At 46.8% G+C, this 136,602-nt stretch overlaps 3 protein-coding genes, 1 long non-coding RNA gene and 1 other non-coding gene across 9 annotated transcripts; 2 read left to right on the top strand and 3 right to left on the bottom strand.

The window, feature by feature from the left end:
- Window positions 1-45,118: 45,118 nt before the first annotated feature.
- Window positions 45,119-73,305, bottom strand: Scpep1 (serine carboxypeptidase 1). 3 transcript variants are annotated; one of them, XM_021648802.2, is made up of 13 exons: window positions 73,159-73,305; window positions 70,974-71,128; window positions 66,538-66,627; window positions 64,285-64,440; window positions 63,850-63,924; window positions 61,572-61,644; window positions 58,819-58,856; window positions 57,713-57,841; window positions 56,704-56,797; window positions 55,519-55,632; window positions 53,286-53,423; window positions 52,305-52,468; window positions 45,119-45,774 (listed from the first exon to the last, which is right to left on the bottom strand). In XM_021648802.2, the coding sequence occupies exons 1-13, from the start codon at window positions 73,232-73,234 to the stop codon at window positions 45,712-45,714; spliced, it is 1,365 nt and encodes a 454-aa protein (XP_021504477.1). In that variant the 5' UTR covers window positions 73,235-73,305; the 3' UTR covers window positions 45,119-45,711. The 3 variants fall into 3 exon arrangements, with proteins under 3 accessions (XP_021504477.1, XP_021504478.1, XP_021504476.1); XM_021648803.2 differs by having other exon boundaries at window positions 70,974-71,122; window positions 73,159-73,298; XM_021648801.2 differs by having other exon boundaries at window positions 73,108-73,288.
- A 6,660-nt stretch (window positions 73,306-79,965) lies between these two features.
- Window positions 79,966-98,211, top strand: Coil (coilin). Its single transcript, XM_021648811.2, has 7 exons — window positions 79,966-80,246; window positions 86,787-87,894; window positions 88,012-88,098; window positions 88,367-88,414; window positions 91,158-91,227; window positions 94,572-94,660; window positions 97,271-98,211. The coding sequence occupies exons 1-7, from the start codon at window positions 80,002-80,004 to the stop codon at window positions 97,343-97,345; spliced, it is 1,722 nt and encodes a 573-aa protein (XP_021504486.1). The 5' UTR covers window positions 79,966-80,001; the 3' UTR covers window positions 97,346-98,211.
- Window positions 83,171-83,277, bottom strand: LOC132655497 (U6 spliceosomal RNA). Its single transcript, XR_009593304.1, has one exon. It is a non-coding gene; the product is annotated as a U6 spliceosomal RNA (small nuclear RNA).
- Window positions 98,212-105,037: 6,826 nt separating the features above from the next.
- Trim25 (tripartite motif containing 25) lies at window positions 105,038-125,902 on the top strand. 2 transcript variants are annotated; one of them, XM_021648806.2, is made up of 9 exons: window positions 105,038-105,741; window positions 110,160-110,255; window positions 114,235-114,468; window positions 116,643-116,814; window positions 118,628-118,693; window positions 120,632-120,655; window positions 121,181-121,288; window positions 121,374-121,472; window positions 121,762-125,902. In XM_021648806.2, exons 1-9 carry the CDS (start codon window positions 105,148-105,150, stop codon window positions 122,289-122,291), a joined length of 1,923 nt encoding a protein of 640 aa, XP_021504481.1. In that variant the 5' UTR covers window positions 105,038-105,147; the 3' UTR covers window positions 122,292-125,902. The 2 variants fall into 2 exon arrangements, with proteins under 2 accessions (XP_021504481.1, XP_021504482.1); XM_021648807.2 differs by lacking the exon at window positions 121,181-121,288.
- Window positions 125,903-129,812: 3,910 nt separating this feature from the next.
- Window positions 129,813-131,732, bottom strand: LOC110555543 (uncharacterized). Of its 2 annotated transcripts, none has more exons than XR_002476834.2 (3): window positions 131,388-131,732; window positions 130,480-130,885; window positions 129,813-129,965 (listed from the first exon to the last, which is right to left on the bottom strand). It is a non-coding gene; the product is annotated as an uncharacterized LOC110555543 (long non-coding RNA). The 2 variants fall into 2 exon arrangements; XR_009593217.1 differs by having other exon boundaries at window positions 130,480-130,810.
- Window positions 131,733-136,602: the final 4,870 nt, after the last annotated feature.

Genomic DNA, 136,602 nt, shown 5'->3' with positions numbered 1-136,602 from the left:
CGCCCTGCCGGTGCTCTCGCGAGAGGAGCTGGCCCAGCGTTCCGCACACGGGCCGGGGTAGGTGTCTAGGTACCGGGCACAGTAAGCTTGGCATGCGTCAGGGCTCTGCTTCTTCCCAAGTGTCAGCCAGGTTCCTGCCTTGGCATGGTGCGTCCCCTGGAAAAGGCTGGTGGGGGCTCAGTGTTCCCCTCGCCTAGGAATTTAGCTTCCTGGTAACCTGGAGAGTATTCCATAGCATTGCGAGTATAAATAATAGGTGGCCATTCATTGATCGATAATATGGAATGCAGGTTGCTTTTCCCATTTTCGCAACGTTAGTGATGTCAAAGTGTCTCTCCTCTGAATGATTTGGGTTGTGGGAAAGTTTGCCTTGAAATGGTCGCTGTGAGACACTTCCTCCAACAACTTGAGAAAATAAACTACCTTCACACAATTGGATAGGACGAGGGTTCCGCTTGCCAGCCAGTCCTACTCTGGTCCTTAAAACCTAGGCACTTTCTGTTTCTTATTTTATTTCAGTATTCTGAAACTGTGTTCCGGGTAACCTCCACTGGCCTCAAACTGGCAAGTTCAAGGCTGACCTTTGAACTCCTGATCCTCCTGCCTCCACAAGTGTTGCCATCACAAAGGCAACATGGCACTTTCTTGTTTGTTTGTTTCAAGACGGTTTCTCTGCGTAACCTTGGCTGTCCTGGACTCGTTTTATTGACCGGGCTAGTCTGAAACTCACAGATCCGCCTGCTTCTACCTTCCTGAGTACTGGGACTGCAGGTATGCACCATCGTGCCCGGCTGTGGCATGACACTTTCAATGCACTTTTTTTTTTTTAACAAACTATCGAAAAGATACCAAACTAAGAACTAGGCATTACTTGGGAAAATCTTCACTGGTGATCAAATATGAGTTAAAAAAAATTTTTTTTTTCGAGACAGAGTTTCTCTGTGTAATGAATTCATTTGAGACTAGATGGCGGCCAGAACTAATGATCCATCACTTAGGGACTCGGGGATGCTGGAAGGAGAGGGACAAGACTCATTCATGTTGTTGTGGTTAGGGAATGAAAATGCCTCTGGTTTGAGCTACTGTGGGAACCAAGAAAAAGGAAAGCGCTGGTAGACAAGCATTTGGGTTTTGTTTTTTGTTTGTTTTTTTTTTCCAGACCCATTAACTTTGTACTGTTGTTTTGCAAATAGCAATTGAGTTGGATCTGCAAGTCTGGAAACCAAAGAATGGAAAGAAAATAGAAATATTTTTTTTTTAAAAAAAGTGTAAAAAGGGAAACACACACTTATACACATGCTTGAGGATGTTTTGTTTTTGCTTTGTTTTGGAGAGGTTCTTAAAAGGTAGCTCAGGCTGGCCTCGAAGTTGTGATTCTCCTTGCTGTGACTGACAGATGGACCTGTCCCAAAGTGGGGGATGGGCTGGAGAGGTAGCTTAAAGGTACAGGCAGTTAAAGCACTTGCTGTACGGGCAGAAAGCCTGAGAGTTCAGTTCCCCAGCGTCCATGTTAAAAGGTGGGTGTGTGGGCCTGGTAAGATGGCACCTGCTGCCAAGCTGGAAGACCTGAGTTTGAGTTCCAGGACCCACCAGGTGGAAGAAAATAACCACATCCTGAGAGCTGTCCTCTTTCTTCCTCCCCCTCACGTATCTACCTCTGGAGCGCTGGTGTCACAGATGTGCACGACACCCCTGGTTTATGTAGCCTGCGCTGGGGACCAGCAATCTACCAACAAAGCTACATCCTAGCCTCTCTTGAAGTTCCTTCAGTCTTCTCTTAGCGTCTCTGCAATCTCAAGGACACATCTCTGAGAAATATCCTCCCATTTCTGGCTGCAAAAAAAAAAAAAAAAAAAAAAAGTTCCAAAGGACGGTAAATGTGAGCTCTCTTATGTGTATACATTAAAGGAGCTCCTCCCGCTCTCCACCCTACCTCAATTCCCTTATAAAGAAGATGCACTTCCTTATGCCCCAGGCCTATATGTCTGCAGGGAATGCTCCTAGAGAACTCAAAGAGAGGAGCTGGGGAACAACTATTCACTGCACAGGAGTAACTAGTACTCCCCCAACACTTAATCCCCAGCGTGGAGCAAAGGTCTTTCCTAATCCTCCAACCTCAAGAACTGTTATTATAATGTGTTCCTGTTTCATATGCCTTAGTCACACACAGCAACAAAGTCAAGATTTCAACCCAAGCTTTCTGACTCAGAACTCATTAACTAATGTACTGGCTTACCTGCAGGGCCTCAGCGACCAGTTTTACACAATGCATCTGTTACGGGGGTTAAAAAAAAAAAGGATACGTTAAAGTCCTAAACCCCTTTGCCTTCAAATGAGGCCTGATTTTCCGGCTGTTTCAGGTGAGGAGTGGAGGTCATACCTCTGCTCCAACAGAGGGCGGTGCAAAGTGGAGGTCGCACTCGATCCTAATAGGATTAAGGTTCTTATAAGACAGTGGTTCTCACCAGACAAGGTGGCGCACACCTGGAGTCCCAGCACCCTGGGAGGCAGAGGCGGGTGCATCTCTGTGAATCTGAGGCCATGCCTGGTCTACAAAGTTGAGTCCAGACAGCCAAGGCTACACAGAAAAACCCTGACTCGAAAAGAAAAAAAAAAAAAAAAGACAGTGGTTCTCAACCTTCCTAATGCTCCAGCGCTTTAATATAGTTCATAACGTTGTGATGACCTCCCCCAACCATAAAATTATTTTTGTTGCTATTTCATAACTGTAATTTTGCTTCTGTTGTGAATCCTGATATGAATACCTGATATGCAGAATAGCTGATATATAACCCTCAGGGTGTTGCACCCACAGGGTATAAGAAGAAACCCTAATTCAATCCACTTGGTGTGTGTGACTGATGGTCTAATGAGTAGAGTCAGGAAGTCAGTGAGTCAGACTATGATGTGAGGATGGAGTGCCAAAGAGGGCTGGGAATTAGTTTGCCAATAGAGCACTTGCCTAGCACACATAAACCCCTTGAGTTAAAGCTCCAACATTAGAAAGAAGTAAAAGGTGGGGCAGGGGAATGCCAAAGACTGCCAGCAAATCATCAAAGTCTGGGAAAAGACCAGGAACCATTCCTCTGCATCCGTCAGGACACACACTGATTTTTAGACTTTGCTCCAAAAGTATGAGACAGTTACGTTTCAGTTATACTGAACTCAGCTACTGTAGCCTTCATAAATTAAAGGTACTCAGTACCCTCCTCTGCTGAGCCCCTGAAGGCCAGGTCATCAAAGGAAATGTGATGCCAATGAGTTAGTTCCAGGCCAGCCTGGTCTACAGAATGAGTCTAGGATATCCAAGGCTACACAGAGAAACCCTGTCTCTTTGGGGGTGGGAGGGGGAAAGGAGAGGAAGAAAGAAAGAAATCCAAGGTCAACCTGGCGTAGTGGCACATGCCTTTACTACCAGCACTCGGGAGGCAGAGACAGGCAGATCTCTGAGTTCGAGGCCAGCCTGGTCTACAAAGGGAGTTCCAGGACAGCCAAGGCTACACAAAGAAATCCTGTCTCAAAAAACAAACAAATAACCCTCTGATTCAGTGAAAGACCTTGTCTCAATACTGTGGAGATTGGTAGAGAAAACACCCAAATTCCTACTCCTGCCTACACGCACACACATAAAAACATGCACATACCACACAAAACATACAAAAATAAATGATAAAAAGTGCATGTTGGACCCAGATATCCATTTGGCCTGTAATCCTATCCATTCAGGAGGGCAGAGTTGGAAGAGTACCTTGAGTTTGAGACCAACTGTGCCCTGTTACAAGACTTTTTCTCCAACAGCCAATTTTTAAAAGTGCATGGAAGAAAATGAGCAGTTTACGTGCAAAAGAAGGTGCTGTTTTCATATGGCATATACTCATAAGTGGATATTAGCCATATAATATACATAATAAAAATCTATAGTCCTAAAGAAGCTAAACAACAAGGAGGACCCTAGGGAAGATGCTTTAATCCTCATTCAGAAAGGCAAAAAGGATAAATATCGAAGTAGGAGAAGACAAGGAACAGGACAGGAGCCTTCCACAGAGGACCTCTGAAAGACTACCCACCAGGGTATCTAAAGAGATACTGAGACTCATAGCCAAACTTTGGGCAGAGTGCTGGAATCCTTATGGAAGATGAGGGAGATAGAAAGACCAGGAGGGGACAGGAGCTCCACAAGGAGAACCACAGAGCCAAAATACCTGGGCCCAGGGGTCCCTGCAGAGACCAGTACTCCAACCAAGGACATTCATGGGGAGGTCCTAGACCCCCTGTTCAAAGGAAGCCCTTGGGCTGCTCAGTTTCCAAGTGGGTTCCTTAGTAAGGGGTACAGGGGCTGTCTCTGACATGAACTCAGTGGCTGCCTCTTTGATCACCTCCCTCTGGGGGATGCAGCCTTACCAGGCCACAGAGGAAGATGATGCAACCAGCCTTGATGAGACCTGATAGGCTAGGGTCAGATAGAAGAAGAGGAGGACCGCCCCTATCAGTGGACTAGGGAAAGGGCATAAGGGAAGAAGAGGGAGGGTAGGTGGGACTGGGAGGAGATGAGGAAGGGGGCTGCAGAGGGGATACAAAATGAATATAATAAATAAATTTAAGTTTTTAAAAAATGAAGAGGCTGTTTTATAAAAGTGAATTAACCTCCATGGACTCCTGGAATTAATCACTTGCTGATACATAACTCATTGTGTGTGCGTGTGTGTGTGTGTGTGTGTGTGTGTGTGACTACATGATGTGTGATATATGCTTGCTGAGTGTGCATGTGAGAGACCAAAAGATTAAAAATCAGCAGCTATTATTAATATTTAAGGCCTGAACTAGGTGGGTGGAGAAGTCCAGCAATGCCCTGAGGGGAAGAACCCGCCTTACTGCATTCTTTCCCCACCCACTAGAGAAACAGTTGCTAGGAAACTGGCCCATCCCCCTAGGGAGGGACTCCAGATCATTAATGGTCTGGGGACCTTCCTATAGCCAATCAATTCAAAATGTAGCATTTTGACCAATAGATTTTGACCAATAGATGCTTGCCAGGCAGGAATCGCCCCTGCCTTGGGCATGCTGGGAGGGACCAGGCTCTCAGCTCTCACCATTTTTTTTGGGGGGGGGGCAAGCTGCAGCTTGTAATTTGTAATAAAAAGATCCTCATGTGGTTTGCAACAGACTCGGCTCCTGGTGGTGATCTTTTAGGGTATCACAACTCGAGTACAACACATGCAGAAGCTATTGGTTGTCCTTCACTTTTCTCTATTGAGACAGAGTCTCTTATTGAACTTGGGACCAGGCTAGCAGCCAGCAGCCCCAGCAGTCCCTGTGTATACATGTATACGTGGTCCTGGGGGATGCTAGGAGCTGCATCCAGGTCTTCATGCTTGTACAGCAAGCATTTTTTACTCCCTGAGCCAAGGTTGACTCTACCACTTAATGGGAGTAGCCAAAGAGCAGTGGTCACTTCTAGCCAACCAAGTCTGTTACATTTTGTTTTCAGCCAATGTAGTTATGACTTTAGAAGTATCTGACTACTTCAGAAATCAGTGGTAGGAAATTCAGTTCCTTGGGTGACAGAGATCAAACCACCCTTCAGTACCACTTTGCTGTGTGACCTTTGAGGAAGTTACTAGGTCTTTCTCTCCATCCTTTTCTCACCTGTGAGAACCAGTAAGCTCTTCTGGGCTAGCAAGATGGTTCAGTGGCTAAAAGTACTTACTGGCTATGTAAGCCTGACAGCCTGAATTTAGCAACCCCAGAACCCAGAGTGTCCCAATATGTAGGCCATGATACACTTTCGTTCTCTAACTTCCTTTCTCTCCTTCTCCATTAACACTTTTCTCAAAAGCTCTAACCTCCCAGGGTTCTTTGAGAAATAGAGAGGGGAGGATGCCAGGACAGTATTGGAGCTGGTTCCTGAGTGAGCCTGGCAATTTCACTATTAAGCTCCGTCATGATTAGGTTCCTTGCCTTCTTGGTAAGGTAACATGAGTGCTGAGTTATTAAATGAAGCCATGTCTTCCATCTGTCGTGAGAAAGTGGAATAGATCTACAGTCCTGGCCAACCGTGCTTGAAACCTCAGGGATTAAACCAGAGAGCTGGTGCTCTACAGATCTATTCAATCTTTGGGGAAACAATTTAGTAATCATTAACAAGACTCATAAAAAAAAAAAACACGTTTATATCCTTTGACCCAATGACCAGATTCCCACAAAATTGCCCAAATGAACTGACTGGAAAGAAAAGCCAAATCCGAACATGTTGAACCTCTTGTTGCCATTTTTCTCTACGACTAAAAAATAAAGGCACAGTTTAAAGGCCCACCAGTAGGGGCATGGTTACCTGAATTGCCGTATTCGTAAATACTACCCGGAATATTAGGCAATTGCTGTCACTGGATGGTTGCATGAAAAATTCTTTAAGGATAAAGTGCTAAATGTCAGATTTTAAAAGTCTCTACACGTGATCAAGGACCAGAGCCACAGAAATAATGTGTTTGTACTTGTACGGTTGGTTTGGATTGTTAGTTTTAAACCGAAGTCATAAAAAAAAAAAAAAAAAAAAAAAAAAAGTAGGACATATTGAAGATGGTTTATTGGGGCTGGGCACGCAGCTCAGTGATTGTCTGACCTATGCAAAGCTCTGATGTGATCCCCAGCATGGAGGAATGGGGAAGAAAAAGAGAAAATGGCTTTACTTATTTATTTTTTTAAAGGAAGCCAGGCTGAGGTGGTACACACCTTTGATTCCAGTACTTGGGAGGCAGAGGCAGAGGCAGGTGGATCTCTGTGAGCTGAAGGCTAGCCTGGTCTGCAGAGTGAATTCCAGGACAGCCAGGGCTACACAGAGAAACCCTGTGTGAGAAAAACAAAAACAAACAAGTGGGGTCCATCTCAGTGCTCACCTAGAACAGAATGCAGGCAGCATCCCCTACGCTGGGCGTGGCAGAGCACACCTGTGATCCAGGCTCTTGGGAGACAGAGGCGGATGATAAGGATTTCAAGGTCGCTCTTGGGTGTTACAGGAGACCCTGGGGAGATTGGGGAGGGGAGGAGAAAGGACGAGGGAGAGGCTCAGTGCCGGCAGAGTGGCTTGCAGCGCTGTTAGAACCACGGGTCTGAGCTTCTCAGAAGTTTGTGGGTGAGACAAGCCTATATTTGTCCCAAGCTCCACACACAAGTCAGATGCAGCTCGGAGTGACACCTACTGAGGGAGACACTCAGCGTTAATCCCTGTAGATAATCTCCGGGGTGAATAAGCTCTGCTCAGAAACTGCATTGCAAGGAGAACGTACATAATCGGAACTCCGCCCCCAGTCGAACCTGGGCCTGCTCACGGGGCTTTGAAGCTCCGCCTCAGCTCTGTTCCGACTAATTTGCAGGCATCTGTAATGTATATTATATACGGCAGACACGGGAAGGACAGCTTCCCAGACGTGTGTGGGCCTGCACCACGTAAGGAAACGACAACCTGGCTCAGCACGAGAGGAGGAAACACAAGAAAATCTCATTTCCATCTTAGACAGCACTGATGGGATTATGAACCTGTCTCCCCGCTGTGACCAGCTGTGGCTCTTTCCTGAGGGACAGGAGCATGGGACGGTGGCAGGAGTTAAGATGCACATTTTTCACTTTCTTTTGGAATGAAGGAATTTAATTTATACATAAAATTTGTCCATATGGGATTAGGGCCTTAGCTCAGTAAAGCGCTGGCACATATTTAGGGATGTCTTGTGATGCCGGGAACCATTAAAGACTAACAGATTTTGGCTGGGATATAGCTCAGTGGTAGACTGCCCAGCACATGGCTGTAAGTTCAACCCCCAGCGCTCAAAAAATAAATAGAAGGAAGAAAGGGGAAAAGGAAAGAAAAGAAAGGGATGGGGGGGGGGAGAGAGAGAGAGGCTAAGAGCAGAAACAGAGGTAGGGAAAGGTCCTCAAGCTTGATGGTCCATGCCTGGAATCCTAGCAGTTGGGAGATAGAGGCTGAAGGATCAGAAGTTTAAGACCAGCCTCAGCTTACACTGGACCCTGTCTCAAAAAAACAAAACAAAAAAAACAAAAAACAAACAAACAAAAAAAAAAAAACAAGCAAGAAGCAGTAAAAGCTAGGTAGACCTTTGTCCCACCCAGCCTAGCATCACAGAATATTTTGAAGTTGATAGTAGATACTTTGAGAAAATTCCAGGGTTAATTAATCAGTTTTGGGGTTTGAGATGGGGTTTCACGGAGGTCAAACGCCTCAAATCTACAGTTTTCACGAGGCCTCAGAAGACTGACAGCAGTACCGTTAGGCCAGTAGTGGTGGTACATGTCTTTAATCCCAGCACTCGGGGCAGAAGAGGTAGATCTCTGAGTTTGCGGCCAGACTGATCTACGTGAGTTCCAGGACAGCCAGTTCCTGGACAGCCAGGATACACAGGGAGGCCCTGCCTCAAGGAAAGAAAGAAAAAGGGAGTTTCTCAACAACTGATGGGAAAGTTCCACATAGTTTACAGCTACAAAATGAGGTAAGATTCTGAAACATGGAGACCCTACCTTCTACAACTCAAGGTAGAAACTGCCCTCATCTTTTGCCAAGCAGCCATCCCTGAAGACATCATTTGAAGATTTTTCAGTCAAAGAGGACCAGACTTTAGGCTTGTTCTGCTCAGGGGTCCTACAACAATTGGACCCACAAAGCCTTTGCATTAAAGCAGTGGTTCTCAACCTGTGGGTCATGACCCATTTGGGGAGGTGTGTGTCAAATGACTCTTTTACAAGGGTACCCTCATACCATCAGAAAACACAGATATTTGCATCTCTATTCATAACAGTAGCAAAATTACAGTCATGAAGTAGCAACAAAAATAATTTTATGGCTTGGGGTCACCACAACATGAGACAGTGTGCTAACAGGTCACAGCACGAGAAGGTGGAGACCCACTGCCTTAGAGAATTGCCACCCACCTTCCTGAATGCTAGCCTCTGCCGTGACCCATCCCTCTCACCACCACCACCCCCCTTTATTTTTCCCATCTGTGAAACCTCTTCATCTTCTCCCTGACTTGTAGCCTTAGCCCTGCCACTTGGTTTAGGACAGATTCTATTTTCAAAAAAGAATCATTAAGGATATTTAGCCCAAGCCAGACTTGATGGCAATCCATGCCTGTCATCCCAGCGCTTGGGTGGCTGAGGCAGGAAGATGATAATAGGCCAGCCTTGGATACATAGTTACACGCTGTCTCCAGGACCATGGCTGGGGCTGTAGCTCAGTTGCTGGAGTGATTGGCTAGCATGCCAGAAGCGGTGGATTTGATCCCAAACAGCAGTACATAAAACCAGACATGACAGTGAATGCCTATAATCCTAGCACCTGGAAGGTACAGGCAGGAAGTTCAAATCATCCTTGTCTATATAAAAAGTTTGAGTCCAGCCTAGGATATATGAGACCCTGTCTCAAACAAACAAACAAACAAAAAAAACAGGAGTGAGAGAGATGGTTCAGTGGCTGCTCTTCCAGAGGACTCAGGTTTGATTCCCAGTACCCATATGGCAACTCACAACCATCTGTAAAACTCTAGTTCCGTGAGATCTGATGCCCTCTTTGAGCCTTCTCAGGCACCAGGAACACACGCAGTGCACAAACAGGCAGGTAAAACACCTGTATACATAGAGACAAAACAGACCCAGAGATCTGTTTAACCTGATGCTCTGGCAACAGCACAGGAAGCTCGTTTGCTATGGGGTCATCTTTAATGTTCTGTTAGCTGGCTCCAGCCTCACTCTTTAAGCTGAAGGTCCTGGGATGATCTGCTGAGCATCCCTTCAGCTCTCCCAAGGGCTTGCCTTATTTTGTCCCTCCCCACCAGCCTTTTCCCTTTCACCTGCCCAAATCCGGCCTCTCTCTTTAACTCCATCCAGCAGCCACCCATGGCTCTGCCACAAACCTCAGCCCCTACAAGCTCCCTTTCCATGAAAACAAACAAACACACGACAAGATTGAGCAACGCTTCTCCAAGCTGTGCCCACCCGCCACACTGTTTGCACAGCTGGCTCTTGTTCTCCGGAATCAACAGGTCATATGCTTCTTGTGAGTCACCTCCACAAGGCTCACTCCCTTTCCTTCTTCACTGAAATGCAGCTTTCCTCAGACATCTGTGCAATGTTCAGACATCTCCCCCCCCTTCCCTCTCACCTCTCTTCCCACCTATCTTTTCTCTTAAAGATATTTTAAAGAATTTTTTCATTATTCTCTTTGTATGGGCATTTTGCCTACGTGTATGTATGTATGTACGTCTGTATGTTCAGCATGTATGTGCAGTGCCCACAGAGGCCAGAAGAGGGCATCAGATCCCTTAGGACTGGAGTTACAGACGGCTGTGAGCTGCCACATGGGTGCTGGAAATCAAACCTGGGTACTTCGAAAGAGCAACCAGTGCTCTTAACTCATGAGCTATCAGTTTAGCACCCAATATTTTTTTCTTAATGTGTATGTTTTGCTTGCATGTATGTGTGTATATCACATGAGTGCAGGTGCCCTCAGAGTCCAAAAGAGGGCATTAGAGCCCCTGGAACTAGAGTTGCAAGCAGCTGTGAAGAGCCAGGTAGGTTCTGGGATTTGAACCTGGGCCCTCTACAAGATCAGCATGTTCTTCTAACCACTGAGTAATCTCTCTAGCCAGCATCCCTGCCCCACACCTACGTTCTCATATCCACTACAAGCAGAATTGTTGCTCTTCCAAGCCCAGCACAGCTAAATTTGACATTCAGTTATATTTCTTTTTTTTTAAAGATTTATTTATTATTTATACAACATTCTGCCTGTACATCAGATCTTCCTTTAGATGGTTATGAGCCACCATGTGGTTGCTGGGAATTGAACTCAGGACCTTTTGGAAGAACAGCCAGTGCTCTTAACCTCTGAGCCATCACTCCAGCCCTATATTTCATTTTCTTAATGAACTTCCCTTCAGTTTAATATCCAGGTCAGCAGTTGTTTTTCTTTTTCAAAGAAAGAAAGGAAGGAAGGAAGGAAGGAAGGAAGGAAGGAAGGAAGGAAGGAAGGAGGAAAGAAGGAAGGAAAGGAAGGAAGGAAGGAAGGAAGGAAGAAAAGAAAGACAACACACACATACACACCCACCAAAAAACAGTATTAGTATTATTGTTATATGTATTTATCTTCTCAGTGCTGAGAATGGGAGCCAGGGCCTTCTGCATGCAAGACAGATGCCCTACCACTGAGTTGTACCCCTCAGCCCTCATATTTCTTACACAGAGCAAGAGAGACAGACAGACAGACAGAGAGAGAGAGCAATTTTTATTTATTCTTTGTTTTTTTATATATTCAGGTGTCTTGATCATATCCACCCAAACTATTCTCTCTTACTCTTTCCAGACTCCTAACACAGCTTCTTCCCACCTCCGTTTCTTTTGTGACCCCCTGAATCCAATTAGTGAGGCCTCCGAGTGCATGGGTATGGGGTCATCACCTGAGCATGGGCTACCCCCTAGTGGAGGCACACACCTTTCATTTCAGCACTTGGGAGGCAGAAGCAGGCAAATCTCTTGCCCAGCCTGGTCTAGAGAGCAAGTTTCAGGACAGCCAGGACGGCAGAGAGAATTCCTGTCAAGAAAAACCAAAACTAAACATAGAAAGAAAAATGACTACCTCTCTCCAGGAACCAGCAATTGCCAATAATTCTTCAGCTAGGGCCAGGGTCTCATAAGGACCTCCCCCATCCGTGCTGGAACGTTGACTGGCTTGATCTTCGTGAAGATCTTGCGCAGGTAATCATAGCTGCTGTTAGTTCATGAGCACAATGGCCATGCCATGTCCAGGAGACAACATTTCTCAGTGCTTCTCCTCATCTCTGGGCTCTTTCTACCACCTTTTCTGTGATGTTCCTTAAGCGCTGTGAAGGTTGACATATGTGTTCCACTTAAGCCAGAGCGTTCACGCTTCTTCATTCTCGGCACTCTAGTTGGTTATGGGTCTCTGCATTAACCACTGCCTGCTGTAAGAGTTTGACCAAGACTGAGAAGAGCATTAATCTATGGGTTTAAACATAAGTGTAATTAGATGACAGTTTTTGACCCCATGTCCATTTAGTAAAACAACAGTAAGTCTTCACCTGTGGTCTATATTTTCCTGAACCACGGGGTTTGACCAGATTTGGCCAGCAAGCATGAATTCATTCCTCATGAATTCATGAGGCCTCAAATGCAATCAGAAAGTGGTTGGTTACCACCCCCCCATCACCTTCATGCCATTACTACCCCAGTGAGCACATCCTGTCTACAGATTAACATTGTCTAATGAAGGCTCTACTACTACACAAAACCATTTCTGGTTTTTCTACTCCAGTGGCCTATGTGGACCTTCTAGCACTATGAAAGCTTGCTAGCAAGAAGCAAGTTCCTCAGTCAATTCCACTTTGATTTCTTCGTCTTGAAACCAAAGTATGTGGTACCCTTAGCAATAAAGTCTTGCTGTACAGTTACGGTAAGCAGACAAGCACAACAGCACCTTGAAGAGAGTACTACCCTACATGGAGAGACAATGCTTCTTCCAAAAGATAGTAGTCAGTTAACGGAAAGTTCGGCGTTGGGTATGTGATATGTTCCTATTGTAGGTCAAGAACGTGGAGGTCAAATTCATTTTGTTGTTGTTGTTTCGTGGTTTTGTTTTTGTTTTCATTTTTGTTGTTTGATTTTTCTTATATTTATGTTTGTGAGCCTAGCCTTTAATAGCTGAGCCATCTCTCCAGTCTGTTGTTAGGTTTTTCTTTTTCTTTTTTTTTTTAACTTAATTTTCTTTTTTAAAAAAATTATTTATTTTTTTGTTAATTACAGTTTATTCACTTTGTATCCCAGCTGTAGTCCCCTCCCTCGTTTCTTCCCAACCCCACACTCCCTCCCTCATCTCCTCCCATGCCCCTCCCCAAGTCCACTGATAGGGGAGGTCCTCCTCCCCTTTCTTCTGACCCTAGCCTATCAGGTCTCATCAGAATTGGCTGCATCGTCTTTCTCTGTGGTTTGGTAAGGTTGCTCCCTGATCAGGGGGAGGTGGTCAAAGAGCCAGCCACTGAGTTCATGTCAGAGACGGCCCCTTTTCCCCATACTAGGAAACCCACTTGGAGACTGAGCTGCCAAGGGCTACATCTGTGCAGGGTTCTAGCTTATCTCCATGCATAGTCCTTGATTGGAGTATCAGTCTCAGAAAAGACTCCTGTGGCCTTTAGTTCCGTTGCTCTCCTTGTGGAACTCCCTGTCCCCTCCAGGTCTTTCTATCTTCCCCTTCTTTCATACTATTCCATGCACTCTGCCCAAAGTTTGGTTATGACTCTTAGCATCTGCTTTGATACCCTGCTGGGTGGAGTTTTTCAGAGGCCCTCTATGGAAGGCTCCTGTCCTGTTCCCTGTTTTCTTCCTCTTCCGATGTCCATCCCATTTGCCTTTCTGAATGAGGATTGATCATCCTCCCCAGGGTCCTCCTGGTTTTTCAAGACAGGATTTCTCTGTGTAACTGGCTGTCCTTGAACTCACTCTGTAGACCAAGCTGGCCTCAAACTCAGAGACCTGCCTGCCTCTGCCTCCCAAGTGCCAAGATTAAAGGCATGAGTCACCACTGTCCACCTGTGTTTTGTTTTGTTTTAAAGACAGGGTCTCCCCCTTGTAGGGCTGGCCAGCCTGGAATTCACTCTGTAGACCTGGCTGGCCTAGAACTCACAGAGATTCACCTCCCAAGTGCTGAGATTAAAGGTATGTACAACCATTCCTAACATCAAATTCCTTTCTTAAAAAAAATGAAAAATTACATTTTCTAATTAGCTTACAAAGCAGTGTTCCTAAGGCCTCTTCATCCATTTTCACCTTAACTTCTACTCCTTCCTTACCTGCATTGCCCCCGTTCCCATTCTCCTTCAAACTTTTTGTTTGGTTTATTTTTTGGGACAGGGTTTCTCTGTGTAGCCTTGGCTACCCTGGACTCCATTTGTAGACCAGGCTGGCCTCGAACTTCCAGAGATCCGCCTGCCTCTGCCTCCCCAGTGCTGCAATTAAAGGTGTTGTGGCACTGTGCCTGGCTCCCCTCCCCTCAAACTTTTAACCCCCAGTGTTCTTTCCATATCTTACTTTCATTATATTTCATTTACTTTGTGTGCTTGGGGGAGGGAGGGAGGACAACTTTTCACTCTGTGGGTACCGGGGAATCGAACTCATGTCATTAGACTAGATGTCAGATGCTTTCGGCTACTCTCCTACCTCATTACAAAGGAAAGTGTCTGCATTGCCAGTTACGAACAAAGACCCACAGTCACACTTAGATGGAATACTGATCACTTACAAGTTGCAACGGACTTAGGGGGCTCCCAACACTTGTCTTGCTTGGCAGAATTACAAATGGCTCTGGTGTGATTCAAACAGTGCGTAGTACTTCTGTGACAAATGGCTGCATGTCTTAGCCCTTTGGCATCACTCAGAAATGTTCTGTTTGTGTGGGAGGGAGGAGTCGATGGGTGTGGCATATGCACTTGGCATGCTTCAGGAGTCTTCCTCAGTCATTCTTTGCCTCATTCATTCATTCATTCATTCATTTTTGAGACAGCCATCTCTCACTGAACCTGGAGATCACCAGGTTCTCTCGTCTCCAATTCTCCAGGACTGGGGTTACAGACATGTGCTGACACCCAGCTTTTATGTGGGTGCTAGCTAGGAATCTGAACCCTTCAGGTCCTCACGCTCTCAAAGAAAGCACTTTACCCCGCTGAACCATCTCCCCAGCCCTTCAGAAGGTTTTACAGTTTTTCAAACAGCATGTTGGTGCCTCTATGTAACCCACCAGGGCTGGCCTGTAACTCACAGACATCCGCCTGCCTCTGTCTCCTGAGTGTTTGGGACTAAAGATGTGTGCCCCCATGCTCATCCAAAGGTATTCTGAATGGTGACTGTGCCAGTCAGCTCTGCCCTCGGTGTTGATAGCTGATCTGTCCCGCCCTCTGTGGACTCATTACGCCACATGTGTCTCATGCCTGCTATTTGCTAAACAATGAATTAATCATCACCACTTAACCTTCTCCTTTAGATTCTGAGCTTTGCCTGCCAAACCAGATAAGCCGGCTGCACCCACACTATGGGCTGTCTTCCCGGGGCACACTTCCCACAGCAGAGGGCTTGTCAAGTGCCCTGTGTGTCGGGGCTCTTGGCCAGGTTCTTTAAGATGACTGTGGCATTTTCAGACATCTCTAGCTTGCTCCAAGGGCACATATTAAGAGATAATAAAGGGCCGGGCAGTGGTGGTGCACACCTGTAATCCCAGCACTCAGGGAGGTAGAGGCATACAAATCTCTGTGAGTTTGAGGGCAGTTTGGTCTACAGAGTGAGTTCAAGGACAGCCAGAGTTACACGGAGAAACCCTGTCTGAAAAGAGAGAGAGATGGTAATAAAGGTACCAGTGAGATAGCCCTGGATCATTAAGCCATGCTAAATGATCCTGTGAGCCGTGCTAAACTCTTAACAAGTCGGGCAAGATTATTATTGGTCACATTATTGCCATCAAATTAGGCTTTAACTCCAATGTACAACCCAATGAGGCTTTTCTGGGCTCCGCAGTTCACTGGGCTCTCTGTGCCATCATGGTTTACAGCACATTGAAGCCTGTTTTATGGACGTTGGCCCAGCAGACTTTTATTGTTCTAGGTGATTGTTGATTTTATAAACTTTTTTGTCAGCATGTAATTTTTGCTTGTTCAATGCTCAGTCTTTTGGTCAGAGGCGCTGTCTGATTTTACTAGGATTACTACAAGAGAATGCGTTATCTTTTTGGTTTGGTTTATTTACTTATTATTGTTGCTCTTAATCTGTGTGTATATGTGTGTGTGTTTAGACAGTATCTTATATATCCCAAATTGGTCTCAAACTTGCCAAGAATGTCCTTGAACTTCTGATCCTCCTGGCTTCACCTCCTCAGAGATGTAATTTCAGGCTTAACCCGCCATGCCTGGCTTATGTAGTTCTGGGGACAGAACTCCAGGCTTTGTGCAAGCTAGGTAAGCACTCTGCTGTACTACAACCCTAGCTCTACTTTTCCCTTAAAAACTTTTTTTGTTGTTATTGTGTGTGCATGATGTTGGGAGGTGGAAGTCAGCTCATAACTCTGTATAGTTGGCTCTCTCCATCCACCTCAGGTGGGTTCAGGTGATCCGATTCAGATTGCTAAGACTGCAAGGCAAACACTTTAATCTGCTAAGCCGTCTTGCTGGCCTTTCAAACCTCTCTCTTTTCCGGGAGGGGAAGCAGAAACAGTGTTGCTGTTAGCCTTGGCTAGCCTGGTACTCTTCCCCGAAGTTTGCCGTAATCCTTTGGCCTCAGACTTCCAAGTGCTGGGATTACAGATATGAGCCATTCCCCCTGATTTATCACTATTTCATTTTAATGGTTAAGTGATCCACTCTTTACCACTAAGCACACCACGAGAAAGTTTAGCCCCAGGCTGTGTTCTGTGATCTCACATGTAAAGGACAGTGGAAGGGGGTCTGAAAACCTGCCTTAGAAATGATCTCGGCTGAAAAAGCTGTCTAGAATTCAGAACTGTGACTGGTTTCCCAACAGCAGGGGGGATGGGGGAAAACAGCCTGATGGCTCAGATGACTCTGGGCCAGGCTCTTCCCCCACACACACCCATGACAGCGAGTCTTCCTTGTCAACTGGCTGGATTTAGAATCACCTAGGAGATTAGTGAGGTGCACCTGTGGGTGTGTATGTGGGGGTGTTTCCAGAGAGGACTACCTAGGAAGGGCAGAGGTGAATGGGGGTGGCACTGTGTCAGGGGCTGGGGACCCAGGTGGAATCGCAGAAGGGACAGGAGAAAGTGAGTGTGGTGGCTTTCCCCACTTCCTGCCGGCTATGGCATGAATTTCTCTGCTCCGCACTGCCTACCTTGCCACTGTAGGCTGCACCAAAATAAACTGACCTCTTGTAATCTGTTCTTGTCAGGCATCCAGTTCCAGCTATAGCAAAGTGATGAATGATACAAGACATGGCATCTTCAGCTTCCTCTAGTTTTCTTATGGGGTTTGAGCTCCTCCTTTGTTCTTATTTTGGTGTCCGTGCATATGCGTGTGCGTGTGTGCGTGCGTGCGTGCGTGCATGTGTGTGTGTCTGTGTAGAGGTCAGAAAACAACTTCAGGTGTCTTCATCCATTTCCTTTGAGACAGTGTCCTGGAGTGCACCAACAAGGCTGGCTAGCGAGCTCCAGGGACCTTGCTGTCTTCTCTTCCCCAATACTGGGATTAGAAGTGTATGCTACCTCCTTGGCATTTTCATGTGGGTTCTGGGGGCTCAACTCAGGCCTTCATGCTTGTGAGGCAAGTGCTTTTCTGTCTGAGCCATCTGCCCAATTCTGAACCAATGTTGTTTTACGGCACGAACTTTGGGCTGATTTGTTACAGCAGCAAAAGGAAACCAGTACAGCTTTGTAGCCTGTGCATATTGGAAAGTGGAGATTGAGGTGGTCGAGAGCTGTGAGGCACGCTATGGCAGCCACTGGTTCTTTTGTAGCTCTTGGACACCTGCAGCAAGATACATAGAGTTGAATCAAAGAAGGTCCTTATTTCTTTTCTTCATGGTCTTCTGAGACAGGGTCTCACTATGTAGCCTTGACTGGCCCAGAGCTTAGTATGTAGACCAGGCTGGCCTGGAACTCACAGAGATCTGCCTTCCTCTGCTTTCTTAGTATGAGATTACACGTCACAATACCTGACTAAAACACAGTATTAAAATCACCTTTAAGAACATATTTACTTATCAATACTGTGTATGTGTTAGTAGTGGGAGGAGTGTCCATGCCGTGGTGCACGGTGGACGTGTGGAAGTCAGAGGACAAGGCTGTGGGATTGGATCTCTCCTTTACCTTATGTGTGTTCCTGACCTCAGGTCCTCAGGCTTGCATCTTGGGGTAATAAGCATGTCTACTTACTCAGCCTTCTTGCTGGCCCTGAAATCACTTTTCCAGTTTATTGTGACTTATGTGAACATGGCTGGCCATTAGGAAACTTTAGTCTGAGGCTGGCCCAGGGCCCTGTGCTTTTGAGTCATGGGCCTTTGGTTCTAGTCGTTGCTCTGAAGCAGAACCAGAAGGGGGCCCTGCCTCACACACACCTGGAACCTATTGCACTTGGTCCTAGAACCCGCCTTATGTTTTTCCAACAAATTTTCTAAGCTGAGGGACATCTTAAAAAGGGGATGGGGACATCTTAAAAGGGGGGTAGGCACAGAATTACACATGGGGTCTTGACTCTGCTCTCTACATCCCACCTCCTTTCCCTGACTCCATCCTGTCAGGGCTCTAACTCTCCAGAGATCTCTCACCAGCTCCCGAGACAATTTGTAGTGTGTCCAACCCGTGGCTCAAAGCAGCTATGAATACAAACCAACACCCAATTATAAAGGTATCCAAAACATGATGGGATTTTTTTTTCCTCTTTGTAACCTGGCTGAGCATTTGGAACATGGGCTTTGCAGATGATGGCATTGTGGAATGTCAAAAGGTTGGATGTGGGTTGTTGTGGTGGCTTAGTGGGTAAAAGTGCTTGCAACAAAGTCCTAATGATCTGAGTTTGATCTCTGGAACATACACTGGAAGGAGAGGACAGAATCCCAAAAGTTGTCCTCTGACCTCCACATGGGAACACTGTATTACACAGGCACCCACACTCACATGCACATTGCATGTACACACACACAAACAAACAAACACTAAATAATAATAACAGTTTTTTTAAATGTTGGACATGCCTGGCTCCAAAGTGCCACTGCCCTTAACCTTAACCTCGGCAAACAGGAAGGACCCTCAAGCTTCAGATATACATAACAAACACAACAGATAATTATCTACTTAAAATGTATTGCTTTAATTTATTATTGGGGATGAGGGAGCACACGTGTAGAGGTCAGACAGAGAAGGAGTTGTAGGAGCCCTTTTTTGGCTCCCTCCATCACGTGGGTCCTGGATCAAGCTCAGGTTTCCAGGCTCGAAACAAGAACATTTCCCTGCCGAGCCATCTCACCAGCCCGCTAACTACATATTTTAGAGAGGGTTTCTAGCAGCACAGGCTGGCCTCAAACTCTTGGCAATCTTCACTCGACCCTCCAGTATTGGATTATCAGTGGCCTTTGTACCCCAAGCAATGTCACGGCTGTTACCACAGTACCACGCTCTACAAGCTGTAAACCGCACATCTCTCCTCGAGCCTCGGACTCTTCCCATCCCCAGAAACTGCTCCCCTGCATTTTCCAGCCCTGCATCCTGCAGACAGAGAGAGAATAAGCCAAGGCGCTATACAAGAGTTCCACACGGGACTGTTGCTAACACAACAGCTTAGACCCTGCTTCAGAGCTCGGGGAGGAGGAGGTACTTAAGGGGTGGGGAGGACTGCAATTAGCTTGTCAAATCCTTTCAGCTAGCAGCAATGTGATAGACTCCTGTGTGGCAAGGTGTCATCTCTCTATGGTGCATGCTCCTGGAACTTGCTGCTGCTGCAAAAGAGAGCTGAGGGATACTTGTAAGACTGAATGAAGAATTCATATTGCTGTTAAGTCTGTACACACACGGGTCTAGAGGCACCATACCACAGCAACTGATCGGAACTGGCAAGTAGACTACAGACACGACGGCAGTGAGATGCACACTGAATTCTGGAGTTGTAATTTTTTTTTTTAATGTGGTGTTGAGAATTGAACCCAGGACCTAAAGCATCTCAGGCAACTTCTCTACCACTGAGAAACATCCCCAGCCCAAATTAGGATGTTTTGAAAATATCTATTCTGTGTGTGTGTGTATGTGTGTGTGTGTGTGTGTGTGTGTGTGTAGTACAGAGGTCAGAAGTCAATGTTAGGTTTTGGGACTGGGTTGCACAGTGAGCCTAGGGCTCATCATTTCAGCTAGACTGACTTTCCAGCAAGCCCCATTGTCTCTGCCTCCTCAGCGACAGGATAAAGATGTTGGCTGCTGTACTTGGCTTTTTTATGTTGGTGCTAAGGATCTGAACTTGGGAGCACATGTTTGCACAGCAAGCATTTTGCCCACCTCCAACCCCCTCAGCTCCCACTTTTTGAGACAAGATCTGGCTGTCCTGAACCTTGCTATATACACCACAGAAATCCACCTGCCTCTGCCTCTGGAATACTGGGATTACTCGGCGTTTGCACCATGCCTGGCCCCTATTTTTATTTTTATTTACTTTTTTGTTTGTTTGTTTTGTTTTGAGACATGGTTTCTCTGTGTATCTTGGCTGTTCTAAACTCACTTTGTAGATCAGGCTGGCCTTGAACTCACAGAGATCCACCGGCCTCTGCCTCCCGGAGTGCTGGGATTACAGGCGTGCATGCGTCACCACACCCTGTCCCTGTTTTTATTTTTAACTGGCCTATTGTAATTGTAAATGTCTCTGGGTTCAGTGTGATATTTCCATGTGTGTACCCCATGTAGTGATCAAATCAGAGTCACTGACATACTTACAACTTGGGCATTTATCATTTTCTTTGTGCCAAAAACATTCAAATTTGTCCCAGCTATTTTGAAATGCTTAATTGTTGTCAATCTGTGCTACCCCACCGTGCCATAGAACATTAGATCCTGACCACTAACATTATTCCTCTCACTCAACTTTAGCCCTGCAGAACCATCCTTTCTTCACCTTCCCCTCCCCGACCCCTCTCCCAGGCTTTTGGAACACAATGAAATTATAAATGCTAATAAAAACATTATTATGATGGGATTGAAATTTCCCCAAATCTTAAAAATTTCAGCTTTGCTTAAATACTTTTGAAAATGGGCATCGCTCACTCAACATCACTCAAGAGAGAGAAAACAGAATAATAAGGCTGAGAGAAGAAAAAGCCTGAGTGACAAGAAGCCAAAAAACAAACAAACAAACAAAAAAAACAACAAAAACCAAATTGCTAACATTTCTAGAACCTGGAAACAGTGAGAGTCGCTAACAGGGTCTTCTAAATTCTTTAATAAACTTCTAATTACCGGTCCTACAAAAACTAACAACAGCAAAATCTTCAAACCTGTACTTCGAAAAGGTCAGATGAAATCTAGGCAGAATCCTACACTCTTCACTAAATGGGAACTTAAACATTGAACAAAACAATGAGAACAATAAAAAGAGAAATATTTATAAGAAATTTGTAACACAGAAAGCCAACGGCAGCCCTGACCTGTTCATTAGCATATGAACAAAATCGCATTAATAAAAGCTGCAGTTAAATGTGAAAATCAAGTTAACGATTCGTATTAGATAGTGAGTCTGAAAAATGGTTATACAGACATCCAACAGAATAAATGCATTTCTCAAAAAATGCAATCCAATTCAGATTAACGATTGCAATTTTCCATCGCATCAACATGGCAGAAAATTTAGCATTTAATTTTACACTGACGTTATTTTGGAAAGAGAAAGAAATTATTTCTTAAAAATAGCGTTTATGCTTGCATATCTTAAGAGTAAAATATGCATCCGTTTTGTTCCCCAAATGAGAATTTTACAACCAGGCTTCAAGACTTGGCCTTGACCAAGTGAAATGTGTGAGTCTGGAAAGGCTGATGTTTTTTATTTTAAAACTTTTTTTATATAATTAATTATTATTGGGGGGGAGGGTGTGGAAGTCTGAGGATAACCACGGAAGTTGGTTCTCACCTTCTGCCGTGGTGTCTTGTGATTCCTCTCAGCTTGTCAGATTTGCAAGGCAATGGATCTTTCCTCCTGGCCTGACCTATATATGTTTTGTAAGCAAAGCATCATTTGCATACAAACAACACTTGTGCAACTTTTATAATTGATAGGGTTCTGTTTGTGTGTCCGTTGAGCTGGTGTGTGGGTGTATGCACCTGCGCTCTCCTGTGGAAGGCAGAGGACATTAGATGTTCTGTTCTGTGCTCATCAGCCTCATCCCGGTGAGGTAGGGTCTCTCACTCAGCCGGATCTAGGCTGGCAGCCAGCAAACTCCAGTGATCCTCCAGTCTCCGCCTCCAGCCCAAAGCTCATGTTATAGGCACCTGGGTGGCCACACCCAGCTTTTTACCGAAGTATTCGTTTGACCTCAGGTCCTATGCTTAGAAGCAAGCCACTGAACTGTGTCCTTAGCACCTGGTTTTTTATTTTTATTTTTTTTTTAAGACTGAGTGTTTGTGGCTTTTTAGTGTAGCAGGCAGCAGGTCAGACTCATAAAAGATGGAATAAACAACAAAATAGAATAGTACTATATTGGGCTTCAGACCCGCATTAAGCAGCTGAGGTGCCTTTTTGACCGAAGTGGACCTAGCCTCCAGGTTCTCCCAGCATCCTTCAGTCCCTGATTGTTACAGGGCATGGCTGGCACACTCCGCCCTCCACCCTGAACTTTTCATCCCAGGGACTGGGCTTCCCGATATAACCCAGACTTTTGGGTTCTCTCTCTCTCTCTCTCTCCCCTCTCTCCCTCCCTTCCTCCCTCCCCCTCTTTCCTCTCCCTCCTCCTCCTCTCTCTCCTCTAGCTCTTTCACTCTCTCCCTGTGTGTGTACTTGCTCTCCCCTCCAATCCCTCCCCTCCATTGCTTTTCCATCTCCCAATAAACCTGCATTTATATACTTACCTTGAATTAGCTCATTTCACTGCCAGAAGAATGCTTATCATACTGAACAAAGACAATGGCATTCTTTTTTTTGTTTGTTTGTTTTTTGTTTTTCAAGAAAGTATTTCCCTGTGTAACAACCCTGGCTGTCCTGGAACTCAGTCTGTAGTTCAGGCTGGCCTGGACTCTGCCTGCCTCTGCCTCCAGAGTGCTGGGATCAAAGATGTGTACCCACCACTGCCTGGCAAACAATGACATTCTTATTATGATATTTTCATAAAAGAATTACTAGCAACCAGTATTAAAGACCATGACGCTTTTGTTGACGATGACAACTCAATATTTATAGAAAACAAAGAAAAAGGTCTATTTTTTTCATAGAAATTATATGATGCAAGAATGTTCAACTCAAGCCAGGCATGATGGCGCAAGCCTTTAGTCCCAGTACTCAGGGATGCAGGAACAGGTGGATCTCTGAGTTCGAGGCCAGCCTGGTCTACAAATCGAGTCCAGAGCTACACAGAGAAACCTTGTCTCAAAAAACCAAAACCAAACCAACCAAACAAACAAAAAAACAAAAAAAACTTCAACTCATAATACAGGGTTTTGTTTTGTTGGTTTCATAGTTTTTGAGACAGGACCTGACTAAGTAATGCTGGCTGGCCTGGAACTTGCTATGGAGACTATGCTGGCCTCAAACTCATGGAGATATGAGTGCTAGGAGCGGTTGTGAACAATCATGCGGTTGCTCAAAATCCAAGCGGTAGGCTGGAAAGGTAGCTCAGCTAGTCCAGGGCTTCCCTCTCCAGCACTGGAGAAAACCCAGCTCACCCGTACTTCCAGCCACAGAAGTTCAAGGTCATCTTTGTCCCAGTTACACACGGTTCACACCAGCCTGCACTACAAAAAAAGAGGGGTGGGGTAGGGCTGGGGTGGATCAGTGATTAAGAGCACTTACTACTCTTGCAGGGGACCCTTGTTTGTTTTGCTGCACCCACATGGTGGCTCACAACCATCTGTAACTCCAGTTCTGAGGGGATCTGATCCTCTCTTCTTAACTTCTCATGCACCAACACACAGTACACATACAATATACAGGCAGAATACTCATCAAATAAGTAAGTATTTAAAAAAAAAAAAAAAAGTGCTGGCTGGGGATATAAGCTTACCTCCCACCGTAGCTTAAATAAACAAAACAAAAAGATCTTGATATTGGGGCAACAGAGAGTCCACTCTCTTGTGGAGGCTAAAAAAGTCAGAAGCAGGAAGTGAAAGGCTGGTTTCTGGGGTCTGGGTGGAGGAAATAGGCTGGTCAAATGGGCCAGTTCTGGGATGGGCTGCAGCATGATGACTGCGCTAAAGAATACAGTATTCTTTTCTTTAATTTTGTATTGTTTTCTTGAGACAAAGTTTCCCTACGTGTTCCCCACTGGTCTCTAACTCAAGGTCCTGGAGCCTCAGCTTCCCAAGACCTGGGATTATACAGACGTGCCACCACACCCCGAGACAAGAGATTTAAAGGTATTCTCCACCCACATACACATACCCACAGAAAGGTACCGATGTATGGATGATGATGAGTTTATTATTGAATTGACTGATAGATGTGCTTGTAAATGTGATGGTGTTATTTTTGATACAATGTATGTGTGGAGGTAAAACAAACAAACAAAAAACCAGTTGTAAGTAGGCAGTGATTCACCCCTGTAATCCTGCACTTGGGAGACAGAAGCAGGAGGATCAGGAGTTCAAGGTAAACCAGCCAGGACTAGATGGCTCAACCCTCCTCCCCCCATTTGTGTATGCACTGAATACATGCTGGCTTCGAGTGTCAATCCAGTCTTTTGTTACATTTTATTCACTGTATTGGTTGTGTACTTTTGTGCACCGGAGAGGGCAATTTGTGCGAGTTGGTTCTCTCTTTCCACTACGTGGGTCCCGGGGATCAAATTTAGGTCATATGACTTCATCTGCTGAACCTGTAAATCAGTTATCACCTCATCCCCAATTTTTTCACCTTTCTCTCCTACAAAAATTGACTGCTTCAAACTCAAGAAACTAAAACGGAAAGGGGTAATTTGGAGTAATGGACTTTTCTTGGCTCCAGATTCTTACCACTTAACTCACACCCTGCCTCTCCCCTAGGGGCCTTTGGTGGTCCACAGGCTCTAGGGAGTGACGAGTTGTTTGTCCTTCGGTTCAGACAAAACCTTTCACTACCGAGTCTGGAGGGCCAGGAACTGGGTGTGTCTTCCTAGACACCTGACAGGAAGCAGGTTCCTAGGGATTAAGCACAATCCCTTCAGGTTCCTAGGGATTAAGCACAATCCCCTCGCTGGTCCCTCGAGGGGGTTGGTGAGGGCACCGAGGTTTCCTGCAGCTCAGATTCCAGCCCCATGCAGGCAATTCCCAGACCTTGGATCAGTTTTCATTCTCCTCTCTCGCTCAGCCCTGTCTCCCGAGAGCCTCTCTGCACTCTGGTTTAGACCTGCAGTCTTCTGTAAGAGCCATAAAGCACAGGCAGCAGATACAGGAATACAGAAACTCTTAATTTACAATCTAGCTGAAATAGCTAGATTGAAAGTCTTTTTGGCGGAGGGAAGTAAGTGCTAGATTTCTTGGTTTTGGTTTTGGTTTGGTTTTGTTTGTTGCTTTATTTCTGTTTTTATTTTATCTTGAAACAGGGTCACACTATGTAACCCTAGCTGGTTTAGAACTCATTATGCAGACCAGGTTGGCCTAAAACTCAACAAAAATTAAAGGCTGATGGATACCACGATACCTAGCCACCTTAACCACTTTTAAGTGTATAGTACAGTGGCGTTAAATACACTCATGAGGTTTTGGTACCATCACAGGTATCCATCAGAACTCTTTCCATCTCATAAAACTGAAGCTTTATAGCCGTTCAGTAGTAAAATCCATTCCCCCTTTTCCAAGACCCTGACAGCCATCATTCTGTTTTCTTTTTGAAGATCTATTTATTTATTTATTTATTTATGTGTGTCTTTTGAGTGTATGTGCTCCTGTAGAGGCCAGCAGAGAGTACTGGGATCTTCCTCTGCCCCTCGCCACCTATTCCTTTGAGGCAAGGTCTCTCTCTCCCTGGACCTCGGGCTTGAGTTGTCCTAATGAGGCTAAGAAGCCAGAGAAACTGCAGTGGTTTGTCGCATCCTCACCCGGCTTGGAGCTGGGGTTCCAGGAATGTGCTGGACATCCGGTTTACTACGTAGGTGCTCAGGTCCAGACTCAAGTCTTCCTAACCGTGTAACAAGTGCTCTCAACCACCGAGCCATCTCCCCCGGCCCCTTCATCCTTCTTTCTGCCTTTACACCTTTGATTACTCTAAATAGTTCATGTAAGTAGAAGCACGTTCTGTTTATCCAGACTCCGGATGGGCACTTGGGTTTTAGAGACTGGTACTGCAGCGAACACTGGTGGACACAGCTCTACCCTGCTCTCAGACAGGAGCGTGAACCCAGGCGTGAACTTGCCAAATCACGTGGGGACCCTGTTTCGAATGTCTTGGGAAACTGACACTTTTTTTTACAGCCCCTACGACAACCCCATTTCTCCGGTCCTTAGGGACAGCTGCTACTTCCTGTTGGTTTTTCTTTGTCAGCAGTCTTGTCTTAATGTCTCACTTCCCTCGCACTGTGCTAGCATCCTTCTGTGCTTCTTGACCACTTAGGTGTGTTATTTTGTTTTGTCTGGGGATTTAAAAATTACACTTATTTCTTTTGTGTGGGTGTGCATGTGCGCATACTTGCATAAACCGAGTTTTTATGGAGGTCAGAGAGTAACTTGTAGGAGTTGGTTTTTCCTTCCACCATATGGGTTTTGGGACTCAAACTCAGGTCCATCCGGCTTGGTTGCAAGCACCTTAACCCACTGAGAAATCTCACCAGCTCTATTTAGATATCTTGTTTGGAGAATTATCTGTTCAAAATCTTTCTTTTTTTCCCCCACATAGGAATGTGTGTGTGTTTTAAATTCTTTGCCTATTTTTTTTTTTAAGATTTAAGTATTTGTGTATATGAGCACTCGACTTGCATGTATGCCTGAATAACAGAAGAGGGTATCAGACGGAAGAGGGCATCAGATCCCATTATTGATGGTTGTGAGCCACTATGCGCTTGCTAGAAATTTAACTCAGGATCTCTGTATGAGCAGCCAATGTTCTTAACTGCCAAGCGCCACTTTGTCCGTTTTTTACGTAGGTTATTTGTTTTCATTGTCATTTGTGTTTTAGGAGTTCTGAATACCAACCCCTTACTAGATAATTTTTTAATGTTTATGGGTTATCTTTTTACTTTTTGATTCTCTCTCCCTTCCTCTACTTAAGTGTGTGGATGTGTCCCTGTGTGTGTGGGTTTTATTGGAAGCTTGAACCTTGCTTGGGTTTCATTGACACCAGACAGGAACTCTACAACAAAGGAACACAGAAAACTGATAATCTCTCTTTCTCTTTCTCTCTCTATTTATTTGGGTTTTTTTTTTTTTTTTTTGAGACAGAATTTCTTTGTATAACCTTGGCTGTCCAAGAAGTCACTCAATAAACCAGGCTGGCCTTGAACTCAAAAGATCCGCCTGCCTCTGACTCTGGGGTGCGGGGTGCCACCACGGCCCAGCCTTGATAATAACCCTTGATGCACAGACTGTGTGTGTGTGTGTGTGTGTGTGTGTGGCAGCTTTATGATTTTCTATACTCTGCAGTTACTTCTCATCCACATTAACTGTGTAGATTTTTGAACATGATAGCCAGGGCCTAGGGTACCACAGACAGAGCTTGTTTGATCATGCCTCATCCTCATTGCATTTTCTGGACAAATGCACGTGGATCCTATAAGGAACATTCTTTATTCCTTTGACCCACATGACTTTTCTAAGCGGGCATCAGTGCGTGTATCTGGAGTCCCTATCTGCTCCAGATTTCTTCTGAGTGGCCAAGGGCAGGCTTCCTGAAGCTTATAACATGGGTGCACTTGTGAGTTGTCGGTGTGATCTTGAGTCACCGCCTCACTGATGGCACAAGAGGCTTCTTATCACCCCCGCTTTGTTTTTGTGGTAGCTGTCCTGCTAGGCCCAGGTTGGAAAGGAAGGACAAGAGGGGTTGTGACACGGCTCTCAATGCACAGGGTGTGAATTTTCGTGATGTCCAGTTTGTCTGCCTTCTCTTCATCACGGCTGTACTTGTACCATGCTGTTTTCCACCCTGTGTCCTCTCACCTCCTTCTTCTGCTCTTCCTCCTCCTAGCTCTCCTCTTCTTCCCCCACCTCAGCCTCTTCTGTTTAATCTATCTGTTCATTTGCTTATTTCTTTATTTTAGTGTTTTTAGGTTTTTTCTTCTCCTTCTTTTTCTCAACAGAATCTACTTATATGTTGGTCAATGAGGTAGCTCAGTGACTAAAGACACTTGCTGCCAAGCCTAAAATCCTCATTTTGATGGTGGAAGGAAAGAACTAATTCCTGAAAGTTGTCCTCTGATCTCCATACTACACGCACCTGCACCTTTTCTTACACACAAATACACATGAAAAAAAAGTAAGTAAATTCATTCATTCATTCAAATGCAGGGGAAATTTTTAGGATGATCTAAGTAGCCCTGGCTGTCCTGAAACTCACTATGTAGGCCAGGCTGGCCTTGAACTTGAATGATCCTCCTGTTGTAGCCTTCTGAGTGCTGGGGTGATTTCAGACTTGGGTCACTATACCTGACAAAGAAATTCTTTAAAAAGTGTAAGCAGAAGCTAGAAAAAAATGGCTTAGTGGTTAAGAGCACTTTCTGCTCTTGCAGAGGACCTGGCCTCAGTTCCCAGCACCCACATGGTGGATTGCAACCATCTGTAACTCCATTTCCAGTGCTTCCTGTCGTACATGTAAAAACGTTTTTGTTTTAATACTAGGTGTGCAATACAAGGCTGATTCAGATGGTCCATGGCAACAAACTATTTGCTGTCGACGCAGCTCGATGAGAAGTTGGAGATATCCTGAGACTGAAGACTGGACTTGCATCAGGATCTGTGTCCCTAAACAGCAGGAAGTAACCAAAAGGAACTGTGCACCCTCTCCCCACTAACCTCCTTTCTCTCTTTTTTACTCTTTGATGATTCCGGTATTGTGGTGTTGGAAGGGATTGAGGTGGAGAAGGGAGGAAGAGGCTTAAGGAATATAAATAAAATGGAGTTTAAAAATTAGCACCAGCGTAATCCAGTGACGCCCTTGTGGCTCCCGTGGTCCGCAGGCATGACATGGTACATGTACGTACTACACACAGGCAAAACACTCATGCATAGAAAATTAGACTTAAAATGTTTTATTTGTTATTGTTTTGTCTTTTGAGATAGGGTCTTTCTACGTAGAAAGACAATTTCCTGGTTGTCCAGGAGATAGCTATGTAGACCTAGTTGGCCTTCAGTTTACAGAGATTTTCCTCTTTCGTGCCTAGATTAAAGGTGTGCACCACCACACCTGGCAGAATTAAAAATTAAATTTTAAAGAAAAAAAAATAGGTCTATCTGGGACATACATAGTTAGTGATTATTCATTGCATTAAATTCAAATTAAGTAGGGTTTGAGGTGTAGCTCAGCTGCAGAATGATGCTTAGCATAAGCACAACCCCGAGTTCGATCACCATCGAAAAAGGAAAACCACATGGGAGTGGGAGTCCCCATACTTTGTTAGCCTGCCTGCACCAACTCCATCTTTCCTCACAGCAGAAGAATGCTTTCTTGGACCCTAAAACACCCTTCACCTGCTCAGAGCCTTCACTGGCACCCAAGGAACCACTTGCTAAATGGAGACACAAAACATTGTCGTGGGTCTGGGACACTGAGATGCTTGTCATTCAGCAAACTCAGTGGAGCATGGTGGTGTACTCTGTGATCTGGAGAGGTGGCCTAGTGGTTAAGAGTGCTCGCCACAAAAGCCAGAGTGAGGACTGAAGTTTGTTCGGGGTCCTGTCCATACCACTCATAACCCCAGCACTGAGGTAGGCAGAGACCAGAGGGTCCCTGGGGACTGCTGGTGGCCAGCCTAGCCAAAAAGTGTGAGCTGCAGGTCCCTTGAGAGGCCCTGCCTCCAAGGACTAGGCAGGGAATGATAGAGCACATTCAGTGGCTTTGTGCATGTACAGGAATGTTGCACCCACACATACAGCGGGCATAGACCTCACACAGGAAGAAAGAGGGGGTGGAGGGAACTCCCAAGAACAGGCATGGTCAGGAAGATAAATAAGAGGGCTTGAAGCTGGAGTATAATATAAAACAGCCAACTAGATAAGAGGAGAGATATGGCCCTGGGGGGTGGGAGATGGTTTACAGCAAAACTAGTCTTGGCAGGCTAGCAGGCTCCTTCTGGCTCCTGAGGAGCACCTCAAGGGACTGTTGCCCTTTCCCCTAGTAAAGGTCTCAACTTTATGGATAGTTAAATTTTTATACACACTCTTCCATTTAAATGTAACAGGCTGAATTACGGGTAAGATAGCTTCTAAGAAAGCTTCCATATATTCCAAGAAGGTGACCACAGTCTACCACAGGGGATCAAGGGGAGGAGAAATGGTGGACCAAGAGTTAAGTCCAGATACTAAAATCAGCTCTTCTTGCTGCTGCTGCTCAGAAGGGTGAACAAGCTTTGAAGGGTGAACACTCTGCTCTTGCTTTCTCTCCTGCTAAAAATAAACTTCTGGCTGCTTGCTATGCCTATGTCCGACTGTGGTGAATCCTTCCCCCCACCCACATATGAAGTTTAAGAACTAAGACTGCTGCTGCAGTTGGGGTTGGAGGGGAATTGAGGAAGACTGGTTTCACCATATATGACATCCAGAGACAGAGGCAGGAGGATTGCTGCAACTTCAATAACCAGTCATAGCCACATAGTGAGTTCCAGGACAGCGAGATTATATATAATGAGTCTTTTCTCAGAAAAATAAATAAAAAAGCTCCATCTTGACCAGAGTGAGATGGAATAGAGCCAGCTTGGCACTCTAAAAGAGTTAGCAGGATGTAAGTAGCCACCTCCTGGCCCTGCTATCCCAAACTACCCTCACACCTCCCTAATGATACTCTAGCTTCAAACCCCTCCCATTAACTCTGAGATTGGCTTAAATCCCCAAACAGAGCCTACTTTAACTGCCTTAAAAATTATTTCTCGCTGGGTTTAGTTCCAGCGCTTGTGAGGCAGAGGCATGTTGCAGTGTTAGGCCCAGCAAGAGCCTAAATATAAGAAGGTATGAAGAGAACTCAGGAAACTAATCATCCATCGATGCAAAAATGCAAGAGACTCTACTTGACCATTGTGCAATGGGGTCACCCCTGCTGGTCAGCTAGGAGTGGCCCTGGGAGACAAAGACCTTGGGTTTTTAAAAGACACAAGGAGGGAATCTCCTGGCGTTGCCTTCTTGGCGATTTAGGGTTGGATGAAGTGTTTAACTTTTAAAATAATTGGTCAGTTCTGGTCACCCTTAGGTCCAGTCAGCCCTGTCGTAAATATCTGATCGTCAAGTTAGTTTGGAATTTCCTGCCATCACAGTTAAATGTGGGAGGGTGATTAACTCATCCCAAGTCTGTTCTGAGGAGTGGGGGTTACAGGCTTTGGATCAAAGGTCAGGAGAAGGATTGGGGCCATTTGGCCCAGTTTCCAAACAAAGCCCATCTCACCGGCGCCAGCCAGTGATTTTTCTCCATTTAGTAGAGATCTCTGCTTGTTCTCTTCCTTGTCTCTGCCCTCACAGATGGCTAATGTCAGGAACTTTTACATTCCTCGGTTCTCTGGAGAAGCACTAAGAGGCTTTAATTAACATGGACCTAAAACTTGCAAATATGTTATAAGGCAATTAAAGAAACATAGGTTACAAAGTTAGTCTGATTCTTTCAGCAGGATATTTGATTCTGTTGTAAACCTCAGTATTGTGAACTATAAAGACCTGTTCCTAATTGTGCTCAGGCTTGGTCTTTAATCCTAATGCTTTCTGTTTACTGTAAACAAGTACTTGTGTAGCCCAGCCCTAGCACACACCTTTACTCCAAGAGCTTTCCGTAAACAGGATTAAATAAAGTCAACCCTGGGTCAAGAGGCAGGGCAAGCAACCAGATTGACAGGAAGTAAACATGGAGAAAAAAAAAAAAACATAGTGAGATGAAGTTCAGAGGATGGTTAGAGAGACACACAGGAAGTAGAAAGGAGGGACATTGAGTTGAAAGGTATTTAAGACAGCATGGAGAAGGAGAAAAGGGTTTTTCCTTCTTGGACATGAGCTGAATAGGAAGGACTTTTTCCTTTTGGGACATTGGCTGAGTAGTAAGATCAGCTGGGTGCTTTCTCTCCGTCTCTGAGCTACTAGGTTTTCATCCCAGCATCTAACTCCTGAGAGTCCTGATAGATAAAATCAAACATTTAAAACAACAGAGGCAAGCCTGGGCTACAGAGCTAGTTTCAGGATAGCTGAAAGGGCTATATACACAAAGAAAACCCTGTTTTCAACAACAACAAAAAAAACCTGTCTCGAACGAATAACAACAACAACAAAAGCCAGGCAGTGGCATAGGCCTGTAATCCCAACACTCAGGAAAGCAGAAGCAGGCTGATCTCTGTGAGTTCGAGGCCAGCCTGGTCTACAAAGTGAGTCCAGGACAGCCAAGGCTACACAGAGAAACCCTGTCTTGAAAAACCAAAAATAAACAATATATATATATTCTAAAGATATATTTTAAAAATGATTTATGTATGTTAATTATATGGGTGTCCATGTGGATACGTACACATGAGTGCAAGTACCCACAGAGGCCAGAAAAGGGCACCAGATCCCTGGGAACTAGAGTTACAGGCAGTTGTGAGCCTCCTGACTTGGATGCTGGGACCTGAACTCAGGTCATCTGGAAGAACAGTATGTGTTCTTAACCGCTGAGCTATCTCCTCAGTCTCCTCTCTGCTTGTTTTTCTTTGCCTTTTTTCTTTTCTTTTCCTTTATTTTTTTGGAACAAGGTCTCTCAAGGGAATCTGACAGTATAGTTCATCATCACAGTATCCTGGGAAGGAGCATCTCTCATCTTTCAGTGCAGGCAGCTCCTTGTTCTGTGGCGATCCCCAGAGTAGCTGCTGCCACAGTGAGAATCAGATTTTCATTCTTCAGCAGCTCTTTTAGAGAGAGCCAAGTTCCACCTGCTCGTGCTTGCTGTGTCAAACAGCAAAAGCGATCAAACTCTGTCCAGCTCAGAGTTTATTTTAGGTCTGACTCATCAAGGACATGATGGTAAGCCAGGCTGGGGATCCACCTGTGTGGGAGATATGCTGAACCACAAAATGCTTTATAGTCCTGCTTCTTGAAAAAGAGAGCTGTTGAGTTGGGGAGGAAACTCAGATTGTAGAGTGCTCGCTTAGCAGGCATAAAGCCTATGCGGCTTCCCTAGCACCATAGAAACCAGACGTGGGGGCACAGACCTAGTACTTGGGAGGTGGAACCTAGAAGATGAGAAGACCAAGATCATCCTTGGTTAATTGGTGAGCTCCAAGCCATGCTGGGGTGTATAAGAACCAGGACCCAAGTTTAATCTCCAGGCCCCAGCAGCCATAATCCTCATTGTCAGAGGGCTGGAAATAGGAAAATCTCTCTGTCTTGCTGGGATGAGATGATTTTTTTTTCTCCTTCTTTGATCCTGTGTGTGCCACTGAATGACGAACCTGTTTACTTCCCTTTTATTCTTTGGTTTATTCCTTTTAGTTTGATTGCCTTTTTAAAGAAACATACATTTATTTATTTATTTATTTATTCATTTATTTATTTATTTAATGGCTGTACTTTGTGTGTGCCTGGTGCCCTTGGAGGCCAGAAGAAGGCATTGGGTCTCCTAAGAATGGAGTTACAGACAGTTGTGAGCCACCGTATGGATGTTAGGAATCAAACCTAGGTCCTCCTGAAGAGCAGCCAGTGTTCTTAACCGATGAGCCAGCCCCTCTAGCTTTTTACTCTTTGAACAGGGCCTCAGATGCTTTGGCTGGCCTTGACCTCACCGTATAGCCCAGAGAGCCCTTGCAGTGCTGAGACCACAGGCCTGGGCATCACACCCAACTGAACATATATTTCTCTTCCCAGCTGTCCTTAGATGAGGCCCTGCAGCCTTCCCCTTTGATGCCAAGTGAAACATTCAGAGCTTTCAGGCTTAGAAAGCATACCATCATCTTTAAATGACGGGCAAAGTCACATTGATCAACGATGGGCCTCTTAGTTAAGGCACTTACTGTGTGAATACGAATAAACGAATAAATTATGCCCCTGGACACATGCACCCCAAGAACAAGATGTTGTCTCCTTTGTCCTTCTGCTAGCATCTCACAGAGAATGAGCATGTGCACACACATACACACTAATGTAAATAAAAATAAAAACTAAGTTGAAGCCCTGGAGGCTTTTCATTAACATTTCCAGTCAGGCTCAGGCTATCATTACCAATGCTTCATTATTGTTGCTTGAGTCAGTTTTGTGTAGCCCAGGCCATGTAGCCGAGGCTAGCCTTGAACTCCTCTGATCCTCCTGCCTCCATGTCTGGATGACAAGCCTGCATCACCACAGCCAGCTTAACCCAAGCCATCCCTCTTTTAACCTGAGAAAAGGCAGTGTGCTGGCTGCCTCCTGCTGCACAACAACTGGCCCCAAAAGATTGTGGCTTAAAGTGAACAATCATTTCTTACATAATGGTTTTTGTAGGTCAGGAGTCCTGGTGTGGCTTAGTCTGGATTTTCATGATGTCACAGTCAAGCTGTCAGCTGAGGATAGAGTTTCACCTAAAAGCTCAGGGAGAGGAGCATCTGCTTCTGGTGGCATCTTCATCTCCTGAAAGTTCAGCTCTCCACAAAGTTGCCTGGATTTCTCCGAAGTGAGCAGTACAGGGCTTGATCAAAGGAGACCATGGTCTCCCCTAACCTCAGAAGTGACAGGCTGTGCTGTGGTCTGAATGTCTGGCCTACATGCTTTTCCTCTCACTGAGACCAAATGCCCGACGATGTCCTGCCCGATTCTCGGATCCCCAAACCACCACCAGGAGTCGAGTCCGTCGCAAAACACACGAGGATCTTTTTATTACAAGCTCGAGCTCAGGTTCACACCCTCACCTACACAGTGGTGGAGAGCCTTGAGCTCTACACAGTAGAGCCTTGAGCTCAGGGAGTGAAGGGTGATTTAAAGGTCCCACGCCTAAAGCAGGGGAATTCCAGCTTGGCAAGCATCTATTGGTTGAAACACAAAAGGGATGTTGCATTTTGAACTGATTGGCTGTAGGAAGGCACGAAAACCATTAACGGTCTGGCTTCCCTTGTTTGGCTGTCCTAGGGGAGAGGGGTGATCTGGGCTGGTTTCCTAGCAACTGTATCTCTAGTGGGCAGGAAAAGAATGCAGTAAGGCTGGCTCCTCCCCGCAGGTGGCTGGGCATGTCTCCACCTTTCTGGCCTTTGTTCAGGCTTGTGCTTTAAACTTTAATCCAATAACCACAAAAAAGCTAATTTTTAATTCTTTGGTCTCTCAACAAGAAGCAAGAGGAAGGAAGGATTTATTTTGGCTCATGGTTTGAGGGGACAGTTCATCTTGGCAGGGAAAGAATGGTGACCAACTTACATCTCACAGATGAGAAATACAGATATTCCAGCTCAAAACAGAACTGGCCTGTAGCCTTTAACATAAGCCCATCCCTATGGTCTCCTCATCTGTCATCAAGGCTACTTCTCCAAAAGGTACCAGGACCTCCCAGAATCTGCTCAAACCCAGTGTCTTTATCCCCTGTTCTTGGGTCTTCCTTTCAGGACCAGGAGCTAGCAGCCATTGGGCTTGAACTCAGCCATGCTAGAACCCAGAGCAGAAAGAAGGACAGATGATTAAGAACTGAGAGGCCTTGGGTCAGTGCGGTAGACACCTTTAATCCAACCTTCAGGAGGCAGAGGCAGGTGGAACTCTAGGAGTCTGAGGGCAGCCTGGTCTACAGAGCGAGTTCCAGGATAGCCAGGGCTGTTGTATAGGAAAACTCTGTCTCAGAAAACAAAACAAAACAAACAAGCAAACAAAAAACTGAGGCAAGGCAAGATGGCTCAGTGAGAAAGGCAACCACCATGTATACTCAGGGATCTGAATTTGGTCCTGGGAATCCACATGGTGGAAAGACAGAACGGTTCCTGGAAGTTGTCCTCTGATCTTCAAGCGCAGTCTGTCACACACATACACACACACACACACATCACGCCTATACTAATGGTAAATTAAGTTAAAAACTACAAAAAACCCTAACACTTGAGTTTTGGAGCCAAGCAGCCCTCCACTCAAACCTCTCCTAAGACCACTCCTCAAGGGCTGCTCCTCAGATCATCTTCAAACCTCCACTTTGCCCCCAAACAACTGTGGCTGCCTCCTCCTTGGGCCTGCCGTTCCACTGGAGGGCTCCTCCTCTGCGCTGAGGTACAGGGGGCTCCCTCTTGTCTCCCACCCCACCTCAGCACAGAAGCCAGCACAGGGGGCCTGTTTGCTAGGGACAGTGCACTCACCCAAGCCACGGCAATGGAAAACAAGGAAAATTGTGCCAAGGGGTCCAAAGCTGACTTAGGGAAGGACCAGGAAACAGCCATTTCAAGCCTGAAATGATGCTGCATGCCTGGGTCCCCAGCACTTGGGAGCTGTCTCAAGAGAAAAAGAAAGAACAGAAAAAGAAAAAAAAAAAAGCAGTGGTGGAGCATGCCTTTAATCCCAGCGCTCAGGAGGCAGAGGCAGGGGTTGTCCCTGTGAGTTTGAGGCCAGCCTCATCTATAAAAAAGAAGAAAGCTCAATGGTAGAACACTTGCCCAATATACACTGGGCCCTGGGTTTGATCCTTAACATAATAAACAAATAAGAGAACACTTCAATATCATGTTTGTGCCTTTTTTTAAAAAAAAAGATTTAATTATTTTTATTTATTCACATATTTTATATAATGAGCCCTCTGTCTTCATGTACATCAGAAGAGGGACTCAGATCCCATTACAGATGATTATGAGCCACCATGTGGTTGCTGGGAGTTGAACTCAGGACCTCTAGAAGAGCAACCAAGTGTTCTAACTGTTGAGCCATCTCTCCAGGCCTGTACTTCTTTTATTTATTTTTGAATCTTTTTTCTTTCTTTCTTTCTTTCTTTCTTTCTTTCTTTCTTTCTTTCTTTCTTTCTTTCTTCCTTCCTTCCTTCCTTCTTTTTTTTTTTTTTGAGATAGGCCTGTGTAGACCTGGCTATCCTGGAACTCACTCTGTAGACCAGGCTGGCTTTGAACTTACAGAGATCTGCCAGCCTCTGCCTCCTAAGTGCTGGGATAAAAAGCATGCATCACCATGCTTGGCCTTCTGTACTTCTTTTCAACCTGCTCCCCATCTCCATTAAAATTTTAAAATTATATATATTATATATTATAAATTATATATTTGTGTTTGGGTATGCGTGTGTGAATGAAGGTACCCACAGAGGCCAGAAGAGGACTTTGGATTCTCCAGAACTGAGGTTACGACTGGAGTTGTAAGCTCACCAGTGTGGGTGGGTGCTAGGAATATCACTTAGGTCCCCCAGAGCAGTGTATGCTCTTAACTGCTGAGCCATCTCCCTAGCACCCTGCCCCATCCCTCTTGGCCCCTTTCCCCCTGTGTGTGCTTGTATGTGTGTGGGTATTAGTGTGGCTATAGGTGTATGTGCAGGTAGATATGGAGGAAGCTAAGAAGACATCAAATGTATATGCATATTGCATGTGGGTACATATGGATGCCAGAAGAGGGCACCAGATAGCCTTGAGCTGGAGTTAGGGGCGATTGTGAACTGAACTCTGGGAACTGAAGTCTGGTTCTCTGAAAAAGGACTAAGTGCTCTTAACTCTGGAGCAATCTCTCTGTCCCAAACCTCGTTTTCTGACGTGGGTTTCTCATTGGTCTCGAGTGCAGCAAGCAGGGTAGGCTGGCTGGCCAGCTAGCCCCAGGGAGCTGCCTGCTGTTGCTACCTCCCCAGCCATGGGATTATAACTGTGTGCTGCCAGGTCTGATTTTTTTTTTCTTTTTTTAATGGTTCTGGTGTTTAACCAAGGTCCTCATGCTTGAATGGCAAGCATTTTATTGACTAAGCTATCTCCTCAGCAACCTCTCGGCCTCATGTCACCCCACCCCCAACACACACATCTGGGTGGGAGGGAGTGGCTCAGACGTAACTTCTGTCTCCTTTTTCTTATTCCCCCTTTGCCCTGCCACCAACGCAAACACACACCACCTCCCCCAGGAGCCATAACTTTAACAAGCCACCAGCTTTCCTCTTCCCATACTCCCCTGGTTTTCCCAGGAAGCCCCAGGGTGGGTTTTTTTGGTTTTGTTTGGGTTGGTTTTTTTTTTTTTGTTTGTTTGTTTGTTTTTGCTTTTCCAAGACAGGGTTTCTGTGTGTAGCCCTGGCCGTCCTGGAACTCACCCTGTAGACCAGGCTGGCCTCACACTCACAGAGATCCACCTGCCTCTGCCTCCGGAGTGCTGGGATTAAAGCCGTGTGCCACCACCGCCCTGCCATGGTGGGGCTTTTACCCCGTGTATTTCCCCCTCAGAAGTGTATTGCTACAATACCCTTCCTTGGGACAGCTATGCCGATGGAAGTAGCACAGCCCAGCGGTGCACAGGCGGGAAATGGTGGTTTAGCTGCCTTTGTCTGTACTGGCCTTTTCCCCATTTCCTCCTCTCCAGAGGTCACCAGTTTCAAAGGTCTCATCTCTGAGCTGTGTTTGCCCATCTGCGGGTTTCTCCCCTTCAGCAGCAAGAAGGATTAGTCCCAGAAGGCTGCAGAAGGCGGCGGTACGTACGAGCTCTGGGAGAGCAATTACCTTGAGGAGCCTTCCCCTGCAAACATTCTTTCTCTCCCAAGTTGGAAAATCCTCACCTTGTGCCAATTAGTCCACAGGGCACTTGAGTCTTAGCCAGCTGAACTGCTCTTACCCTTAAAGGGAAAGTGAGCCGGGCATAAAGGCAGCTCCCACGGGCAGCAGGCGGGTGGCTTCCAAACAAAGAACCCAGGCTGACAAAGAGCCATTAACCTGCTTGAACAAAATGGCATGTAATGTTGCATGGGCTTTAGAAAGAGCCATCTAACGGGGCCGTGGTGGCGCATGCCTTTGATCCTAGCACTTGGAAGGCAGAGGCAGGCGGACCTCTGTGATTTCAAGGCCAGCCTGCTACAAAGTGAGTTGCTGGATGGCCAGGGCTGTCACACAGAGAAACCCTGTCTCAAAAAACCAACCAACCAACCAACCAACCAACCAAACAAAAACAAAGCCCAAACCCAAAACAGAACAAAGCAAAATTCATGACTTCTCCCTCAAAGAGTGTGGATATTCTCTAACCATCAACTCTCTAACCTGAAAACCAATTAGCACATCAGAAACTTCCTTAGCCTACACCCAAGTGAATGTGGTGACCAGCCCGAGGTTCTTTTTTATGACACTAGCAGAGTAGCTGGCAGTGCTGGGCATGCTTCCTTCCAGCCATGCTGGCTTCCGGAAGAATTGTGCAGCCCCTCCCCCAACGGCGGCCTGTGTTTGTATGTGCGGGTGTTGGTGCGCCTGTACCTGTGTGCATCTGGAGACTACAGTTTGACATTGGGTATCTTCCTTGATTGCTTTCCACCTTGCTTAAGATTTTTTTTTTTCCAGTGTGCTGATCTGAGAGGGAAGTGTGTGTGCCCCAGCATGTATGTAAGGACATGGGACAGCTGGTGGGGGGAGCCAGTTCTCTTTCCACCCTGCAGGTTCTGGGCCTTGAACTTGGCAGATACCTTTACCCTCCGAGTCTTGTCACAGACTCATTTTTGTGGGCAAGGTCTCACACTGGATGTAGGGTTCGCAGATTCAGCTCGAGTGTCTGTTGTATCAAGCCTAAGGGGTCTTCCTGTGTCCGCTACCCTAGTAATGGAATTACAGACACATGCTGACCTGCCTTATTTCCATCATCATCATTTGTGTGTGTGTGTGTGTGTGTACATGTACCACAGCACACATGTGGAGGTTACAGGACAATTCTGGGGTACTGTATCCTGCACAGCTCAGTCCTGATAACCTAGCTACGGTGACAAGGGAATGAGGAAAGGGCAGATACACAGGCATGCACGGAAAGGCTGGAAGCAGTTGGCCTCTGCCTGCTCTGTTGGAGCAGCACCGACTTGGTAACAGCCCAGAACCTCAGGACATTTATCCTGTGCAGCCGGGGAGGAGCGTTACCTAGTCTCCCTAGACAGTCTTTATAGCAGCGCAGTCCCAGATTACCTCATGTGGCAGGAGGAAGCCCCAGTTGCCGGTGTTTGCGCACATGGCTAACATTCAAACTCAGACAAGAAAAAAAAAAAAAAAGCCTTGCCACCCGCTGAGCCTCATGTCCAAAAAGCTTTGCCAACCCCATGGGTCTGAGGCATTGGGATCCTTGATAGGGCTGTGCCGTGACAGTCCACAGTCACTCAGGACATCAGCTGCTCCTCATACCGAAGTCCGTTTTCTCCTTCCACCTTTGTGTGTATTCCAGTAATTGAGCTCAGATTGTTAGGTTTATGTGGCAAAGGTCTTTACCCACTGAGCCCTCTTGCTGGACCACCATGTTGCCCAATTTTGGATTTTGTTTTTTTGTTTTGTTTTTCTTTTCTTTCTTTCTTTCTTTTTTTTTTTTTTTTTTATGTGTTTTTGGGGCTTCCAAGCTCAACGCCTGAAGCTTTCAAGGACAGCCTGGGATATATGAGACATGGTCTTAAAAATAAAATAAAGTGGCTTGGAGAGATGGCTCAGAGGTTAAGAGCACAGGCTGCTCTTCCAAAGCTCCTGAGTTCAATTCCCACATGGTGGAGTGCCCTCTTTTGGCAAGCAGGTGTACATGCAGGAAGAATACTGCATAAATACATAAATCTTTAAAATGCCTGTTTATAATAAAATAAAATATAAGCCAGCACTCACTGTAAAAACAAAACAAAATAAAAAAAACTAGAAACACCTGTAATCCCAGCACTTGGGAGGCAAGGGCAAGCAGATCTCTAAGTTCGAGGCTACAGAGTTCCAGGCCAGCCAGGCCTACATAAAGAATCCCTGTCTCGAAAAAAAAACAAACAGAACCAAACAAACACTAGAAATGCAGCTAGGTGGTGGCGGCACACGCCTTTAATCCCAACACTAAGGAGACAGAGGCAGGTGAGCCTCTGTGAGTTCAAGACCAGTCTGGTCTGCAGTTCGAGTTCCAGGACAGCGGGGCATCACAAAGAAAGCCTGTCTTTAAAAGAAACAAGCAAGCAGAAACTCTAAGATAACCATCTGAGGTTACAGTTTACAAGCTTAAGGATGTCTGTAGTACAGATTATTAAATTTATTGTTTCCGAATTTGTCATCAGCATCAGATGCTAATAAGAAGGGAAATGAGGACTGAAGAATGCAGTTAGAGGTAAGAATGTTTGCCACCTAAGCATGATGCCCCCGGCTCTATCCCCAGCACCCCAAAACACCCCCAAAAGGGGAGAAAGCAGTCCCTGTATCTAATCAAGTAGTTGCTTAAAACATATCAAATATCCAGATTCCAAATGTAAGGGATTTTTCAATACATTAAAATGATTAAGTTTAAATAAATATATAATCAGGACTGACACAGAAGTATAACTTCCTGTGTGTGCATGTGTGTGTGTTCACATGATCATTGCAGGACTTGACCTAGGCATTATGGGAGATGGTCAGCCAATCTTGATAAGGCCGCTGTCTCAGACCCAGTCCTGGAGACTGAAGCACAGAGGGGAGGCAGTCAGGAAAGGACAGTGTGATAAAAAGAGAGGAAAGCCAGAAAAGTGTACATCTAAGCATGAAGTAGAATCCATAAGTTCCGTGCATGGAAAGGAGCCACAGACCATACACCAAACCTTACTGGCCTTACTCAGACAATACGGCCCAAAGACTCTTCTACATTCTTCATCCTTACCCGTGTTGTGTTAACAGTATCCTAATTTCCCCATGACAATCAGGACGGTCATGTCAGCCACCTCCACCAGCACTTCACCTGCCGGTGCAGAGTTCAAAGAGGCGACTTCAAGGACCAGTTCAGTGGTGAAAACATTTCTCCCACTGTAACCGGGACCTGCAGGCCTTTACAGCTGCAGCGGCAGAAACGGGATGTGAAAAAGCGCACTACTAAAAAGAGCTGAATGAGGGAAGCCTCTTATTTGCTCCTTTGATAGCTAGCCTCATGTATCCTGGCTGTGGAAGAACCAGGGATGCCCACAAGAGCACATACAAGACACTGGAGGACAACACCCCAGCTCTGCTGAGTATCCCCACCTAGCCCAGTGCTTGGGACCAAATGTTCAAAGACCATTCAACCGTCTGCCAAGGCAGTCGCTTTAGGATGATAAAGAGCACGGTGAGAATGAGTTCCGTGTGAAGAAACCGGTGGCCAATCTTGATTGCCAACTCCACAGGATTAGGAGTAACCATGGAAACACACTTTTGGGTATGTGTATCAGGGTATTGCCAGAGAGGCTTAACTGGGGAGGGAAGACCCACTCTGAATGCGAAAGCCACCTTCTACAGGCTGAGGTCCTGGGACTGAGGACAAAGAAGAGAGCCAGGTGGGCACCAGCATCCATCTCTCCCTCTGCTTCCCAACTGCGGGTGCAGTGTGACCAGATGCCTCATGTTTCTCCCATCATACCCTCCCTGCCATGACAGACCGTACCTAACCTCAAGCTGTGAGCCAAAATAGTCCCTTCCTTAGGTTACTTTTGTCATAGCAGTAGAAGATAATACTGCTAGAATCCGCTGCTGCAGGCCTTCTGCCTCGGGTGGCGGGGCTGGGCATGAGCACTCACTGGGTTCCCGGACAGTGGCTTTGGCAGAAGTGGTGTGAGCAGGGAAGGCAGGTGTTCATCCAGAGCAAGTGTTAACTCCAGAAAGAATAAAGTATCTCCTCTTCCATAATGGAAGCGGCCCAAGGTGATCAACCTCACCCTAGGGTGCTGGCTGCACCCCAGACGACGGTGCAAAATGAGAAGCTTCTGGCAGCTGAGGTTGCCCAGCAGCGGCTGTCATCAGGTCAGATTTGCTGAGTGGCAGGTCCATACAGGTGAGCCCAAGAACAGCCCTCACTGTCACCACATCAACATGAACCACCCACGTGCAGGAGAGGCTGGCTGTTGTTCATGGCGCGGGTGTGGCCCGAGCATGGGCCATCCCACACACTTGATTATTACAGTCTTCCTTTCCCCCTGGGTGGGGAATTCACACGGAGCATGGGACATTAACGCTCATGCCAGCCTCCTACCTCTTCTCCCGATTTTGTCTCTTGTTAGTGTTGCAGGTATGTTTTTGCTAGATCGGGTCAAACAAGGATTTGGTACTGGTCCGTTCTTCTATCGAGGGCCTTTCAAGTGAGGGGAAGCTGGCACACAGTTCCAGGTTCTCTCCGCTGGGAGAATGGCCAGCTGTTTTTCAGGGCTGCCACAGAGCAAGGTTTATGGCTTACAACTTCAGGCGATGTCTGCACAGGGTCAAGAATGTGTAAACTAAGCTGGAGAGAAGCCTTCTTTGGTTCATGGGTCTTGGGGAGTTCCCTCTGAAGGCATGCTTTGGAGCAGCGGCCAATGTAATAGAGCAGTGTCTTAACGCTGTAACAGAACCCCACAGGTTGGGAAGTTTATAAGCAAGTTTCTTCTTGTATTCACAACAAAGACGCTCCTGTGATACCTAAGCCGTGAGTGGTGTTGACACACTCTGGAGCCTTCTCATCGCCTCTTAAAGGCCCCCTCCCGCCAAGACTGTCACAGAGGGATTGCTTTGCAACATGAGCTTTAAAGGGGACATTGAGACCACAGGAAGCAGGAATGGGGTCTTGAACAATCCCAGGAATTCAGTATAGACAAGAGAATCACTGCCTTAGGCAAGAATGGAAGAGCCAGACAGGTTTGAAGTTCATTAGATCGTACCTGTACGACCTTTCTCAGTAAAGTGTCTTCCCAATCAATGTACTTTTATTATTGTTTTTTGTTGTTTACACAGAGACTTGAGCCCAGGTCTCACACACACTTGTATGCTAACGTGCATCCCCAGGAAACACACTAACCTTCAATATAAAAGGTCCCATGCATCCAGTACCTGTGTCTGTGACTCACCAGAGAATAAGACTCAATGGAGGGTTACATGCTTACCTGTTTGTTTTCCTTTCCCTCCCTTCTTTCTTCCAGCAGAGCAGAAGTTTAATTTTATTGTTGTTGTTTTTCTAGACAGGGTTTCTCTGTCCTGGACTCACTCTGTAGGCCAGGTTGGCCTCAGACTCACAGCAATCTGCCTGCCTCTGTCTCCCTGAGTGCTGGGATTACAGGTGTGTGTCACTGTGTCCGGTTTAAATTAAAAAACAAACAAACAAACAAACAAACAAACAAAACCATGTTTTTTAAAAAAAAGACTTATTTTAGCCAGGTAGTGGTGGTGCATGCCTTGAATCCTGGCACTTGGAAGGCAGACCTCTGTGAGTTCAAGGCCTACCTGGTCTACAGAGCTGGTTCCAGGACAGCCAGAGCTACAGAGAAACCCTGTCTCAAAGAAAAATACTTATCTTTTTTTGGGAGGAGGGGTTTCAAGACAGGGTTTCTCTGTGTAGCCCTTGCTGTCCTGGAACTCACTCTGTAGACAAGGCTGACCTTGAGCTCACATCTGCCTCTGCCTCCCAAGTGCTGGTATTAAAGACATGCTCCACCACCGATCGGTGACTTATTTTTAATCATGTGTGTATGTATGTGTGTGCCACACGTGTGTGGGTATACACAGAGGAGGTGGGTGCCTTAGAGCTAGAGTTACAGGCAGTTGAGGGCAGTCTTGACATAGACTGGGAATTGAACTCTGGTCCTTCTGGAAGAGTAATACGCGTTCTTGACTGCTGAGCCATCTCTCCAACCTGATGTTTTGTTTTAAACAAAGATTTAAGCACAGGATAGGCCCTTGGGGAAGAAATATGATACAACAAGGGCCTAAGTGAGGGATTCTCTTTCCTTCAACAACATATACAAAGCCAATCTGGCAGAAGAAAAGGAATGCACAGGTTGGACCCAGCACTGGCTTCTTTCTAAGGGCCTCTCCAAGGGGCATAAGAGGGAGGAGAACAGTAAGCCCAAGAGAGGTGAGCCTCTGGCCAGGAACTTGGATAATGCTGCTGCGTTCTGTGAGGAAGCCCTCACCTTCTGTAGGCAGAGCTGGGGTTTGCTGTCCAGGATTGCCTTGGAAGCTACTGGATCACTTATTCAGACCTCAAGCTGTGGTTTAAACATTAAGCCTGGAGCTTATCATCTTCATTTTCAAGAAATGTGGAAATCTTTTGACTAAACATTTATCTTTCCACGAGCTTACCAGAGGGAAATGAAGTGTGCATAAAACTATTAGCTGGTAGGATGACTCGACAGAGTGCTGTCTACCATAGGGAGAAAGCAGAAACACTGGAGGGAAACAATTGGGAATTTGGTAAATAAACAGTGTAACGATCTTAAAACAGAATTTTCAACAGTCATTAAAAATATCACGGTACATTTATTGACGGGAAAAGAAGTGTGGGTCATGTTGATTTGTGATCAAAGTAGAGAGCAAAAGAGCGTACAATATGGACTCCATTTTTGTAAAAATATACATGTATATGTAGCAAATAAAAGACCCGTAGTTGGCAGTTCAGTGGTGTTTATTATTTTGTGTCTCACTCACTGTTTTTATCAACTATGAGTCAGGTCATTAACTTTTGCCCTTTTTTTGGAGACAGGGACTCCTATTTCGTGCAGGCTGGTTTTGAACTTGCAATGTAGCTGAGAATGCTCTTGAACGTCCAATCCTCTCGCTTCTACCTCTCAAGTGCTGGAATGTGGATGGGTTATCATTTGCTTTGGTAACAAGAGACCAGTCCGTTACAATCCTTTCCTTTGGCTGAAAATGCTCTTTACGAAGCAGGACTGATCTCTAAGTAGATGAGGAAGCCACAGTATTCTGGTGTCCAGGAGATGGCAAGGGCTCCCAAGTCACGCCCCACGCTAGAGTCTCAGTAGAAGAGCGCCTGCGTCTTGGGCTCTGCTCCAGTGTCTCTGGGCCCAGCCAGCTCAGCCCAGCTCAGGCATCCTACTCCTGCTGAGTGACCAGCCTCATCATCTTCAGAGCCATGTCCCCTTGGTCAGAAGGGACCTACAATCAAGAAGCATTTCATTAGTGTTCCTGATGGAACTGCTGGGTCAGGGGCAAGGGGGACTGGCACGCTCCATTCAAGGCAAGATCTAGAAAGATCCGTGACAGCTGCCTGTAAAGAAAGGGCTTTTTTGTTGGCCCTGAGTTCTAATGGGCTCCCAGTGTGTTGGGGCCTGAAGATATTGGCATTTAGGGAAGAGTCTTCTCTTTCACTAGGGAGTGATTGTTGCTTTCTCCCTCCCCTCTTTCCCTGTCTGATCCCCCTTTTCTTACTCCTTCCTCTCTTTTTAGCAGTGCTGGGAATCAAACCTAGGGCCTCATGCATGCTAGGCAGGTGCTTTACCACCAAATCACACAACCCCAGTCCTTCCTTATGAAGGCTGTGTTTATAATATTGGGACCCAGCCTATTTATTTATTTATTGTTTTTATCGAGACAGGGTCTCTCTGTGTTACCTTGGCTGTCCTGGACTTGCTTTGTAGACCAGGCTGGTCTCAAACTCACAGGGATCCGCCTGCCTCTGCCTCCCTGAGTGCTGGGAATACGGGCATGCTCCACCATGCTCCACTATACCCAGCCTGTTTAAAACGAAGGAAGCAGAAAGAAGGGCTAAGGATGTAGCTCAGCTGGTAGAGCCTTTGCCTGGCACACATAAAGTCCTGTATTCCATCCCTAGTACCATGTACAACAGGATGTGAGGGCACATGCCTGTAAGACCAGCAGTGGAAGCAGGAGGCCCACAAACTCAAGACCAGCCTTGGTTATAGAAAGTCGGAAACCAGCTTTAAAAAAAAAAAGGACATCAATTAAAAACTTTGAAAACTTTGGGGGAGGGGGGTTGCTGGATACGCCTTTAATCCTAACACTTGGGAGGCAGAGGCAGGCTGATCTCTGTGAGTTCGAGGCCAGCCTGATTTACAAAGAGAGTTCCAGGTCAGCCAAGACTACACAGAGAAACCCTGTCTCATAAAACAAAAACAAACCAAAACAAAAAAACTTGGGGTGGGGGTGGGGCTGGAGAGATGGCTCACTGGTTAAGGACACTGGTTGCTCTTCCAGAGCACTCGGATTCAATTCCTAGCATCTACAAGGTGGGCTTACAACTCTCTGGAACTCCAGTTCCGGGGCATCTTACACATGCAGGCAAAACACTGATGCACATAAGATAAAAATAAATAACTTAAAAAAATCTCTTTTTTAATTAAAAAGGCAGATGTGGCGGTGTGCATGCCAAACCTCAGCACCCCTACGACAAGGCAAAAAGCAGAGACAGCAGAGTCATGCAGAAACTCGTGGGCCTGCACAGCTGGTATGAGACCCTGCCTCTGAAAGTCATTCTCTGACGTCCCCCCATACCCTGTGGCATGTGTGTCCCCAGTCACTCACACACGCATGTTAGCAAATAAAATAAATAACGGAGGAAAGCTGTTAAACATTTGAAAGTGTTTTTTGGGGGGCAGGAATCTCCTTGTCTAGGCTGGGGACGGAGGAGAGAGAGGGGAGAGATTAGAGAGTCCATGACCAACAGGAACGCACACCTGCTGGGCATGCAGCCCCAGGCTTCCACTGTTTCTTTTCTCTAAGATTTTTTAGAATTAATCTTTAATCTTTGAAGAAATTTGACCCCTGGGGAAAGGAGCTGCTGAGGGCTGGAAACTGTGCCTGTGTGTGTATTTCTTTAGCAATAGAACATGAGCTGAGGACTCACTGGGAGAAATATATACACGAAAACTCTTCCTTACACCATTAAAAGAGGGAAGGAGGGGGAGATGTGGAGTAGGGGTCTCTAGGTCTGACATCCCCGCCCTCTGATCCTGTCTGATCCCCAGTCATGGACTCTCTTGGCCAAGGCATGGGGTGGGGCTTACTAAAGTGACCTCTAGCCAGCGGAAGGGGATGACTTCATAGGCTTCCAAAAGGATGACTTTAGCTTGTGTGCACTGTTCTGTTCTGTGTGTGACACACCAAGAAGACACTAGTCTGAATTCCATGCTGGAGTGGGCAGTGTTTCACTTTAGGGCTTTCTAACGGCTTTGCCTAGGTCAGCAGTGAAGTGTCCACATCCACAGATCTATAACTAAAGCCACCTCAACCCTGCCCCCTCCACTTCATGTGTCTGTTTTTCAAAGGGCAGGTATTTCTCCCCCTTCTTGAGACTCTCCCACCCCAGGCTGGCTGAAAATTCACTCTGTAGCTTCGGACCCTCTAGCGGGATGTGGCAGTGGTGCTTGTAATCACAGCACGGAGGCATGAGAGCCAGGAGGTCAAGATCATCCTCACCGCATAGTACATTTCAGACTAGCCTGAGCTAAGCCAGGCTTTGTGTTAACAAACAAAACAAAAAAAAAAAAAACAATACATTTGAGTTGTTGACTTGAGTTTAGTGAAAATTTGTCAAATGATGCTGGAGAGATATCCTATGCTCAAAATGCTTGCCCTGTTAGTATGAAGATCCAAGTTCGATCCCCAGAACTGTCCTAAAAAAGCTAAGGATGCCAGGCATGGTGAGGCACACCTCTAATCCTCACGCTCTGGAGGCAGAAGCAGGAGGAGCTTTGGGAGACCAGCCTTGTCTACAGAGTGAGACAGCCAGGACATAGAAACCCTGTTTTTTATTTATCTATTTATTTATTTATTCATTCATTTTTTTGAGGCAGGGTTTTTCTGTGTAGCCCTGGCTGTCCTGGACTCACTTTGTAGACTAGGATGGCCTCGAATTTACAGAGATCCACCTGCCTCTGCCCCCCTGAGCGCTGGGATTAAAGGTGTGCATCACCACCGCCCCATGAGAAACCCTGTCTTTAAAAAAAGAAAATGCTGGTGTGGTAGCATGTGCCTTGAATCCTGGCACTGGGAAGCAAAGGCAGGAGGACCCCTGAGGCTTGCTGTGCAGCCAGCCTTTTCTAACTGTGAGTTCTAGGGCCAGTGAGAGACCATGACTCAAAGGAGGTTGCCAGCATTCCTAAGGATAATGTTACAGCTTAGCCTCTGGTCTCTGGATACAGGTACTTGCATCTACACACATGTACCCTTCAGAACATGTGCGCTTGTGCAGACACATGTGTGTGCACACACACACATTAAAAACTTGCATAATTTCCAATAACTTTTCAAATGACTCTAATTCTTTTTTAATTTTGTTTTGGTTTGGTTTTTCAAGACAGGGTTTCTCTGCATAGCCTCGGCTGTCCTGGACTCACTTTGTAGACCAGGCTGGCCTCCAACTCACAGTGATCCCCCTGCCCCTGCCACCACGCCCAGCCTACTCCTTTCTATTACTTATTTCTGTGAGGCGGCATTCTCAGAGGTGACTAGATGGTGCATCAGGGAAAAGCCGCTGCTGCCAGGCCTGACGAGCTGCGGCTGCTCCTCCAGACCCACGAGGCTGAAGGAGACAAGTGAGTTGTCCTTTCACCTCCACACCCCTGACGCTCTGCAAAAATAAATGTAACTAACAATACTTTAAAGTCAAGAGAGCAAGGCTAGAGGTAGCGCAGTGGTTAACAGCCCTTGCTGCCCTTTCAGAGGACCGGAGCTCAGTTTCTAGGCTCCTCGTTGGGTGACTCACCTGTTGGTGAACCCTCTTGTGGTTTCCTTGGGCACCCACAAGCATGTGGTTTCTATTCACATAGACACAAACATTTGAAAATAAGGGGCTGGAGAGATGGCTCTGGGGTTGAGAGCATCTGGCTGTTCTTCCAGAGGACCCAGGTTCAATTCCCAGCACCCACATGGCAGCTCACACTGCTTGTCACTGCAGTTCCAGGGGATCTGACACCCTCAGACAGACAGACATGAAGGCGAAACACTAATACATAAATTAAAAAGAAGAAAAAGTAAACAAATAAAATAAATCATTTTAAAAAAGAAAAATAAAATGAACCTTACAAAACTAAAACAGAGGTAAGCGCTGAAAAAATGTTTTTTGTTTGTTTTTATGGCTTTTTCTTTTCTTTTCTTTTTTTTTTTTTTTTTTGAGACAGGATTTCTCTGTGTAGCCCTGGCTACAGAGATCTACCTGCTTCTGCCTCCCTGGCTCCTGAGTCCTAGAATCAAACGTGTGTGGCACCACGCCCATCTCAGAATATATTCTTTATATAAAAATACAGGTATACACATCTCACTATTATAAAAATTTACTTTAGTCTCTAATAAACAGCAAAATTAAATATATACCGAAGAACTGTCTTTCAATAAATTTATGATTCATTATTAGCAAATGTGTGATTTGTGATTCTGTCTATATCCCTGGGCTCCACTGCAGCTCCAAGCAGTCAGGGACCAGCCCCACTCACCTACTCCGTGCTCTAGGCACCTGCGTGATAGGATTTATGGTTAGTGCTTAGGAGACGTCCGGGCGTTTGGTTAATGAAGTTTTGGGGCCCTTCTGCCTTTTGCTATTCCCATTTCCTACATCAGAATGGGTGTCTGTTGTGGGAGTTGAGTTGGGGACCTCTGTTATCTCTCTCAGCTCAAAGAAAGCTACGTAATCAACACATAACCTAAGAAGAAAATAGTACGTTCCCTCCATGGGCACGGAAGTGGTCCTTCTTTGTACCCAGTGCTTCTTCTAAACATATCCCTGCCCAGATACACTCTCCACCTTCATGCCATGCATGCTGTGACTTCACAAAGCAGCCAGCATTTCTGCTTTGTTTCGAGATTGGTTCTTATGTAGTCCAGGCTGGCCTGGAATTTACTGTCACCAAGGCTGGACTTGATTCCCGATATTCCTGGCTGTCTGGCTGTCTCCTGAGTGTCCTGGGATTATAGGAGGGTGTTGTTGGGCTCTGTTCAGCTCTGATCTTTACACAGTCACGGGAAAGCAATTCTCCCTTCTTCCCCCAGGACAAACCGCTAAGAGCAATGCATCCTATGAATTCATTTAAAACAAAGAATGAAGGAGGGAGAGTCTAGCATACGGCTCCTGGGGGGATTTAAACTTGAAAATGAGTTCATGTTCAGCCTCACAGGAGTACTAACAGAGGCTGAGAGGCCCTTAGCTGAAGGACATGATACTCAAGTGTTTGAGATTTTCCCCCCAGATTTTGAAACACTTGCATATACACAAGAAATCTCGATTGAGGCGGGGCCCAAGAGGGCTGTCACTCATCCTCATGGGACGAAGGTAATTTTATTCTATGTTTTTAAGCACATAGTGTCTGGACTATGTCAGATGACAGGAGACCCTGGCAATAATCTTTTTCCTTGCAAAAGTCACGCTGATGTTAAAAAAAAAGTTTTGGATTTTAGATTTTTGGATCAGCAGCGCTTAACCTGTAGTAGAATTAATTTAATTAAAAAACTCAAAACTGGACTAGGGCCGGGGTTTTCAACCATCCCTAATGCTGGGACTCTTTAATACAGTTGGGGTAATCCCAACCATAAAGTTATTTTGTTGTTACTTCTTAACTAGTTTTGCTGTTATGAATCATAATGTAAGTATCTAACATGCAGGATATCTGACATTCACTCCCAAAGGGTTCTCAACCCTCAGGTTGAGAGCTGCTGGGCTAGGGACAAAAGTCAGTTGGTACAGTGCCTGCCTCGAAACCTTGAGGACCTGAGTTCGGATCCCTAGCACCCATGATGAGCCAGTCACACAGGACACACCTGCAATCTCAGCACTGGGCAAGCAGAGACAGGAAGACCCCAAGCTCACTGTCCGAATTCAGTGAGGCTCTGTCATAAGAAATAGCAATAGGGGCTGGAGAAATGGCTCAGTGGTTAAGAGCAGTGACTGCTCTTCCAGAGGACCTGGGTTCGATTCCCAGTACCCACATGGCAGCTCACAACTGTCTGTCATTACAAGATCTGACACCCTCACACAGATATAGGTGTATAGGCAAAATATATATAGGTGTATTGGTATAGGCAAAATACCAATGCACATAAAAGTGAAAATAAATAAATTATAAAAAAAATTAAAAAAAAAGAAATAGCAATAATAATAAGGTCGATGGAGATGGATCAGCAATTAAGAGACCTAGCTGGTCTTCCAGAGGACCCAGGTTCAATTCCCAGGGACCACATGGCAGCTCACAACTGTCTGTAACTCCAGTTCCAGAGAGGATCTGACATCGACACACAGACATAGATACAGACACATACTCTGATGCACATTAAATAAATAAATCTTTAAAATAAAGAAAAATGGAGCCAGGTGTGGCGACATGTGCCTTCAATCCCAGCAGAGGGAGCCAGGAGGATCTTTGTGAGTTCAAGGTCGGCCTCGTCTATTACATTGTGTAACCTTAGGCTGACCCTGCTTTCAAACAAACAAATAGGGTGGAGAAGTCATCAAGAAAGACAACACCCTTATCAACTCTGGCCTCCAGGTAAGAATGCAAGACACACATACACACACACACACACACACACACACACACACACACACACACACAAACTACAAATACTACCAAGCCCGAAGTTCTTCTCTGAAGGCCAGTCCAGGCAGCATACCCATGATACATTGCGGATTCCCACAGAACACCATCCTTTAAGTCTACAACAAAAGGCACATCGCTCACCATGTGACCCGCCTTCAGGATCCAGTAGAAGGCCAGGTTCTCATAGGACTTGACAAACGCAGATGTCTCCAAAGACTTAGGATTGGTGTACAGGGGCTTCCATTTCAGCTCATTGAATTTGGACAGGTGGGGCCACTTGAGCTTACGCAGCCAGGCCTCCTGACCTAATAAGGGGGCCGAGGAACAGCATCAGCACTAAGAGTTTGGTGGTGTCAGGGACAGAGGGAAAACAATCTAGTTCTTATGACTTACTGCTTCCCAGCTGTAATGTGCATTAAAACCCATGGAGTCTTGTTTCAGGCACCAACCCCCTTTCTAAAAGCTTACCACAGCTGTGAGGCTGGCTTGTCGTCTGTTTGTTTTTAAACTTTTAAATGTCACCATCTTTTTTTTTTTTTTTTTAAGAGACTGTCTTGCTAAACTGCAAGTGTTCCAGGTTGGTCTTGAACTTGCTCCCTTGCTCATCTAGGCCTTGTGATCGTAGTCATACTGTCTCAGCTTCAGTAGCTACAATCACAGGCGTGGCCCACTAGGCACAGCATTACCGGTGTGTTCTAAGAACACACATCTACTGCGATCAGACAGAGCTTTAAGGCAGGGCTATCTCTACTGCCTGAGACCAGTTCTCCTTCAGCCTTGGAGTAGACTTGTTAGGGGTTAGTGTTTAACATCTTCTGTAACACCACAGAAAATAAAGCTATCCCTCAATAAAGTAGTGTATGTGGCCAAGAGCCAGGAAGACTTCGGCAGGAGGAGGGGATAGCGGTTACTCTTTTCTTTAATCATACCCAGGCACCCCAGAATTGGAAAGACCCCAGAATTCTCTCATGTGTCATACTTCAAGAGGCAAAGTCAGGGGTGGATGGGTGTAGCAGGAAATGGTATCCCTCCCGACATTAATGCCGCCAACCCCAAGGCTAATGTATCCATGGCCATTTCCTTCTAGTTTGACCCATGACCGCTTCCAGAGTTGGGTCCTACCCATGGTGTCCACAATGAGATCCAGCTGTCCGTTATACACAGTCACGTTGATCCCAGCTTCCAGCAGCTCATCCACGATGCTGACTGCAGGCTTCATGAAGTCCCCCTCCATGCTTAAGAAGACGGAAGATGCCTGGGCTGCAAAAGGAGAAGGAGAAAGAGCTAGCAGGTTGGAACACGCCAGATTAAGAAGTATCTCTCAACCCAAGCATCCTAAGCCCCGGTCCCTAAATGTCCCTAGGTAGCAAAGATGCTCCACAGAGGGACCAACCGGCCAGCAATAACTGGGTGGAAAGGGTACAAAATTAGCGTACATTGTCCCTCTGCTTAGGAGCTTGAGATGAGGGGACGTGCCACATGCCACGTCCCAGGAGGAGCTGAAATCCGCAGAAGGAAACAGGCGGAGGCCCAGCAAGCCTTTAGCTGGACCCCTTGGGAATACATTGTGCTTTGGGCCATTAGTTTGGCGCCAAGTAGTTCCATGTTCCTGGTTCTGAACCTGGACAGAGAGCTATCTTACCACAAACCAACCGGACCTAAGCTACTCCAAAACAGGCCTTCAGGAAAGGCAAATGGCTACCAAGTACCAGGCAAGAGAGCAGGCAGCACAGATTCCTGCCAATGCCCGACCACCTGCCCCATCAGCACGGCAACTGACAACCATGTTTATCCCTTCATCTGACAGGCACTAGGCTAGAAAATATTACAGAAGCAATTTCCACCTCTTCATTACTGTACGAAATAAGAAGCCTGGACACACTTGAAATAGGTGAGGCTCAGAGGGGCTGAGGAACACAGCCAGGTGAAGCTAGCCAACGCCAACTGATCTAAGACTTGACTTTGGGACTGAGCAACCAGCTGCGACTCAGACTCAAGGACAGCCTGCCCCTTTTACTTATTCGGATTTTCTTTTGACATAAGGTCTCGCTCTAGCCCAGGCTGACCTAGAACTCACCGTGATACTCCTACCTCAGCAGCCCAAGTGCTGGGTTCACACATGTAACTGCTACACCTGGCGACTTATTTAAAGACATGTAGCCCACGTTATGTAGCTATGTAGCCAGGGTAGCCCCTGACCTCTCAATCCTCCTGCCTCAGCCTGCTGAGCACTGGGACTACAAGTGTCTGTCACTATACCCAGCCCCCTGCGGTGTCTAACGCCATAGCCTGGCTTTTTATTTGATTCAAAGACACGAGGATACTAAATCAGGAATGAGCCCCCAGTGATGCAGACTGTGACAATGACCCATGACCATAGCTCTCAGTGGCTACAAGGGGGTGACCTGAGAAAGGGCCCCCTGACCTTGTAATCTTGGGGTATCTTAGATGCAAAGCAAAGAAATGCCACTCTGCTTGTTCAGAGGCCCCTATGGCACTAAGGAGGAACGTTACCCTAAGGTTTCTATGTGGACTTGATCTCTAAAGACTCAAGTATTTCCACACTGTGACCTCTAGAGCTGAACACAGACAAGACGGACGGTATCTAGGGCCAGCATGTTTGAGAGACCAGCATGGGGACTGGTCCCACGCGCATGGACTGTCTGATACCCTTCAAGGGAACTTTGGCTAAAAACAAAATCTCACTTGTGGCCATACATGGAGCATTTTATCCTCACTTTAAAAATCCTGTTTATGTGCTGACGGGTGGGTAGGGAGACTGACATATGCCATGGTTGCGCACAGAGAGGCCAGTGGGAAGCTTCTGGCAGTTGGCTCTCTCCTTCCAGCCCGGGAGTCCCAGAGACTGATGTCAGGTCGTCATGATGGATGGCAAGTGCCTCTAAGCACCGAGCCATCTCCCTGACCATCTATTTTTTTTTTTTTTACAGACAGTGTTTTGCCAAATTGCCCGGGCTGGCCTCAAACTTGTGATGCTCCTTAGGTCAGCCTCCTGAGTACTCGAATTTCCCATCACGCGTACTACCATACCCCACTGTGTTATTATTATTATTTTTTCACTGTGTAATAGTCCACACACCCATAACAGGCTTCAACAATAATAGACTCGTAACCGATCACATGCCGTCTCTCCTCCCGCCCATTTCTCCGCCGGCTCCTTAGCCTGAATCACTTTTGCCACGTCACGGACTGATCCTACCTCTGCTGCGGAAGTAAAATTACCTTACTTACAACAGACTGTCACCACCAAGGAAACCCATCTACGAATGAAAGGCTCTGAGTCTACACACGCCCCGCCCCCCACAGACTGCATGTGATCAGAGCGCTGAGGTACCTCCCCAGGAGCAATCCTCCGGGATAATTTTGAGCTTCTTTCTGATGGGGCCGTTCATGAGTTGACTTAAGGCGTCTTCTTGTAGGTGTCTCACGTGACGCTGACAAAGACGAACTAAAAGCAAACTGGTATAGAGTGAGTCAAAGGGCTGAGATCAGGACCCCACGAGACATCTTTTCCAAGCTGCAGGGGGAGATGGCACAGCAAAGGGGGCCTTTCTCCTGGAAAAGAAGAAGTGTCACTTTGGTCCACGTGGAGGAGGAAAGGAGGCCAGAGGTAGGTTGAAAGTGGATCTGTTAGTATTCATAACTGCATTCCGTGCACTTGAGAGCCACTGGGATCACCCTGGACAGACTAGGAAAGTCGCTGAGAAGAGGAACTGAGGGGCGTTCAGCAGGCTTTATGTGCTTTTTCCTTACTGAGGGAGGGTTTCAGGCATTTTGCAATTAAGGCTAAGCTAGGCAGGCTAAGAGACCACTACGGTCAGCCCTTCAGGGACCTGATAGTTCAGTGAGTAGAACCTGCTTCCTGTGGTACAGTTCAATGGCAGAGCGGGTGCTCAGCATGCACCTAACCCTTCCTCATCAAAGGGCATTGGTTCCCATTGCTTCCTGGCTCGTTGGCTAAGATCAAGTGTTTAAGTATGGTGAGTAACAAAAATCCAGATACAAGGCCAGTGATGGTGGTGGTGGTGGCCAGCAGTGGAGGTGGCCTTTAATCCCAGCACTGGGGAGTCAGAGGCAGGCAGATCTCTGTGAGTTTGAGGTCAGCCTGATTTACAGAACAAGTTCCAGGACAGCCAAAGTTACACAGAGAAACCCTGTCTTGAAATACCAAACAAACAAACAAAAAAAAAAGATGAAAAAGCTACTGTATGATTCCATTTATATAGAATGTTGAGAAAAGCCAAACCCCAGAGAGGCAGAAAGTGGCTTAGTGATTGCCTGGGGCTGGGAGTGGGAAGAAGTGACTGCAAGCAGATGTGTGGGATCTTTTTTGGAGCGATGAGAATGTTCTAAAACTGGATTGTGGCGATGACTGTGCAACTCTGAGTATACTTAAAGCCACTGCAAGCTACAGATGAACGAAGCAGATTTTCCGTTACACACAGGGCATGTTAGTAACAGGGCAGGTCTTCCTGCATAGAGGCTGGGGTAGGGGTTAACAGCGTCAAGGTACACTCACCTAAGGGGCTCCGGAGGAATTCAAGGCCCGATTCCATAGAGGTCGTGGGAGTGCCTTTCGTTAAGATGTTGTAGAAGTTTACCCCGTCTGTGTTCTGAAATAAAAGAGCGCATTTGGATGGTTCCTCGTGTCCGCCGTCAGAGTTGCAGGACAGAAAAGTGCTTGGCTTTTCGAGGATGAACTTAAGCTTATAAATTTACTGAACTAGTAGTAAGAAAGCCTCTCTGAAGGCTTAGACAGCAGCTGCGCCCTCCCACGTGCCTGCTCATGGCACCAATGAAACGCAAAGTGCCTATGTGTCAATGTCCAGGGAGCCGGGAGTGACGGAGTGTCCTCTTGGTCATCTTATTCTTTTCTGCCGTTTCAAGGAAGAATGCTACCCGACAAGGATCAAATTAGAAAACATATTGTTTTTGAAATACACGCTCCCCTGAGCAAGGCAGTCTCTCTCCTCTGGTGTTTTGAGGTGTTACCTCATGTGCAGTCAATATGTAGCTAAGGATAACCTGGAACCCTGATCCTGCTGCTTCTTCTAAGTGCTGGATTACAGATGTACGCCACCATGCTAGGCCACTGGACCACGTGTTTTGTTTGTTTGTTGGGTTTTTGGTGTTGTTTTGTTCTTGAATAAGGGTCTCATGTACCCTAAGCTGACCTTAAACTTACTATGTAGCTGAAGTGACCCTGAACTTCTGATGCTCCTGACTCTACCTCCCCAGTGCTGGGATATTACATTCATGCACCACTATGCTGGACCATCACACAGTCTTTCTGATAGAATCCAAACATTCAATCAGGGACAAGTAGGTCTTTCAAACCTAGGAAGCTTTGTGACCCTATAAAGGGCTGCTATGACATTGCTAAGACCCTGTAGATTTACCATTCAGCATGCAAGCAGTTCTAAATTTGTGGGAGGCCCAGGATCAGCCTGGGCTGATCACAACATCAACCATGTCCCATCTCCCAGGGAGAAAGCCACTTTCATGTTAGCCGCGAGCTTGCCCTTTACCTTTTCAATGACCATTTCTGCTTTCCCCCACAGCTGAGTGGCCTCCTTGTAGAAGCCCTTGTCTATAGCACTGAGGACTTGCTCTGCAATGTTGGACACCTCTGCCAAGCCTTTGTCATCAAGGAGGGACTGGAAGATAAATGGAGAACAAAAAGCCCACTTGATTAGGGAGCATGGATCTGGTACCACTGAAGCAGATGATAAGCAAGAGAGAGAAGGGAAAATAGAAGCTTCAGAGAGGTGCTGGGGATCAAACCCAGGACTTTGTCCATTCTAGGCAGTGTTCTACCACCGAGTCATAGCCCTGGCCCCAATTCCCATACTAATTGATGGAAAAAACAGAATAGACTGTTAAATGAATCAAGATTATAGGCCCAGGACCTTTTGGCTTTGGAGGAGGGGATTTGGAGAAGAGGCTTTGGAGGAGGGGGTTTCTGAAAAATCATATAAGAACAAGAGAATTCAAGATCGTGTATTGGGCTTGAATGGAGACAGAGGCTGGCAGATCTCTGTGGGATTTAGGTCATCCTGGTCTACACAGGTTTTGGGGCTAGGGATGTAGTGGAATTGGAGAGTAGGAAGGAAGCTCTAAGACCCATGAGATCTTGCCTCAAGATCAGAAGAACACATGACATGCCAACACTTGGGGCTAAGCTCAGTTGGCAACAACAACAACAACACACACACACACAAACAAACACACACACACACACACACACACAAGTGCACAATCTTTCAAAAGAAATCCCTAGGGCATCAGTAAGGCCTGACTCTGGGCGTGCCTGTGAGGATTTGTCCAGAGAAGACTAACTGAGGTATGATGGTAGAGAACCATCTACTTGGATCCTAGACTGAATATAAAGGGGAAAGGAATGCCTGATGAGCATTCTTCTTTCTGCTCCCTGATCCACCCAGATACAGGCCAAGTCTTCCCTGCCATGGCGGATCATACCCCCTCAAACTGTAAGCCAAAACAAATCCTGCTGCCCTTGAGTGGCTTAATAATGATAACCTCTCTCCCTGGAGTCCAAAGGAGGTCGGAGCCCAGAGATGCCAGTGGGACTGTTTCCCAGGGAGAGTACAGAGGGGAGGACCCACGTACTCACCATGCTGTACAGATAAGGTCCCCAGGACAGCACTGAATCTAAAGAAAACCAAACATGTACAAATTAACAAAAGACCGCCCCAATCGCTTCCTGTCAGAGCACAAAGAGACAGCAGTAGGAAAAAGTGGCTCTGGAGGTAAATCCTCCAGAGGACCCTAGCATCCAAAGAGGAATGGATGACATCTCGGTGGTTGGAAGGTGGGATGAGGGCAGGTCCTTCCTGCCAACTCGAAGGTCCAGTGGCATGTTGACCTGATCTGACTGCCCGACAGTGTGTCCTGGGCGGAGATGCATCTGACACAGCACACAGGCAGCGGGTAGGTGAGCGCTGCTGGAGGCTTGCCTCTGCGGCTGGCTAGCTTCCTGACAGTGACAAAGATGCCCCCACCCTCGCACTGCCATTCTGCTCCTCCAAGTGTGGAGATGTTTGCCTCTGCCAACGTACTTTAGGAAGAAAGCTAACACGGCTCTGACTCCTGTGGCTGCGGCTACCCTGTCAACGTGCTCATTTGTACTCTGCAAACACTGAAAAGCTAAGGGCACCAAGGGGAGCAATCAGCTCCAAGAGACTTTAAAATGAGCACTACAGAGCTGGGCATAGTGGCACACACCTTTAATTCTTGCACTTGGGAGGCAGAGGCAAGTGGATCAGCAGAGTGAGTTCTAGGACAGCCAAGGCTACACAGAACAACCCTGTCTTGAAAAAAAAAACAGAGAGAGAGAGAGAGAAAGAGGGAAATAATTACCTTCACGGAACACAGTGAGTAGCTGGGGCTGGTCTCCAGCTACCACACCCCCACCAGGTAAGACACAAGTTATTGAAGCGTGCCAACAAAATATCAAGGACTTCCATGGACCAAGCACATTTGAGAACATCACTCTGCTGCTTAGAACCCTCCAACCAGGAGCCAGTTAGTCCCCAAAGCATATCTGAAGACATTTCTGGTTGTCACACTAACTGAAATTACTGGCATCCTGACCAGAGGATGGGAATGCTCTGTCCAAAAACGGGGGTTGGGGAGATGGCTCAGCAGTTAAGAGTGCTTGTTGCGCAAGCATGGGGATCTGAGTTCACATCCCCAAACCCACATGCAAGGCCAGACTTGGTTGTGTCTTCTATAATCCCAGCACTGTGTGGGGCAGAGACAGGAAGATTTATGGGGCTTACTGGCTACCAGCCCACTTCCATGTTTAAGAAATAAGGGGGGTGGGGCTGGAGAGACGGCTCAGAGGCTGCTCTTCCAGAGGTCCTGAGTTCAATTCCCAGCAACCACATGGTGGCGCATAACCATCTATGATGAGATCTGGTGTCCTCTTCTGGCCTGCAGGCAGAACACTGTATATATAATAAAATAAATAAATCTAATAAAGAAAGGAAGGAAGGAAGGAAGAGAGAGAGAGAGAGAGAGAGAGAGAAATGAGGTGCGGGACTCAGCAGTTAAGAGAACCAGAGGACCGAGTTTGATTCCCAGTACCCACATCAGGGGGTTCATAACGACCTGTAACTCCAGTCCAAGAGGATCTGATGCCTTCTTTGGCATGAGGGCACTGTACACACACGGTACACAGACATACATTTGGCAAACACCCATATACATGAAATGAGAATAAATAAGCTCTCAAAAGAATTGTTTTAAAGACACAAGGTAGAAAGTGATAGAGAAACATGTTTGGTCCTCTTCGGGTGCATGCATGCATACATGGGCACATGCACTGGCACACATGCATTAATACACTACATGCACACATCTGGCACATATCACCCCCCCCCAACCACACACACATACACACAGGACAAAAAAAAAAAAATTAAGTCTTTAATACACAGAACAGTTCCCAACAACAAGCTACACTACTCCAAATGGTTGTGGTGTGGAGGTTGGGGAAACCTAGGAGAGTTAACCTGGCCAAGATGATCGCTTCAGATGCCTGAGACCACACCCTGATTCTGTCCGAGATAGGCCACTCCCGTCTGTGCTCCAAAGGATTACAAAAATACAGACCTCGGAGTTGCAAGGCCCAATGCCAACCTTGCCTCACCACTACCACCACCACCATGAGCCATGGAAGGAAAGTTCACTGCAGATGCTAGAGGGGACAAGCTGGTGACACAGAATCATCCTGTGCTGAGCCACCCAAAACTGGGTCTCCTCCATAGGAGGCCACTCATGCTGCCTGGGGACATATTTCATCATCCCTCTGAGTGCCTGCTGTAAACTTTGATTCCTGTGCTGGAAATGTCACATCAGAGAACTCAGCTTGATGGCAGGGGCTATGATAATGATGCTTCATCCTCAAGTATCTTTGGATGCTCTCGGGGTGAGTGAATACTTTCTGTAATGGCTTCTCCAAGAACCCCAGAAACTTCTGCTGTCCTTCATCTGGATAGCACACCCCTTGTGGGATGGCTGTTTCTCCCAGGCTTGGCATGCTTGCCACCAAGGAGCAGAGTGGCTGTGTAGTAACCTATCAGAGACCTTGACCTGTAGCCAGGGCAACAAAATAAACAGAACTATGCAGCAGATAGCAGATAGCCAGGTCCATAATAGAGCAGGCAAGGGAGGAAAGGAGACCACAAGACCCTTCCTTTAGATTCCAACCTCCTGCCCTACCACACCTAGAAATACTAAAATATCTGAAGTTACTTTTGTCTCAAAAAAAAAGAAAGGAAGGAAGAAAGGAAGGAAGGAAGAAAGGAAGAAAGGAAGAAAGGAAGAAAAGAAAAAAGAGATTCCTAAAAATCCCATACTTACCTATAGGTGAGATCCAGGAGTCACCCAAAGCAACTCCAGAAAAGTTGCAACTGATGGTCCCTTGTTGAATAGCCTGAAAGAAGAGGCAAGAAATGCTCTGATCAAAGGTGCAAAGGCCTCTATCCCTCCTCAGCAACAGAAGACCACATACATGACAGCAATCCCTGCCCACCACCACTGGGAAATGGAGGAGGGGCTGCTGAGTTCTCTCTCTTTCTGCTTTGTTTATGTGTCCTCAGGACAAGTATAAGATCTGTCCCCAGTTGTCTTTGAGGGGCTAGGGAAATCCATGTCCTGAAGTCTGGGAGCCTCGCCAGGCACTTGGGCTCCTTGGGAACAGGTACCACTGCCAAGCAATGGTCACTGAGGCTGGGGCTCCCCAGGACATCCTTGAGGGTGGAGCCCATACACAGGACAGGAAGTTCATCCTTCTCTGCACCTGTCCTGAAACAGAAAGCTGGATGTAACCTAAACATCCACCAGGAAGGTGGGCCACATGAACTATCATACATGATAAAAATTCAAGAGATACAGCAGAAAGTTCATTATGAACCAAAGTGAATATATCCCTACAGCTTATTATTCAACACTCAAAAACCAAAATATACGGTGGGGTATCATATATGCTATTATGTGTATAAATGTGGGGGGAAAAGAATACAGATGAATTAGGTTAACACAGTTCTGTGTATCTGGGAAAATGAAGAGACTAGGAGGCTGCCAAGGGGAGTAGGGCAAAGGCTAAAAAAATAAATATGTAAGTGAATGACACCCAAAACAAGGCAAGAAGCCTGGATCTGGGCTTGATGGTACAGGCTTATAACCCCAGCTAGTCAGGAGGCTGAGGCAGAGGGACTGGATTTTCAAAGCTTGCTTGGGCCACAGACTGGACTCAAGGCTAGCCAGGACAACTCAGTGGGATACTGTGTCCAAACAGAAGAGAGAGGCAGGGTGGTATAATTGAGCAGTGGAGTGTGTGCCTAGCACCCATAAGGCCCTGGGGTGCTTAATCCTTAGTACCGGGAAGGGGTACAGGAGAACAGGGAGAAACTGAAGAGAAAGGAAGAGCAAAAGAGAAGAGAGGGGAGAAAGGAGAGAGGAACAAAGCCAGGGTTGGGGCTCAGGTGTAGCTCAGTAATAAAGCACCTGCTTAGCATACATGAGGCCATGAACTCACTGACAGAAAGAAGGAAGGGGGAGGGGGAGGAGAGAGGAAGGGACGGAGGGAAGGAGAGGAAAGGAATCAGAAAGCTGAAACAAAAAGTTCAAGGTCAGGCCAGACTACATAGTATGTAGCAAGTAAGTAACAGGACAGCTAGGGCTACACAGCAGGACATTAGTTCTAAATAAATAAATGTCCTAGAAAAATGAAGAGCCCTTAGGGACATCAGAACCAGGTACCATTCTTCTGGGCTGGTTATTAGCTTGGACAAACCAGCTTAAAAGGCATGTTGGGACCATTTTAAAGAGTCTGAATACAGGGGTGAAACGTGCTGCAGGAAAGCGGGGGGCCCACTGCCGGAGACAGGCCACAGTGTGTCTGCCTTTCAAGTCAGCATTTTATGTATGTGAGCAGAAAGTACTACAAAGTGCCCAACTGTGGCAAGGGCTGCTACCTGGTGGGTGAGGTTTTTTTGTCTTTGAGACAGGGTGCTGCCCAGGCTGGCTTCAAACTCACAACCTCCCTCCTCAGCCTCCTAGTGTTTGGACTATAGTTCACAGCTGTTATATACTATAGATGGTAGTATAATACAGTATACTACTATGCTATATTATACTATGCTAATATACTATATATTAGAGTATATAACTATATAAACTATATATATAAGTATATAACTATATAAAATAGTAATGTATTTTATATGTGTGTAAAATATATAAAATAAAATATATTCTATAAAAATATATAATCTATATTATTAATATTATATCAACATTATTATTAATATTATTATTAATAAAATACATTTTATTTTCTATATTTTATATATGTTAAATAGTCATGTATTTTATATATTTTGTATGTATATGTGTTTGCCTGCCGGTACGTGTGTACACAAGATGCCATGCCTGATGGCCTAATTTGATGCCCCGAACTCATAGTGGAAGGAGAGAATAAACCCCTGAAAGCTGACCTCTGATCTCCACCCCTCACACACACCATGACATGTGCATGCACATATACACTAATTTTTTTTTAATAAATAAGGTCTGTTCAATATCAGACCTTATGTGTGAAAGTGACAACCCCTAACAGAGTCGCCCTCCTGTGTACCTTGTGAAGTTCTAGACTGATGCCAGCAGCCATCTTCCCTCCGTAGGATTCTGAGAAAATGTAGAATGGAACCGTCTAGCAAGAAAAGGAATTTACAAAGAATTAAAATACCCTGATTGCAATAACTGCAGGTCACACAAATTATCTTCAGATTTCTAAAGTGTACAGCGCCAGATAAAGCCACCCTGCTTTTGTCTTTGTCTCCATATCTGCTTATTGATGTCTAGTGGAGTCAAAACCCACAACCTAGGGAGGCAAGAGGAAGTCTCAGAAAACCAGCTGCCACTGAACTCCTTTTGTTTGCTTGCTTTTTGAGACAGGGTCCCTCCATGCAGTCCCGGCTGTCCTATGGCACTGAACTCTTGAGGGGGCTTAATATCCTGAAGAATCCCTTGTCCCTCCTGTTTGTCTTTCCTGACTAAGCTGCAGAATTACCTGGAATTCTTTATGGCAATCAAAGAAGGATTTCAGGAGAACCATCATGTCAGAAGCCACCCTGTCCAGATCCTTTGCGTAGGCATCAGTAGTGTTCACGTAACTGAAGCCAGTGCCCACAGGATTGTCCACAAACAGGAGACTGGCCCATTTCAGCTGAGGCAGACAATGCAATCAGCGGTGAGTCACCCATCATCTTCCTAGCAACTCGGCAAAACCACGTCTATGGTAAGGTCAGGGTGGTAATTTTATCTTATGGCTTAAAAATGATTTCAGAGGGGGAGGGGGACTGGGAAAATGGCCCAGTTAGTAATGTGCTTGCCTAATGAGCAGGAGTCCCGAGTTCCATCCCCAGAACCCATGTAAGAAAAGTTGGAAAAGCCTGGTGGTAGTGGTGCACACCTTTAATCCCAGGCAGAGGCAGGTGGATCTCTGCGTTCGAGGCCAGCCTGGTCTACAGAGTAAGATCCAGGATAGCCAGAGCTACACAGAGAAACCCTGTCCCCCCACCAAAAAAAAAAAAAAAAAAAAGTTGGGCAAGGTATCACACACTTGTAACCCTGGTGCTGAAGAGGTGGAAATACTCTGTAGCAGTGTGTATAGTGTAAATAAAAAGTGAGTTTTAGGCCAATTACAGAGTAAGAGACCTTGTCTCAAAACAACAAACCAAGGTGGACATGCGCACAAACACACACACACACACACATACACTACACAAAATAAATACAAAAGATTTTTTTTTTTAAGGGAACAATATAGACTGCAGTGAAGAAACGAGAGACAAGATGAACACATACACAGCAACACGGACTTTAAGCCATTACGTCTCACACATGGAAGCACACTACAGTAACAGCGGAGGGAGCACCAGGCTGTATTCCTCTGAGCAGTAATTTGAAGGTGTGAGCATACACAAGAATATGGATGGGCTATCATGGGCTAGGGATGTAGCTCAGTTCTTAGGATATTCACTTAGCATGCCTAGAGCCCCGGGTTCCATCCCCAGCACTGCATAAAGCGGCGGTGATGGACATGCCTATGATCCTAGCACTGAGAAAGAAGAGGATGAAAACTTCAAGGACATCCATGGCTATACACCTTTAATTGGGGGCTGGCTTGGGCTTCACGAAATGCTGTCTCAAAAAATTTTCAAAAGATTTATGGATCTCGCACATCATTCTTTTTCCAGATGAATAATTTCCACATTGGCCCATCTTCCCAGTAAAAATACTGCAAGAACAGACTCTCTTCTACTACGCTTTCCAAAGAAGCTGAGAATTCTAAATTGGGCATCTGGAAGGCATCTCAGAGATGAGCATCTGCCATGTTCTTCACTGATCAGCAGCAAGGTTAGAACTATTCCAGGCCAAGAGAAACCGCTACAGGAGGACAAGATGGGTTAACAGCAGATGAGAGGAAGACTAGAGGAGCCGGAGGACACTGGAGAACATTCTCAATGCTTGGTGCTTCAGGGAGGGGACACAGGCAGAGTAGCCCAGGCTAAGCTGGTCAGCAGGAGGGACTCGGCCATGCTGTGAATTGAGAAAGGGGTCGCTTAGAGAAGGAAGTGATGCAGGGGACTGGACACAAAGAACAAGGAAAATATCAAAGGGGAAGAGGACAAATGGCTTGCAGGCTTGATGAAGTTCAGGTGCGAGGGGAAAGAAAGAAAAGAACTGGAAGCTACAGCAGATGGTGGGGCTCAAGGTCTGAGGCTGCAGACGGCCACCATGGGGTTACAACCCAGGATCGCCAGCGTCAGCTGCAGGAAATTTCGGTTTGTTTGCTTTGAGACAGGGCTTCACCTAGTCCAGGCTGGCCCTGAACTTGCTATACACGCCAGGGTTACTGTGAACTTCTCACCCTCCGGCCTCTATGTCCCGGAAACTTGAGATTACAAGTGTTCATCTGCAAGCCTGGTTTACACAGCGCCGAGGTTTGAACCAGGGCTCTGTGCCTGCTAGGAGAGCACTGAATTCACTGAACTGGACCTAGTCCTGGCTACAAGTTTCTGATGGTAGGTGGAGAAAGATCACCACGTTGGAAAAGGCAGAGACAATTCTAGGACACTCATTCTGAGACATGGGAGAAGCTCGGCTGCAGGAAGGCTGTGGGCAGCCGTCCAAGGTCTCAAGAAAGCCCACCACGGTGGACTGCTAACTGTGTGACCCCACACTGCCCTGGGTGGAGCTACGGGGCCCAGCCTCTGAGAGGACGAAGGGCAGGTATGGTTGAGGCCTGTTCTCACTGTACCCAGGTGGTGTTTCGTGGCTTGAGTTGGGTGGTAAGAGGCCCAATTTCCTCAAAGTTTCCAAATCCAGTGCTGGAACCACCTGGACCACCCTGTGGAAGAGAAAGAAACAGATATTAACCAGAGAAAACAAGGCCAAGCACTGGTTGTTATAACAGACATACACAAACACACCCAGGAAAGCAGCTTAAGATCTTGCGACGGCTTCACTGTCCTTTACAAAAGGCACATTTTTAGTGGGGTGAGGGGGTACACATCTATAATCCCAGCACTTGAGGGGATGAGGCAGGGGATCAGCAGTTCAAGATCATCCTGAGCTACAAACAAAAATTTTAAAGCAATGACACGTTTGTTTTTTGTTGTTGTTTTGTTTTTTTCAGCTCTATGTTTTCTGGAAGTGCCTGCACCTACCAAACTCCTGCAGGAACCAGTCTCTCTTTGAAAGGATGGAAATTACTTAAGGTCTTAGGCGGGCAGTGATGGCACACTCTAATCCCAGCACGCAGGCCAAGCAGATCCCTAAGTTAATTGCTAACCTTGTCTATAAAGTGAGTTCCAGGTACCAAGGCTGGGGGCCACTCTGGATAAGTCTAGTCTCTGTGTACAGCATAGTCAACAGAGAAGTCAGGGGGACATATGACATCACGGGGTATCTAAACTGAAGATTGGTAACAGGGCCTCCTAACTACAGAAGGTAAGCTTTGAATGCTCTGAAGGGCACAGAGGGGGAAGTGTGAGCAGAAGCAAATAGGCAACCCGGGGCAGGGAAGGTGGGCTTGATGGGATAAGGTCCCCTGGGAGATAGATGATCTGGGAAAAGGAGGGAGCTTTTCTAGATGGATCTAAGGGACTGAGACGTGCTGGGGGCAAGGATGAGGAAAACATTATCAGCTGAGTCAGGAACAGGTCTGGGGTATGCAGTCTCTCAGCGTATGGAAAGATGGGTGCACAGTGAGAGGTTAAAGGGAAGAATAAGAGGGCACAGTAGCCGGGTGGAGTGGCGCTGGCCTTTAATTCCAGCACTGGGGAGGCAGAGGCAGGTGGATCTCTGTTGAGTTTGAGGACAGCCTGGTCTACAAAGAGAGTCTAGGACAGCCAGGGAATGTTACACAAAGGAACCATGTCTTGAAAAACAACAAAACCAAACATGGTAGAGTGGAAGCCAGGGAAATCCGCCTAGGGAAATCTAAAGGAAAGAAACTGACTGGGGTATGGTGACACACGCCTGGCATCCCTACACTGCATGCAAAGGAAGGAGGATTACTGAGCTGAAGGCTAGCCTGGGCAAGACCCTGCCACTCTCAAAAGAGAAGAGACAGAGGAGGGGGAGGCAGGGCTAAGGGCGGGCAGGACAGGGCAACAGGCACTGTCTGCAAACTGTTTCCCATAATAATGTTTTGAACTGACACTAACCTCCTTGATAAAAATCAGAGGCGCAACTCCTCCGTGATTATATGCACTGCATGTGTTAAGATTTCTTAATACGGTGGCAAAAAGTTTGCAAACCGGTTGGAGATATGTATCGCAGTGCCCCTAATAGCACCAAGAGTCAGGGCACAACTGGAACAACCTACCAGAGGGAGGAGGGTGAGAAACCACATCTGCAGGATGAATCATGTGGCCACTGGGAATCACAAACATCAGGAATTAGTGTGGCTCCCAAAAAAACATGAAGTACATTAATGAAGAGTGCACCCTCAAAGGAAGATGGGTCTTTCCTTTCAATGAGACTTATGAGTATGGGCAGGATGGAAACCAAAGTTGGGGGACCACACATCTGAGAATGTGTGGGCCACTGTGGGAGAATTTCCATTTTCCATTTCTGCTCCCTCTTCCTGTGCCCCTGTCTGTCTCATTTGCTCTCCATCTTTTTTTTTTTTTTTTTTTTAAGGCAGGGTCTCTCGCGGAACCTGGAGCTCATGAGTTCTGCTAGCCTAGCTGGCCAGTGAGCTCCAGGAATCACCTTGTCATCACCTCCAAAGCACCGGGGTTACAAACTGGTACCACTGCCACAGCTGTTGTATGTATATGAGTAATGGGTACCCAAATTCAAACCTTTATGCTTGCATAGCAAGCACTTTATAGACGGAGCCATATCTTAAGCTCCTGCTACCTGAACTGAATAATAATAATAATAATAATAATAATGGACCACAAAAATCTTCATCCAGAAACTCTGTAAACTAGTGATATATATAAGCTGGCTGCAGTAGCGCACTCCTGTAATCCCAGCACTCAGGAGGCAGAGGCAGGTAGATCTCTGTGAGTTCAAGGCCAGCCTGGTCTACAAAGTGAGTCCAGGACAGCCACGGCTACACAGAGAAACCCTGTGTCGAAAAAACAAAACAAAATAAAATAAAACAAAAATACCCCAACCAAACAAACAAACAAAAAATACCAAGTGGTACATACAGCTGAGGCTCAGGACTTCATGGTTCCTCTGGAATATGATAAGTGTCAGTGAATGAGCTGAAATGCTTAAATGGCTTGAAAAATAGCTTACTATTCCACTCATGCTGTGACCTCAATTCTCAAAGAACGCCACCTCCCAAAGAAGTTACTGCACGAGTCCTTTCAAGGCTGCTAACTAGATCTTTTCATCTACATTCCCTATTTCCTCCTTCTTCCTTGGGCCTCTGGGGACATAGAGAAGAGCAGATGGGTGCCTATCTTCAGCGACTAACCTTCATACAGTGTCTCAGCTTGAGGGTTAGCCTAACCAACAGCCACGCCAGACAACCTCCAGTGCCAGACAGACGCTAAGGGCTGACAGATCAAGGAAACTGTGGTCAAACGGAAGACGAGCTTGCAACTTTGGATTTTGTTTTATTTTGTGTTTTGCAGTGGCAGGGACAGAAGGAAGGGCCTTGTGCAGGCTAGGCAAACCCTCTACCACAGGGCTAAATCCTGAGCAGATGAAATCCAGTGTTTTTCAAACTGGTTCCTGGCAATCCCCAGAGAAGGCCGTTTAGGTAGCAGGGGACAAAGGGGTAGCCACATACAAAGGACTCAGCAGCTGCCCCACCCTAGTCTTAGAACTTCTGCTTTCCTCCTTCCCCTACTCTAAGCCAAAAAGTTCTACAAATTAACCAAGAGTCTCAAAACCACTCAAATTCTCCAACTCATAAAAGTAAGGCCCAGAAAAGGGAAGTGTCCTGCTACGGGTAAGAGTGGGAGGAAGGGTCCCCAGCAGCAGGGCCAGGCTTTTCCACACCCAGGCTCTTCCCGGCAACCATGCCACACATTCATCACCAGTTTCCGGATCCGGGGGAACCACGTGGATTCCACTCCTGAATGTTTTCCAGCTATCGCTATCGGGCTGAACCATATTTCCAGCCCCTCAGTAGAGGCAGCTGTGAAGATCCTGCAGCAGGCTCAGCCTCAAAACTCCTTCTTTCGTCACAACACAAAGTCTGTAGTGACAGGCCTCAGGCAAAGCCTCTGCTCTGGCAGGTATATGAGAAGGAAGCCTCACCCCTATCCCACAGAGGTGAGTACCAGGGTGCCCTAATTACTGGTGAGGCAACCAGAACCTCAAGGTACCTCAGCCCCTCCCTAGAAATCAGTCTTCCAGGTAGGCGAGGCCACCATAGGTGCCATTTGAAGAATGCAGCAGGATCTCTGCCTCTCCCTAAGCAGTTCAACAGTTCACAAGGTCTTTTTGCCTTCAACCCTAGAGGTGGAACACAGGGTTAAAATACACTAGGGAAAAGGGTTGGAACTTACATTCATGCTAAGGTATAAAAGACTGGCATGTTATATTTAAGAATATATATATATATTATATATACACACACATATTGGAATAACAATGAATTTGAAAGAGAGCAAAGAGGGGCATATGGGAGGTTCTGGAGGGAGGAAAGGGAAGGGAGAAATGTTGTAATTAAATTATAATCTCAAAAATTAAAAGCAAAATCAGAATGGCTTCTCTGGGGAGAAGAAGTTGGGGCTCAGGACTATGTGGCGAGGGAGAAGAGAGGAGGATTGGGGTACCCCAGCCTTTGGTTCAGAACTTTTCAAACATTTTCTATCGGTCTACCGTATCACTGGCAGCTTTCAGTCAGGGCCCTTAAAACTTTCCAGGCTTAATATAAAAGGACTCTAGAAAGTAAGGGGAGTGCACACCTGTAACTTCAGCACTTGGGAGGTGGAGGCAGGAGGATTGCCATGAGTCTGAGGCCACACTGGACTACACAGCAAAATCCTGTCTCCAAAATGAATGAATGAATGAATGGATGGATGAAAGAAATTAAGACCAGTAAATAGGGCTTCCTTCGCTACACCCTTGCTTCAGGCTGTCTCAGAAGCATGTGAAGCCCCCGCCCCACCCCCACCCCAGTCCTGGCTGGACCCTGCTAAGCTGGAAGCGCCTAAGAACCAAGCAAAGAGCTGAGAAGAGACCTGACCCGGAAGCCAGGCAAGGAAGTCACTTTACCTGGAGCCACATGACCAGCGGCAGTTCTGAGAAGTTCTTGCAAGGATTCGTGGCGTAATAGAGCCACCAGAACATGCGGGCATCCTTCCGGACAGTCACATAATCCCACACTTCCTTGCCTTCCTGTGCGGGCCGGCGGGTGGTGAATCCTGAAACTGAAGCTCAGTGTCATTTCCTGAGGAGTATCTAGTGTGAGTTCCAAGTTTGGTAGACAGGGTCATTCAGGCCAAAGATGGCGCTTTATGCCATAGGCAATTCACCTACCTCAGGATAGTGTGCCGATAAGAAAAGACAAAGACAAAAGAAAAAAAAAAGTCAGTAGGGCGCATTTGTGTGGCCCTTTAATTCCAGCATTTGAAAGCAGAGGCAGGTGGATCTCTGTAAGTTCCAGGCCAGTTTGGTCCATGGAGTGAGTGAGTTCCAGGCCAGTCAGGGCTACTCTCTCTCAAAAACACACCAATAAAGACCTCCACACCTCAGCTGCGGAAAAGAGAAACCAAACACTCCTATCATGGGCAACACACAGTGGGACCAACAGTAAAAGAAAAAGGCTGAGAGCGAAGCTCAGGGGTGATCTTGTGCCAGGTGCGGGGTTCAATTCTCAGCCGGATTCGGGGGAAGGATGGGCAGGAGTGGGAGACTGTGAAGGGAAGGATCCCTAGGTGGCTTCTGCTTTCCCTGCCTCCTTCTTCCTACTTTCAAGCCTCTTGAGCAATTAAGAGAACAAAAACGAGTCCCAGCAGGGTAGAGATGGAAGCAGAAGAGAAGGTGATGTCCTGTGGCCAGGTCTACAATCTTATCACAGTGGAGGCGGAAGACAGGAGTACCAGGGCTCCAAGTCCAGCCAACTCAGCACACAGGGAGTCTGAGGACAGCTGACGTAACAAGAAACCCTTTCTTAAAAAAAAAAGAAAAGAAAAGAAAAGAAAAATACAAAAATTATAGGGGAGGAAGAAGACTATGAAAACCAAAAAAGGGAGCTGAGAAAATCAGTTAAGTCAGTGAAGGGTTCACCTTGCAAGCACAAAGACCAGAGTTCGAATCTCTGGTTTGTGCTTCTGATTCCAGGACTGGAGACAGGGGAATCCTTGAACTGGCTGACTAGCCAGTGTAGCCTACATGGAGAGTTTCAGTGAGAGTCCTTGTCTTCAGAGAGAAAAAAGGTAGGCAGTGCTCAGAGACAACACCTGGGGTGTTCTCTGACCTCCAAATATACATATGCATAGAAATACACACACTCCTACGCTCATTCACAAAAAACAAGTAAAAAAATGCAAGAAAAAAAATTAAATTAAAAAGGCTGGAAAGATGACTTCGCTAGTAAGAGCACTCTCTCACTATCTGCTCTACCAGAGGATGGGGACTCGATTCCCAGCATCCAGATGGCAGCTCACAACCGTCTGTAACTCCAGTTCCCCGGGACCGCCTTCTTCTGACCTCCCAGGGCACCAGGCACACAAGTCGTACACAGACATACATGTAGGCAAAACAAAAATACACTTTTTTAAAAATGAAGTGAGAGTTGCGGGGTGATGGTGGCGCACGCCTTTAATCGCAGCACTCGGGAGGCAGAGGCAGGCGGATCTCTGAAGTTGAGGCCAGCCTGCTCTACAGAGAGAGCTCCAGGATAACCAAAAGAAACCCTGTCTCGAAACACACACACACCACACACACACAAAGTGAGAGTCAATTTGCAAGTCATTCCACAGAACAAATGTGCTTTTGCCCTCAAAACAGGCCAGTGGAGTCAGTGATATTTTGTCTGTTCTAAACCAGAAGACCAGGCAGTTGTTTCAAAACGAGGAAGGACTTGCAGGGGCCTCCAATCTCTGCTCAGCCAAATGACCCTGTAACGTCATTAGGCAGCCAACCACAGCAGAACCGGAAGGTCTGCCTTTAGACCGTGAAGTCTCACTCATCAGCAGTTTCCTCAAACCCTACATTTCTGTACAGCCACCTCTATCTCCGCGTAGAGGGATCACCCAGAACCAGAAACAAAAAGGCACTCTGAGCCCAAACATAAATAAAAATGAAGAGGTTCAAAAGCGACATACATTATGCCAATCCTGCAAGGGAAGGACCGGGGGAAAGGTAGGTGTTTTAAAAAAAAAAAAAAGAACACGAACCCACTTACAAATTCGAGAAGGAGGCACCCACCGCTGGTGCGCCTTCCTCGCGAACCTACCCGCGCTGAGGCCCAGCAGGAGCGACAGGAGCAGCAGCCACAGCCGGACCGGACACAACCGCCGCGCCAGGTCCATGGTGAACACGGAGGGCTCCGCAACATCAGCAACAGGCAGGAGCGGGAGGGCCGGCGCGTGACGGCGGTGGGCGGGGCCGGGGCGGAGTCGGGGCGGGGCCTAAGAGGCCCCGAGGCTCCCGGTGTTCCGCGCGCCCTCTGCCGGCCGGAGCCACCCAGGGCCGCGTCCCGGGCCTCTAGGATGGTTCTGCCTTTTAGGGAAGGGTTGCGCAAGGGAGGCGATTAAATAATGTATCATTCATTGGACTTTGCTTACAAAGTAGGGAAGGATTGAGAAACCACAGCCGGATAACCACCTCCCTCTCTGCCCTGCCCGGTTTTGTCTTCTCCGAAAAAAGGCTTAGCGTTTTATTTTGTAAGACTCGTTTTTATTATTTTATGTGTCTGTATATACGTGTGTGTGTGTGTGTGTGTGTGTGTGTGTGTGTGTGTGTGTGTGTGTGTGTATGCCGCATGTGTGGGGTTACGCAGAAGAAGTAGGGTCCTCTGGAGCTGGAGTTACAGGCGTTTGTGAGTGACCCAGTGTGGATGTGTGGATGCTGGAAACTGAACTGAGTTCTCTGGAAAAGCAACAAGTACTCTTTAAACATGAGCCATCCGGGTTAGGGTTTCTCTGTGCCGCCCTGTCTGTCCTGGACTCGCTTCATAGACCAGGCTAGCCTCGAACTCACAGAGACCCTCCTTCCTCTGCCTCCAAGTGCAGGGATTAAAAGTATGTACCACCATACCTGACCCCAGGCCTAGAATTTTTAAAACTGCATCTGCCTTCAGTCAGATTAAGCACGAACCAGCAGGTTGTTGAAGACTAGATTCCATTTTCAGAAAAACCATTATTCTGAAGCAATAGCTTCAGTTAAGAGAATTTTTAAGGGAATCGTTGCTCTTCCAGAGGACCTGAGTTTGGTTCCCAGCCCCCACAACCATCCATAACTCTATATCTCATATTCCAGGGTATCTGGCACCTTCTTCTGACTTCCTCAGGAACACATGTGATGCACCTACAAAGTCTGCAGGCAAAACGCTCATATAGAAAAAGCAAAAAGAACCTAAAATATTATTCCTAAATCGTATGTGTCATGAATATATTAGAACTTCATAAAAATAGATCATACATAATCATTTGTCTGTAAGTTTTTGTTATACCTCCTTAAACACAGCCAAAAAAAATTTTTTGTATATTTTCTCTCCTGATAACAAGTGGTCAATGTCCTAGTATGTTGATATTCTACCTTCAAAGCAGTCATTTAAAAGAAAATGTGGATAGCAGAGGTATGTGTGTGTGTCTCAAGATAATCTTTTATTTTACAGAATACTTTAGCGGTACTGAATCACCTCACAGAGCTAAGAAACGGTGAGAGCTACATGAAAGTGAGGTTACCTCAATGTACTGTGTTTTAAGGATGCAGATAACATCTGGGCATGGTGGCGCACGCCTTTGATCCCAGCACTCAAGAGGCACAGGCAGGCGAATCTGTGAGTTCCAGGCCAGCCTGGTCTACAAAGAGAGTTCCAGGTCACCCAGAGCTGTTACACAGAGAAACGCTGGCTGGGGAGGGAGGGAGAATGTAGGTAGCCTACCAAACAAAGCAAGAATAAAGCATGTGTCCCTGTTTGACTCACATTTTTATCTCCTTCACACCTCCTGCAAATGTTTCTTGTAAACATTTTTTTTTTTTTTTTATAAAAACAGAACAGCAGAAACGTTTTTCTCTGCCGCCTCTGGATTCTAGAGTCTAGAAAATGTAGCTCCTTTCCCATGCTGCCAGGGAGGGCAGTGCTGCTGAGAAGTGGCGATCGGATGTCCATGTTTCTCCTGCTCTAACATGAGGCTTGAAACGTCTAGCTAGCATTTGAGCATGGCCCCTTGGGAAATAATTTGCAAGATATGGAAGTTACACAGTACTCAGAGTGGAGCCTGTAGCTCAGTGAATAGAACACTTTGCCCCCTGGATTCAATCCCAAGGAGTACCATAAGACAGGACATGTAATCAGAGGCAGAGAAAGGAGGGCCGGGAACTCAAAGCCAGCCTAGGGTACTCGAGAGCCTGTCTCAATAAATAAATAAATTAATTAATTAATTAAAAACAACTAACTATACCCCAAACACTGCCCTAAGCTTTTCCGTCCAGGCTGTTCTCTATGAGCAAAGCCTCAGACACACTAACCACCAGATGCAGTACTGTGTTCTCAGAAGGCTGCAGCAAGAGGATTTCCATGATCTTTTTCTCTAACTTGGGATGCATAGAAAGACCTCCATCTCAAAGCATGTGTATGTGTGTGAGAGAGTAAGAGAGAGGGAGAAAAAATACATAAAGTATTATAGTGTCATATTAGTTGTAGAATACGAGTAAAGGAGTGTTTGCAGCAAATAAAGTTCAAATTCCCTATATGTCTGAATTTTTTTATAATAAAATATAGGGGAAATTAGCTTTGATAAAGGGTGAGACTCAGGAGCTGAAGAGAGGACTCTCGGTGGTTAAGAGCACTTCTGCTCTTGCAGAAGACCGGGATTTGGTTCCCTGCACTCACATTGGTGGCCAACAACTGTCCATAACTCCAGTTCCTGGGGTTCTAATGCCTTCATCTGGGCTCGTCAGGCACCAGGGACACATGTGGCACACAGATGTGGAAGCAGAGACAACACTCATACACATAAGTAAAGGACATTGAGCCTCCATTCAAAATAGAGGCAAACTTTAAATGTGACTGACAAAGGTCACAACAGGAAAATGTCAGAGATAAACTATCCTAGGGATCATTGTTTGCAAGGAAACCCACACGAACTAGAGGGGCATCTGGGCTCCTTTCCTCCTCTGCTAGCTTAAGGAGCTTTTCAGAATGATGTGCTTTTAATTGGCTGCTTTCTTCCGAGTGGCACTTGAGGCTGTCGTGCTTATGTCACAGGTAACCCAAAAGATGGGTGGTGACGGTCTGGTAGCCGTAGAGGTGGTTTGGTGCCCCTCTGGTGCCCCTCAGCTTCAGCATCTAAATTTAAATTGCCATAGGTGTGGTAACAGGAATAGTAATTGACCTCTATGTGCAGGCGCATCTAGACACAATTCAGTTGTTGCATTTCCAAACTCAGGGTGAGAGTAATCGGGGCCCAGAGCTGAGTGAGTTCGCCACAGCCTGTTTGCACACAGCACCAGGAATGAAACCCGGAGCAAGGCATTTCTACCCCCAGCCAGCAGTGACAAGGGAAGTGCCCTCCTCTAGCCTCGTGTGGATGTACACTCAGCAACTCCGTTCAGTTCTGTTGGGGGACATTCGCTTTGCCTTTAGCTTCTTTGCTATTATCAATAAAGTAGCCAGGCTGGGCAATGTTTCTCAGTGCTGGAGTGCTTGCCAGGTGTGTACAGGGCCCTGAGGTCAGTCTCTAGCTTCGTAGAATAAACGACTGGTGTTGCCAAAATCATTGTACAAAAGTCTATGCCCGTAGCTGAACACCTATGAGTCTAGGGAGGATAGACGCCTCCAAGAATTGCTAGGTCAAAGAACACAGGCACTGATAATTCAGACAGATGCTGCCAAGTACCTCATGACAGGTATGTACAAGGTCATTTGAAAAAAAAAAAAAAAAAAAGAAGTAGAGGGAGGCAGGAAGATGAGGAGTTCGGGTTTGTCCTATCCTATGTAGCTGGAGCCAAGGCCAGCCCAGGCTTCACAAACCATGTCTCCAAGAAGAAAAAAAAAAAAAAAAAAATGGGGGTGGGGTGGGGAGGAATAGGGCTGGGAGTGTGTGTGCCGGAGAGATGGGTTAGTAGTTAGAGCACTTTGCTGCTCTTATGGAGGATCAGGTTTGGCTTCCAGCACCCACACAGTGGCTTACAACCATTTTGTATTCCTTACTCCAGTTTCAGGGGATCTGATGCCCTCTTCTGGTGACTCCAGGCAGGCACCAGACATACATTTCTGCCTGTCTGTCTGTCTGCCTGTCTCTCTCTCTCTCTCTCTCTCTCTCTCTCTCTCACACACACACACACACACACACATAGTCACGTACACATGTGTGCTTGCACACATGCTCACAGATGAACACACATAATATATAAATAAATCTAAAATAACTTCTTTGGTTGTGTGTGTGGAGGGGGGTAAGGGATGATGGTGTATCCCTTTAATCCTAGCGCTGGAGGGCAGAAGCAAGAATTTTAGGGAAGGCCATCCAGGCCTATACTGTGAAACACTGTTTCAAAAAGATAGAAAGGAGACTGAAGATGTAGCTCGGGAGTTAAGAGCCCTGTCTGCTTTTCCAGAGCGCCTGGGTTCAATTTCCAGAACCCATAGAGTGGCTTACAGCCATCTGAAACTCTATTTCCACGACCTCTTCTGGCCTCCTCAGGCAGTGCATGTGGCACACAGACATACACGCAGGCAGAACACCTATACACATAAAATATGGACAAATCAATCGCCAAGCAGTGGTGATACACGCCTTTACTCCCGGCACTTGGGAGGCAGAAGCAGGCGGATCTCTGTGAGTTCTAGGCCAGCCTGTTCTACAGAGAGAGTTCCAGGACACACAAGGCTTCGCAGAGAAACCCTGTCTCAAAAAAACAAAGATAAAAACAAAAACAACTTTTTTTTTTTAAATTTTAGAAATTGCATTTATTTATTCTTTTTTTTTTTGTCCAGGTAGATGCATTCCATGATACGCGTGGCAGTGAGAGGACAGCTTGAAGGAGCTGTTCCTCTCCTACCGAGTGAGTCCTAGAAACCTATCTCAGATTGTCAAGCTTGGCAGCAAATGTCCTTACCCAGGGAGCCATCTCCCGAGTCCCCAAGCTCTTTGCTTTCAACATGAAGGAAAGAGGGATCTTCGGTTTTGGAATGCTGCGTTTAGCATGTTGAAAATACTTTACAAATTTATTCATTTATTTTAATTCTGTGTGCATTAGTGTTTGGCCTGCATGTCTGTCTGTCTGTCTGTGGGAGGGTATTGGATTCCCTGGACCTGGAGTTACAGACAGTTGTGAGCAGTTTATATAGATACTGGGAAGTGCACTTGGGTCTTCTGGAAGACAGCAGGTGCTCCTAACCACGGAGCCATCTTGGTATCCCCTGAAGAATACTTTAAAAAATAATAATAAGCCTTTAACTAATTTTAGCACTTAAGCTGGAGTATAAAGAAAATTTTCTGATAGTCAAAAAATGCAAATCCTTCCATATTATCTACTCATGAACAATTTCTCAGAACTTTACATCTATTAAAAAAAACACACTCAAAGAGTAATATGGAGCCTTGTCTCATTTAGTGAGGTTCAACCGTGTGTGCCTGGATTAAACGTCCCCATGCAAGGGCCCATCGATTTCCTTAATAGATAAATCTCTCTGTCCATTTTTCTTTCTCTGTTTGATGATCATGTCATTAACACATGCTGTTTTATACCCATGTTTGTGCTCATGTTAGCTGTGTGTCACTAATAACTGTGATGGTAATGGAGGGCTGGAGTGTAGTTGGGAGGCAAGGCATTTCCCTAACACGTATGAGACAACTCTTCGACTTTGACCCCCAACATCAAAAGAAAGTAATGGTGAGTCAATCCAGAAGGCCTACAGAATTAGAACCTTAAGAAAAAAAAATTTTTTTTTTTCAGTGTTCTTACAGACTGCCAAGTCCCAACCATGGACTCCTCTGGTGACCTTAGATGGAGGAGTTGCTTAACTTCTCCAAACATTTAAGTTTAAAAAAAAATCTTCCAAATGAGGATAAGAGAACATAACTTATACCTTTGTGGTGGGGAGCTTCGTGCATGCTAGTCCACTGTGCTGTAATCCCAGCTCAAGGTTACGGGTTTTTATTGCTTTCACAGAACAGGCCTTGATTTTCAAATTTATTTATTTATATGAACGCTCTGTCTGCGTGTACATCTGAAAGTTAGTAGAGGGCATCAGACCCCATTCCGAATGGTTGTGAGCCACCATGTGGTTGCTGGGAATTGAACAGCAACCTCTGAATTAGCACCTCTGAACTGAACCTCTGAATTAGCAGACAGTGCTCCTTTTTTTTTTTAAGATTTTATTTATTTATTTTATGTGTATGAGTGAAGAAGAGGGCATCAGATTCCAGTACAGATGGCTGTGAGCCTCGTTGTGGTTGCTGGGAATTGAACTCAGGATCTCTGGAACTCAGGACCTCTGGAAGAGCAGAGAGTCCTCTTAACCGCTGAGCCATCTCTCCAGCTCCCGATTCTAATTACTTGTTTAAAAGCTTCATATTTATTTAGCTTTCTGATTCTCCACCTGTGCCTTCTACACTTTCACATTGTTCTTCCTCAAGATCAGGAAAGCACACTTGATCTGGTCATAGAGAGCACACACAGGACCCCCGAGGCCCTGAGGATGTGTGTTTGTTTTAGAGAGCTCTAGGTCTCGCAGAACGAACCCCTCGGATTCTGCCTGGACCCACACCGCGTGTGGAATTTGGTGCTTTCCTGAACCTTTCGGTATAAAGTTAAAAATCCGGTTAGAGGGTTTTGGGTCAGGCATGCTGCTTACTATTTTTACAGGGTGTTTGTTTTTACATGCACGAGTCGGTATCTTAGAAGACGCGGTGATAGCCGCGTGCATAATAAATTCAGACCTTTAGAAAATCAGTTCTGGGCCGGAAAGGAGAAGGCGGAGCTCGCTGCGGGAGCCTGCAAGACATGCTTGCGCCCCTAGGCGGCGCACGCTAGCTGCTGCCGGGGAGGGGGCGGGGTCGGGCCGCCGGAGCACGCCTCTCCGAAGCCCCGTGGAACATCTCGGCTTCCGTTGACCGCGAGCAAGATGGCAGCCTCCGAGATGGTTAGGCTACGGCTTCAATTTGACTATCCGCCGCCGCTCACCCCACACTGCACCGTTTTCTGGCTTCTGGTTGACCTGAACAGATGCCGAGTGGTCACTGATCTCATCAGCCTCATCCGCCAGCGTTTCGGCTTCAGTTCCGGGGCGCTCCTGGGCCTGTACCTGGACGACGGGCTACTGCCTCCCACGGAGAGCGCGCGCCTCGTCAGAGACAACGACTGTCTCAGGTGGGCGGGAGCGCGCGGGGTGGGGGTGGGTGGCGTGGGGGGCGCGCGCGCGGTCCCGGGCCCCCCACATGCTGGACCAAGCGACCACGGACCCGGATGGCAGCAGAAAGGCACATGCGGGAGATCCTGAGTGGTCCAGCCGGGGATGATGGAGCATCCTTCCCTGGGACCTTCCAGCAGGACTAGACTTGGGGTAGCCCTTGTGCTAAAGAGCAGGGCCGGGGCTCACTCAGCCAGGTTCTGTGTGTCGTGTGCGTGGCCCATATGGGCCACAGATCTGCCTTCTCTGGGTTGCGCTTAGTGTCACGGGTAGGAGACCAAAGCAGGTAGAAAGGACAGTAATGTTTTCTTAATAATGTGTGGAATGCCCCACACAACCTTTTTTTTTTTTTTTTTTTTTTTTGGCGATGTCCACTTCTGGTGGATGTCATTCTGTGTCTCATTCGTCTCGTTCAGGTGCCTTTGGGTCCCTTCGAATTGCTATTGGAATCCATTTCAGTTGTGAAAAGGGACACAGAGACTGAGGGTGTGTTTGTTTCATTGCTACTCTGCCGCCTAAAGCCCCAGATTTGATTCTCAGCCACCTAAACAGGGAATCCCAGCACTGGGGAGGTGGAGAGAGGAGGATCGGGAGTTCAAAGAATCCTTCACTGCATAGGTCAGCCTGGCATACCTGAGACCTTGTTTAAAAATAATAATAATAAAGTAAAGGCCGGACGGTGGGAGGCAGAGGAAGGTGGATATCTGTGACTTCGAAGCCAGCCTGGTCTACAGAGTGAGACCCAGGAGACCCAGTACTACACAGAGAAACTCTGTCTTGGAAAAAGAAAAAAAAAAGCTGGACGTGGTGGCTCACATCCTTAACCCTAACACTCGTGAGGCAGAGGCAGGCAGAAATCTGTGAATTTGAAGCCCAGCCTGGTCTATATAGTGAGACCGTGAGGGCCATGTAGAGATAACCCTGTCTCAAAACAACAACAGAGACATTTTAAAAGTTGACACTGAAGTGAGTGTCCAGGAGCAATTGAGGTGTGAACAGTTGGCCTGTGGCTTAGTCATCCCGGAGGGTGGTATGATGTGATCCCTCATTCCAGTTCACATTCGCCCTTGGCTGATTTAATCCATGCCCCCCCACTCATCTTTACGTTCCAGCTGCAGCGAATTAATTTCAGAACTATGAACCAGGCCGTTTCTTGCTTGCCTTTGTTAATATTGCTTTCTCCAGAGAGTGCCACATTTACAAGATTTCTTCGGAACATCAGGGAAATTAATTAGAAACAGTGGCCATATCTTTGCAGCTCTCTCAAATCAGGAACACTATCTATGATTTATTAGCAATGTTCTGCGTCAGGTGACAGCTAGAAATAGTCTGTATTTCAAACTTCTCTCCCCTCCTTTCCTCTCCTCTTCCTCCTTCCTGCCTTCCTTTCTCTCTCTCTCTCTCTCTCTCTCTCTTTTTTTTTTTTTGAGGTAAGTTCTCTTCATGTTGACCAGGCTGGCCTTGAACTAGAGAGATCTGCCTATTCCTGTCTTCTGGTACCGTGGCTAAAGGCATCCAAGGCTCATTTCCCCTTTTATTGACTGAAATAAGGCCATTCTCATTGCAGTTGAAGGACTGTTCACTCAAAGAGAAAGGGCTGTGCCCCTGTCTATTAAGTTTACTTTCTGAACTGTTCCCTGCCTAATGACTTAATAACTTGCTGCTGGCTACAGTTAATACTTAAATTAATTAATCACGGAGGAACTACATTCTTTTAATGATGGTAATGATGTCAAAAACAACTGTGAAAGCTATTACAAGCAGTAATTGTAGCAGATGACAGGGAAATTCCTCTTAAATGTCTCAAACGTACAGTGGCATCTGGAAAAAAAGTTCCCTCTGTGGTCCTGAGAATGTCTGTCAGGAGTTGGGAAAGTGCTTGCTTAGCTGCCATGGCTGAGGCCCTGGATTCAGTCCAGAGAGATAGAGAGGTGGATTGCAGCTAGCCCTGGTGGTAAGTGGTGTAGACCATAGGAAAAAACTACATGTGAGGGTTGATGAGATGCCTCCGCCGTTAAAAGCACTGGCAGCTCTTCCAGAGGATCCTGGTACAGGGTTCAGGTCCCACATGGTAGCTCATGACTGCAGTCCAAAGGGGGATCTGATGCCCTCTTCTGGTCTTCATGAATACTGCACACATGTGGAACACAGACATACATGCAGTCAAAACAGCCATACAACAAAAAATAAATAATATCTCCAAAAAATTTTAATAAAAAAGCAACTAAGTGTGAAAGGTTTTTTTTTTTTGTTTGTTTCTTGCTCCTTATAATTGTCTTCCCCTGAGATATCCGTTGTATGTATATATGCCTACATCTTAAATGTATGTGCACACATATGCATTGGGTGTGCATGCATGTGTGTAAATTTATTCGTGGAGGCCAGAGGTTGATGCCTAGTGCCGTACTCAGCCTGGGTTTACCTTATTTTTCTGAGACAGGGCCTCTCACCAAAGCTGGAACTAGCTTAGGCGGCCCGGCGGCCAGTGAGCTCCAGGGATCTGCCTCGCTCTGTCTGTCTCTACCTCCCCAGTGCTAGGATTACAGAGACACACCACCACACTGGGCTCCACACCTAAATTCTCATGCTTGAGATTGAAGCACTGCAGAAAGCAACTTACTTGACTTAGTCCTGTTCATTTTCAGTAGTTCCTCAGGGAGGGGTAGGGCCTCCTAGACTTCCCCTCACATCCAGATGAAATGTTGAGAGGCCCAGTCCTGTGTGGCTCTTGCACAGATAACCACTCCTGCAGTGAGTTTGTGAGTGCAATGACTGCGCCATATCCGGAAGACATCTTTTTGCTGTACTTCTCCCCTTGGTCTTGTATTATTTCCTGCCCTCTCCTCTTTGATGTCCCCTGAGCCTTGGAGGTGGTGATCATATAAAAAATATGGAATGCTTCACAAGTTTGTGGATCATCCTTGTACAGGGACCATGTGAATTTTCTCCATATCATTGTAGTTTTAGTGGATGTGCTACCAAAATGAGCATGCTAGCAGTTTATTGAGTCAGAGCTAAGTTTACCATCTCACCGTTGCGAAAGGTGATGAGTGAGGACACTGGAGAATGACAAGTGAAATACATTGAGAAGGAGAGGGGTTGGGGAGACAGCAGAGCAGTTCAGAGCTCTGGTTGCTCTGTAGGGAACCTATTTGGTCCCCAGCACCCAGGCACAGTGATTCATAGCCCCCTCTATGTCCAGCTCTAGGGGATCCAACAGTCTCTTCTGTTCCCAGAGGTCATACATGTGTACAGATGTTATGCCCATTTCACAAGATCCCCAAAAGACCACCAGGAGTCAAGTCTGTTGCCAAACACATGAGGATCTTTATCTGCAGCCCAGGCTGGGACCCTCACAGATGCTGAGGCATTGGCATCCAGCTGAGAGCCCCGAGCTCCAGATTGTAGGTGATTTATAGGGTAGCAGCCCCTCCCAGGGCACCCAAAGCAGGGGATTCAGCCTGGCAAGCTTCTGTTGGTTAAGATAGAAAAAAGGAATGCTACATTTCCAAAGTATTTGCTTTGGGAAAGTGCCAGGACCATGAACGGTTCCGGCTTCCTTTGTTCTCTTTTGCCAGGGGGTGAGTGAAAGAAAATGGCCAGCCTTGGGTTTCAGCCCTGTCCTGGACTGATAGATTGTGCTAGGGGAGAAGGGCAGTTAGCTCAGTCTGTGCTATCTCCAGGAACAAGGCCATCCGAGCCGGTTTCCTGCCAACAGTACCTCCAGTGAGCAGAAAATATCAAGGTCAGTTCTTCCCTACAGCTGGCTGAATGTCTTAATTTTTTTTTTTTTTTTAGCTCTGTACCCCAAAAACCTAATTTTTAATTCTTTGGTCTCTTACACACACAAACAAATAACTTTAGAGCTGAGAGAGAAGTAGTCACGAGGCTGTAGTGGCACACACCTTTAATCCCAGCACTTGGGAGGCAGAGGTAGATGGATTTCTGATCTTGAGGCCAGCCTGCTCTACAGAGTGAGTTCTAGGACAGCCAGGGCTACCCAGAGAAACCCTGTCTTGACAAAACAAACAAACCAACAAACAAACCCCGAGATCAAGAAGTAAAGTAATAGCTGTCTGCAGCAGAGGTTCTCAAAAACAAGGTGCCCTTTAGTCAGTCTGTTGTTATAAAGAAAGAAAATCCCAACCGTCCAGTTTTACCCTAAGAGCCAAAAGCTTGCTAGCTTAGCTGACAGCCCAGTAGGAAAAGGCCTGCTACCTCAGCCAACAGCTCAGGAGGAAAAAGCCAAAGAGCTCCTCCTTCTTCGTTTTAAATAGTCTTCTCTCAAAGTCCCTCCTTTTTGTTTAATCCCTGTCATCTGGTTACTTTCGCCACCTCTTGACCTACAGTTAACTTTATTAAGTCCTATATACAGAGAGCTCTAGGGTTAAAGGTGTGTGCTAGCGCTGAGCCACACCACAATCACCTGTTTACAATAAACAGAAAGTTCTTGGATTAAAGGTGTGTTTTAGGGCTGAACCATACCAAACAAGAAACAAGTTTTTACAGTTCACAATCTCAGGGTTCACAATGGGATCAAATATCTTACAACATCAGTCTTGCAATCTCAGTTTGAGTCTTATCCAGAAACTCTTGTAGACAAGCCATAGACGTACTGTCTGAGCACCCTACAGCCTTGCCAGGTTGACATAAAATTAAACATCACAAACTGTCATGGATTTTAAAATTAGTTTTTAAAGATTTGTTTGTTTATGTATTTTATGTATATGAGTACTCAGTCTCCATGTACAGCTGCACGCCAGGAGAGGGAATAAGTTCTCATTATAGATGGTTGTGAGCCACCATGTGGTTGCTGAGAATTGAACTCGGAACTTCTAGAGGAGCAGCCAGTGTTCCTAACGGCTGAGTCATCTCTCCAGCCCCTGTCATGGATCTAATGGGTAGTTTTAACTATTCAAAGCCTAAACAGGAACAGGAAAAACATTTTATTTTATTATTGTTTTTAAATGTTTTATTAACATCGTTATTGTACATATCTGTAGGGCACAGTGTCATCTCAGGGTGTGTGTATGCATATATATATACAACATGTAATGATCAGATCATAATTGATTAGCATATCTGTCTCTTCCTACTGTTTTTTTTTTTTTTTTTTTTTTAATTTGGGGGCTGTTAAAAGTCTTTTCTCAGACATACCTCTAAATTTAAGCCAGTCAAAGCTACCAGTGTCTCCAAAGATAAAAAGAAAGATAAAACTAGAGGAAGTAAGGAAAAGAGAGAGAGCGAGAGAGAGAGAGAGAGAGAGAGAAAGAAGCAAGCCAGGTACAGTGGCACACTCCTGTAGTCCCAGCATTTGGGTAGGCAGAAGCAGTTGGATCTCTGTGAGTTCGAGGCCACCTGGTCTACAAAGCAAGTCCAAAAGGAAGGAAGGAAGGAAGGAAGGAAGGAAGGAAGGAAGGAAGGAAGGAAGGTAAATTCTTTCTTGTAGCTCCCTGAGGATGACTAATTGTCGTCCACCACCACTGTACTACAGAGGAACATTAGAATTTAGTCTTTCTATTGTAGTGTCCAGGAGTGTCTTTACCTTCCCCACAGCCGCCTTAGGCTCCGATAACTGTTTCTACTTCTTTGAGATCATTTTCTTTAAGTCCTCACATAAATGAACATGTGTGGCATTTGTCTCCCTGTAGCTGATTTAATTTAGCATGCTGACCTCCAGTTGTATCTGTAGTCATGCAAATGATGTACCTTCTTTACAGCTGTGTAATATTCCATTTTGTATAGGTGCACCACATTTTCCTTACTTAACTGTTAGTGGACATGCAGATTCATTTTATGATTTTACTTAAAAGTTATATTTATTAAAAAAAAAAGATTGTGAGTTTTGAAGTTAGAATATCCATCCTGTTACTTATCAGCTGCGGATCTTAGCAAGTTATCTGTTTGATAACTTAGCCTAGTTTGTTGGTAATGTTTAAGTTAGAAAAAAAAAAATGTGTGGGGCCTGGAGAGATGGCTCAGAGGTCAAGAGCACCGGCTGCTCTTCCAAAGGTCCTGAGTTCAACTCCCAGCAACCACATGGTGGCTCACAACTGTCTATAATGGGATCTGTTGCCCTCTTCTGGCATGCATGCGTACATGCAGGCAGAATAATGTGTAAATACTAAATAAGTAAATCTTAAAAAGAAAAATGTGGGACACAGCATAGATTAAGTTAATAAAAGTACATGCCAGGCGCGATGACACACACACCTTTATTCTCAGCAGTCAGGAAGCAGAGACAGGCGGATCTCTGTGAGTCGGATGCCAGCCTGGTCTCCACAGCGAGTTGAGGCCATCTAAGGTGACATTGTGAGACCCTGCCTCAAAACTACAGACAGAACAAAACTAGCCACATGGAAGAGTTGCGCTCCTGGGTCATTTTGTGGTGTCTTTCCTCCTTCAGCCACATGACAGTCCTCAGTCTTGGCTGGCTGTGAGTGCATGCTGGAGCCGTGCTTGCTAGTCGCTCATTTGCGCCTTCTCTCTTTTTTTGGCAGAGTAAAGTTAGAAGACAGAGGACTTCCTGAGAATTTGATAGTAAGCAATGGTGGCAACTTTCCTAGCCCAGCTAGAAAGGCAAAGAAGCGGACCTCTAAGTTGGTGGAGGACGAAGAGATGGAAGTGGGTTACAAGTCCTCGAACAAGCGCTGGAAGAAGCAAGAGGACAGCAGCCGTAATGAGAAGGCCTTGGGCCTGGGAATAAAACCCATCCCAGATGAGATGGGGAAGACAAAGAGCAAGAGAAAAAGCAAAGTGACGGGCAGCCCAGCCGAGGAAGAGCAGGAGGAGGAGGAGGAGGAAGAGGAGGAGGAAGAGGAAGAGACCAAAAAGAAGTCTCCAAAAAGAAAGGAGAAATGTGAACAGAAGAAGCAGACCAAGGCCTCCAAGTCTCCCAAACCACAGGCACCTAAAGAGTGGAGCTCACAGAACTGCAGCTTCCCCAGGGGCTCGCCCAGAAGCAGCTTTGCTAAAGCCCGGAGGAAAAGCAGCAGGAGGTCGAAAGGTGGCTCAGGCTACCTGTCGGGGTCCGAGTCCCATCCGGAGTCGTTCAGCAACGGCAACTGCACGGTCACGATGCAGGAGGTCAGTTTTTCAGAGAAACTGTCAGCTGAGCTCTTGAAAGATGGACCCGCTACCAAAGCCGCAGCTGCCAACAGACAGGCCTCGAAGCCTCCCTTTGCCTTGAGCTCCAGCAAGGCCAAGGCCACCAGTACCTCGTCATCGAGCTCAGACTCCAGCTCAGAGTCAGAAGACCAGTTTGTGGTGTCCAAGAAGGTGCCCGAGGGCATCTCCGACTTCTTGAAGACAGCAGACCTTTTTGCAGAGCAGGGGTGCCTGGGTCCAGGGCTACCGTTGCAGACCCCGGGGAGCAGAGGCCGACAGGCCCCTGGTCCTCCTTCCAGTGTGCCCGTGCCCACCAGTTTGGGGAGAGGATGGGGGAGAGGAGAGGACTTCTTGTTTGGGAAGGGACTGAGGGGCCGGGGCGTACGGGGCCGAGGCCGAAGCCGAGGGCATGCTCTCTCCTGTATCTTAAACAGAAGCTGTGAAAGCCAGAGGCAGAAACAGTTAAATGACATTCTAACCAACTCCTCCACGGTGATCCAGGTTAGTGTTCCATGTCTGTGAGTTGGCCTCCTCCCTTTCCCAGTGGAGCATAGCTCAACCCCGTGGCCTGGGTTCCCAATTTCTCACCAGTAACAAAGTCATGTGACTGTTTTCCAGAATCCAGTAGAGGCCCACAAGAAGGACTATAGTCTGTTACCACTGTTGGCAGCCGCCCCTCAAGTTGGAGAAAAGATTGCATTTAAGGTATATGTTAAAACAGCAGTGACTATAAGAGCGACGAGGTTACCACTCCTACCCCCAGCCCCCCTCACAGAGCTTTCTTAGTGAACCTTCCTAAATAATGTCTACAAAAGCTGTCTGTAATTTTTAGGAGTTGTGGTGGAGCCTCAAGTGAGTGGGAGTGGGCACTTCTCCCTGGCATGGGTTCTCAGGGCAGAAGGTTGGGGTCCCAGGAGAGTTGAGGTTCTAAGTGGGAGTTTGTGTACTTTTAGAATTTATTTTTCTTTTTTAGCTTTTGGAACTCACATCGGACTACTCTCCTGATGTCTCTGACTACAAGGTAAGGCTGTTTCTATGAAAACAATGAAGTTAGCTGGTTATGCTGGGGTGCGCCTGTTGTTCAAGTTACTCAGGAGGCTGAGGCAGGAATAGCCTGGACAATATAATGAGCCTTTATCTCTTAAAACCAACCAACCAACCAACCAACAACCATTAAATTCAGTATATCAGAAACTTGTCCGACATAGCAGTACCCACCTGTAATCCCGGCACTCTGGAGTCTGAGGCAGGAGAGTTTTATATATGAAGCCAGCTGCGAGAAGGTAAAGCCCATTTTAAAAGTTGTTTTTTTTTTTAAGATTTATTTGTTTATTATGTATACACAAGATCTCATTATGCACCAGATCTCCTTATAGGTGGCTGTGAGCCACCATGTGGATGCTGGAAATCGAACTCAGGACCTTTGGAAGAACAGCGAGTGCTCTTAACCTCTGAGACATCTCTCCAGCCCCTTTAAATAAAAGTGCTCACGTATTTAAATAAAACTTTAATTCTTGCATGGCTAATATAGACACTTTTTGGTAAATAAAGTGTCATGAAGTGAAGGTGAGAATCCCGTGGACGTTTGTGTCACTATGAAGTTTCCCAGGCTTACGTTGCTAGTACTGGGGAAGAAAACAGAATGAGAATCACAAACTCTCTGTGGGTTACACAGGACTGTTGTGCTTCTGAGGCTCAAACTCAGGGTCTGTCCTGAAAATACATAGCTACACAAAGACAAAATACGTAAGAAAACGAAGCACCGCGCTTGTCTGTGTACAGAGTGAGGGTGGTGCTGAGTGATGGGGCTGGATAGATGGTTCAGCTTTAAGGAGCATTTGCTCCTCTTACAGAGGACTGGACTTTGGTTCCCAGCGTCCATGTCAAGTGGCTCAAGAAACTTGTCTGGAACTTCAGCAACAGGGGATCCGGCACCCTCTCCTGGCCATGGGTACCAGCATGCATGTGCACACGCTAACACATACATCCATAAGTAAAAAGAGCTGATCAGAAGCTGGGAAGCCGGGCATGGTGGCAAACGCCTTTTGAACTCCAGCACTCAGGGGGCAGAGGCAGGTGCCAGCCTGGTCTACAAAGCAAGTCCAGGTCAGCCAGGGCTTTATTTATTATGTATACAGTGTTCGGCCTGCATGTACACCTGCTCGCCAGAAGAGGGCACCAGATCTCATTATAGATGGCTGTGAGCCACCATGTGGTTGCTGGGAATTGAACTCAGGACCTTTGGAAGAGCAGCCAGTGCTCTTCACCTCTGAGCCATCTCTCCAGCCCCAGCCAGGGTTTTTACACAAAGAAACCATGTCTTGAAAACAACAAAAAGAAGTTCATTGGTTGGCCTCAGTATAGGTCCCCACAGCTGCTCATTTGTCTCACTATTGCCGATGAAGAGACAGTATGCTCAGGGACGGTGGAGCCTCTTTTTAAGTTGTTTTTGTTTTTCTGATTTACTTATCTTTATTTTATGTGCATTGGTGTTTTGCCTGCATATATGTGTGTAAAGGTGTCAGATCCCCTGGAGGTGGAGTTACAGACAGTTGTATGTTGTGGTAAATTTAAAACGTATTGCCTAATAACTGTTTATTATTACGCTATAGTTATTATAATTATTATGGCGGTATTATCTAACCCACTATCAATCAAATAAAGACACAGACACCTGTTGTATTTTATAAAATAGACTTTACCTGGGCCATTGCAGATATTAACCCTCTAAAATAACTTTACCTCCCAGCCCCAATCTGGAGTCACCTCCCATCCATGGTCCCAAAATACTTATAATATTCTTTGTCTCCTTCGTCCACGCTGATCCGGCCACTTGCTCCTTTCCCACACTAACCCATGGCACAGGTCTGTTCCCTTCTTCCATTGTGAGCTACCATGTGGGTGCTGGGAATTGATCCTGGGTCCTCTGGAAGAGCAGACAGTACTCTTAACCATTGAGCGATCTCTCCAGCCCCTCCCCTGACTTTTAAATTTTTGACGGGCAGTGTCTTAACTATGCAGTCTAAGCTGGCCTTGAACTCATAACTCTCCTGCCTCTGCCTCCGAGTGTTTGGATTACAGGCGTGCACCATCACAGCCAGCTTCAGTGCATCTTCATACACCTGAAAGCCAGCTCTTAAACCTGGAGACCTGGGAAGAAGCAGCTTGTAGCCTTTTCAGTAACCAACCTTCCTGTCCCTGCTGGGGTGTGTGTGCTTTAGAGTGGCCTCAGCAGCGCTAGGAACGGAAGCACCACTTTTGATGTTTGGACTCTCCCAATAAAAGATGTGATGCTACTTCTCACTTGAACACATAACTTTAGTCTGCTTTCCTGCCCCCACCCCCTCAATTTTGGGGAGCTAGTATAATTTTTATCATTTTTTCAAGTGTTGTAGTATCTGCCAGTCATGATTAATGTGTATCTATTTTACAGCTAACAAGATTTCTGTATATTCAGGTAGAGGGCTTGTAACTGTTTGCTTTTATTCCCCATGTTGACCTGTTGAGATAAATTTCTTCTTGGTCTTTTGAGGCAGGGTTTCTGTTTAACAGCCCTGGTAGTCCTGGACTTACTTTGTAGACCAGACTGGCCTCGAACTCATAGAGATCCTCTTGTACCTGCTGGGATTGAAGACGTGTGCCACCACGCCCAGCTATAAATTTGTATTCTGTAAAAGTAGCCATTTTAAAGTCTACTTACTTAGTGGCTTGTAGTACATGACAGTATTTTGTCAATTTTTGACTTGGTCTTTTATTTTTGGAAGGAAGGAAAAATATTAAGCCACGATCCGGAGACCCAGCAGGTGGACATAGAGGTCCTGTCTTCCTTACCAGGTGAGTCTTAGAAGTGGATGTGCAGCGTCAGGCTCCGCAGCCACAGTGGCTTCGGAACAGTCCTTTTGTGTGGAGGGGTCCTCTCCCTCGGCCTCTGCTCTCCCAGGACTAGGTGCTGCTCTCCTCTCTCCACTGTCAGCGCACTGTAGCCCTGGGGCCTCTGCACCTTCTTCTTGGGTGGCAATGTCGGGTTGGCACTCAGAGCTGCTGGGCTGGTTTCTCTTAACACTGTCATTATACACTATGGCACAAAGCCTTCCGTACAGGTGAATGTGAACTGCAAAGCAATTACTTCTAGGAAACCAAGACTGAATGCTGACCCAGGGTCTTACAGACTTACAGAGGAGCTACACCTATACCACCTTGAAAACCTTTATATTTCGGTGTCATTTTCTTACATCTTTTTCTGTGTTAGGGATCAGAATCATGGCTTATGCCACTGGGCAGGTGCTCTGCCACTGTGCCACATCCCCTGTCCTCTTGTATAGGCTTAAAGGGAAACAGTTGGGTGTGTTCACACACCTCTGATCCCAGGCGTTTGAGAGCTGGAAGGAGCAGGGGGATCACAAGATTAAGGCTAGCCTGAGCTAAAAAGGGAGGGCTTATGGAAAGAAAACTGGAGGTAGAGTGCTCGCCTTGTGTGTACAAAGAAGCTCTTGGTTCTGTCCCCAGCACTGCCTAAACCTGCTGGCTCATTCCTATAATCCCAGCAGTCGGGGCTGAGACAGGAAGATTAGAAGTTCAAAGTCAACCTCAGTTACATAGGAAAATAGAGGCCAACCTGGGCTATATAAAGATCCTGTCTTTAAAAAAAAAAAAAAGGAAGAAAAAGAAATTCAAAATAAACTAGGAACTGAAAATTGAAAGTTACACAGAATATATTAGGGATATGGTTTATAAAAAAAAATCCATCATTCCAGTGAACAAGACCCACTCAGAAGGTTGGCAAATGAACATAATTTTATATCTTAAATATAAAATAAAATGTCTGAAATGTGTGTGTGTATGTATATATATATATGTGTGTGTGTGTGTTTATATGTTTTAATTACATTTTTATGATGTTGGGGACTGGCTAATCCAGGGCCTTATATGTGCTAGACAGTGGCGTGTGATTGCAAATGGTTCTCTCGCCTTTCTCCCTGGCTAGTTGCACCTATTGGTCCTGAAAGCCTGGAGTGTGGGCTTTTACTGTATCTAGCTTGGGTACCTAACCAGGAAGCAGGAGAAATGGATAATTGAGTTCTTGGAGATAGCCCAGATGCTCAAAGGTTTGCCTTGCAAATGTGAGGACCTGAGGTTGATCCCAGAACCCACGTTAGACAAAACCCTGGCATGATGGTGAGTGCCTGGAATCCAAGTGCGGGTGAGGTAGGGACAGGTGGAGGCCCGGGACTTGGTGCCCAGCCTGCCCACTAAGAGTCTCTTTCTCAAAACAACAATAACGTGCTGAGGAACCACAGAGCCAAGGAACCGAGAGGGATGATGCTGGAAGCGCCATCTCCCGTGACTTAGCCGGCAGGGGAATGGGGGAGCGTGCCTGTGTGGAGCTGGCTGTGATGAAAAGGATGACACCAGCAAAGAGCTTCACCAAGTGGCTCGCCTCAAGTCACAGCCCTTGGACGATGAGGCAGGAGGATTTTGAGTCAGGAAACCAAGACAAACAAAAAGCCTACAGAGTGAGAAAGGGGCTTCTCAGAGCTGTTGCCCGGTATTAGGAGCCCAGAGGAACCAAGCTCTGAAGGGACCGTGCCAGTCCACAAGGTACCAGAAAGAATGACGCATAAACACTGCAGGAGGCAGCAGCAGCCCACTTACAAAGAAATAAAACTCTTGATTTTTTTTTTCAGCATCTGCTCTTGGAGAGTCAAGAACACAATATGCATTTACTGTTTTTTTTTTTTGTTTGTTTGTTTTGTTTTTGTTTTTGTTTTTTATACATTAAAGATTATTGACGTTTTTGGGGTTTTCTTGTTTTGTTTGTTTTATTTCAATTTGGGGGGAAGAATTTTACACATGAGTACTGTGCTGTATTTGTGTCATTTTACCCCTCTTCTACTCCCTTCTAACTTCTTCTTTGTCCCCCCAGTTTTTTAAAACACATGTATTTCAGCTGGGTGCAGTGGCATATGTCTGTAATCCCAGCACTCAGGGAGGCAGAGGCAGGCAGATCTCTGTGAGTTCAAAGCCAGTCTGGTCTACAAAGGGAGTCTCTCAAAAAACCAAAAACAAATCACAAACCCACATGTATTTTGTATATGTGTGTGTGTGTGTGTGCCTGTGTTCATGTTTGTGTGTATCTTTAGGCATGAGGAGGTCAGGACAGCTTGCAAGAGTTAGTTCTCTCCTTCCACGTGGGTCATGGGGACCAAACTCAGGTCTCTGGGGCATATGCAGTAAGCACCTTTGCTTGCTGAGCCCTTTTATCCCTCCTCTCCCCCCTTTTGAGCCACAGTCTCATAGATCACTGTATGGAACTTGCTAGGTAGCCAGTGCTGACCTTGACCTTCTGATTCTCCTCTTGAGTGCTATGATTACAGATGATCACAAACCATGTTTTATGGGGTGCTGAGAACTGAACCCAGGGCTTGGTGCATGTTAGGAAAACACTCTCCCAGCTAAGCTGCATCTCTGGCAAGATTTTCAATGTTTTGATGAATATTTTAAAAAGATTTTTTTAGACGATCATAATTTTGCCCATCAGTAACCGGTTGTTTCTGTCATTTTACTTCGTATGAACATTTTTCTGATCCTGGATTATTGGACAAGGCTGAAGCCAGCTTGTGTTTCTAAGCTTAAGCATACATGATTTTTGAAGACAGCAACATTCTATACCTTCCCTTGTGAAACAAAACTTATCTTTTGGGATTATCCTGTGGTTGCACATTCTGTATCAGGTGTACTCAGTAGGTTTATCAAGCCTGCTTCATTCTGATGAAGGGAAGCACATCTCTGATAAATGCTCTGAAGACCCTGGCGCTGTGTAGAAGACAGAGGGCAGTGTCTTCTGTAGCAGTATCTACTCTTTCCTTTATGTCCCCAGCCTCCTCACCAGTTTTCCATTGGTTTGAAATCCCCATGATGGGGTGCTGGAGAAATGGCTCAGAGGATAAGAGCACTGATTGCTCTTCCCAAAGGTCCTGAGTTCAATTCCCAGCAACCACATGGTGGCTCACAACCATCTAAACATGAAATCTGGTTCCCTCTTCTGGCGTGCAGGTGTACATGCTAACACACATTGCATAAGTAATAAATAAATAAATCTTAAAAAAAAAAGAAATCCCCATGATGAACATTTTAACCACTGAGACATGACTTACAGTCTTTCTACGTTTCGTTTTCAGCTTTGAAAGAGCCTGGGAAATTTGATTTGGTCTATCACAATGAAAATGGAACCGAGGTGGTGGAGTACGCCGTGACGCAGGAGAAGAGGGTAGGCACGGTAGTCCTTTAACACTTTTGACTGATAGTGGAGGGGCCACAGAAGGTGATGTTGCCGCTTATTGAATTGCTTGTGTTAAAATCCGAGGGTCAGGATTCTGCAGCCATGCCACCAGAAAAACCAAGTGTACTGATTACCATGTACTGGTAAATGCGCTGGTTACCAGATTGTCTTGGACAGGAGCTTCTATTCTGAAGGCAAGATCAAATGGTAATGATGGACATTAACAACCTATATCAAAATGTCCAGTGCAGTATCCGGAGTGCATAGTCATACTGTAGTGGCAAGTTGGAACTCCCCTTGGAGACTTCCATCTACCCAAGCTCAGGCGATTAGCTGCCATCTTCTATCTTCTTTCTTTCAGGGCTCTGGGGGCATTTAGTCTTCCTTTGGAAAAGCAAACAAGTGTCAGGTTTCAAAGCAAGCTGCCATCATGGTCTTCCCAGAGCCCCTGTGACAACATGCACAAACACTATGTCCTTGTTTCAAAGGACATACCACTGCTTTAAAATTCTAGTCCTGTAGCTTCCCTTAGGAGATCAGCATATGTCAATCTCTATAGCCACGTAACCAGACTTAGAGCTCAGAAGCCTCTGCCACGCGCCTTACAAAATGTTACTTCCTCTCAGGGTCCCCGCTTCTGACCTAGAGTGACATAGATGGCATAAAGAATGATGTAACGTGGTGATTCTGTCCTCTGATGTTCTTTTTTAATTTTTAAATCACATTGACTGTGTGTGTGTATGTGGTGTTTGGTGTGTATGCCACTGCATGAATGTGCAGGTCATTCTCTTCTTTCACCATGTGGATCCTGGGGATTAAACTTAGGTGTCAGGCTTGGCCACAGGCACCTTTGCCTGCTGAGCCATCTTGCCAGCCCTAACCTAGTGGAAAGCTTGTGGCTTCCCTGTGTTTGGAGCCAGCAGTCAGTTGCTGATGGTAGCTCCTTGACAGCTTGATTATGGTTAAGACAGCGCTCCCTCTTTGTGCTTCTGCTTGAAACATTGTGTTTATTTGCTATTATATTTCAGTGCTGAAAATTCACGTTTTTTCTGAACTCTCAACTTGTAGAGACCCAGCCAGTGTGCTTGTCTGTGTTTATTGGTTGATGTTGGCTGTAGGTGCCTCAGTGGAGAGAGTAGTTCACCAAGATGCTAAGCCTTCATTTTCTGAAGGAGCAGAGGGGTTCAGCCTTGACTGGTGCCCAGCTAGCTCACTCCAGTTATTTTTATTCAATCATTACACAGAATTAATTGGGACTGGGAGAAGTTCCAAGTACGAAGGTTATCTTGCTCTTGCTGCCTGTTAGAGCAGACAGCCCACGCAAATCTCAGTCCCTTCGACGATGGCTAGCCATAATCAAAAGTAAGAATTCCAGGTCTGCCAGGAGTGTCTTAGGACCAAGGTCAGTACACCTGCAAGCTCTCACATAGCACCAAGTGCAGACTCTCCAGAGAGACAACATTTCTTCAAGGTTCAAATAGTATCAAGACAATTTCTCAACCTCTACTGATAAACCCAAACATAGCAAAGGCTTTGCTGAAACATTTCACTCAAAGCCAGACACAAAGGCTTTACATACCACTACGTGTGTTTTTTGTTGTGGTGGTGGTGGTGGTGGTGGTGGTTGGTTGGCTGGTTGGTTGGTTTTTCAAGACAGGGTTTTTCTGTGTAGCCCTGGCTGTCCTAGAACCTGCTCTGTAGATCAGGCTGGCCCTGAGCTCACAGAGATCTGCCTGCCTCTGCCTCCCAAGTGCTGGGATTAAAAGCGTGCGCCACCACCACCTACTTTGCCTATGTCTTTTAAGGCAGAAGACCTGCCTAGGATTCTTTCCCTAGAAACACATTCTTAGGGTTTGTGGCAGCATCCGAAGGTTTGACCTCATTTCTTGTGCTTAGCTACCCATATCTGTCTATCTATCCATCCATCTGTCTATCTGTCTATTTATTTTTGGTTTTTTGAGACAGGGTCTTTCTGTGTGTCAGCCCTAGCTGTCCTGGACTCACTTTGTAGACCATACTGGCCTCAAACTCACAGAGATCTGCCTGTCTCTGCTTCCCCAGTGCTGAGATTAAAGGCGTGTGCCGCCATGCCTGGCTTGTTTGCAGTGTTTAAACCAAACTTTTTATTTTTTAATATGTTCCTGGAAAACTGAAAACAGAAAACCCGTAGTTTTCCTCTTTTGACATGGCTGTCATCATTCATTCACCCTTGCCGAGTGCTTTGGGGCATCTCTACTGGTAAATTGTGTAGTAGTTCGTGTTTTAGGCAGGTGAGGGTAAGAACTGCTGAGTGGCACAGGAGGGACCACAGACTAGGCCTCGTCTAGCTCCCAGAGCCACCTGTCTACCAGGCAGATCCTTCGACGCCGTTTAACCTGCTTCCCACCAGCCCAGCCTCCACTCTAAGTCAGAGGGGGAAATACGTTTAAGGTAAAATTTAGCTGCATTCCAAGTGGTTAAACTCAGTCTACTCGCATTGAAATTATTCTCATTATCTGACCATTCCTCACAGAAATCTACTCAACCAACCTACGATTTTTAGCTTATGTGTCCTTAAAAATGAGCTGACTAAATTTGGTGTTCTGCGTTTTTCCTCAGATCACTGTGCGCTGGAAAGAGCTGATCGATCCCAGGCTGATTATTGACTCTTCCAGTAGCATCTCCAGTAAATAACCTCTGACCTCGCCACCTCGCCGTCTACAGTTGTTCTGTTTTGTGAATGTGACCATAGCCGGAAGTTTGAAAAAGCAAGATTAAATGTTGTTTGGACTTTTTGATATATCTTCACTTTACCCTATTAGGAAAAAAAGAAAAATCTACCTCATCATTTAGAGTAACAAGGGTGTTGTTTGTGGATCCTTATTTCCTTCAGGCTAAAGTCAGTAACCCAAGTGAAAACGTGGCGTTCCCCATGAGCAGACCAGCATGGCAGTGTGCCTGGTTCTTTACAACCGTTTGACCACCAGTAGCAGTCGTCACGCTAGACCATACATAAGAGTGTGCTGTGCATCTTGTTTTGTCTGTCTGTCTGTCTCTGTCTGTTAAGTCACATCTTAAAGTATTAAGGCATGTTTCTTGACTTAATTTTTTAACATGTGAGCTGTTCTGTTAAGCGTGGAGGAGCTCACGCATCCTAAGCATTGTATACTTGTCATCGTCAAGAGTTGGCGGAGTTGGCTAAGTTAAAGAACCCTTTCCTATTTTTCCAGCTGTAAACTATGGGACTCTCAGGGCCCGGTGCACTGGGTAGCGGGGAGACATCCTGGTTGTATTGTCTGGAGGAGCGCCGACCTCGCACTGCCAGAGGGCTGGCCACGAAGCCCAGAGCAGGCCGGAGCAAGTGATCTTGCTGCAGGATGCCTGCAGCTTGGCTCGGCGTGCTAAACTGAGGATCCTGAACAGAGCCTTCCTTTTCTGTTATTATTCACCATAAAGCTAACGGCTGAATATGAACTGTGAAAATGGCTTTCTTTTAGCAAAATCTCAGATCCCTCCTTCAGCTTTGCAAGTTTTTAAATAAAATCATACGGAACCCAGTATCCAGTCTGAGTTGTCATGTTTGAGTACTGCAAACAGTTACCTTGGTTTATAATAATTTTCACTGTAGGGAGGCGTGCTTTGCAGCTGGGAGGCCACAACAGGAGGTTTGTAAGTTCAGGGACAGCCTGGGCCACGTAGTGCAACCGTGTCTTAACAAGAGTTCATTTTTTATGCTTTGACCCGAGTTTCTTGTCACAAAGGGTGGTTCAGCTGAGCGCCGTGGGCAAAGTGCAGATGCTGTCTAGTCTTACTCAGGGTAACAGGAAAGTGTGGCACAGTGTAGATTTGCTGGCTTGTGATCAGGGTTAGTGGAGAACAGCTCAGCCCTCAGTGGGGGGTTTGGTAGCGGGGTTGGTGAAACGCGCTGTCTTTCCAGGGCTTGGAAAACAGATGGAGCTAAGTAGTCAGTGTTGACACAGCCCAGAAATGTTGAACTCAGGGTGTATTCAGATGTGATCAGCTTATGAATTGCTCTTCTCTGTATACTGATAGAGTATACAGAAAGATGATAAAAACTTACTTAGGGTTCATAAACAGCCCCCTGAAATTTAGGAAAATATGTCCAATGGGTTAAAATTTGTCTTATGAAACTTTTGCTTTATTTGTATATACACGGCCATGTATGGAGTGGATTCCCCTATGAAGTATTTCCATGTTTCTTTATAAAGGGCTGGGATGATGGCTTAATGTTTAGAAACATACTGGTCCTGAGTTCAAGTCTCAACAAATCTGTCTGATTGCCTTGAGTACTTTCACTCATGAGCACATCCCCACACACAGGCCTACACATCATTTAAAATTAAATATTTTGACACAGGATCTAACTATATAGCCCTGTCTGGCCTGGAACTCTTGCTAGGTAGACCAGGCTGGCCTTGAGCTCAAAGAGATATCCTTGCCCCCACCTCCCAAGAGCTGGGTTTAAAAATATGAGCCATCATGTCCGGTTGAAAATAAAATCTTTTTTTTTTTTTTTTTTTTAGATTTATTTATTGTTTATACAGTATACTGCCTGCATATGTGCCTGCAGGCCAGAAGGGGGCAGCAGATCTCATTACAGATGGTTTATGAGCCACCATGTAGTTGCTGGGATTTGAACTCAGGTTCTTTGCAAGAACAGTGTTCTTAAACTCTGAGCCATCTCTCCAGCCTGAAAGTAAAATATTTAAAAGTCAAAATAAGATGGAGAGGAATAGGAAAGTAGAGACCTGGGCTTTTTATGCACACACACATACACAGTCACTTTTATGCTAAATGAATTATTTCTCGATTACAAAAAGGAAAAATACCAGCGTGACAGGATTGCAGCTGCATGGCAAAACTTGTATATACTATAAAGAAATGGGCAAATTCCTTGAAAAACAACAGCAAAAGGAACACAGGAACAAATTAAAAATCTGATTTAAAAAATGTGTATGGGTGTTTTGTCTGCTTATATGTCTGCACGTGATGCCCACAGAGGCCCGAAGAGGACACTATCTCTTGGAACTGGAGTAACAGACAACTGTGAGCTGCCATGTGGGTGCTGAGAGTTGAGCAAGAGCAACAAGTGCTCTTAACCACTGAGCCATCTCTCCAGAGGCTGAAAATTGTCACAGCAGCTGAAGAGATTGGATCCACTCACAGAGCCGGAGAGATGGCTCAGCTGTCAAGAGCATCTGCGACTCCAGTCCCAGGGGATCCAGTGCCCTCTTCTGACCTCCATGGGCACCAGGCATACACGTGGTGTGCGTACGTGCAGGCGTAATCATCACATATATGAAATAAATCAAAAAACATGTTAGAAGTTGAATAGATCATTCAAAGCCTTATCTTGGAGAAAATTCCAGACCAAGATGCCTTCCTCAAGCACGGACGAAGCAGAAGATCTTTTGGAATAAAGGACAGTCTAAGTTCCCTTTTATGAAAGTGACATGACCCAGATAGCACTGCCTACGGAGATAATTTGATGAGTTTATAGACCACCAGCCCTCGGGAATCAAAGCATTGTGTCGTTTGGACGCTCAGCATCCGGCACCGGTGTGCTAAAGGTTTGTGTCCACAAGGTGGTGCTGTTGAGAGATGGAAAACTTTGGAGGCCGGGCGTCCCATCCTGATAGGCTTCCTGATGGATCTGCCAGGCATTCCTGCTTCCTGATGGATCTGCCAGGCATTCTTGCCCCTACGTGCTTCTGCACCACATATTCAAAGCAAGGGGACCATTCGATTATACAGGAGAAACTTCAAAGCAGAGTCAAACTTCCTCCTCTCTTGCTTTTCTGTCATTTCTGGTATTTCATCATCTCATGAGATGTGGCGAAAGACCAGCAACTCCTGACTGTGGTTGTAACTCAGTCTAGGCCTTGCCCACACACACACAAAGCCCTAGGCTCCATCCCCAACCCTGTATAAACTCAGTGCAGCCGCACATGTCTATAATGGGAGGTGGAGGCAGGAGAAGCAGATGTCTGAGGTCATGCTCTGTTACACAGTGAGGTCATCCCGTGCTGTGGGAGACCCTGTTTCAAAAGATGGAAGAGGAGGAGAAGGAGCAGAGAAAGAAAGAAGAAAGATGAGGTCAGTGAGGCGATCGCAATGAAGCCTGACAACAGGGACCTACCCATGGAGCCCATGTGGTAAAAGACGAGAACCATCCCCCTCAAGTTGTCCTCTGACCTTACATTTATGCTGTGGCATGTCCATGCCGTAACATGGACACACACACACACACACTTTAAAAAATGTAAAGAAAAAAATTAGCAAGTTAATGAATGAATCCAATAGTATATCAAATGATAAAAACCTCACGCCTCATATCGTCCCAGGAGTGTTCGAGGACATTCTATTTGTACAACTGGTGATTCACACCAAATAAAGTAGAAAAGCCACCTGATCGGTTCCTCGATCAAAACATGATCGTAGTTTGGGAATTAAAAAAAAAAAATGTTAAGAATTCTTCATGCTTCTTTTATAGTTAGGAATAATTTTGGCGGAAGCAGGAGGAATTTGAGGCCAGCCTGGGCTAAATCGTGAGACTCTCCTTTACAAAATCTGGGGAGGGTAGGAATTTGTTTTTCAATGTTTTGGGAACATAGACATGACAGCACATTAAAAAATATTTATCCTCAGAGTCCTAGATTCTGGGACCTTGCCCCACCTGTTCAGGGCTCTCAGTCTGTTGCATGCCTATTGCTCAGGAGGTCGTAGATCATGTGGACATCTCTGGCTTTTCTCTCTCTCTCTTAACCTTTGATTGTGGCATTATGCTACATCACCTTTCTGGCTGTCTTTTAAATGAGAGCCAATGTTCTTCATAAGGATGTGAGGATTCAAAGGTGTGTGTTCAAACCACAGCTGAAGTTTAATGAGCTCTGCCCTGGTGAGAATAATAGATGTTACATTTGCAGGCAAATGAGGCTTGGCCTACTCCACCGACTTTCCCCAACCTCCAGACGCAGAGCAGGAGTCCCGTCAGGATCGCCAGGCCTCACTTGCATCACGTCACACAGTTCCCTCTTGACCCAACTGGGTCCCCGTTTGACTTCGGAACACTGCTGGGCTGCAGATACCAGTTATGATGAATAATGAACACACCCTGCCAGCCAAGGGCAGGCCGTGGCCTCCCACCAGCCCAACTGTAAAGGTTGTAATTCATTACCACCTACGTGTGATGTGTCCACACTTCATCAGAAGCAAAAGGCAGGGCTCCCAGATTCACAGGTGAGACACGGGTGTCCTGGCTGCTCAGGACACCACCCTTCAGGGCTACCTGCTTTAGAAGGCAGTCCTGTCTGGCTCCCAGCCCCCTCTGCTCTGCAGCAGGCCTGTTGTGTAGTGGTGGGTCGAAAGCAGGTCCCTATGACTATCTCCCCCAGGAATTGGATAAACATGGAGTATGGCCCTTCCACTGACCTTTGCTGTCCAACCAGTGTTTGTCAACCGCTCAGCCTAGAAAGAGAATTCCATATTCTATCATGATTCACCAGACTCCTCCACCCATGGTAATTAGGTTAGAGGTGGATCTTATAGTGTTTATTTCCTGGAAACAGCTCCCCTCCTCCCTTGGGAGGCAGCGTTTTGTGGTGGGAAATATTTGCCTTCCGGAAGCAGATAGGCGGTATGCCAGTGCCCATTGTCTTAGCCGGATCGCTCAGTTTCTCTCAGGTTGTTTTCTTCCTCTGTGATGATTGCGTCTACTTCAAAGGTCACTGTAAGAAGTCTCAGCACCTCACCCCAGCATCCTTCTGTCTTCTTCTGTTTTCCACGAAGACAACTACCACCAAATTATGAACGTGGATAGTTGGGGAGATAGAAGTCCGGATGATGAAAATGAGGGGAAACAGCACTTAGAGTGTTGCTGAGTTCAGCAGTCCCAAGCTTGAATCCCAGCCCTGTCTGTGACAGTATCTCCACTGTCACCAGTAAAGACGGCTGTAGCACACGGCCTCCTAGGGCTCTGTGAAGATTTTTTGATAATACACTATACTCTATTTGGCTGGCCCATAGTCGCTGTCTCATAAACAGCGGATGCTAGATACCATGAGATACCTTGTCCTCGTGGCTGCCTAACCTTGTCATCCAAGGCAAATCCCCATAACTCTTCCAGAAGCTTCTCTTTGCCACCATCGTAGTTCCTACTAGACGATTGTAGCCTCCTGTCCACCCATGTGTGGACAGAATGGGGGGGCTCACAGAACTAAAAACAAAGTAAGACTAAATGAATGATTTTGAGAAAAAAAAAATTGGAGCTCCAATATTGTGCGTACATATGTAAGAGAAAACATTTGTTAAATGTGGCAGTTCCATATCCCAGGTGAGTGAAATTTTCTTTTTTTGAAAATTGTACTTGCGGATGGGCTTGGTGGTGCACCCCTTTATTTCCAGCTCTCGGGAGGCAGAGGCAGGTGGATCTCTGTGAGTTCGAGGCCAGCATGGTCTACAAAGTAAGTCCAGGACAGCCAAGGCTACACAGAGAAACCGCATCTCAAATAAATAAACAAATAAGTAAACAAATAAACAAATGAAATGCGGTGTGTGTGGGGTCTTGTTACGTAAGGCAGACTGACCTTGAATTTGATATTATCCTTCTGCTTCAGCCTCCCCAGAGAGCATTATGGGATTATAGGTGTGCCCCACCTCACCCAGTTAGAAATACTGTAATCAATTGGGTGAAGAAATTCCGAAGAGACACTTGTGTAACCTATCAGATATTGAAACAGTGCACCCCGAGCCTGGAGAGATGGCTCAGTAGTTAAGAGCTCTGTACACTCTCCCAAAGGAGCCGGGTTCAATTCCCAGCACCTACATGGCAGCTCACAACTGTCTGTAATGCGGATTCTAAGGGATGTGACACCGTTACACTAATGCACATAAAAAAATTAAAGAAATTATTAAAAAAAAAAAGAAAGAAACAGTGCACCCCAAAGAAATGGGAATTTCCCTGGAATCTCATGCTGGAAGAAACCAGACAGAGGACTCGTCTCCTGGAAAGGGGTTCCACACAGTTCTAACAGCTGGTCAGAACAGTTTGCAAGATGAGACCATCCCAAACAATGGTGGGCCAGTGATGGGCTGGGCTAGGTCTTGACGGGGTACATGGATGTGCGTTAATATACACACACATATGTATGTATGTATGTATATGTATACATGTGTGTAATAACATACATATGTATATATGCATATGTATATATGTATTTATGCATATATACTCTCCCTATATGTAGATATACATATGTATATATATATGTACATGTACATATATATATAGAGAGAGGTTTGTTTTTTGTTTTTGTTTTTTTAGGACAGGGTTTCTCTGTGTCGCCTTGGTTGTCCTGGACTCGCTTTGTAGACCAGGCTAGCCTCAAGCTCAGAGAGATCCACCTGCCTCTGCTTTCTTGAGTGCTGGGATTACAGGCATGTGCCACCGTACCCAGTTTGTTGTACGTTATTTTTGTCTTCTATTTTACCTTGGATCTCATGTCAGAACCTGGAAGATGAACTTGAGGGGTGTGCTGGGTCTCTTTGTGGCCACATTGAATATATATATATATTTTTTTCCTGCTTTTCTCTTTTAATTGGCTTGAGGACTGGTGGCTGGAGCTGACTTGGGCATGGGTTTTGACACCCAACTTTTGTAATAATAGTATATATATATTTTTTAAGTCGTGTGCCATCAAAGAATCTATGAGACTATGGGATCCTGATTTTATGTCAGGACCCTCAAATCAGGGAAGTGGGAACTGAATAGAAACGGAGCAAAACTGGAGGGAAGGAGAAAGGAAAGAGCAGTCACAGTCCACGTAATTGTAGTTTGTTGCTTTTGTTTTACTTAAACATTTTTATGTGTATCGTAGGGGGTTGGGGAATGGGAGGTCCGTGGACAATTTCGTGGAGACTTAACCAGGGTTTCAGTTCTTTTCCTGCCCGGCCATCTTTCCAACCCTGTTTTATTAGATGTTGAGACACTGCAGCCTAGGCTGGCATCGAACCCGCCGCAATCCTCCTGCCTCAGCCTCCCACGTGGCGGGAATTAGAGGCAGGAGCCATCATGTTCTGGGTCCACAGTATTTTGTTCCGTTTTGCTTTGGTTTCAAAGAGGCCAAGACCCGCCTTGTTCTGGAGGGGCAGTCGGGGAACACCTCGGTGGGGGAAGGGGGTCAGGGATAACTCGACCCCAGCGGCTCTGAAACTGCACCTGGCGGTCTTGGTCTTGTGGTCGCTCAGGCCCGCGGGAGGAGGCCATCTGGGCTTGCCGCGCGGCCCCACCTTCTGCTCCCAGCACCTCTCGCCCGGCCCCCCGGGGATCCCACGTGACTTCCTGAAAGCCCAGGGCGCCGCCCCTCCTGTCCAGTTTCGATTCCTTCTCCGCCCGCCTGCTTCCCTGAGCAGCGCGCTGTGGTGTCAGCCGCCGTCCGTTCCCGTCCTGTCGGGTGCGCCCCCCGCCCAGGAGCGCGATGGCCGAGCTCTTTCCGCTGGCCGAGGAGCTGTCGTGCTCCATCTGCCTGGAGCCCTTCAAGGAGCCCGTCACCACCCCGTGCGGCCACAACTTCTGCGGGTCGTGCCTGGATGAGACGTGGGTCGTCCAGGGGCCCCCGTACCGGTGCCCGCAGTGCCGCACCGTGTACCAGGCGCGCCCGCAGCTGCACAAGAACACGGTGCTGTGCGCGGTGGTGGAGCAGTTCCTGCAGGCCGAGCAGGCGCGGGCCCCGGTGGACGACTGGACCCCGCCCGCCCGCTCCTCCGCTTCCAGCGCAGCCAGCCAGGTGGCCTGCGACCACTGCCTGAAGGAGGTGGCGGTGATGACGTGCCTCGTGTGCATGGCCTCCTTCTGCCAGGAGCACTTGCAGCCTCACCTCGACAGCCCTGCCTTCCGGGACCACTCGCTGCAGCCACCGGTCCGGGACCTGTCGCGTCGCAAATGTCCCCAGCACAACCGCCTTCGGGAATTGTTTTGCCCCGAGCATGGCGAGTGCATCTGTCACATCTGCCTGGTAGAACACAAGACCTGCTCCCCTACGCTCCTGAGCCAGGCCAGCGCCGACCTGGAGGTAGGGAATGGCTGGTGAGGGTACAGATGACAACTCCGGGCCAGCTGAATTGTGGAAAGGGCCCACCCTCGGTATCTCTGTAGTACAGTGGGTTGTCGGAGGAGATAGGCTTTGCTGGGCCTGAGGTTCCCACCCCTGCACAAGACCTCATGGCTCCTTGGGCCGTCATCTGTGAATTGGGCATTAGGGGGCCTTCCCCACAGAGCAAGTAGAGCAAAGAGATTTTATATATGGCCTTCCCCTCATCCATTGCCTGCTTTCTCCAATCCTCTCGTGTCTGTTTTCCGTAGATGACCAAAGGTACAGGGAAGGCTGCCTGCCACTAGTCTGTGTCTGACTGTCCAGTGGCGTTTCGTCTGCTTTGAATATTAACTCTGAACCCTGGGGTCACCCCTCGGCTTCCTCCGGATCCTGGCGGCATGCAAGAGCTGTGTGCTCGTAGCTCATCCCACAAGTTCAGGAAAACGGGCCCAGAGAGGTTTGCTGGGAACCAGGCTGCTTTGACTCACAGTTTCTAGTTTCTTGTTCCCCTATAGACCAGACTGATACCCACATCTGTTGAGTCCACAGAGTGGAACATTCTTGGAGGCTTGAGCTCATGTGTAACAGAAGCCTCATGTGTAGCAGAAGCCTGTGTTGATCTGGAGAGTTCGAATGGGCAGGGAGTGTGGGCAGAGCCTGAGGAATCTCTGCTTGAGACCTGCAAGGAGAGTCGAACTGTTGCACTATGCTGGAGTCTTTTTTTTTTTTTTCCTTTGATTGAGTCTAACTATGTAGCTCAGGCTGGCTTCAAACTCACAGGGACCTGCCTGCCTCTGCTTCCCAAGTGCTGGGACTGAAGGCCTCCATCGCCGCTGTGCAGCTGGTTAATCCATTTCCCTTTGTGAGATTGAGCAGGCTTTCGGCCTCTGGACCTGGGTCCATTCTGATGAAGACAGGAAGCGGGTGGGGGGCAGGAGTTCAGGGTTCCTGAGGGCCTTCCCGGGTTGCAGTGATTTCAGAAGTTCCCGCCTTCCCCCTATGGATTCAAGGGCTGAAGCTGCCCTTCTTTGCCGCATTTGTCGAAGTATGATCAGATCCCGATTTTCTGTCAAACGTCTGGGAAGTTGAGGCCTGTCCCCGTGTTGTGAAAGGAACCGTAAGCCTGGGCGAGGCTGGCAAGCTTTGCCAGGGTGCCAGGACCAGGATTCCAGCTCCTCTCCCTCTTGCCACAGCCCTTCCCTGACTTTGCCTGGCTCTCTGGGTCTTAACCGGGTTCCTCGGGACTGTTTCCCCCCAGTCTTGGCACCTGGATCTACAGGTATATCTTCTGAGTTCACCTCTTCACCACAACCCATGTTGGTATGGACACCTCCGAGTCTAGCTATTCTAGGAGAAAGTCTGCCCATTCCTTGGGGCCTGGAGCTCTGCTTTGCCTCGGCAGAGCTGGCGGTTTGGCCTGAGGCAAGTCACTACAGATCTCTGGGTAGGTTGAGAGTCACCTGGGAAGTGCCTCGGAGGCAGGATCCAGCGCCAGGAGGCCTGGCGACAGTGAGGCTCCTACCAGCTCCTGTGCCAAGAGCTAGGTTTAAATCCTGACCCCGCTCGTAGCTTCCAGCTGCAAAATGATAAAATGGGGGACACGGTGGTGCTGGTCTCACGTTACGATGAACAATAGGTGAAACCGGTGTGGTGGCTCATGCCTGTAATTCCAGCACTTGGGAGGCTTAGGAAGATAGATGATCATGAGTCTGAGGCCAGCCCAGACTACATAGTTTGAGGTGTCAGCTACAGGGTGAGACGGTTGTCTCAGAACAACAACCACCAATGGCCATCGAGACGGCTCCGCTGGTAAAGGCTATAAGCGGGTTTGATCTCTGGGACCTGTGTGGTAGAGAGAGAACCAATTCCAGCAAGTTGTCCTCCCACTTGACATCCATATGCAAGCTATGCCTGAGGACACGAACACCAATAAATACAGGTGGTAAAAATGTTTCGAAAATAAAGAAAGAAAGTAGATGAGGTAGTCTATAAAATGCAACTTTATGCAAAATCTCTATATAGATTACTCCCATTTCTATTATTGGGCCCGGGTAGATGGGGTACTCTGTGCTCCAGGACAGCCCCAGACAGGACAAACTGTCCGGATGGTCTCTGTCTCCCTGCTGTAGTAACCTGGTTTCCGAGGAGGGCACTACTGTAAGTACATATTCACCAAGGCAGAATAAGTGGGGACAGGAGGGGCCTCCCTAGCTGGCCTGAACCTCTCTGCTTCCATTCAGCCTTCTAGCCCAGAGCTGGACTGAGCAGCCATTCCTGCTGACTTTTTAACCCCGATAGCGGGGTTCCCCCTGCCAGCCTCATGTTCGTGTCTTTTTCAGCCCAGCTGCTGCTGTTGTTTCAGTGCCAGACCCGGGCAAGCACTGCTCAGTCCTGAGCATCTTGGCTGCCAGTTTTGGGGGTGCAGACTCAGGATTCCACTCTCTTCCCCTGGAGGAAGCGGGTCCTTAGTCTGCAGTAAGCTCTCCCAAACATGGGAAGGTCCTCCGTCCTTGGTCAGTGGGCTGTTATTTATCTCCACCTAAGTCCTTGGGCTGTCCCTGTTTGGTTTGGAGTCAGGTGGAGTGGGCCCCACCCACAATGAGTGGGGTACTGTTATCTGTGTTTGACTAATGGTGGATAAATCTTTCAGTGTGCAGGGCTCATGGTGCAGTTCTGGAGGTGAGCCAGTTGCTGGCACCCGTGAGTTCTCTAGTCTCTTTTCCTGCTGTGGGAGGCAGGATCTGCCTGGGTTTGCCCTTTGACCCAGATCTATCTCCACCACCGTTGGGGCCTGGGGGAAGGGCTGGGTCACAGAGGTTGAGTCCACCATCACTGACCAGGGCTTTCTGGCTAGAGTTCATGCAGCCTCCGTCCCTGTGTCTGGCCCTTACATGTGACTGTGGATGGTTTAAATCCAGCCCCAGGGCAGGTCCAGCTCCAAGGGACTCCAATGGAGTAGAGGAAACAGGAAAGTAGAAGAGAGGGCTACTCTTTGTGTTGAGTTGCGTAGTTAGGGGAAGGAAATGGCTTTTATTTTTCATAGAGATTCCCAGCATACACAGTTTGGTCACGTGCCTAAAAGTTTAGTATCAGAACCTTAGTTGTGCCAGTTACTAACCATGTGGGTCTTGGGTGAATCACCTCCTTCCTCCATCCTTCAGTGTCCTTCTGTAAAGATCGAGTGATGTCTACTTCTAGGCATTGTTCTTGGCTTTAAGAAGTTAATGGGAGGGGCTGGAGAGATGGCTCAGAGGTTAAGAGGACTGGCTGCTCTTCCAGAGGTCCTGAGTTCAATTCCCAGCCACCACATGGTGGCTCACACCATCTATAATGAGAACTGGTGCCCTCTTCCTGTGTGCAGATGTACATGCTGACAGTACATTGTATACATAATAAATCTTAAAAAAAAAAAAAAAAGGTTAATAAGAGCTGGGCGCAATAGCACAAAGCGAGTCCAGGACAGCCAAGGCTACACAGAGAAATCCTATCTTGAAAAACAAAACAAATAAGTTAATAGGCGTCAGGTGCTGGAGAGTGTCTGGTGGGGTAAGAACTTCATATCAACCCTCATTATGGTGACGGAATATTCCTTTTCATGTCTATGTGCCACCGTTCACCCTAGCAAAGACATAGGAGACCGTTGCTTCTGGAGGTGGCTAAGAGCCAGAAGGTTTGGAATCAGCATATTTGTGCATGCCTTGCTGGATCTGAGAAGGCCTCACCTAGCTTCCTTCCACCGTCGGAAATTGCCTCTGGGAAGGACAGCCTTGAACGTTGAGCTCCTTCCTGGGCCCCTTCTCCTGGAAACTCTTACTGTTCTGTTAACTTTCCAGCATCTTGTAGCATATCTTTGCTTTGATATTTTGTCTGCTTTCATGGCTGTTTTGCTGTGGTAGGGTGAGTGAGTGACCTTACCCACCCTTACGGAAGCAGCTGTTCCAGATCGTTATGTCTCTGTGAGCTTGGCCACTCACTGTCCCCCTTGCTTGGATTTCATGAGATGTAAAATGAAGAGCAGGAAAAGAAATGCGTTAGAATAGAAGCTGACATTTAGTATGGGCCTAGACAGATCTGGGCAGTGCTCTGAGTGTGAACCTTGCATTGGTTAAGTCTTCCTGAAAGCCCCTATAGCCTCCTACCCCGTGGTGTGTGATCATGGCCAAGGAAATAGACAGAAGACACATTGCTGGGAACAGGATTTCAAACACAGCAAGTCTTAACATTTCTGTCTTGTCTCCCTAAAGAGATAAAGGGAAGCATCAAATTCAAGGGGCACAGGGTAGGCAGAAGTTACCAGTGGGATGAATGGAGAGGATGGTCCTCACTTGTGGGAGTGGAGGGGTGCCGGGACACGCAACCAAAGAGGGGCTCTCTCAGCCTGTGTGTTTCCTCTACAGAGCAAACTGAGGCACAAACTCACCATCATGTACAGTCAAATCAACGGGGCGACCAAAGCACTGGAGGACGTGAAAGCCAGGCGGCAGAACGTGCAGGTGAGTGGGTGACTCCCGGACTCCGACCCCAGCCTGGAAACAAACGCCAGACACCACTGTCCTCCAGGGACCTCAAGCAGCCTTACGGCCTGGATGTGCCTGGGAGTGTAGCCGTTTGTAGAGAACTTGTGTAGTTCGCTTGAAGCCTTTGGTGCCATCCAGACACCACAGAAACTGAGTGTGATCCAGTAGGATCAGAAGTTCAGGGTCATCTTTGGGGACATAGTGAGTTCCAGACCAGCCTGGGTGGGTGCGTGAGATGGTGACTTTTGTTTTCTTTTTGTGTTTGAGACAGGGTCTCACTGTGTAGTCCTGCCTGCCCTCACCGTGTGGACTAATCTGGCCTCGAATTCACAGAGATCTGCCTGCCTCTGCTTCCTGAGGCATTCTGGGATTAGAGGGGTGAACCCCCATGCCCAGCATGTCTAACAAACAAACAAACAGTCTTGCAAAGCATTAAAAAGGCTGCATGTCCAGGCAATAGCCTTTATAAACACAAACTAAAAACTACCTGTCAACCCAGCCTTAGGAGAATCATTAAAAAATGAAGGGTAAGGGCCCCAGAGAGGTGACTCAGTTCAGAAAGGTGATTGTGTAAGCCTGACACCCCGAGTTCAGTCCCTGGAATCCAAACAAAGGTGGAAGGAGAGAACTGACTCCACAGAGTTGAGCTCTGACCTCCAAACTTGCTTTCACCCTGGTAGTAAATAAAAAATTAAGAATGAATAAATAGGACAGACTTGGTGTTGCATGTCTTTAATTCCAGCCTTCAGGAACTAGAGAGAGGTGAGTCTCTGTTAGTTCTAGGCTCCTGGAGACTACATAGTGAGACTTGATCTAAGAAGGAGGAGGAGGAAGAGGAAGAAATAGGAAGGAGGAGGAGAAATAATAATAATAATGATGTGTCTCAGGGAGAATCCTTCCTGCCTCTTCCACTTGTAAAAGCTCAGGTCTTCCTTGTCTTGTGGCTGCCCTGTCTTTCCCTCCTGTACCTTTTCTTCCATCTATAATAAGATCGTTGCTAGCAGACTCAGGGCCCACCTGGCAAACTCAAGATGCCCTCACTTTTAATTTAAGTACATTTGCAAAGACCCTTGTGCTAACAGAGGCTAAGCTCACGGGCGCTGGGATGTGGGTGGATCTTTTGGCTGTCTGACATCAACTCGTAGGGTGTTCGGGAAAGAAACACTAAGGAGGAAGTATCATAGACCAGCATTGGATATGTTGCCATGTTAAATCAGGGGCAGATTTGTTAATCCACTTACCATTTAAAAAAAAATATTAAATTGCTTGTAGTTTTTTAAAAAGTGTGTTTTATGTGTATGGGTGTTTTGCCTCTTTGAATGTCTGTGTTCCATGTGCATGTCTGGTGCCTGTGGAGACCAAAAGAGGCGGTCAGATCCCCTGGGACTGGAGTTACAGGTAGTTATGAGCCGTCACTTGGGTCCTCAGACTCAAACTTGCACTCTCATCTCCTTGACTGAAGCTAGATTTGTTTGTTTGTTTTATTGAAAATCCAGAGCCTCCTATAAGATAGCTGGCCACCAAGGCAGAAGGTACTGAAGAGCAAGGAAGAGGCTGGCAGATCCAGGATTTCACTGGCTGTAATATATTAGGGATTTGTTGGCAGAGGGAACATTAGGTAGTAAGACAGGAGGATCTCTGTACCCCAAGGCAGCAGAAAGGGGTTTATGTGCTGTGGTTGGCAAAGGTGGCCCATGGCTACCTGGAATGTACCTAGCTTTTCGATGACGATGATGGCATGTCCTGTAGGTTTGGGGGGGTGGGCAGTGTTCAGAGTCATTTGGCACTCATGACCCAGATGCCAAAATTCATGCCAAGTTGGATCCTCAGACTTGGTCACTCTTACCTGCTTTCTCTAGTCTGTGAAAAGAGGAACAAGATCAAAAATACCGGCAACAAGCAATTTCCTCCTAAGCAATCAATGTGCATGTATCACTTCTAGCCTTGAAAGAAATTTAACCACCCTGGTCAAGCCTAGTTACAGAGGAGTCTGGGAAATGTAGTCTGAGAAGCTGAATACCCAGCTGACACTCCTGGGATGTTCTTTTACTAAAGGGAAAAGGAGGAAGTGAAAACTAAAGGACGCTGGTGTTCCCCCAAGGAGGTAGAGTGAAGAGCTGAATAGAGTTGAAGGTCGACACTCAGGGAGGCAGAGGCAGCTGGGTCTCTGTGAGTTCGAAGCCAGCCTGGTCTACAAAGAGAGTCCAGCACAGCCAAGGCTACACAGAGAAACCCTGTCTCAAAACAAAACAAAACAGTTTTTCTTTTTCTTTTATGTGCATTGGTGTTTTGCTTGCATGTATGTCTGTGTGAGGGTGTTGAACCCTGGAGTTACAGTTGTGAGCTGCTACGTAGGTGCTAGGAATTGAACCCGGGTCCTCTAGAAGGTGTTCTTAACCACTGAGCCATCTCTCTAGTCCCAAAGTGAACAGTTTTCAAAAAGTTGAATTCCACTCTCTTGGTGTACATTGCATGTTTTTTGTTTGTTGTGTTTGATTCTGGGCTGTTGAGGTTACCCAAGAAGTTTGCTCAGAAATACGACTAGGAAGCAACAGTATTTACCAGAAACATCCCAGTGAGCTGGCTCTAGTCTAATAAAAAGTATTAATGAAGTATTTTACATTCATTCTTTTTTTTTTTTTTTTTTTGTATCAAGTCTTTGACATCCAGTGTCTACTCAGAAGTTTTAACACATTTCTCTTTCCCTTTTCTTTTCTTTTTTTTTTTTTTTTGAGACAGGGTTTCTTTGTGTAGCCCTGGCTGTCCTGGAACTCCCTCTGTAGAACAACTGGCCTGGAACTCAGAGAGATCTGCTTGCCTTTGCCTCCCAGGTTCTGGGAGTAAAGGCGTGCAGAACCACTGCCCAGCTGACTTGACACATTTCAGATGCTCGGAGGTCACACATTACACTCAAAAGGAGAGTTCTAGAGAATGATCATCTTTAGGAATTTTTTTTTTTTTAAAACTGTTTCGTGTCTTCTTTTAAACTTTAACTAGGAACTGCCTCTCATTTGAGAAATTAGTATACCAAGTGCATTCCCACCTCTTGTTTTTAACAAAATCTCAATCTTTTGATTTTATTAATAAAGACTTGGGAGCCAGAAGCTGGGGTGAAAGCCTGCTAGCTCAGAGAGGCAGAGAAAGCACCCAGCTGACCTTCCTCCTTGGCCAACATCCCGGAAGGAATGACCCCTTACCCACATTGTCTTCAAACTGAATGTCCCTCCCTTCTACTTCCTGCTCGTCTCTATCCATCCTTCTGACTTCCTCTTACTCTGTTGTTTTTTCTCTGTTCACTATGTTCAGCTGGTTGCTTGTTCCTCCCCTTGACCTCTAGTTGACTTTATTTAATCTTGTTTACAATATTCAAACAGAAAGCTCTTGGATTAAAGGTGTGTGCTAGGGCTGAGCCACACCACAACAACTAGAAACGGGTTTTTCCAGGAAACAACACAATCTTGGGGTCCACAGTGTGATCAGATATTCTGCAACACAGCTCTCTGTTTCTCCCTTACCATATTTAAACCCTAATCCAGTTTCAAAGAGTAGCCACCATCTTGAATTGTTCATTCGTTTTCATATATTAGTACGTATGCTTTTTGTTTGAGTTTGGTTTTTGAGACAGGGTTTCTCTGTGTAGTCCTGGCTATCCTGGAACTCCTTCTGTAGACCAGGCCTCGAACTCAGATCCGCCTGCCTCTGCCTCCGGAGCCCTGGGATTAAAGGCGTGTGCCACCACCGCCAAGCCCTTGTGGGCGTCTTACCTGTGCTTTCTGGGGGCAGGTGCTTAGAGTACCTTTCTAAGAACTGGGGTTGCTGGGTCTTGGGGTGTGACCACCTCCAGATGGACAGGAGACTGCCAGGTAGCTGCCCGGGGTGGCAACACCCTGTGTGGTGTTCCCCTTTCACCCCAAACACACGAGTATAGCCTTATCACTTTCCCCAAACCTTGTAGGAGTCTATGAACAAAAAGTCGGAACACCTGAGACAAGAATACATGGAAATGAAGGCTCTCATCGATGCGGCAGAGACCAGTGCCACACGCAAGCTGAAGGAGGAGGAGAAGAGGGTCTGTGGGAAGTTCGACACCATCTATCAGGTTCTCCTCAAGAAGAAGAATGAGATGCAGAACCTGAAAGCCGAAGTTGAGCTCGTCCTGGCCAAAGGGGATGAGTTTGAGTTTCTGGAGGTGAGTCTTGTCAAGGGCGATGCTGTGCGTGTGTTCTGCCCAGCATCCCAGAGTCGATAGTCGTCCGGATCTCAGGGAGTCGGGGCTTTGAGGGGTCATTTGGAAATGTCCCAGAGACTTACTGCTACTTCCAGGCTCTGCAACAGCTTACCTGAAATTAGAGGTGCTTGTGTGTGTGTGTGTGTGTGTGTGTGTGTGTGTGTGTGTCCAGTCTGGCTGTCCTGGACTCCCTTAGTAGACCAGGCTGGACTCACAGAGATCCTCCTGCTTCTGCCTCCAGAGTGCTAGGATTAAAGGCCTGCACCAACATTCGGGGCAAATTTAGGGACTTTAGAGAACCTCTGATGATTCTCTCATTATTTTCCCTTGGCTCAGCATCTGGGCATGGCTTCCCACTGCAGAGAGGGCTGTATTGATTTTGGAGTGCAGGATTGTCCTCCAAGCTCACCTGGCTAGTGGCAGAACTTTGCTCGCTGGGGCTTAGACCAGGTGTACACTTTCTTGCTGGCTGTCACTGGCTGTCAGCTGAGGCCTTTTTCTAACCTGGCAGCACATGTCTCCCCAAGCCAGCAGAAACACTGCTTCCTCTAGGAAGGCCTGCACGCCTCTGTTAAGATCTCTTACCCAATTTAGTCTGGCCCTCCCAGGATCGTCGCCCTTTCGATGAATTCTTTCAGCTGGTTTGATGTCTTCTTCATTGTTTCTGCGGTTCTCTTCTGTTCCTTGTAGTTTGCTGTCAGTGATGTCCTTTCCCATCTGCCCTGTACTCTCAAGGAGATGGTTACGGAGGGTGTGGATGAGAGGAGTCTCTTGCCGGCAGTGGTGGCTCACACCTTTAATCCAAGCTCTCAGGGATGCTGAGGCAGGCGGATCTCTGTGAGTTTGAGACCATCGTGGTCTACAAAGCAAGTCCGGGACAGCCAGGGCTATCCAGAGAAATCCTGTCGGAGACTCTTGGGAGACTCTTAGTGTGTCATTCCGCCGTAGAGGCGTCTGTCTACCTGTCTTTCTGTCCTCCCTCACGTGGTCCTTGGAATTGTCTTCCTGAAACACTGTCTTCCTGCTCTGTCTGGTGCTGTGCTTCTGAGCATGGTTCACAAATGACGTCCTTGCTCTCAGGTTCCTCTCTTTGGCCATGCCTTGTGCTCTGACCGCAACAGGCACTGCACTCTTCATTCCTCAGATGAGTGGGAGCACCATGTTGGTTTCCTCTGCCCAGTGGGTTGTGTCCTTTTTCCAAGGCCCCCAGGTGACCCCTTGGCTCCCTCTGTTACGCATTATTAGTGTTGCAGATACTACAACACTAATATGCCCCCCCGGTATTTCAGATGGGGCCCCCGATCTCTGTGAACTCCTTGGTTCAGTTACCCCAAGACTCTGTGCTCAGTACAGAACTTCCTCTGTCTGGTGCCTACTGTTATCTAGGTGGAGGTTTTATGCTGTCTCTGGGAGCTCATCCCTGGGCCTAAGAGCTGCTGAGTTCTCTGAGAGAGGATTCAAAGTCCTTGTCTGAGCCCCCTTCCTCCTGGAGGACTGAGGTTAGTGAGATAACTTTTCAACTTCAGTGGCACTTCTCTCACTAGAAGGCACTTCTGGCTCAAGCTTAGGCCACAAGACATCCCTGCTCCTTGCTAGACCTTTGGTCTTGGGTGGGCCGGGGATGGTCTTGTGTCTCTTGGGAGGAAGGGAAGAGCTCCGGAGACTGTCCGTCATGTCTATGCCTCTCACTGGCACAGTTTCTGGCCCAGCTTCTGACTCGCTGTGTCTATGCCTCTTTCCCGCTTTGTAAAATAAGTGACCTGAGGCCCTTCCGGCTCCAGTTCTTTTCTGTTTTATCTTGTTTTGTTTTTTCAGAGGCAGGGTTTCTCTGTGTTGCCTTGGCTGTCCTGGACTCCACTTTGTAGACCAGGCTGGCCTTGAACTCATAGAGTTCCGCCTGCCTCTGCTTCCCAGAGTGCTGGGATTACAGGTGTGCACCACTTCCCCCCCCCCAACTCCCACCCAGCTCCAGTTCTTAAAGAAGCCCTTCAACTGCTGGTGATCTTGATCTTGTGACTGAAGCAGGCAATTGGACTCTTTGTTGACATAGGAAACATTTGTGGGGTTGATGAGGCTGGAGCTGGGGCCCTGGCTCTCTTCGAATTGCCTGTACTTAACCCCTCGGCTTGTTCCAGAAAGCTGCAAAATTGCAAGGAGTGTCAACGAAACCAGTCTACGTCCCTAAGATAGAGCTGGACCATGAGTTGATCAAGGGGGTCTACCAGAGTGCATTGGACCTCAAGACTGAGCTGAAGCACTCCCTCAAGCAGCAACAGGAGAAGAAGGCTGAGGAGACCTTTGCCTCAGGTAACAACTCACACAGGCCTTTGAGGCAGAATCTCTTCCAGGTTCAGGAATAGCCGCTCACTGACCTCTCAGGCACCAGACTCAAATCAGCAGTGGTTTATTGAACACTCAACAGAAACTGACTGCCAGGGACACAATATGATCTTGGGAGTTAGACTGTGACCTTGGCCTGCTCCTAAAACAGGTTTTTATAAGAAAAACTGCAACCAAGAAACAGATGACAAAACTATAACCAGGTGTAGGAAACAAACCACAACTAGGTAACAACCGGGTACCCAGGGATAGAAGCAACATTACATTGTTCTGGCTAGCGAGACAAAGGGTCTCTAACTGCCCTTTGATTGCTTCTGCAGTTGGGGAATTTCCTAGAGTGTCCAGGTAGCAAAGTATACAAAGTTTGAGAAATGAAACCGTAAAGACAAAATCATTGGAAGGCAGAGCCTGAAAACTTGAATATAAAATGGCTTCTGATATGCTAAGCTTATAGCTGTAGTACTGCTAAGAACCAAATAGACTCCAGGAGGGGGCTGTAGTTAAGTAAAAAGTTTAAGCTGATTACAACAAATCTTTTCTTTTTTTCTTTATTTTTTTTTTTATTTCTATTTTTTTGAGACAGGGTCTCTATTATGTAGCGCTGGCTGTCCTGGAACTTGCTATGGAAACCAAGCTGGCCTCAAACTCACAAAGATCCCCCAGCCTCTCCCTCTCAAGTGCTAAGATTAAAGGTGTGTGCCACCACACCCAGCATTGAGGAAGGATCTTGCCGAGTTGCCTAGGCGGGCCTTGAGCTTGCAATTCTCCAGCCTCAGGCTCCTAAGTAACCTGGGGTTACAGGAATAGACCATGAGACATCTTAGTTTTGTTAGGCGTCTTCTCAGTGTGTGAAAATCAATGGAACCATCACGTTTTTCTGCCAGGTGCCCTTAAAACATTCTCACTCCTTTAAAAAGAAAACACATTTATGTATGTATGTGTGTATGTATGTATGTATTATATGTGTGTGTATGTGGACATGTGCTCTATGACATAGGGTTTGGGGTCAGAGGACAACTTCTGGGAGTCAGTTTTCTCCCTCCGCTGTGTGGATCCTGGGGATTGAATTTAGGTTTGGTGTCAAGCTCCTTTACCCACAAAGCCATTTCCACTCTTTAGATATAGTAGGATCCTTTTTGGGGGGATCCTTTACATACCTGTCATTTTACTGCCCCTTGAGATTCCCTTCCATCTCCCTCACAAGGTGGTGGCCTCTGTGAAGGCTGAGGCTGTTATCAAAAGCTGTCCCACAGTGCTGAGGACAGAGCCTGCCACATCTGTAAAATCCCAGTTGAGTAACACAGGTGATAGGCCTGAACTTCACTGTGGCCAAGCCAGTGTCCTTGCAGAAGGGCTTCTGAAACAGGTAAAGGCGAGGCACCTTTGTGGAAGGTTTTGGAAGTACTTCACGTGGGGTAAATCGGTGACTGGACTGCTGAGAGAGGAAAGAAAGAACCAGTGGACAAGACACTGACCTAGGCCCAGCCTCTGCTCCACGCCAGACCCCTTGACCTCATTCAGGGGTCTCATCAGCCATCATCCAGTTGGTGTTCTCTTCCATGTTTGGCCAGAGAAACCAGAGAAGTCCCAGAGCTGGGTGCTTGTGGAAGAGGCTTTTCCCAAGCTGTGCTTTGAGCAGAGGAGAGAAGGAACAAACAGAATCGGTCCTCCTAACCCTTTATTTCTGTCTCCTGCAAGTGGCTGGATGGGACGAGCAGTGGGAGGACTGTCTGGATGGAGTTGGTGGGGAGGAGCCATGGACCCTTTTTCTCTTGCACAGGTAACGTGGGAGACCATGGTATGGATTCCCCACCCAAAACGACGCGCCCTGTGAAGAAGACCCTTCGTGAGTAGCCTCCTCTCATCTCTCTGGTGTGTTGGTGTGGTTGTGGCCGAGAGGTGTTTGGTTGAGACCATCCCAGAGGCTACTGAAGCTTCTAGACAGTCACAGCCCATCTCAAGTTTTCACAGGGGTCTCAGCTGGAGACCAGTTTGGCAACAGGCCCCATATAACAGGTGACGCAGGGCAAGGCTGGTGCTCTGCTGGGGCAGGCAGGCAAGGTGACTTCTCCCACCCTTGCTGTATGGGATCACAAAGTCACCAGGTCTGTCACGTGATTGAGAAACGTTTGTCGGATAAGGGTCCCCCTCCCCAGCCGTCTTTAGTGTGCTCTGTTGCAGCATTTCTTCCGCATCCTCCTTTTTCTTCCTTCTCTTCCTTCTTCTTCCTCTTCCTCTTTTTGTTTTTCCTCTTCTTCCTCTGCCTCTTCTTCGGTCTCCTTTTTCCTCTTCTTTCTCTTGCTCCTCCTCCTCTTCTTTTTAAATTTCTTTGTCTTTTGCCTGGTGCATGTGTGGAAGTCAAAAGTCACTGTTGGGTGTGTCAGTCCTTAGCTTCCTCTTGTTGGCCGTGGCATACGCCAGGCTTGCTGGCCTGAAAGCTTCCGGGGAACTCTGCTGTGATGGGCAGCCATCATCTTGCTGGAGGACCTGTGGGATTTCAGATGCATGCGACCCCACCTAGCATTTTCTGGGCTCTGATGATCTGAACTCGGGTCCTCCTGCTTCTGTGGTGAGTGCTTTGCCTACTGAGCCATCTCCCCAGCCCTGTGTCTCTCACTCTTTCCCCCTTTGTCCTTTCTATGCGGCCACAGCCATAGAGAATGTTTTCCTAATTGTCCTCGCCAGTGAAAATGTGATTCTACCGCATGTACAGTATATTAGTTTGTTTATAAAAAGAGTAAGCAGTACGCAGGGCATGGGGGTGCATGTCCTTTATATCTCAGCCCTCAGGAGGCAGAGGCAGGTAGATCTCTGTGAGTTCGAGGCCAGCCTGGTCTACAAAGAGAGTTCCAGGTCAGCCAAGGCTACACAGAGAAACCCTGTCTCAACTCCCCCCTTCCCTCTGCAAAAAAAAAAAAAAAAAAAGGAAAAGGAAGAAACCCACACACACACCCTAAGCATTAGCTTTTACCCCTGCCTGCTCCCCAGTGATGGTGTCACTGTGATTGGGAATGTGGACATGAGGTTGGGAGAGAATGGTATGTATGAATCTCCCCGCCCCTTGCATTTGGAAAGTAATAATTGAGCCCGTGGGATGATGACACGTGAGAGTCCCACGGGACACACTGGCTGTGAGAATGCTTTATAACCCTTCAGCAGGCAGGCTGTGACTTTTTCCCCCAAGGTTAGTATGAAATGGTATCAAGGTGCCTTGATGTTAGTGGGTGTCGGGCCGGAGAAAGGACTCTGCTTGTTTGCAATGTGTGGGTCGTCTTCAGCAAACCGCTGTTGGGGATCGGTGTCTCTGTGGACTGCAACGCTTGGTGACAGTGTGCCTGTAGCTGGAGGGGGGCTCTTGGGAAGGCAAGGATGTTTTTAAGCATTATTGTAATACTTAACCAGGCCTATTTAAACCCCAAACTTCCCATTTTTTTGCTTGCTTGTTTTTTTTTTATAGAGCTCTAATGTACCTGTAGTAAAATGCACAGACCCTAAGTGTACAGTTCTGACAAATGAGTTCCATGTTACTGTCACCCAAATCAACATAAACACTTCCCAGAAAATTCTTTCCTATTTCCTGATAGGCGGTCTATGTCCTCCCTGACCCTGTGGAGGGTTCCTATACTTGTGGACGTGTGTTATCAGCCACAATCTTAGTATTTCGAGTTACGCCATCCTCCCTTAGTTTGTATGAGTCAAGTGCGTGCTGCTGAATGTCACTATGGTCTCTTGTGTTTGGCATCATGCTTTAAAATATCTTAACCCTAAAATCTTTCTTTTTTAGAGGAAAAGAAGACCAAGAAAACCAGTAAGTTGTGCATTTGTGTATCTTTTTGTTCTCGTGACTTGTTTGAGCCTAGCGCTAACGTGGACAGCAGTAGCTGACCTGCTTTAACAAGGGTTCTGCAATGGACCCATTCTTACAAATGCACGCTGTGGAGGCTGGAGAAATAGCCCAGTGGTGAAGAGCACTGTCTGCTCTTCCAAAGGACCCCCACCCCCGGGCTCAATTCCCACTACCCACCTGGCAGCTCACGACTGTCTGTAACTCCAGTTCCAAGGGATCTGACACCTTCACACTAATGCACATAAAATTAAATAAAGTATTAAAAACAAACAAACAAACACAAAACAAATGTATGCTGTGAAGGCTGGCAGGTTTGAGCAGGGAACCAAGGCCCAGGGTAAGATGGATAAAGAGCCTTATCTGGACACACTTGTATGGCCCTGGCTGGTCAGATGTGTTTGTGGAAGTCGACAGTTCATCTTGGGAGGGAGGGAAGTCCTCTTGCCCTCTGTGACATACTGTCATTCCCTGTTTGTCCTCCCTTAGCCCCATCTGGTGCTGCTGGCCCTGGCCCCTCCTCTCCCTCATTCAACAAGTTGCCCATCTTTGGAGCTCCTGGACAGTCAGTGGATTTTAAAACAACTGTCCCTGATGGTGAGCTATAGTGGACAAGTGCCGGGAAGCGTTTACCTTTTGTTCTAAGTTTGTCTTGAATGCCACTCTCTGTTTCCTCTTCTAGCCACACCCAAAGCCAACCCCCCACAGTCAACCTCTGCAGCACTCAAGGCTAAGATACTAGAAAACTTCGTCACCAAGTCTAGAGAGGAGCTTCTGGAGTGTGAGTAGCCTGGCTCTGCGGACGGAAGAGTGGGTGGGTGGCTGCAGGCAGTCAAATGGCTAGGTGGGCGGATGGATGGACAGATGAATGGTTGGTCAATGCACCCGTGGGTGCATGGGTGGGCGAGTGAATGGATGGATGATGTGTGAGTAGATTGATGGATGGGTATGTGGAGATGAGTGGGTGGATAGATAAAATAAATATATAGGTAGACAAAACCGTAAAAGTGCAAGTACCTCGGGCCCCTGGTCATTGATTCCCTGTGTGTGGTGGGGGGGTGTTTCCTCAGATTTCGTTAAAGTCATCTTCGACTACAATACTGCCCACAACAAAGTGGCTCTGTCGGACAACTACACCACCGCATCCGTGGCTGACTCGCTTCAGCACTACCGGTCACATCCCCAGAGGTTCACCTTCTGCTCTCAGGTTCTGGGGCTGCACTGCTATAAGAAAGGCATTCACTACTGGGAGGTGGAGCTGCAGAAGAACAACTTCTGCGGTGTAGGCGTCTGCTACGGCAGCATGGAACGGCAGGGCCCCGAGAGCCGGCTGGGCCGTAACCCCAACTCGTGGTGTGTGGAGTGGTTCAATAACAAGATCTCCGCCTGGCATAACGACGTGGAGAAAACTCTGCCCCCGACCAAGGCCACTCGGGTGGGTGTGCTTCTCAACTGTGACCACGGCTTCGTCATTTTCTTTGCTGTCACTGAAAAGATCCATCTGATGTACAAGTTCAAGGTGGACTTTACCGAAGCTCTGTACCCAGCCTTCTGGGTGTTCTCCGCGGGTACCAAGCTCTCCATCTGCTCCTCCAAGTAGGCAGGTCACTAAGCCAGCCACAGACACTTGGGCTTGTTGGGGAGGGACTCTCCTTGGACAACTTGAGTGCCCAGCATGTAGAGATTGGCAGGGGAGCTGGGGAAGAGGCAAAGAGAATGAAAGGGGAGATTTGGCTCAGAAAGGGGTGGGGTAATTGTCTGTCTTGTGGGTGGGAAAGCAAATCTACCTCCTGGTGCGCCTGAGGTCAGGATGACCTCCTCCTAGTGTTCTGGGAAATCTCCGAGCTGGTCGCCATTTGGGCAGAGCTCCATTAGTGTTCTAGTTGTTTTATGGGAAGTCTGTAGCCATGTTCTTTCTCAGGTGATAGATGCCTACCCTGTTTTGCTTTCTGGGGCAGTCTTTAGACCTTTGTGTTTTGATTATTTTCTAGATTTAAAAAAAAAAAAAAAAAAGGCCAGGTATAGTGGTGCATGCCTTTAATCCCAGTATTGGGAAGCAGAAGCAGGCACATCTTTATGAGGCCAGCCTGGTCTGCACAGTGGGTTTCAGGACAGCTGAAGCTGCATAGTGTCATTCTGTCTCAAAAACCAACAAAAATCCACTTATAAGTTCAGTGTATATAGTATTCCTTTGGTGTCAAGAATTGAGCTTCATCTCGCTCTGAATTTCCATATAACCCTTTCCCGTCGGGAACCTTTTATAGATTAAGGCTTCAGGCTCTGGTCTGAATCAGCCTGTGTTGATTTTTTTGTCCAGGTAACCCAGACCTGGTTGAGATGGAAGTCTCTCTTTCCAGGGGAAATTCCTCCTGGGACATGTTGACTGTGGCCACAGTTAGAGAGGCCTTTCTTCCGATCGCCTAGGCTGGGAGTCGGGGTTGGGGAGCAGAATGCTGGCTAGATGATTGGAAGCCTAGCAGCTTTGCTCTTTCTATTATCTTGCTTTGTCAGCTGTCCTCAACAGTAATGTCGCCCTCCTGGATTGTAGATAGTGGGCTGATGGCTACCAATGCCATCATCTGCCTTCCGTGGCTACCACAGTTGAGTGGCCAGCCACGCCACAGTTTCAAACCCTGCCATCATGCGGATGGACTGTATGTGGTTGCTTCAGGAATCTTGATAGATCACCAACTGGGGTGACTACCTATGGCCTGAAGGGTCTTAGAACAGACCTGTGGGAGACAGCCATATTCCTGTTGATCCCTAGCCACAGACACAGTAGGTGTCACAGGAAGAGATGAGTCTGAGGCCTGTCACCTGCCCCATCCCTTTCTGCTGTCTTCCTCATTTGAGCCAATTCTAGATGCTCAGATAGACCAAACTACAGGTTAGGAAGACTTTTAAGGATAAGAAAAAAGAAAGCAAGTTAAGGAGGGTCCAACCAGTGGCTGTTTTCTCTGCAGTCTTTTAGACAGTGAAAATAGCCCAGGCCACTAAAGGGCAGGGATGGATGACTGGGATCTCCTACCCTCCTTCTGTCCTGATGTCAAATCCAGAAGATGTGAGGATTTGGCCTCTTGTAATAGGAGTCCAGCTCTCGCCTTCCTGAGTGGGGAGCTCCTTCTTGTAAGCATTCTTATGAAGAGAGGTCACCTTAGGGAAGGTAGGGCCCCTAGACCTTTCATATGAATGGATATTTGAGAACACATCTCAGGTCTAATATGGAATTCCAGGGCTCTTAGCATTGGCGTTCCTGACAGATGTGTGATCTATGTCCTCTCCCGGAGGAAAGTTCTGTTCACTGGGAGCATCTTTGCAGGGAACATGTCCCTGGTAGATGGTATGTGGGCTTTGAAAGGTTTGTTCCTTTGCCACACAAACTCTTGGCGATGCCTCTCTGAATTCAAAGACTTCCCCAAAGCGTCCTTGCTGTTCTTCTGAAACAAAGCCTTCTCTGAAGCCATGTCAGACTGGGGAAGCAACTAGGTTTATAGAAGTAAAATGCCAAGGGTTGACTCGGGGATCCTGCTGGGCTCTCCTGCAGAAGCGGTACTGACAGTCAAGCCTCATCCTAGGAAGTGTACAATCAGGCTAGGAAGGCGTGTGTCCCTCTGTATGAGAGCCAAGCAGGCAACCAGAGCCCAGAGCTGTGCGAGATGCCTTGGACTTGTAAGTGGAGGAGTGTCCCCTTGCTCTCTGGTACCTTACCGTTTGCAATGTTAAGAGCTTACCTTAACTGCAAGTGTTTCTGGGTTCATGTACCATGGGCTCCTAGAGAGGACAGACCTGTGTTTCCATCTCACTTAGCCTTTTGCAGAATCAGGCAGGTGGGAAGATGGAGGCTGGCTGTGTTCGCCACTCTTGTCATTCCAACATGGAAGAGATGCCTATCATGGATGACAAGGAGAACCCTGGGGCCCTGTGGACATACAGAAATTCCCAGAACCGTTGATGTAAAATACTAACCTAGATTCAGGTACTGGGGTCTGTCTCAGTCACTCTGGTGTGATAAACTAAGGGTCGAGTCTTTGTGTTATTCAGGACTCGCTGGCTAGTCTTTTTAATTACTCAGACATTGATTTTTGATCTATCACTAATATTGATATACTATCTTTTTTACACCATTGATTTAACTAATTACTGATGTTTTAGCTATAACTTCTGGAATCTCGTGTTTCAGAGGTAATTCATTATTCAGGTAATTATTACAAACAGGGTAAGGCTGGCTGTTGTACCTTATTTCGAATGAAGTGGAATTGCATTCAGCATCCCTTCTGGATTGAGGTGTGGGTAGGAAATGTCACTCGAGCTGAAATCCAGGGATGAGGTACCCACCCCTTGAAAGCTACTGCCCAGGGCTTCTGGATGCTCAGGCTTCACTGTAGACTTAACGATCCCTTGAAGCCTGCCATAGAGTACCACTGACTGCAGGGAATTTCAGATAAAGAATACTCAGAGAATGTATAGGCTTAAGATTCAAGATGGTGCAAGGGCGGAACACTGACCAAGCCCCACTTGAGAAACCAGCAAGCAGCGATGGGAACCCAGGGCTTGTCTTCTTATTCTTCCTATGGTTGCATGGGCTTGAACATTTCTATCATGAAAAGTTAAACAGTGAAATGGAAAACCGTCTGACCAGAGGTGGACCCTGTCCTTGTTGATGATCTTCTCTACAGAGGAACAGGTGTCACAGGAAGCTTAGATACTTTGTTGGCTATTAAAGAGTTATCTGGCCTTTGTCCCTGGTTCAAATGTGTGTGTGTGTGTGTGTGTGTGTTTAAGTCTTTCCCGAGAGGATGGAGTGTCATTATTTGTCTGTCCCGTGGATCACAGTGAAGTTTATGTTGAGAGAAGAGATGTCTCAGGATGATGGCTGGCCACTATAAAAACCAGCTTGGAGATCGGTAAAAAGGGTGGAGTCATTGAACTTGAAGGACCTCTGGAGGGAAGAAGAGGGAACAGGGGACTGGGGTCAGTGTGAGACTTCTGTGAATCCTGCCTGCAAATGATGGTTCAGTTCCAGCTCCAGTTGAGACCTAGTGTGACTTTCCCGCAGTTGAATACAGGGCTGTGCTTCAGGCTGATGCATTCTTGTCCTATGCAGCAGGACAGGAAAGCTCTGTGCTCCAGAACCTTCCAGAGCTTGCCCTGTCAGTATTTGACTGCTTCTGATTCTTGTTCTTTTAAATAAAGTTCAAATCGTAAAATCGGTATTGTCCCACCTTCTGTGAATTGTTAGCAAATGACCATGAGGTAGGCAGGTCACAGTGACTCCCAGGGTTCACAGGTAGTCAGCAGTGTGTGGAGCCTGAGGCCAGGCAGGGAATGGTGGGGGGGGATATATATATCCCTTAACTTGGGGCACCACATCTAACTCTTGGCGGCTGACATGCCCCCGCCCCCGTGAAGTATAGCAGCTGCTGCTGGAACAGTGGGACCCGCAAGGACAGGCAGCCTGTCACATCAAAACAAACTGCTTGCTTAAACGAACCACTTCCTCTTCCTGAGAATACCCACAAAGTCAGAGACGCTTCGGACATGCCACTTCCATCTGTCCCGCCCAGGGCACCGCCATTCAGATCAAACTCAGAATGGTAATTCACTCATGGCAAGCCACGTGTGTGAGTGTGGAAAGTGTCCATGCAAGTGTATGTGCGCCCTGAAGTCCAGAAGCAGACTGGGGTCCCCTGGGGCGCTGGGTGGTTATAAACCCCGCTACATGAGTACTGGGAAGAGGAGAAAACCCCACCGCTGAGTTAGCGAAGTCAGTCCTGTTCCTCCTGGAAACAGAATCTTATTTAGTTCAGGCTTGATTTGCTATGTAGCTGAGCGTGACCTTACACTCCCGGTCTTCCTGCTTCCACCTCCCAAATTCTGGGAAGAGTTTTAAAGTTACCTGTGGTCTATTTGAGTGACCCCCTGGTCGAGACTGTTATAGAGGAAAGAAAATGTATATTAAAATGAATGTCGAAGTTAGCATTACAGCGTCTGGGAACACAGAGGAAAGGTGAATGAGAAGGCTTGCAGCTGGGTAGGGGACAGCCCAGCTGATGGGATAAGAGGAAGGGCAGGCTTGGGAGGGGGGGAGGCTCAGAGGGACAACAAGCTTGGTCTTGGCTGGCTCCAGCTGCCTGGGGAAGCCTCACAACATGCGCAAGGCAGTTCTGCCCTTTTACGTATTCTCCTAAGACTTGGAATTGCAACAGACAACTGTAAGTAAGAAAGCCTTCTAAGTAAGCCTCCACCTATTCCAGGAAGATCCCCCCAGAGAGGAGTTCAATAAGAAAAAGACAAGGAAAGCTACAGGCACGTCTGGGGACCTTTGCCCCCTGGTGGTCAGAAAGGTTAAGCATCTTTGGTTAGACATCCTTCCAGCCATGGGTGGGTTGTTTTTGTGGTACTAAGAACTAATGTAGGCATTTACCTACGTCCGTTGTCGTCTAATTTACACTGTGGTCTTGATACACGTTCTCTTCTGTAGAGACCGTGGGAGGAAATACTCTCAAAAGGGAGATCTGGTTCACTGTAATTTCGGACAGAAAAAAAGGGTCCGCATGAGTATGCCACCCACCTCATAAATATTCATAAGATCTTTTTTAACGGGCTGGCAGAATGGCTCAGAGGGTGAGAGTTCCTGCTTTTCAAGCCTAAATGGCCGGAGTCCAGTCCCTGGGAGCCGTGAGGCGGAAGGAGAGAGCTGCCTTCCCCCAAGTTCATCCTCTGACCTCTGCACGTGCACCCGCACACGCAAAATGAATACACCGATGTCAAAAACATCTTTAACAGCAGAGCCAACTGAGCTGCTTCCCACCTTCAGGCAGCCCACTCCAGTCCCCGGAAGTGTTTGCTTTAGCCTAACTTTGCTTGTGATACTTTACTTTGGTTCACAGGATGGGAGAGCTTGCCCCTCTTACAGAAAGCCAGAGTTCAGTCCTCGCACCCACATGGGCTCACAAACACCAGTAACTCCAGTTCCAAGGGATCCAACTATCTCCTCCCCCCTTCCCCCCCCCCCCGCCGTGTGTGCAAACATGTCTGTGTAAACTCATGGTGCTCATATACTCACTCAGGCACCCACACATATACACAAAAAAATAACCTTAAAAACAAGAAAAGCTTTTAAGCGCAGACCTTAGTAGGGAGAAGGGTGCTTTAAAAAAAGAACAGTCCACACCCAAGGCATGGGTGTGAGCTTCTCAAGAGAGACCTGTTCTTGCGTGTCAGTGATAGCCAAGCATACTGTTTCGGTGATTTCAGAAGTTGTATTCTTCTTGCCTCAACTTCCCAAGTGTTGGGACTATAGGTGCATGCCACTTGTGGTGGTTTGAATAACGATGGCCCCCACAGGCTCATTTATTTGAATGTTTGTCACTAGGGAGTGGAGCTGTATGAACAGGTCAGAAGGATGAACAGGCACGACCTTGTTGGAGGAAGAGTGTCACCGAAGGGAGGGCTTTGAGGTTTCAAAAGTGCACATCAGGGTCTTTTGCACTCTCTCTCTTCTTCCCTCCCTCATCCTTCTTCCTCTCTCTCTGTCTCTCTGCTGGCTCAGGATATAACTAAGCTACTGCTCCCGGGCCATGCTCCCTGCCATGACAATATGACAAAAACGGACTAGTCCTCTGAACCTGTAAGCAAGCCCCCAAATAAATGTTTTCTTTTGTAAGAGTTGCCTTGGTGATGGTGTCTCTTCACAGCAGTAGGACACTGACCGAGACACCATTCTACTTACCGGCAAAGTGCCAAGGCAATTCGGGGCATCACGTGGTCGGGGTCAGGCATAAGTGTCTGTATCTTCTTTGTGACCTCTCTCTCACCTCTTCTGAAGCCGCTTGTATTGAGCTCTGAGAGGATCCCTACCAATGATCTCATCTAGTTTCTAAAAGCACTATTTAATTTATAATTTTATGTGTATGGCTGTTTGCCTAAATGTACGAATAGACAGCGTATGTCTGCCTGGTGTCCACAGAGGGAAGGAGAGGGCATCGGATCCCTTAGAATTGGAGTTATGGACTCTGGTGAGCCACCATGTGCATCCTGGGAACCGAACTCAGGGTCTCCGCTAGTACTATTAACTGAACCATAAAAAAAAAAAAACAAAAAACAAAGAACAAACTATTTAAGTCCCTACCCTCTTAATAACACACAGTGGAGACTAAAAAACCCATATTCAAACTACAGTAGCAGAAACAGAGAGCCGACCTCCGACCTTGTGCAGGTTTCATGCTGTCTTCCACAAGGCCACACCTATGCATACACACACATCAATAATAATGTAGCTTAAAAAGCACGGAAGCTAAGTCTATACAAACATAAGAGTTAATCAGTGATTCTTTTTTTTTTTTTTCTTTTCGTTTCCACGTGGGAGGTTTATTAAGGGAAGAGAGAAAGGGAAAGGGGGGGCGCCCCAGAGAGAGAGAGGGAAAGTAAGGGAGTAAGAGAGAGAGCTCAAGAGAGCAAGAGAATCAGTGATTCTTAACAAAAAAAAAAAAAAAAGGAAAAATAGACTGATTTGGAGCACTGGCTCAGTGGCTAAGCGTGTTAGCTCAATCCCGAGGGTGAGAGTTTGGTTTTCAGCACCCAGGTTGGGCAGCTCACAAAAGCCAGTAACTCCAGCTCTAAGGAATCTAAAGCCCTCGTCTGGCTTCACAGGGCACTTGGGCTAACACTCGCACAGATGTGCAAGCACATAATAAAATATGTTACTATAATAAATTATCTCTTAATTTTTTTTTTAAAGATAGAAGATTGAGAGCAGTTTTGGCTGTGTTTTACACACACACACACACATCTAAATTTACTAAAGAAGGAGGAAGTATCTACTGTGCAGTCTTTCATAGACTAACTCTCCAAGAAATGTAAACACAAAGGTTGGCCTGCTCTTGGATGGTTGTGGTTTCTGCGTATCTTTGAACCTTTGTCCTGTGAACTCAATGGCACCTGCTGGGTGGGTCGGTTTCTACTTCTCTATTTCTTTCTTTTTTTTTCCCCCCAACAAATGACAATATTTTTAATTTTTTTTTTATATTAGTCACAGGTTGTTTACTTTGTATCCCAGCCGTAGCCTCCTCCCTCCTTCCCTCCCAACCCCACCCTCCCCCCTCCTTCTCTATTTCTTCCTCATTTCCAGTGAGTCATAATGAGTCTGTTTAATAGACCTCAGGACAGATTTCTTCTGGGTGCACTCTAGCAGGTGCACGCCGTCACTTGTGTGGAAGGCAGCCAGCCAATAAAGCAGTAGGAGTTCCCGAGACCGCTGTCAGGAGCCCGCAGTCTATATGGGGAAGGAAAGAGGCTTTAGACGTGGAAGCTCCCAGCCTCTGGAGACTAAAGTAGGTGAGAAGCTAGTGCTGGAGCTCCATTTCACTGCTGTGTCCCCCACCGCTCCCCGGCTATATTGGTGTTTGAACCTAGGGCCTTAAGCATGCTAGGCAAACATACTCTACTACTGAAGAACACCGCCAGCGATGTTTTATCCCGTATTTGAGTTCTTAGTCGTCAGGGAGTGACACTATTTGAAAGGATTAGAAAGAGTAGGAACTGTGTCCTTGTTGGAAGAAGTGTGTCACTGAGGGTGGACTTTGGCTATACCACACACTGCTAGCTCCTCCCTCCCTCCCTACTTTCTAACCCCCCCCCTCAGATTTTATATCAATATGCAGATCTTAGCTACTGCTCCAGCACCTCGCTTCCCACCATACTCCCTATCATGATGATAACGGACTGTCCCTGTGACACTGTAAGCAAGCCCCCCAGCCCCCAGTGAAATGCTTTCTTTCATGAGTTACCGCAGTCCCGATGTCTTTTCCCAGCAAGAGAACACTGACTAAGACAATGGCCCTCTCGTCGTCCTTCTTCAAGCAGCACCGCTCAGAGGAAATCCCATCTCGTCATGGCTTGCCGTCAGCTGTCAGCCGCCAGCTGCTCCATTTACAGCAGCTGCTTCTCTGGGTCACACTTGTCCCGCCTGCCTGGCCAGCCTTTGTGGGTCTCTGCTGTGAACTCCGCCTTGACGTCTTCGCCCACGGTGCCACCGCTGCAGCCCGGCATCCAGAGAAGGGCGACTCTGTCATCCAGGGAGTTGGTCTGTAGGACTGCCACGTGCCAGGCATTGGAGCCCTGCTAGAAATGCAGTAGTGAAAAAGCACCCCCACAAATCCATGCCTGGGTGTGTGATGGGGGGAGTTCTATATCCTAGAGAGGGAGGTAAAGAGAACAGGCACGATGATTGCTTAATAAATAGATACTTTGTGCTGCTCTAATGAAGGCACCGGGGGAGACCCTTTGCTGGGGTGAGCCCTTCAGTCCCCAGAAGGCAAAGCTAGGAGAGCATGAAGGCTTGGAAGTGAAGTGTGTGTGTGTGTGTGTGTGTGTGTGTGCGTGTGTGTGTGTGCGTGTGTGTGTGTGTGTGTGTGTGTGTGTGTATAAAACCAGAGCCGAGGGCTGGAGAGATGGCTCATCTGTTAAGAGGGCTTCAAGAGTTCTTGCAGAGGACTGGACGCTTAGTTCTCAGCACCCACGCCCTGCAGCTCACAAAGCATCTGTGACTCCAACTCCAGGGATCCCTCCGACATTCTCTTCTGGCCTTCAGGGCTGACTGAATTCACGTGTTCCTACTGTGCCCCTCCCTCCAATCCTGTGCAAACATATGATCAACGTCATCTTGAAAACTTGAGCCTAGGATGATGAACCATACCTGAAATCACAGCTCCCTCTGGGCTGAGGCAGGGACATCTTGAGTCAAGGCCGGCCTGCGTTACATGGTGAGATCCTGTTTCAAACACTGACAACACCCTGACGCTAAATATGACTCTATCCAGAGTCCTGGGGGAAAGGGGAAGTTAAGAAAGAACCTCAGTGGTGTTACCAGCCCACAGCCCAGGCTGTGTCCACCCTCCACCCCCCCAGTGACACTGCTGAGGAGAGCCATGGCCTTCAGTTTCTGGTGGAGAAAATCTTCCTTCTCCGAGTGTCTGTACTGCTTTACCAATAGGGATCATTTTTTGCTGAGGATTTAATGTCCTCCATGCCATCAAGGCCTTTCACCAACACTCAGAGCCCCTGGGAGCAAATTCCCCACTGTTTAGTGTTTTAGTGACTGGTGAACCAACCCAGGGGTTGAAGCGGTATCTCCCTCTCCACCAGCAGTACCCTTCCTTGATGCCACAGGTCTCCAGAATTCACATCTGGCCAGTGTCTAAGAACTGCACTAAGAATGATGAGTCAGAGGACATCGGATTTTGTAGTGTCACACATGGCTCCCCTAAGGTCTCTTTGAGGTGAGGGAAGAGTGTACCTGTGGCCCTTTTCCTGACCATGATGATAGTTGATGTTTTTTGTTGTTGTTGTTGTCTGTTTGTTTTTTGAGACAGGGTTTCTCTGTGTAGCCCTGGCTGTCCTGGATCTCGCTCTGTAGACCAGGCTGGCTTCAAACTCATGGATCCTCCTGCCTCCGTCTCCCGAGCGCTGGGTTTAAAGACGCACACCGCCACCACCACCTGGCTGACTCCGCTTTCTTTTATCGGTTGTCATTTCTACTTTCCGGTGACCTGACCCGTCCCTTCCGCGCTTTAGCGGGAGTCTTCTCAACTGCTTTTTTTCACCAGTGTGATAACAGTACGATGACACATTTCTTCTCTCTGCTCTTCTGTGTTCTTTGTCACCCCCCAGCACGCTACACGAACATGGCACCAGGATGCTACTTTGTGGTAACGAACCCCACTTTGCTGTTAACTATTATTTTATGTATATCCATGTTTTGGCCGCATGTGCGTCTGTGCACCACATGCATGTCTGTTGCCTGCCAAGGTCAGAAGAGGTTTTGCATCCCTCAAAACTAGAGCTATGGATGCGTGTGAGCTGCCATATAGGCACTGGGGATCAAAGGCAGTGCTTTTTACTACCAAGCAGCTGTCCAGCCTTCCCTTCTTTAAAACAAACAAACAAACCAAAACCAAACAAACAAAAAAATAAACTTTTTAAAGGTTTTCACAGTTTTGTGTGTGGTGTGTGCGTATGTGGCACTGAGTAGGTACGGAGGTAGAGGATAACTTGTCATATATATTTTTTAAATTACACTAATTTGTGTTGGGGGGGACGGTGCCAGGGCACACATGTGGTCAGAGGACGACTTGTGGGAAACTGTTTCTCTCCTTTCTCCTGATTGATCCTGATTGGGGATCAAACTCAGGTCATCAAGTTTAGTATCAAGTAACATTACCCAATGAGCCATTTTCGCAGCCTGTTTTTGGTTGTTTGTTTGTTTGTTTTTGTTTTGTTTTGGGATAGCATCATACCCTGTAGCCTTAGCTGCCTTTGAACCGTAGCTCAAGACAACACTCTCTCCTTGGTGCCCTGGTTGCTGGGATTGTAGACACAAGCCGCCAGGCCCTGCCTGGAGACCCAACTTGTTTTTTAAAAAATGAGGAAGTGTTTTCAGCTCAAGAACTCTGTGTCTCGAGGCAGGGCGTCTCTGGGTAGAGTCGGCCTGTGTCAACGCTCTGTGACAAGCACAGCAAACTTGGAGAAAAAAACAGGTGCTTTGGGAGGGACAGCCTTTTTTTCTGTTCCTCCTGGGCATTCGTCGGGGTGGTTTGGAGGCTGGAGCCACGCTTTAGACCTGCTCCCTGGCACCAGCCAGTAAACTGGGACCCACCCACGCACCTGTTCTCCCTGCAGCAGGGAGATGGTGCCTATGTGAACCTGAAGAAAGGGCTGGGATCCAAGGGCAGCAGGCCCAGCAGAACCGGGAAGAAAATGGACCACCTTTTACCACAGACCCTCAGGAGACCCTGTGTCACACTGGCCTTCCAGAGAGGTAAGAGCGGAGTGTTTTGGACTCAGCCGGCATCACCCATCTGAACCCCAGCATTTGGATGAACTGGGGGAAGTCTCATCTTGAAAAGCACACCCCCCCTCCTCCAAAAATCTAACTACCAAGTTTTGAGGTAATTAATAACGCAACCATTGTATCTGTTATTTTGGTGTCGCCGTGACAGAACACCTGACATTAACAACTTACAACCGTGTTTATTTTGGCTCACTGTTTCAGAGGGTCTCAGTTCAGGAAGGCCAGGAAGGCATGGCAGAAATTCATCATGGAGAGACTCTGGAAGAGCAGGAAGCAGAGTGAGCTGGATTAGAACGTTCAAAGGCTCGCCTCCAATGACTGACATTAACCAGCTAGGTTCCCTGTCCTAATGGCTTCACAGCTTCCCAAAGTAGTGACATCAGCTGGAGCACAAGCATTCAGAACAGGAACCTGTGGAACACATCTCAGGTTGAAACCACAGCATGTGGCATAGAGGCAAGACAGCTATCCGATACCCAGCCATGGCCTTTGACCCTGAGGACACACGAGCCTACGCTTTCAGTTCGGACCAGCCCCAGGCACTTCCCCCATCATCTATACAGTCTCTGTATCTAAAACCAAGCTTATCTGCAGTTTCAGAAAGCCCAGCTCCCGTGCGTGACCTCGCACATACTCAGGTGAACTTGAAAAGCTGAGTCTCCGAGTCTTGGCAGAACACCCTGTGATCTTCCTGGATGTGGGAGGCCTTCAAGGAACTGCTGGGAGTCCTTCTGCTTGCTGTCTTATTTGTCTGGAGGAGCTGTCAGGCAGTTTCTCATTTCTCACCTCTGGGGGAGGTGGGAGGAAGCAGAGAGCTCTCCACTTTCTACCTGGTCCCTTCACAGCAGAACTTTAGGATACCGGAGCCCAGAGGCAGCTTTTTAGCCAATTGCCCAACCATGTTCATTGACATCTTCAGGCCCATTGCATAAATCGAGGGGCCTTGGCACCTTTGGCTTATTTGTTTTGCTTAAGCAGCGTCTCTTATGAAGCCCAATCTGGCCTCAAACTCTATAGGTAGCTGAGGATGACTTTGAACTTTTGATTCTCCGGCCTCGTGAGCTTTCCCAGCTGGATCTATACTTCTGGCATACTCTGCTGAGCTACACCCCCAGCCTTGGATTATTCTTTTTGCTATCTATATAAGTCATAGTATGTTTTTATCCCTACGCTTCTTTTCATTGCACCGATTTGTTTATTGTGTATGTATGGGCCTGTGCATTCCTGTGGAAGTCAGAGGAAAACTTTTGGGAGCTGGTTCTCACCTTTGTTTGTTTGCTTGCTTGCTTGCTTTTGGTTTTTCTTTTGAGACAGGATTTCTCTGTGTAGCCCTGGCTGTCCTGGAACTCAGTCTATAGACCAGGTTGGCCTCGATCTCAGATCTGCCTGCCTCTGCCTCTTGAGTGTCAGCACCACACTGGCTTGGTTCTGTGTCTTTGTAATAGTCTTTTACTCTGTTACTTCATGTGGGTCCTCAGGATCCAATTCAGGTCATTAGGCTCAGTGGCAAGCACCTTTATTTGTTGAGCTATGTCGCCAGCCCGTGTCAGTATGAAAGCATACTGATTTAAGCAGCCGGGACCTGGCCTTGGTTGTGTTTTTGTGAGCTCGCATCCAGTGCTTCTGTTTCTATCATCCGCATAAGAGTGTGCACAACAGTTATTGAATATATCCGTTCTTCCAAGACTCAAGCCCACCCCACTCCTTCTTGGAGACAAGGTCTCACGTAGCCGAAGCTGTCCTCAAGTTGCTATGTAGGTGAGGATGAAACTGAGCTCCAGATCTTCTTGCCTCTGTCTCCCCAGTGAGGAGATTACAAGCAATGCAGCAACACCTCCTCCTTAATGAACGTCAAAACATTCCCTTAGCGGGGCAGTGGTGGCTCACGCCTTTAATCCCGGCCCTCAGGGAGGCAGAGGCAGGAGGATCTCTGTGAGTTCAAGGCCAGTCCAGGGCTACACACAGAAACCCTGTCTCAAAAAAAACGAACCCCTCCCACCCCAACCAATTCTTTTATACAGTTATTTGCTACTCCTCCTCCAAATTCATCTCCCATTGATCCTCTGCTAGCACCCTGCTCTTCCTGACACCCTGTCCAGCATGGCATCTTTGGATTTGGTTAGCTAATCAACTCCTTCTAAGCTCATGCTAAGTATCACTTTCCTTTTCCTGTTATTTCTTCTGAACGTGCAGAAACCCAAGCTGTCTCTCTGCGGGCCTGTTGATGTGTCAGAACTGAAAATGACTGCAGACGGCAGAAGCTGACCACTCAGAACACGTTCACTGTGTGGCCACTTCACATGGACCGTGTGTGGCCCCCATAGCTAGAACTGGCTGGGGTTTGTTTGCTTTTGTTTTTGAGACAGAGTCTCGCTATGGAGCCCTGCTGCCTGGTCCGGAACTCGCCATACAGACCAGGCTAGCTTCTGGGAGAGGTGGGATTAAAAGTGTGCATTATCATGCCAGGCTATGAAAATCTGTACTTTTTATGTTCATTCATTCATTCATTCATTCATTCATTCATTCATTCATTCATTCATTCAGTGTTTTTGTGTATACAAGCCACAGCACACACGTGGAGATCAGTGGATAACTTATGGAGGTTTCTCTCTTTTTCCATCTTGTGGGCCCTGGGCATCAAACTCAGTCCATCAGGCTTGCCTGCAAGTGTCTTCTACCTGCTGAGCCATCTTGCCAGGCTAGTTCTGAAGAGGTCTGAGGAGATATCTCAGATGGTGAAGTGCCTGCCGTGTGTACCCAAAGATAGGAGTTCCATCCCATTCCCCAAAATCCATCAAAAAAAGGTGTGGTGGGTGTCATAGCTATAAACCCAGCCGTGGGGACGTGGGTTGGGCTAGCCAGCCTAATGGATATGGTGAGCTCCCAGGATGGTGAGCAAGCCTGTTTCAGAAGACAAGCAAATTGTTCCTGATGAATGATACCTGAGACTGAGCTTGCCCTTTGGCCTCTACACACACAGGCACATGCACACATGCATACAAACACAGATTTCCGCTTTGTGGCATCGCTGTGAGACAGGGGAGAGAGGGAAAAGGAGTCT

The sequence above is a fragment of the Meriones unguiculatus genome, chromosome 7, assembly GCF_030254825.1.
Source record: "Meriones unguiculatus strain TT.TT164.6M chromosome 7, Bangor_MerUng_6.1, whole genome shotgun sequence".
Classification (NCBI taxonomy): domain Eukaryota; kingdom Metazoa; phylum Chordata; class Mammalia; order Rodentia; family Muridae; genus Meriones; species Meriones unguiculatus.
Note: the sequence above shows the minus strand (reverse complement) of the source record. Positions and strands in the feature narration are given on the sequence as shown.

Coding starts and splice junctions, on each gene's coding strand:
- Scpep1 (XM_021648801.2), bottom strand. CDS start 73,234: ATGGACCTGGCGCGGCGGTTGTGTCCGGTCCGGCTGTGGCTGCTGCTC. Junction 61,645..63,849: donor TCAGTCTAGAACTTCACAAG/GTACACAGGAGG, acceptor CTCTTCTTTCAG/GCTATTCAACAAGGGACCAT. Junction 52,469..53,285: donor TCTCATTGTGGACACCATGG/GTAGGACCCAAC, acceptor CCCCCTTATTAG/GTCAGGAGGCCTGGCTGCGT.
- Coil (XM_021648811.2), top strand. CDS start 80,002: ATGGCAGCCTCCGAGATGGTTAGGCTACGGCTTCAATTTGACTATCCG. Junction 88,415..91,157: donor CTGATGTCTCTGACTACAAG/GTAAGGCTGTTT, acceptor TATTTTTGGAAG/GAAGGAAAAATATTAAGCCA. Junction 94,661..97,270: donor CCGTGACGCAGGAGAAGAGG/GTAGGCACGGTA, acceptor GTTTTTCCTCAG/ATCACTGTGCGCTGGAAAGA.
- Trim25 (XM_021648806.2), top strand. CDS start 105,148: ATGGCCGAGCTCTTTCCGCTGGCCGAGGAGCTGTCGTGCTCCATCTGC. Junction 121,289..121,373: donor TAAAACAACTGTCCCTGATG/GTGAGCTATAGT, acceptor TTCCTCTTCTAG/CCACACCCAAAGCCAACCCC. Junction 121,473..121,761: donor TAGAGAGGAGCTTCTGGAGT/GTGAGTAGCCTG, acceptor GTGTTTCCTCAG/ATTTCGTTAAAGTCATCTTC.